This window comes from Gallinula chloropus, assembly GCF_964237585.1.
Source record: "Gallinula chloropus genome assembly, chromosome: Z".
Taxonomy (NCBI): domain Eukaryota; kingdom Metazoa; phylum Chordata; class Aves; order Gruiformes; family Rallidae; genus Gallinula; species Gallinula chloropus.
The window spans coordinates 37,587,720-37,731,898 of record NC_140089.1 but is presented as its reverse complement, the minus strand read 5'-3'; the positions used below and the strand labels follow the sequence as shown (position 1 = coordinate 37,731,898).

At 41.6% G+C, this 144,179-nt stretch overlaps 3 protein-coding genes across 3 annotated transcripts; 2 read left to right on the top strand and 1 right to left on the bottom strand.

Moving 5' to 3' along the window:
* Positions 1 to 4,455: 4,455 nt before the first annotated feature.
* On the top strand, positions 4,456 to 5,037 carry LOC311203595 (interferon epsilon-like; the record flags this gene model as incomplete). The annotated part of the gene is made up of 1 exon (XM_084278336.1): positions 4,456 to 5,037. Exon 1 carries the CDS (start codon positions 4,483 to 4,485, stop codon positions 5,035 to 5,037), a length of 555 nt encoding a protein of 184 aa, XP_084134462.1. The 5' UTR covers positions 4,456 to 4,482.
* Positions 5,038 to 19,969: 14,932 nt separating this feature from the next.
* On the top strand, positions 19,970 to 30,833 carry HACD4 (3-hydroxyacyl-CoA dehydratase 4). Its single transcript, XM_084278611.1, has 6 exons — positions 19,970 to 20,069; positions 20,952 to 21,079; positions 27,186 to 27,298; positions 29,037 to 29,143; positions 29,832 to 29,963; positions 30,666 to 30,833. Exons 1-6 carry the CDS (start codon positions 19,973 to 19,975, stop codon positions 30,746 to 30,748), a joined length of 660 nt encoding a protein of 219 aa, XP_084134737.1. The 5' UTR covers positions 19,970 to 19,972; the 3' UTR covers positions 30,749 to 30,833.
* Positions 30,834 to 40,557: 9,724 nt separating this feature from the next.
* Positions 40,558 to 142,763, bottom strand: FOCAD (focadhesin; the record flags this gene model as incomplete). Its single annotated transcript, XM_084278295.1, has 43 exons — positions 40,558 to 41,015; positions 42,514 to 42,589; positions 43,894 to 44,145; positions 45,014 to 45,111; positions 47,110 to 47,287; positions 48,412 to 48,501; positions 49,147 to 49,407; positions 50,651 to 50,766; positions 53,543 to 53,671; positions 55,189 to 55,269; positions 56,361 to 56,463; positions 56,617 to 56,688; positions 57,069 to 57,146; positions 57,693 to 57,815; positions 58,585 to 58,704; positions 60,395 to 60,542; positions 65,794 to 65,883; positions 67,431 to 67,669; positions 70,108 to 70,224; positions 71,793 to 71,901; positions 74,199 to 74,240; positions 76,321 to 76,409; positions 78,598 to 78,690; positions 88,756 to 88,877; positions 89,128 to 89,316; positions 90,566 to 90,701; positions 92,477 to 92,560; positions 93,145 to 93,195; positions 93,574 to 93,708; positions 104,960 to 105,086; positions 106,857 to 106,987; positions 107,485 to 107,586; positions 107,982 to 108,086; positions 122,387 to 122,644; positions 126,057 to 126,259; positions 126,952 to 127,039; positions 127,484 to 127,690; positions 130,026 to 130,230; positions 132,138 to 132,239; positions 137,224 to 137,328; positions 139,186 to 139,340; positions 140,884 to 140,958; positions 142,707 to 142,763. 43 exons carry the CDS (start codon positions 142,761 to 142,763, stop codon positions 40,942 to 40,944), a joined length of 5,415 nt encoding a protein of 1,804 aa, XP_084134421.1. The 3' UTR covers positions 40,558 to 40,941.
* Positions 142,764 to 144,179: the final 1,416 nt, after the last annotated feature.

Sequence of the window (144,179 nt, the reverse complement as noted above, 5' to 3'; positions counted from 1 at the left end):
AGCAATGGCTGCTTTGCAAAGAGCAGAGCCGTGGTCTTCATTGCCGAGTGTGATGTTGCAGGGCACGGAATAGCCCTTTCGTCAGATTGGGTGGACCGCCCGGGCTCTGTCCTCTCCCAGGCTCTTGCCCAGCCCCAGCCTCTTCCCTTCGAGGGGCCATGGTGAGAAACAGACCACTTGATGCTCTGTAGGCATGCTTCAGCAGTAGCTGGAAGAGTGGTGCATCATCAAGGCTCTTTTGGCCGCAGATGCAAAACACAGCACCGTACAGTGAACTGCACCACCAGCAGACCCAGTACAGGGGGATGGACGTGAAGGCTGGGTCAGCACAGCTGGGAGAAAACCACCTGTCTTACACCTCTGACAGCATTCCACCTCTGACAGCACAAGGGAATGCTCAGATTCCCTTCTTTGCTGCACAGGAGAAGACTCAAAGAGCAGAATCTCTAAGATTGCCGGAGAGCCTGCTTTCTCCCCGGTATGCCGAGGCAGAGGAAAGCTGCCCGGAAAGAAAAGGGGACACCACGATCCCCATCGAGGACAAGAGCCATCAGGAACACGGGGAATGGGTATGTTTGTGTGGGGCTTCTTTGCCTCAGCTCTCCTCTCTGTGCCTCATCTGGGGGCCTCAGCCCCTTCTGGAGTAGCACAGGAGGGGCCTAGTGCGGGCCTAGTGAGTGGTGTGGCTGGGAAGCTGATGAGAGCTCCATGCTGTGTCATGGTTCCCTGGGGAACTTGGGGAATCCCTGCCGTCCCCCTGCAAGAGCTGACTCAGGGTGCGTCTGGGCAGCCTCTAGCCAAGGCGTGGGAGGGCTCAGTCCTCTCCTTGCCATCTCTGTGCTGGGGAGGGCAGCACCATGGCAGCTGGGCAGAGGATGACAGGGTGGAAACGGACGCCACTTCCCTTTCCCATCCTGGCAGTCCCATCTCCTGGGAGCCTTCTCAAGGATGGTCTGCTCGCCAGGGCCGCTGCTCTGGCAGCTCCCACATCCTTGGATTGCCTGGCATGGAGGTGGTGCACTACAGGCCGCTGCCTCTTTCCCCCTGCAGGTCCACCCGTTCTCAGGCGGCAAAGGATGACGTGTGTCTCTGCAGTGCTTCTGGAGAACCAGAGAGTGAGTGCGACGCTGCCCTGCAACGTGGGCCTTCCACCCGCGGGCTCGAGTCTGCTGGGGACGGGTGTTAAAGGAGGCAGCAAGGGTACATCCGTATGGGGGAGCCCGGAGGCCAAGGCCTCCTCGCTTCTGATGCCCTCCTGCCCCAGATGAGCTGTCAGTGCCTGGCCCTTGGATCTTTGTTCCCAGGGTGCACCCAGCTGCTCCCTCCCCAGGGCAGTGCCCAGGTTTTGCCCTGAGGAAGGAGTGCAGGGCAGAAGTGCCCACCTCCCCGAGGTGTCCGAGCCGTGTCCCAGCAGGTGTCCTCAAGACAGGTCCTCAGGCTTTTCTCCTGTTGCCTTTCCCAGATTTGTTTGTGATCATTTCTGGTGGTCTGGCAGTAGGCCTGGTGTTCCTGCAGAGATCTTACCACACCTGCATCTCTGTCGTGTGAGTAGAACACATGTGTGATGTGGAGAGGGGCTGGAGCCATGGGGGAGGTGGGAGGGGAGCAGTACACGGCTGCTGCTCTGCCCAACGCTGCAGAAACACCCCAAAGGCACCCAGCCTGCCCCAGTTGCAGAGTGCTGGTAACACCAGACCTGACTCTCTTTCAGGAACGAGATCACCCAGAAGAAGAGTGGGCTCGCTATCATCCTGTCCCTCATCTTGATCGCTGCAACCGGTGGGTAATTCCTGCTTCTCGCAGTAGCCCAGCTGCACAGGGTGCAGGGTTCAACGTGAGGGAGAGGTGCTGGAATGCGCATGGGGACCTTCCATCCACCGGCTTCCCTGCCAGCCAGCCTGAGGGCTGCTGCAAACATGCACAGCGTTAGAAGTGCAGCCAGCAGGAGCCTTTGGGACAGAGGTCCCTCCTCCTGTGCAGCTTTCCCATGAGGACAGGCTGTGCAGAAGGGAATCCCTTGCTGCCTGTGAGGGGAGGCTGTCTGTACTTTCAGCCTGGCTGGCATGATGGGGGTGGGCGTGTGTGTGTGAGAGGCTGGTGGGCAGTGGGAGAGAACAGCCTGCTCAGCTGCAGTGGGGAGCTTGGGGAAGGTCTTTCTCTAGCACAGAGAACGAGTGCCAGGTCTTGTGGGCGCAGACCCAGCTCCTGTGCTGCTGAGCTGCAGCTGCTGCGGTGGCCCCCGGCTCGGAGGTGTGCTGGAGGAAATGGAGATGCTACCAGCCAGGGCCAGAGCTGGGCACCGCTTGGGCAGCAGAGCCCACCTGAAGTGGGGTTCCTTGGCGATGCTGTGCAGGGCAAGTTACGGAGAAGTGGGAATGCGTCGGAGAACACCCCATTGTGACTGGCCCAGAGGCTCCACGCAGCCAGTTCTCAGTCAGAATGCTGTGAGAAACCATGTCAAAGGCTTTACTGAAGTCCAGGTAGACATCCACAACCACAGCCTTCCCCATGTCCATTACGCGGGTCACCCTGTCATAGAAGGTGATCAAGTTAGTTTGACAGGATCTACCTTTTGTAAACCCATGATGACTAGGCCTTATCCCCTGGCCATCACACATGTGCTGCATGATAGCTCCCAAGATGACCCTCTCCATGATCTTCCCTGGGACTGAAGTCAGACTGACAGGCGTGGAGTTCCCTGGATCCTCCTTCCGGCCATTCTTATATGTGGGTGTCACATCTGCCAGCCTCCAGTCGAGTGGAACTTCCACAGTCTGCCAGGATTTCTGGTAGATGATGGAAAGGGGTTTGGCAAGCACATCTGTGAGTTCTCTCAGCACGCTCAGGTGAATCCCATCAGGTCCCATTGACTTGTGGATATCTAACTGGCCAAGTTGGTCGCTAATCATTTCCTCCTTAACCATAGGAATTTTGCTGTTCTTCCCCTCTCTGCCAGCCAGATCCTGAGGATGAGTACTCAGGGAATATCCATCTTTACTATTATAGACTGAGTTAAAGAAGGAATTAAGGACCTCAGCCTTGTCCTTATCCCTTGTCTCTAATGTTCCCTCAGTATCCAATAAGGGCTGGAGATTCACCTTGCCCCTCCTCTTACTGTTAATGTACCTATAGAAGGACTTTTTATTATCTTTTACAGAACTGTCCAGTCTGAGTTCCAGTTCAGCTTTATCCCTTCTGACTTTCTCCCTACATGATCTCACTACATTCCTATAGTCAGCGCAAGACACCTGCCCTTTCTTCCAAAGGTCATATTTTTCCCTCTTTTCCTGAAGATTTTCCTGGATCTGTCTACTCAGCCAAGCTGGCTTCATTCACCAGCTGGGTCAGGAGGTTGTATAATGTATTTAATGCATAGGTGATTCTCACACTGGCATTACATCCAATCCAGGTTGCTTAAGCAGCTTCTGAGCATCCAAAAATCTGCTCATGTGAATAATTATGTTCAGCTTAATTTATGACTTTTGAAAGCTTCCCTAAATACCTGTGTACCTAAATACCTTGCAAAAAGGAAGCCCTAAAATATTTTCATAAACATGTTCGGAGTGACTAACAGACTGGGAACGAAGCCAAACACATAGCAATGGGTGCAACAACACAATACTAAACAGAGGCCCAGGTCTCAGACTAAAAAATATACTTTATCTGTCCTCTTCTTCAGGAGTTAATCACCTGCAGGGGTGGAAAGGGGGAGAGAAGTTTGTCCAAGTATCTAGCCTGTTCCCATATGAGTATTTGTATTTGCATGGCACTTAACAGTCTCTAAGCGAGATCAAGGTTTCATTTAATTAGCAGTGTGTATGAATTAAAATACACATAGGCATATGTGTGTGTATATATATATATTAATGATATGACATCTCTCCTTTGAGTCTAAATGGTTAAGAGAAATAAAGGTGAGGAGAAATGAAATATTTTTTTCCTGAGTGAAATAGGTGGAGAAAGCTGAACTGAATTTTGGAAGTATACATAATTCTGAGAGTCAGGGTGGTATAGCACTAGCATTCTGCAGGTCCCTGACCCAGCATTGAGAGTGTTATTTCAGCATGTTCTTTCACTGCTAAAATAATAAGAAATAAGGATATTTCTGGAACTGTTTCTTTCAAATTCTCATTATACTTCCTGTAGAATTTTTAAGGGACTTGGAAGAGACAATCTAAGATACAGATATATTATATATTTTATGTATATATATAAACATTCTAATATCCAGCTGAAAAAAAAAAGTGGCAAAAAACAGAAAGACAATGAAGTCATAAAGCAGAAAATGAAAGTGGTAACTGTCAAAAGCATACACAAGGGGGAAAACCTTAAAAACCAAAAAATGATGAAAGAAAACTTCTCCTAGAGAATAATTAAATTTCAAGATTTTGAAGAAACAGGAGCCTACAAATGACCCTCAAAGCAGCCTGTCTCTCAGAAATTATTCACAGGAAAGGAGGAACGTAAGGGCTTATCTTTATAATGAATACTTTTGGCTTGATACAAATTGGCCTCATAATGTTGTACACTACCACCATCTCCAGTCTTCAGTGTAATCACCTTCCTTTACAGCAAAGAAAAGTGATTGAGGACAGCCTGCAGCTTTTGGACAAAATGGGTGAAAAGTTTCCTCAACAGTGTCTAAGAAAGAAAGTCTCATTCAGATTTCCTGAGCAGGTTCTACAGCCCAAACAGAAAGAGACAGTCACAGTGGCCATTGAAGAGATCTTCCAACACATCTTCTATATCTTTAGCAAAAATCTGACCTTAGCTGCTTGGGATGGGACAGCTTTAGAACAATTCCAAAATGTACTCTATCAGCAAATTGAGCAATTGGAAGCATGTGTAATCACGAACCAGATCCACTACTTTCGGAGCGAAGAAGTCAACAGGCTGAAACTGAAAAAATACTTCCAAAAAATAGACTGTTTCCTTAAAGACCAGCAACACAACATGTGCTCCTGGGAGATCAGCCGTGCAGAAATGAGAAGATGTCTTCAATTTCTTGATAAAGTCATAAGGAAGCTTAACAACTAAGGTACAAAGATTTTGACCTAGCATAACTTAGCATGACAAGTATTTATATTTGCTGTTTGTTCTATGATCTATATCTTGTGGCAGTGCTTTTAGTTCATTCTGACTTTAGTTAAATAATGTTAATGAAATGTATTTGTTTATTGCAAATGTAATGGATTATTCAATATAAGTACATTTTCCACTTGGAAAACAAGGTGCCTATACTAGCTATAAGTTAATCTATATGACTTTTCAGTGACAGTTATTCCATAGGAAGGCATTGTAATCTTACAATAAATAGTGTCATCCTATGGAGTTTACTGCTTAGAAAATGTGCTGCAACTTTCCCTCTCTCTTTGACCTACATATAAAGAATCATATATTTGTGAATAGACTAGACATTTTCACCTTACAGGAATTGCTAGATTTGTACTGATTGAGACTGCAATCAAAAATAAAGTAGTATATTTTTCATTTAAGTGGACTGGCTTAGCTTGAGCCCATTCATCATTCTTTCAAAATTTGTATGCTCTTTTCCAAGAATGTTTTTGGATTAGTTGGATTGTTTGTGGGGGTTTTTCCCTTTACATTTGAGTCATTCTAATGTTTACTTTGTTCAAAGAGGTAAAGTAAGTTATCCTGGAAGGATTTGTCTACATAGGGTGTTGTTTGCAATAGCTATGGTTTCTGCAATAACTTCTCAGTTGGACATTCTTACTTTGAAGTGACTTTGCCTCCTCTGTCTTTCTGGGGGAAAGGCTTTTTTATTTCCCTTCCTGCTGTGCTTCCATTTCAACTTTAATTTCTTTCTAAAACTTATTTGAAATAACTTCTCTCTGTGGAAGTACCCTAAAGCCACATCTGCCTGTGGTACATGCTCATGGATGTATTCATCCTGGCTACTGCAATCTCTAACATCTCCATTCAGCGCTGTGTTTTATTGCTGCATGAAATTTTCTGCCTCTTTCCTTTCACTCACAAATTGACCCATGGAAAACTATAGCCCTTGGTATTCCAAGGAATTTCCCCTCCAAACCACACAGCCTTGAGTAGTAATTGCAATATTATAGAATTCTTTTAAGAGACTTGCAACAAATTAGTGGGCAAAAATCCACTAATTTCTATGAGGTCAAGCCTGGATTTTACCCTTGGGAAACTGTCCCTGGGTAACTCCATTTCAAGTGGTTGTGTTTTCCTTAGTCATTTGTTGTATCTTAGTAAAGGGGAAAACAGAGTTTTATACAGGTTGGTACCTACTGAATATTGGTACAAATTTGGTAAAATCCCCAAATTAAAAAAAAAAACCAAAAGCAAGCTATTTCCTGTGGCCAAGGCTGATGTGCATTCAGCACAGGCTCCTGAGTCTGGTGTAAAGGAACAAGGAGAGAGAGTTTGGCTGTGCCTTCCAAGAGAGGGTGGTGTTAGCCGCAGAGGGCTGAAACTGCTAGGCGCCGGTTTAAGCATCATTCCCTGATCTCCAGCCATTTGGAAGAGTAACTTTCAATGGGTGATAATAAAAGGGTGATGAACAAAATATTAATGCAGAATAACCACAGCTATCACTGGTATACCAGATGCCTGGTACCACGCCTATGACACAGGTCTCTCTTGTAGGTTGCACCAGACACAGATGCAAGCTAAAAAACTGACAAGAGACATGGGTTCTGAAGCTGAAATACCAGAAATAGAACCAGCTAACAACTTCACCGTGATCCGGAGCAGCAGAAAAGACCAAAGAAATACAGTATCAGAGGCATTTTTCAGACTGGTGACAGATACCCTGCCACAAATGTCACAGCAAAATTTGTGTTTCTCGGGATTTGCAACTAACTGCACTTGAAATGTTCCCATTGTGGGACTGTTTCAAATCTTATTTCTGTGGGTTGTTTGGGGTTTTTTTGTGTTTCTTCAAGCCTGTACAACAAAAGAGCATACAGCCTACTACCTTTTGGTTCTGATATCCTTCTGCAATACAGTAAACTGCTATTGAAATGGCCTCGTTGCTACTGAAACTTGGGAATAACATGAATTTTTTTTCACCTGCTCTATCCTGAAGGACCCTTTTTTATTGCATCACTTGCCTGCAGTGGGAATATGTTAATTCATAGCCCATTTTCTAGAAACTCTCATACCATTAAGCCTTCCTTTTAGTTCATAACTATCTTTAAAAACCTCATAGCCAAATAAAAATATGTTTTGACATATTTCAGTCGACAGAGTATTTTACAGTGCAGGACTAAAAACCCAGAATGGGCACTAGAGGGCAAAGTGAGATTATAGACAAGAATTGTTGGTGAATGTACATGTATTTTGAAAAACCAGCATGCTGCTTATCAATAAACTGCCACTGAGTTCACAGAAGGGATCTGAAAGGAAAACAACCTGTTCTTGATAGAAAGAAGACAGCCTCAGGAGCTCAGAAACTAGCATTTGATTTCAATTACTTTTTGATCAACTGTGAGGTAACAGAAATTATTTCTACAGAGACAGTATTTGGAAGAACCATTTAAAGATGAGGACCCCAGAACAGACATACTCTCTGAACAAATGAAAAAGAATACACCAGGCCAATGTGCCTTTGGTTTATTCTTATTTTTTAAAGAAAGGTTAAAAGTTTTTAAGGTAAAGGAAGAAAAATGAGAATATCCTCTCTTCTCCTTGCCATTGTAATCACAGAATCACAGAATCGTAGGGGTTTGAAGGGACCTCAGGAGATCATTGGGTCCAAGCCCCCTGCCAAAGCAGGTTCCCTAGGACAGGTCGCACAGGGAGGTGTCTAGATGGTTCTTGAATATCTCCAGAGATGGAGACTCCAGCACCTCCCTGGGCAGCCTGTCCCAGGGCTCTGTCACCCTCACTGTGTAAAAGTTCTTCCACATGTTGGTTCGGAACTTCCTGTGCTCCAACTTGCAGCCATTGCCCCTCGTCCTGTCCCTACAGACCACTGAAAAGGGGCTGGCTGATTCCCCCTGCATCCCATACTTAAGGTATTTATAAACTTTAATAACCTCCCCCCTTAGTCTTCTTTTTTCCAGGCTGAACAGACCCAGCTCACTCAGCCTCTCCTCATAGGGGAGATGCTCCAGGCCCCTAAACATCTCAATATGTTTAATATCTTAATATCTTTAATATCTTAATATCTTTTTTTATACCAGGGAGTCCAGAACTGAACACAATACTCCAGGTGGGGCCTGACCAGGGCAGAGTAGAGGGGTAGGATCACCTCCTTCAACCTGCTGGCCACATTATGGAGCAATCCGTGTTTTTATCATCACCACTGTGTTATCAGATCAGCTGTATAGTCCACTATGGCTAACTGAAACCCTTTGGTATTTCCTCCAGTTAAAATTTTTTCCAGAAGATAAGCAAATATAGAAAAATACAGTTTTAAACGCACATTATTTTCAATTGGAAATTAGTAGAATATGAAATGTAACATGAATGAAATTCATCGTTGACCTCTTCAATATCCAAAGAGCTTGTTGGTCGCTTGTAGGCTAAAAAGTGTCATAAATTTTCTCGTAGGTCTCATGCACCTGAGCTGTGCAGCACAGGGCTCAGTCACAGTTGTGACTGCTCTCTTGGCTAGTCTGGCAGCACCTTGTTTACAGGTGCTGTGCTGCACTTGTTAGGAGACCACAGAAACCGACTATGCAGAGTCTGCCTGGAGTGGATTTATGGGATTGGGACTAAATACCTTGTATCCCACGTGAAGCCTGCTAGAAAACAGCTACAGCAGAACTGCAGAATGCTTATTTTAGACTTCACTCTAAAAATCACAAGTTGCAGTGAACTGTGGCTATCCACCCTAATATCCAAACTGGGAAGAAAGTGGTGGGGGCGGGGGGGGGGGGGAGGGTGCAGGGAAAGCAAACACAAAACAGATTAAAAAACCCTCCAAAGCAAAACAGGACAAAAGCCTGTAGCGGTAACTCTCCGAGTAACCACCCAGGATTAGTCTTTCTTGCCAGGAGGGGCAGCTGTGGACTCCTTCAGAGCAGCAGTAGGGAAGCTGCAGCAGTGGCTGTGGTGGAGCAGGAAACCCGACACCGGACTGAGGGGTGCGGGCTCCAGAGGGGATCAGGAACAAACAGCTCGTGGGGAGGCTGCACCCATGGACTGCTGCCTCCTCACCCCTTCCAACGCAGCCTGCCCCTTGTCAGGGGTAGCACTAAACTATTTTCCCCCTCCCAGTTGTGGAGATATGCTGTGTCCTTCCAGGGAGTGACCCAAAGGGCGACCCAGGAATGAGGGTAAAAAAGATAATGAATAAATCTTAAAAGAATGCATCATAAATTTAGTTAGATGTTAGAAATTTAATGCCAAGCTAAAAAAGGTGAACAAAGCATGTAAGAGAGCAGTAGATACTTTCCAGTAAGATGACTGTTGTCTTCAGTATCCAAAAATCTTCCTACTAATCATCATATAGGCAAGGATGAGTCATTTACATCAGTATTTCCCACACTTAAACTGACATGAAAAAATCCGAGTAAGATGCTGTGGTGGTTTCACCCTGGCTGGAGGCCAAAGTCACCCTGTAACTCCCCTTTTCAGCTGGACAGGGGAGAAAATAGATACTGAGAGGCCTAGGAGTTGAGATAAGGACAGGGAGAGATCATTGTGCAATTAGTGTCATGGGCAAAACAGACTCAACATGGAATAAAACCCCCTCCTAATTTATTACACTACACAGACACAGAGTGAAACCAGAGTCAGATAATGAGAAGTGTGACCAGATCTCAAAACACCTCCCCCCACCCCTCCCTTCTTAGCAGACTTCACTTTAGTCATGATTTTTCTCCCTGCTCCCCCAGCAGGTATCACAGAGGGAGACAGGGAAGGGGGCTTTGGTCGGTTCCTCGTGAGTTGTTTTCCTTCTCAGTAGAAGGGTTTGGGGGGGCGGGGACTTCCCTCACACCCTCCCCCTGCTGCACCGTGGGGTCCCACCCACGGGAGGCAGTCCTTCCCGAACTTCTCCAACGTGACTCCTTTCCCACGGGGCTTCAGCTCTGCACCAGTCTGGGTCACTTCCATGGGGGTGCAGTCTCTCTAGACCCAGACGGCTTCATCCTGGTGTTCCCCCCGCCCCCCCCCCAGACTCAGGTGTGTGTGTGTCCCCCAGCAAACCTGCTCAAGCGTGGGCCGCTGTCTGTCTGTCGGTTTGTCTCTCTGTCTCGAGAGGCTGCAGGTCTTGCCAGGAGCTTTCCCCAATGCGGGTCGCAGCATCTGCTATATGTCACCAGCTCTGTGGGCTGCAGGTGGGATCTCTGCTCCCATCATCTTCAATGGGCTGCAGCAGGGGACACCAGCTCCACCATGGTCTTCTCCATGGGCTGCAGGGGACTCGTCTCCTCTGGCACCTGGGGTGCCTCCACCCTCCTTCTCCACTGACCTTGGTGTCTAAACAGTTCCTTACATCTTCTCACTCCCTTCTCTGGTGGCAAAAAGCATCTGTTTGTGATTTGGTTCCTCTTAAATGTGATTCCCAGTCTTTCTGCTGAGCCTGCAGATAGGCCAGTGCCACAGCCCAGTCTGCAAACAGCAGCTGCAGTACTGCCGTGGGACCAAGCCCATCTTTCTTCCCTATGCTCTTCATTGGCTGTGTCCTGGATTAATTCCTCTTTTCTCTGTACAACATTAAAATTGAAATCCCTAGCTCACATGAACTGGCAACCCTCTATCTTAATTCCCAAGGAGCTGAGGAAGAAGCAATTCTAAGTGATGAGTAGAGCACAGAGAAATTAATGTTCTGCCTCATGTCTCCACATGAGGCTGCAAGGTTGATTCATTTTCTAAGACCAACTTTCCTGCTTGCAATTAGGATCCTAAAACCCTGTGTTACCTTCAGCAATGACGAATTCAGTCTTCCAAGCAAATAATATAATCTGCTTTTGAAAGTGTGGAGGGAAACACAGCTAGCACTCCCTTTACAAAATAATTGTTAAAACATGGTAATGCATTTGCAAAGTCAAAATCCACATTAAGGAGATAAAATACAGAGATTTCGAATAGTGTATTAGGCCTCTGCACACCAGTTACCACCATGTCTGCTCACAGTAATTTACACTGTCTGCCTCATTCCTCAAGTTCCTTACCTTGGTAGGCCAGAACCTACCCTTCTGGATTTAGCTGGAGTACTGTGGGTTACAGTTGATTTGCCCAGAAAGAAAGTATCTTGACAAACACATTTATGTAAAAAAGCCAGTTTGGCTTCAAATATTTTTAAAAACGTTCTCACTTTAAGCAATTAATATACTTCAGGTCTCTTTGTCTTTAAGGGGGACTCAGTTCTGGTCTTCAATTTTTGGGTAAGGCTCACCTTGGCTGTATCAGGTATTTTCTTATAGTATTTTAATTTTTAAAAATAAGTTCTGGCTTCTGATAGTAGGATTTACACTCTTGTCCTTGGGACAAGTTTTATATCCTGACACAGCTACTCACATGTATCTCAAAAGGATTTATGCTGAGTATAATTACTGGTCACTAGAAGTGTTTAAAGATGCTAAACCCTTTCTTTTTCTCCCTGTGTTTTTTGGATTTTTCCCCTAAAGGAAAATTTGGCACATCTCCCTCGCATTCCCAGTTCCCCATAGCAGGGTAATGGCCACTGGTGCAAACTATTTATCTCCTCTAAAATGTCAGAATCTGTTGTCACAACTTCCATTGTGAGTGATTTGTCAATGGCTAACACTTAAGAAAAAGGGAAATATCACAGCCCATCAAGCTGTAATTCCTCATTATTATTGTAGTGGCATATTTGATGACCCCATGGGTCTCATCCAGCAATGAAACTGAGTACAGTGAACTGAGAGGCACAGAAAGTGTAGAAGCATGACTAATTTCAGAAGTGGGTATGTCTTTAATCACTTAACCCTTTCATTGCCTCCATAGAAAAAACTGTGAATTTCCCACTCAACTGAAAAGAGGCTGTTGGCAATGAGAAGGAAGGACAGGAACCACTACTAAAGTAGAAAGGGTTTGTTTTTTAAAAAGTAAAATTAGTAATACTATTTACAACAATCTCTGTAAGAAAATGTAAAAAATTGTTATCCTAAAATAATAGATTGTATTTTCCCTGAATATGCAGATTCAGGACCATGAAGATGATCAGAGGGCTGGAGTACCTCTCAGGACTGGCTGAGAGAGAAGACTGGAGAACCCTGGAGAAGAGAAGACTGCGGGGAGACCTTACAGCAGCCTTCCAGTGCCTGAAGGTCCTACTGGAAAGCTTGGGAGGGACTCTGTCATGGAATGTAGTGATAGGACAAATAGGATGATTAAAGGGCTGGAGCATCTCCCCTATGGGGATAGGCTGAAAGAATTGGGGCTGTTCAGCCTTGAGAAAAGAAGCCCAAGAGGGGATCTTATTAATGTTTATAAATTTCTGAAGTGTGGGAGACAGGGGGGAACATCCAGCCTCCTTTCAGTGGTCTGGGGAGACAGGACAAGGGGCAATAGCTGCAAGTTGGAGCACAGGAAGTTCTGCACCAACATGTGGAAGAACTTTTACACAGTGAGGGTGACAGAGCCCTGGGACAGGCTGCCCAGGGAGGTGCTGGAGTCGTCTCCTCTGGAGATATTCAAGACCTGTCTGGACACCTCCTTGTGCGACCTGTCCTAGGGAACCTGCTTTGGCAGGGGGGTTGCACCCAATGGTCTCCTGAGGTCCCTTCAAACTCCTATGATTCTGTGATTCTGTGACAAGGGGTAATGCCTGTAAACTGAAAGAGGGTAGCCTTAGATTAGGCATGAGGAAGAATTTCTTTACCGTGAGCATAGTGAGGCACTGGTGTGGGTTTCTCAGAGAAGCTGTGGATGCCTTCTCCCTGGAAGCCCAGGTTGGATGGGGCTTTGGGAAACCTGGTCTAATGGAGGGTGGCCCATGGCAGGGGGATGAAAACAGAGAATCTTTGAGGTCCCTTGAGGTCCTTTCCAACCCAAACCATTCTATCATTTTGTGATTGTAAGATTCTGTGAACACTAACTAGAAGAAACAGCTTCATGTTGGGCCAAGGGAGATTTAGATAGGAAAAATGTCTTCACTAAAACATTTGCCAAGCAAAAAGTTTCTATTGGTTACCTCTGCCTAGGAACTGGGGAAGCATTTTGTAGTCCAGAAGATCAAAGCTCAAAAATAATGAAACCCTGACACCAACATATTTCTACAGAGTTTTAGGGCTGGTTGTGAGTACAAAGGTCAATCCAGAGGCTGATGACCTGCTGCCTCAATGACTCCTAGGAAGTGACAAGAAAGGAGGGTAAGGCTGTCACATCTCCTCCAAGTGACATTTTGGGAGGCTGTTGTGTGGTTTCCCTCATCCTTCCTCTTGTTCTGCTCCAGCCGCAGGCCAGTGGCGAGGAAACTCTACCAGTCTGAAATGCTCCCTGACAGCACTGGAGCTGGACTGTCCCAAGAGATGGTAAAAGCTAAAGATCACTTGGAGAGGGCCAAAGCCAAACAGGCTGTCTGGGAAAAAAAGCATTTCCAAACTTCATCTGTGTGTCACACGATAAAACTGTAAAGCTAAAGCTCTGGGCAGTGCTGGGTCTGTTTGGTAGACCCTTATTGCATGGCATTTGTTTTCCTGGTACACCTTTCCTGATGCACTAAAGCAGCCAGGAACTTTGGCATGACTTGCTGTTAGATGACACCAGCAAGCCATCTCTGGTGAGGCAGGACCCGTTTGCAAGCCAGGGTCTCTGCCGAATTTACAACTTGCCAGGCTCTGAGAGGCATGAAGGTGGCAGTTTGACAGCATAGGCAGAAACATCGACACTTTCCCCCTTGCTTGCTTGCAGTCTGGAGCTCACTTTGCTTCCTCTGCTGTTGCCACACAACTTAGAATTCTGACTGGCAGTCTTGGTGACACAACCAGCACTGAGCAGGTAAGTTTGCCTGCTAGTGAGAAGTAAGTGTCTGATATTGCACCATGTCAGCCCCACAGCCCTCAGGCAGCCCAGGATTTATTATTTTACTTTTAATTAAGTTGGTAGTACTGGAGTGTGTGCATTCATTTAGGCACAGAGTTAAGAGCTGTGATTTACCAGTGCCTAAACTAGTGTATTCCACTGGCTAAAATTTAGGCCTGAATTCAGGTAGCCAAAAAACTAGAGTGTAAAGAAGACATGAAGGAACATAGGGACATTGAAAATTAATTTTAAGACACATGGTTTCTTTTCTTAATACATACCTGCATATTGCTTTTATAGCAAGGATCTGAAAAGAAAAGATCTGCATAAAAGGAACAGATGTTTCATCTTGGTGATGTTTCTTATTTGGATAGAATGCGATTCTTCTTATATCCCATGAAACATTACAGGGTTGCTGTTAGCTTTACACATAAACACCCTCTTGCAGTGGTTCCTGAGGAGAGCACCATGTCCAGGCAGATCATGTTTTTTCCTACCTCATGATGCAGGGAAACCAAACATGGTTGTAATCTGTGTAGATTTTGAGAAATCCAGGAGACTCAGGTTTAACACGTGCTGAAGCCATGAAGTTTGTTTTAAGAGATGCCAACAGATACATAGAAGTGACTTTTTGATGCTAGTTAAGTAGTTAGTAGCCAGAAGTTTGTCTGAAAGAGAATTAGCTTGAGCGCAGAAGAAGAAAGTTTGTTTTCAAAAAATACAAACTGTATTTTTTCCAGTTCTTATTCTGGTCTTCCCATGTCCAGCTAATGAGTGAATATTTGCTTTCATCTGAATGTTTTTGCAGCTTACAAAACTGTTAAATGGTTTAACCATAAAAATGTTTCTCCAAACTCTGCATGCCTGGAAGCATTCCCACTTCTGTCCAGTGCAGTAACAGATGCTACATCTTGTTACTGATCTTCCTTTCTCATAACCTTAGGCCACTCCACTACAAAACCACCAGTCAGATCACACAGAGAACCACGTGTTTTTCAGCTGCAAGGTGTACACAGAAAAAAACTGGTATTTCAAGGAAGGACTTTTCTTGTGGAAAACAGGTCCTAAGGGCCAGTATCAGGATTGATTGGCCAGATACCCCACAATCCACTGGCTGAATTCTGTCTCCCAAAAAAGAACTTAAATATCCATCTGACAGTGGATTTATGAGTCCTGTACCTTGGCCCCACCACTGCAGTGTGTTGCCACTCAGATGGGTGCATTCATAATAGCATTATAGTTCAGGTCTGATGTACACCTTCCAAGCAAATTTTCTAGTCCCTGCCTCTTGCTATGCCTCCTTGTTCATCCCAGGAAGGGTTTTGCACATCACAAGGCTAGGTGAGCTGTTGTTGCTTTTACATTTTCACTTGCTGCTTGAAAAGAGCTGTTCTTCGTACTGCTGGATCATGTTACAGTCGTGAGCTGGACTTCTGGCAGCATTACTCACACCAGTTGTCCTCCCAGAGTCAGGAAGCATAGGAGCTGTTTTGCAAGAGCTATGGGCTGACCCTTCCAATAGCCATTAGTTTAATTGTTTAACCCTTTAGTTGACACTGATTTACTATTTCCTACTGAGAAAGAACACATTCTTTAGCCTGGAAAAAAGATAATGAAGTAGAAGTGAGGTGCAACACCAGCAGGCACAACTGCATGACCCTTCTTCTAAGGTCCCTTACGGGTGACACGACCAGGAAAAAACACATTCTCTCACTGTGTTTTCCAGGAAACCATTTCTCACCTCTCCAGGACACCACAGAGAATGGGGCTGGTCTTGGCAGGAGCTCAAAGCCACTCATAGTAGTGATGAGACCCACTAAGGCACATTTTATTTCCTGGACTTGCTGTACTCAGACGTAACATCCTATGCTTATTATCTCCTCAGTGATTCCTTTAGTCATGACATCAAATTTCTAGTCTCCCTGCAGGGTGGGATGGGTTTCCAAAATGGGTGCTTATGGGAAAACTAACCTACTAGCAGAAGAGAATTGATAAACATGTTATGACATTCTTCATCTGATTTATGCTGAGATATTCCAGACACTTAAGGGCAGAAGTAAACCAGGATGCACACATATTCCCTTGCCAGTAGTGCCCATATTTCTCAGTGGCAAGAATAAATAGACATTCTGAGATAAGAAGTGGAAAATTCTTCCCCCCTATCTGAAGTAATTTTAAAGTGCTCCTTTTATGCTATGCTCCCAGCCTTCCTCATCATTTGGTGGTGTTGTTGGCATTGTTGCTCCGCTGATGTTTTAAACAGAGCAGAAAAACAGTATTGAAAGTTTGCATTTCTTCTCTCCAGCAATCATTCAGAATATTACTCTGGGTTAAGAGACAAAGTTAGTGGGATTTACGGACTCTCTGACACATACAACAGTAAGAAGCCAGTTTAGGTTGGGTTAGGTAAGGTTAGGCTAGGCTAGGCAAAGCTAGGTGAGGTTGGGTAAAGAGCAGGGCAAATGGCGTGGAGATATTTGGGGCTGGAAACTCCTTTCTCGGGAAGTGCAGCGCTGTTCCTGCTTAGTGCTACATACCGTGACGTCGTGGGGTGGGGGAAGAGGAAAGAGGAGGGGTGATCTCCTAACAAACAGCTGTTGCAGCTGTAGAGAGAAAAAAGGAGAAAGATCAGGAGCAGCAGCAGCAACCCGACCCCTGCAACAGGTAATCTCTCTGGAGTGCAGGTGACCTAGACTGCTCGAATGGGAGAAGGATGGAGAGAAAAACAAAGCGGGGTGGGATGTGCCTGAGAGAGGAAAAGTACATCTTTTGTACTGGGCTCTCAGCAGCTTGCTTCTTCCTGAGCTGCAGCTAGTCACAGGGGCGGGAGGGGGAAGGAGTAGAAGTTCAGACCTACATGACTTAAAAGGAAGCTATGTCAGCAGAGGGGCTTTTCAAACAGACCTTTTCTGCAGAGAAAAAAAAAAGAAAGAAAGGACAGAAAAGGAACACTGGTCTCTGGTTTCAGCACGAGGGTTGCTTCCTCATGTGTGGGCAGCCAGTATGGGCGCATGGGAAGGCAGCAGAAAGCAATGGCTCTGAAGGCAAGGAAGCTCTGGGTTGGCTCAGTTCATGCAGATCTGGGTTGGACACCAGCCCCCGCTGCCCCCCCCCCCCGCGGCCCCAGAGGGACTTGTGCATGACATTCATCCTGGCACCTTGCCCGGGACACCCAGCTGAGCTGAGGGCTGCCCTGAATGAGGTGCCACCGCTGTGCTGTCACCTTAGCTTCAGGGGCAGAGGGGCCATGACCACCCTCCAGACAATGAGGGCACCTACCCCCATATATACCTCTGGTGATAGCCAGATCAGACACACTGAAGACTTTTGTGCTAAAAATATTCAAATGCAACAATTATGTGATTTTTCTGCCTGTGGAAGTATGTCAGGCTTTGCAAGCTAAAAATATATCATTGGTAAAATCTCTGCTGGTGAATAAAAGGGAAAAGGGGATGTTTGGGACTGTGCTGCTGTGTACCCTAGTTCTGAGTGGTCTCATGCTTCAACTCGTTTCCGAGGTTTGGAGGCCAGAGAGAAAAGAGATAAAGTTTTTCACTGTGCAAGGTTGATCCTAGATATGATAAAACGCGTCCCTAGCATTTCAGGGTGTTTGCTGTAACATCAGCTACACTAACACGGAACTGACAACTAAAACAACAGGCAGCAGGTTCAGCCTTGACCCATGTCTCCTTCTCTCTCTTGCCATCAGTGCGGGCAGAGCACCGAAACGTGAGGTGCTTCCCCCATGCCTTCAAATGAGAGCAGCTCAAAAGTGTTAACGCACATCACACTACAAGGAGTGAATGCAGCAGCAAGTCCATGTTACATACCAGACACCAGGGAGGCTAAGTGAAGTTTCTGAGGTCGGCCAGCAAGTGTGGGGCAGGGGCTGAACAGATACCTGCTGGATTGTTAGTCTGTGTTTTGTCTGCAAGGGTGGTGTAGAAACAGGCTGTGCGAGGAAATGTGCCCCAGTCCTTGGTGTGAACTGAGGGGAGCTGGAAATCTGATTAAAGCCTGTGTCTTCTGACAGTGACCTTTCAAACAGAAGCAGATGATAGCTGAATTCTGCATTATAAGTGTGTTATACTCAGTCTCCTTCTGAGTTCTCTAGGTAAAGAGGCCTACCTCTGGATGAGAAATGCCTCAGAGAACAGTTATATTTGACTTTCCTTTGTTTGCACTGAAATTGCCTGTTATTCTCTGTAGATTTCTTCTGCCAAAGGCTCCTGTTTGGTCTTAAATACCTTTTGTGTGAGGATGGAACCAGTAGGATGAGACCCTGTTTTGAGGTCAGGTCTGTTCCTTCACACAGCACCACCAGGGAGGCAGCTGTATGGCTCGCAGCTCAGAGCACGGCACCGGTCCTCTGGGTAACGCTGGCACGCTGCCCACCAGCACATCTCTGCACTTCACGGGGACGATGGGGCCCTCCATAAGTGCCAACAGTATATATGACAGTGTATACGTATCAGTAGTAGCCAGTGCATGGTAAAGATTCAAAGTTCTGCCCTGCCGTGGCTGCCATGTTGCCAAAACATTGGTGTGAAGCTGCATTTGCAAATGTCCTCTCAGTAGCCAAGATTGTGAAGCTTAAGAATTGCAAAGACAACATTTTTCTAGCCAGCCGGTGCAGGAAGAGTTTGGGAAAATAAGTCCAAATCATTAAAAGAAAGGTTCTGAGGGCAAGAGACGGAGCCAGTAAACTCAGCTTCAGAAGAGAGACACCGTATGCTCAGCTCGCCTCCCATGCAAAGCCCAGCTGGCAATATCAGATCAAAGAGACTGGTTGTGGAGCTGACTGGAAAGCCTCCAGATTTTTATAACTGTTTCTGTAACTGTCATACCCATTACCTAATTCCTATCCATCCAGTAATAAGGCTGATGCTTAAATCATAATGATGTTCTTTATTTTTCTATTTTTTTTTGGTAGTGTGGTATCCCATCTTTTTTCTTACAACCAGAGTGGAAAAAAGTGTCATTCAGTAATAAAGCAGGTGGGATTGTGGATCAATATTTATAGAACTCAGTGAACTTTAGTCCAATTCAGTTGTATCATACTTTTTTAAAAAAAGGGTGTTTATGAAATACATTCCTTTGGGACATCATAATTCTCATTTCCATAGAATCAAAGGGCACTGATGCCTCTTCAGAGGTAAATGATGCCAACAAATCTTTCTGTGCTTATAGAAGTGGTGATATTAATAGCAACCATCCTGCATAACTGAGAAGAAGAAAGGCATTTTTTATGACCTCCCTAGCGAGAGTATACTTAGATTAAAAGTTTAGCAGGTAAATGCATGTAGATTGATTTGAATCAGTTTGGGAATTAAGTATATATTTAGTTATTTCTAAACACACAAATTCACTGTCTCTGTGTGTCTGTGTGTGTTAATGGACAGAAACAAATGAAACAAAGTTTGGTGTCAGAGACAGACCATATGAACACATGGGCAACACAAAGAGTTCTTACTACTTATCAGGGCAGGAAGTTAATTGGTCAAACACAGCAGAGAAATTCTAGTACAAAATCAACAAATTCATTTCCAGAAAAGGAAGACAGTTCTTTTCATAGCTGGAGGACAGGCGAGCATCTGTCTCCGGAATAAGTCAGAAGAAAATACGTGTACAGGAAAGGGAAATTCAGTATATCCAGAGCCTATGAAGTTGTGCAAAAAGTCAGATTACCTATGAAAATTAGATTAGAATAGCTACAAAAATTAGTCAGCTACAACAGAAGATTCAATGTATTAAATGCAACTTGAAGCATGGGCTCATTACCCTAATTACTGGTAGAAAGTCAGAAATCTTAATTTTCTGGGCATACGCTAGGTATGCCAACAAAGGGAGCTTTTGATCCATTAAAGGGGAGTAAGTACTATTCTGTGGCCTCTGACAGACACAGTCACTTTTCACTATCTGTTTACATGTGAGCTGTTTTACTTTGATTTCCCAACATGTCCAAAGAGGGTGCAATTTCTGCAGGTCAAAAAGCTTGAATGTTGTAGTGAGCTTGCTTTATCATTTTCACCTCTACAGCTTTACCATGAACACCTACCTCTTTGTGTATGACTTAATGCAATTCTGTGGGCATTCCTGGATATTTACAAATATGATCATCAGGTTCATTTCATTTGGAAAAGGTAGGATTCCTTCTGTATTTTCCTTAAACGTTTTAAGAGGCAGTGGCACACAGAAGCATCAAGTTAGAGATGAAGTTAGGTTTGTGAATAGGTGTGCATCCAATCCCAGGGGCTGTAATTTCAATTAGGAAAAAAATTTGTTTCTTCCATTAAGAAGGATGAACAAATTACTATTACTTATGTTCTCCCTGTATCGCATCAGGAACGTAGCTCTTCTTTTGCTAATGAGCTTTAATATTCAGCAGCATGCTAGTGACTTAGACATGGACCTAAATGTGACTAGGTCCAGTCATTATGATGAATATTAATCTTATTGAAGCCCCTGGCAGGGAATATCTTTGTGTGGTTATTGCACATGGTTCTCTATCTCCAGAAACACTGTAACTTGTTTCTCTTTCCATTGCCTGGGGTTAAGGCACAAAAATATAAAACTAGTGACTGGAAATGTAGAATTATTTATAATGGTGGAGAGTTGGCACATGAAATGCCTGCTTTGTGGTCTGCTTGTTTTAGGAAGTGCCATGGGTGCAGATACAGGCAAAAACCCCAACATGCCCTCCTGTTCAGACATTTCACACGTTTCCTCTTGTTTAGAAACACCCTAAAGCGGCATCGCTGAATGAACTCATCGTGCTGCTCAGCGTTTGCCAGTGCACCAAATGCAGGGGATCCCATTATTTTCCAGCCTCCTGCCTCTGTCTCAGAGCCAGTAGAGGGGAGTGGACTGCCTTGTCCCCGAAGCTTTGCTTCTGCTACCCAGAAGTTTGAATCTGTATGCACTGCCTTTCTTGTCTTCTCCAGAGATCTCCAACAAACCCAGCAGCTGGACCTAACTTTTACTGTATAACCAACCTCTGCTTTCCCTCTTCACTTTGTCTATAGATTCGTTGGCCGACACATTTTACTCCATAGGGCTTGTAATGCGCCTTTGCCAGCTGTTGTCTATGCTGGAGATCCTACACATCCTCATTGGCATTGATAAAAGCCGTCTCTTACCCAGGTTTTTGCAGGTAAGTCTATTTCTCAAGGCCCTCCTGTGATGGATACACTTCAGCCACTGCTGCCTATGGGGACAAACCCAGGGCAAACTTCTCTGAATGGTCCATCTTCACCCTTCCTCAGGGAGCTTGGTCTGCTAATGGTTTGCTAACAGCAGGAATTGAGTCCTCAGAACTGGGTTGGGAAACAGCTGCTTGCTGGTTTTTATTTTTGAGGGCAACCAAGTGCCCTATGCCCAAGCCACAACCCGAAAGATGCACAGAGGAGCAGTCACCTGCAGAAATAGGACAACCCCTATTTCTGGGGCTACCTACCTCCACAGCCAATTTGCCTGCAGCTGGAAGACAACATTTCAGAGCCTAAGTTTCAGTAGCCAGTTGTTTTCCATGCCGTTTCCTCACTGACAAGTGCATAGGTATTTGTACATAAGCACAAGACAAGATTTTGTGGGGTAGCAAATGGTTGGCAGCGAGAAAAGTACCAGCACATCAAGCCTCCTGAAACAGGGTTTGCTGGCAGCCATGGAGTGTAGAAGGAGAACAACTGATTAAGAAAAAGAAATTAAGGTACTGAGGAAGATTTAGTGCTGGAAAGAGGAAGAAAGGAAAATTGTCGTATTTTTCTCATGTCTTTGTCCTCTCAAAACCAGACATGGGCAAATTGTGACAACATCTAAAGGTTCTGAAGCAGTTCAAGGGGTTCACAAGGCATATATTCGGTTGTAGGTAGAAAAACAGCCATAAGATCACATACTATAGCAGAAAACAAGATGATTCTCTGACATTTTCTTTACCTCACTGTTGTTTTCAGTTTGGAGTCAATCTCGGGTTTTGGTATTTTTCTTAATGCACTGGAAGAAGGAAAAACATTGACTTGAGTTTATCTTCAAAACTTTCTTAATCCTGAGTATTTGAATAATGGTGAAACTGGCATTGGTCTCAGCAGTCAGGAGGTAGAAGACTAAGAGTAGTTAGTTACATTTTTAGTTCTCTGGATAGCTCATTTTTGTCAAATGACATAATTGCATGAGTGAAGATGTTCCTCTTTTTAAATCTTCATTAGAAATTGATTGAGTAATACAGCTCTCTCTTCTTTATGCTTCTCATGAAGTATGGTAGAAAGTCTGTCAGAATGCAATTAACTGTTTTCCCCTATCTAAATCTGCACTGCATGCTTTTGCACTAATCGGGGTGGGGGCAGTGGGAGGAGAAAGCAATCTATCTAATGTGCTCTGTAACAAAACTCACAGCATGTCTTGGGAGAGAAGAGCAGCCCACGAATGCGAATAGTCATTAAAGCAAGGCTTGTCCTGGCAGAGTTTATGCATTCCCCAGCCCTGACATAGTCCGTTCCTTTCCTACCCTGCCCTACAGAAGCAGAGATCAGGGAAGACTGCAGAAACACTGCTCTGTGTCGCCACAAAAGGCATTAGGTAAGACATGGATACTTTGAGCAAGAAAACTGAGAAGGTGGGTCGGGGGACAGTGGGGCACCTAACATTTGCCCCAGAGCAAAGATACCTTTGACTCCTTACTTGATTCTTTCTCTGAGTGTTCTCTCATTGCAGGCTCTCATGCCTTGATGTTAACAGTAGTCTCATCCTGTTCAAGTGAGGTGTATGAGCTCTTTGGTGTCAGCTCTGCTTTCACATGGGTTGCCCTGCTTTTGCTGTGAGACTGCAGGTTAAACAGTTGTGTGCCAGCAGTGCTCCCATCTGCCTTGCCACAGTCTTCTCCCTGCTTCTTAGGAAAAAAAATCCCCAATAAACTGGGAAAGGAGAGAGTTGCTCACCTTACTGCAGCCTACTGGACTACTACACATGGTCCAGGGCACTGGTAAAGCTGCAATAATGTGATTGTGGCTGCTTTGTTCTACATTCCCACTGCTTGTTCTGACCATAAGCTTAAACCATCCCTCAGCCATGCACCTACCTGCATATCTGCAGTGCAGTGCATCTCAGGTGGTCTATAGGGTGAGAGAACAGGTGGCTGTAGTAATGTCATGGGAGCACATGGGTGGAGGCAATTTCACCTTGAAAAAAAAACAAGCCATGAAGGCCCCCCTTCATGGTTGGTTGTTTTGAAGGCATCATAGCACAGACAAGATTTAAGCCGAGTTTGATTTCTGTCTGATATCCCATTTATTGTGGTTGGGTGTTTTTTACAAGGACCACTTTGAGATGCACATCAAAGATAGTGGAAAAACAAAGTCAGAGATGTTTTGAAAAAAACCCAAAACATTCAGGATGGCTTCATTAAGGGACCAAGCCTTAGGTCACCGGGCACCTGAGAAGGGTTAGACAGGCCAAGGTCAAAACACACCATGAAAAGGTGAGCCCTGTGTGATGAGTGCTCTGAAGGAAGAAAAGACCAGGGAGGGTCACAAAGTCGGTGCAAAGGAATGTCTGTGTCACAGCATCTACAGCTTGAATGATTGAGAAAGACAGGAGAACATGTCACATGTCATTGTAATTGCCAAAATAGAAGATAATGAAAATTAGTAGTCTGGATGGGAAGTGTGATGGGACTGCTACTTTAGCAAGGGAGAGAGAGGGAAAGATGCAAGAAAAGGCTGGTGTTCCTGTGAACAAAATGGCAATTCTTCATCCTGTGCAAACAGGGTTGGATTTACCAGATGCAAAGCAATGTAATACGGCTTTGTGATAAAGCCATTAATTTTAAACTTAATCTAAACATTTAGTAGCACTTTTTAAAAAACATTCATTAATATTGAAGAAGTATGTAAGCATGATACAGCATAGTCATGGTCATTAAAAAATGGGAGTGAATGTGCTTCCTGCTCCTGCCCTAGCTTCAACTAGTCTAATTTTCTCTGTTTCACTTGCTTCAAATTCTCAAGCTGCCTAGGGGAAATGTATGTCATTGTACAGAACTTGCTGCATCCTGTGAGAGACCAGGGCTGGGAGAGGAAGGAAATTCCAGTTTGATTTTAACACAAAGAACAAGAAGGAATGAAAAATGAAACCATTGTATTTATGCTTTGTGAGGTATCAGCACATACTTCCTTTCTATGAACATAAAAACACAGGACTTCTAGTTTTGCCTTTTTTTAAAAGCAGGAGAATAGCAACAGAGCATACCATATTTTTCATTTAGACATCAGGACAGATGATCCATAGAAGAAGTGAGCTGTTGCTGGGCAGCAGCATATGCTTTATATATATATATATATATGTGTGTGTATGTAGGTGTGTATACACACATGTATACATAAGCATTCATGTGTGTATATTCATATTTGTACATAATTCCATGCACATATATATTTGTGTGTGTATAGGGGCACAGTATCAGTATGTATTTACTAGAATCTTCTTCAAGTAGCACCCTGCCCTGATGAAAAGGTCCCCAGTGTCTGACTATCCCCTCCATCTATGCTGGATTTGCATACGAGTCCCATGAAAAGCTATGAGTCCCATGAAAGAAGTACACAATGTCACAGAATGTTAGGGGTTGGAAGGGACCTCAGAAGACCATGTAGTCCAACTCGCATTGCCAGAGCAGGATCACCCATGTTAGGTCACAAATTGAAGGGGAATAAAGGCAAGCTGGCAGACAGCCTCCCAATTTACACAGGAAAGAGCTAGGATGCTGCCACCTGTTCTCATGAGGACATCACAGCCGCCCTGAACAGCCAGGCCTGTGTCTTGCCTAAAGAGGTGCTCCAAGAACAAGGCCACAAGTGGTTTTGAATTTCAGCCTCTGAGGGATGCTTCATGCATGCCATTGTTTGCTGGCTGAGACTGGCATCTAACAGGAACAGACGACCTACCAGGACCTGCTTTGTGTCAGCTCCAGTTTCCTACTCTTACAGGGCCTTAAACCACTTTCCAGTCTGATTACAGACTTCCATCATCTGCAGCTAGTGAGGCTGAGTGCCTCCACTGCACCCCTTCCCAAACATGAACCCTCAGAGATGTAGGAAACCTGCTGAGCCCCAGCTTGGTAACACTCACTGCCTCTTCTGCATCTGCTTGTGCTCTGAGAAGGAAAGTCACAGCCTCTTCCACTCCCCAACCACGAGGCTGAACTGTGAGTCCCTGCAGCCACACTGCCTCAATATCCAGTGGTCAAGCTTTTGAAACTGGGGGTGGTAGGTACCTGTCTACTTCCTGTCCTTTTATCTCACTGAAATGGGTTTGGCTCCCGCTCTCTTGATCCATGCTGTTTTCTTTATCACTCAGCCACGTTTTGAAGAGCACGTGACTGGAACATCTGTCAGCTCTCATATCTAAAAACACATCCACCTTTTCATTACCATGATAAAGCTCTTGTCTCACCTAGAGACAATTCTCTCCAGCCATTCCTTGAAACACCTCTCCCACTAACAGTGTTGTGGAACTCTACATCCAAGTCTGATTTTTGGGTCAGTAACAAAGTGCCCACACCATCAATGCTGGACTCCTTTACCACACTTCACCAAAATGAATTTAACTCAGATTCTATTTTATTTATTGTCTCCAGCACACAATCCCATCAAGTGCTCACGCTGCTTTTACCTTTGTTTTGATTTCCCCCTTGTGATGGTTGTTGGACCCTGCTTCTCCTATCTCTATTGTATCTGGTTTCAGATCCTGCATCAGTAGTTCCAGTTCCCCCGTTTTCTTGCCAGATTCCTCAGAATCAGCATACGAACACAGGACTTGGGACCTCTCACTCTCTGTTTCCTGGCCTGTCTATGCAGAAGTCTGTCAGTATCTGACCTTCTTAGAAATCCTCAGTTAGGGACCAAGATGAGAGTCAGCAAAACTATTTTTATCTGTTGTGGCCCCTCAGTGCTTTGGAGATGAGGAACCGGATCCCTAAGGGATGGACATGCTTTCTGTATAAAAAATCGCTTTCACGTAATCTTCATGAATAGTGAAGTGGTGGCTGCTTTATCTGGCAAGATGTGGCTTGCACAAAAACAATCTGTAACCAAAACATTCCATGCAGGAACTGTTAAGCATTACGTAGCAAAGCTACTGCATGAACTTGCTGAAAGGCCAATTCCTTGTTTTGTTTAAAGTAGGAGTAAAGGGAAGGGGGAAATGAGCAAAGAGCGTGCTTATAAAAAAACACCTTGTCGGTCCATTTTGATTTAATGACTTTTCACTGATTTCTTAACCCATAAAATCAATAAACCTAATATACCTTATAAAAGATGTGGCTGTGGGTATGGAGGAAAATAATGCAGCTGTATTGAGTCACACCAAAGGAACTGAGGCATGTTTTCTTCTGAGCGAAACATTACCATTCCTGAGAGTTTCACAAGCACTCCTTGGCAGTACTGAACACTACAGACATATTTGCTTTACAGGGCAGGGCATGGATACTGATTGGAAACTTGTCCAAGAAAGCTAGAAGACATGCTTGGTTTCAATGTGAGCTTTAATTTTGCCAAAGTGGTGGTTTGGGTTTTTTTTTAGGCTGGAGACACTATCAGTTTAATCTACTGTTATATCTTTTCCCTTGTAAAGGCATACCTGGTGAGTCAGGTAAGGTTCAACTACTAGGAAAATGTCAGGACATAAAGATTATGCAATAGATCACATAAATTACAAGTTTAAACCCACTTCTCCTACCCAGGAATAAGAAGGAAAGAAAAATAAGGAATTCAGCTTTTCCTCCTCCTCATTTCTGCAAATCTTAGGTGAGAAAGATCCCCTGGGACACAGACCTCCCAGCTGTGGAAAGCAGAGCTGTGCACTGTCTGGCATACTACCTGTCCAAGGGCTTGCCCTGTCCCACATCCTCCCATACTGCCTACAAGAAGGCTTACCCCTGCCAGGCCCCGGAGGGCAGTGGGAGAAGTCCTTGCTTCTCAGCTGGCTCATCCACAGTTTTCCTTGCCTGCAAGCCCAGGTGATCCCCATTGGCAAGCACACCTCCGCCCTTACCCCAGCAGAGCTATGATGCTGCAGCTAATGGTTTCCAGTTCCCTGTGGTGGAGACCAATGGGGCCTGGAACAAAAGCAGGCCAAGAAGTTCAACCTTCACTGGAGCATTTGCATAAAGCAAACTGGAGTCACCTGTGGCCTCCTAATTTGCCAGAATGGCACAGAAATGAGAGCTATATGAGCTGCTAACTGAATTCACATTTCTTTTTTCTTTTCAGATCACCGAGAGAATAATTGTTTTGTTTGTTGTAATCAACAGTCAGGAAGAAGTTCAAGGCAAATACATCGTGTGCATTTTATTTTTCCTTTGGAACTTGTTAGATGTGGTCAGGTAAGGAGTCAGCTGTGACACCATGAGGGGAAAATGGGTCACTCCTGTGAGCAGAACCCCACCCCCACTGCACAGCAGGCTCATTTCATTATTTTGAAATTGGTAGCAAAGCCAAAGCATATTATCCATTTTAAATAAAATCTTGGACCTTATAAGCTGCTTATGCATTTTTACAAAGATTTACGTGGTTGAGAGGCAGAGTCACTTACAGAAAGTACATCATTGCATCAACATTTGTGGTTCAAAAGGACTTGAAGTTTTAAACAAAAATTTAGAAGGAAATCACATTATGTCCCAGGGAGCAGCAATTTCCAAAGCTGATTTACCATTCTATTGTTTTCATTTTTATTTATGCACTTTTTAACATCTCACTTTCATCCAAGATTATCAGCACTGTAAGGCAGCTCTGGCAGAACCAAGATGGAAAGTCTACTCTGTGTTACTTGGGCAGTGCTTTCAAAAAGTCACAAGCTTCTGCTGCAGAGACAGAGAGCTTTGGTGCAGTAGGGCACGTATCACACCGCAGGGGCAAAATGCAGGAGGCAAAATGGACAGGAAGACAATTCAGGATTCTTACCTCAAAAATTTTGTATGGTGCAAGGTCACCAGTACCGCCCTCCCCCTGAAAAAACTACGATGGTGAGAATGCCATGTAACTACTTTGGTGTTGATAGCTGAAGTCAGTAACATTTCCAAATGTAACTGAAGTCCCTGCAGACTTTCACCAGGGAAGACACATAGAATTAAGAAGCATTTAACACGACATAGCCCTCACAGCAAGCTTTCTCTCTTAGAGCAAATACTTTATCTTTTTTCTTTCTGCTAACATCACTTTCTGCTATTTTAAATGTGGTGCTCTGGAGACTGACTAGGGAATATGGATTTATGCAGCAAGGGAAAGGTAGGTTATTAAAAAGACCTGAAAAGGAAAGTGCCATGTAGAATTGATGAGAAAGATTTTTAAGTCAGAGTATTGGTACTACACATGTTAATAAACTACAACTTATATTAATTATTTGTACCATCACTCCATCCCATTTAATTTTTAAGTTTGTAAAACTGAAACAGTAGAAGCTAATCTCAAATGAAAGGGCTCTGTGCAGCTGGAGAGAGGCCAAAGGCGTAAACAGTATTGGCTGTGAAGCCTTGTTGGTGCGTAGCACTCCCACCTACACATCATTATTTTCCATCTTTGCTGAAGAACACAGCCCAGCATCATGGCACTAACAGTGGCCATTTAATAGGCATGAGACTGTTGTCTGTAGCACCAAATGATGAAGTCAAATAGTAATGCATAGTACAACTCACACAGATTCAGAATTCTTAACTCATTTATAATTTTACAGCATCTGTGACATGTCCAAGCATCTCAAAAACATGCTGGTGACTAGAAATGGGCAGGAACCTAGCCCGTCCCTTAGTCGACTAGTCTTCAAGTATTAAAAGCTCTTCCATGCAGTTATTCAGGGTCATAAATACCCTGTGCCTTATAGCTAATGATACCTCCACAGCAAATTCTGCAAGGTTTTCACCACAGACAACCCTTCCAAAACAATGAACTGCCTACTTTCAGACATCAACTGGAGCACAAACAAAACCATGCACTACTGCTCTGAAATTTTCTCAGGCAGGCAGCTCCAAGCTCTTCGGAACTTGCCCTGAATTTTTCAGTAGTACGTCTTCATTTTAAAGACAAGGTAATTCCCTCTGGGCTCATCTATTGCTCCCCTTGCTGCAGGTACACTTACAACATGTTGGCAAGGACAGGAATATACTACATGCCACTGACATGGCTCAACTTCTCACTATGCATCCCACTGTACCCCCTTTCAGTTCTGGCTAAAGGTAAGGAGCTGGGGAAGGAACCAACGACTTTCTTCCTTAATCTTCTTCAGTAACTTTTGAAGAGTTCAGTTGCCACTTGTGTTTAAGATATAGCTCTCTTTCTGCTACTAAAGTACTTACAAATTATTATGTGCTCTCATGTTAACATGTATGCCACCTATTTTCCCCTTTCCTGTACCTTTTTTCCCCCTTATGGGGTACTCTAGGGTTTGTGTGTCTTTGTTTTCTTTTGCCTTGTTTTAAGAGTATGGGTAAGTGCTGGTTTTTCTGACTAAAGCAGGAAAACACCCCCACAAAGATGCTTGTGGGTTTCCCAGTTCTAGAGTGACCACACTGGAGAACAAGTCCAAAGCCCACTGAGGGTGACCTTCCTGGCTCCTGGCTCCACAGCCTATCATGCTCACACCAGTAAATGTGCCCACTGAGGTCATACTGAAAGAAGTGCAACTACTGGGGTGACCATACCTGTTACTGGATAAGAAATACTTGCTAATTCTAATATTAAGAGGAATTAGCACATCAGGCCTACAAAACTGAACTGAAGAAAACAACCTGTTCATGTGCATATAATGGTAAATTCAGCATACAATACACCTACCTGTGCCTTAAAGGTAACGGGTTTCTACATGAAGCTTTTTCACCATCTTCCACCTCCTTTTGACTAAATATTTCCTGTGTTATTTTACAGCCTTTGCAATTTGGGTGTCACTGCCTTATTTTGAATCCTTTGGCACATACTCCATCAAGCTCCCGTTCCCAATCACCTTCTCGATCTACTTCCCTTACGTTCTGAAAACGTACCTGCCAGTGCTGTTTATAGGTAAGTGTCTCATCTTCCAGGAAGTGGGGTCTCAACACAACCATGGTGCCTATGGCAACCACATACTGAACCAGTATATACCCCTCCACAAACTCTCCTGCAGGCCACTGCAGAGAACTTCATCAACAGCTATTCTGACTTCTGATGTCTATCAAATACAAATTGAATGTTTAAGAGTCATTTAAACATTCAATTGAGGCATAAAAATACAAAAAAGTGTAAAAATTGTTTCAGTGACTCCAGCCTTACAGCTCCTAACCAAATTTTGTCTTTTTTGTTTGTTTGTTTTACAATAAATTCCCATTTGATCATACCCTTTCTGTGCAAACCCCCCTCATCGTTCCACCTATATGGTATGAGAAATTATTTCTACTTAAGACTTATGGATTTATTATCCAAGGGGATGAAAAAGGAGCCCACCCCAAAACCTCCATGTAAATAGACCCCTTCTCCTCCTCAACAAAGTGCTTTTGAAAAATGTAAACTGAGTTTGGCTGTGCTACAGCCAAAGCTTGGTTCTGATATTGGCTTTAATACTAATTTAAAGGACCCCATTGTTGTAATGGAGTGGTCTGTTCCTAAGTTCATGGAAGGGACAGTGCAGCCTTGCCAGATGAAGGCTGATATGGTGCCTTCTAAATGCACTGAGGACACTTCGGACTCTACTCTTTTGTTCTTACCCCATTTTGTGTTTTGATTCAGGTATGTGTGTTACCATCCAGAACCTCTTCTCTGAAAGGAGGGCACACCTGGCAACGGCCAACATCAAGAAAAAGAGGAGCTAAATCGGTATTTTGTTTGGAAACAAGAAATATATTCCCAGTGGGCTGCTGCATATCATAGGTTATAAAGAAATTAGGCAAGGATTTTCAGCACAAAACTCCTGGTTGCATTTACACTATCTGGTTACATAAGAATTTTCAGTAAAAAGAAAGTCTTTTTGAAGTACCTCAGAAATTAAGCAGCCCAAACTAACTAGTAACTTTTGACAGTTTTGACTTCAAATGGCAGTTTTAAAAATTATTGTTTTTCTAGCACATACTAGAGAACTCTAAAGAAAGCTGAAGAGTGCCTCCACTCACAATCACACTAGCAACCCTACCTTTGGTGTTAATTCTTGCCTCACTAGCAACAGATACTCTGTAATGTCGTTACTGTTTAGTCTGTAAGATTATCTTATGTAAGGCCAACGTGTATGATGTGCCTCATATATATAAATGCTGAGTTGGCTGGATGGGATCTCTCAAGGAGCAGTAGGGGGAAACTTTACAACCTGTGAGACCGCGCTGACTGGCTGCAGGCACTCGCTAAGGACCCCTCACATCCTACCCCAGCCTCCGCTTCTTTAAACAAGGTGCCAGAAAACGCAGCCAAACCAGGAAGGCAATTGGTCAGGTACTCTGTCTGCTAGATGTTCAAGGGGATATTTAAGGGTCGGAAGGACTTACAGGCATGGGGGGTCTCTCTCCCTGCACTGATCTCCGGCCGCGCCGAACTGCAGACAGACACACCACAGGCCCGTGATGCACTGTCAGTGAAATGAATGACTATCAAAAGCCACGTGCAGAGTTCCAGTCATCACCTGCTCAAGCACACTGCTCTTCACACTTCTGTAGGACTGTGAGAATGCAACTAGAACGTAGTCTCCTCAAAGGTGGGGAACGAAGAATTCGGACAGCAACCCAGTGGGCTGTACAGGCAAAAATGGACAAATAACTGCTTCGAGGTGGGCAGGGGCTTGTCTGATGTTCCACCCATATTTACTGTCACCCTCACTTGAATTCAGGCAGATGGGGTGAAAAGTGAGGCTGTTTTTTTAAATATTTCTGAAAACTGGGGGGAGGGAGGAAAGATAATATTTAGAGGGAAAACGAACAGTATCACAATATGAAGAGAGTTTGTTTGGGTTTTTTTTTGCTGTGTAGCTGTCTTAACCATGCAGGAAGGTAAGGAGTGAAGCCTCAATAAACTTGGTTATTATAAAGCGTCACCTCATACAGTTTTTATTTAATGTATGTGTCAGAAAATGCCTGCAGACTGTGGTGACAACCAGAGTATTTGCAAACTGTAAGCAACAGGGTCACAGATGCAGTAGTATGGGGTTAACTCTAGATTCCTTTTTTTTGAAAGCACTGCAAAGAGGAGTAGGAATTTGGAACTTGGTAGGGAAACCAAAGCACTTCTATGTTGGGAGTTCTGCCTGACCCAAACTGATTCAAGTGTGAGGAAACATACAGGACAGCTGAACAGAATGACAGCTTTGAAGAGTGACAGTATTAAGAACACTTCACACCAAACCACTATATAACACACTAAAGGTGAAACAAGGACAATTTTCCCCTTGGAAATTCAGTCTAGTGTGTTTGTCATTGAACTGCCTGGGGTCAACATACCCTGTGGGAAGAAACATGGCATAGGAGATTATCTAGGTGGCAAGGCTTTGGCAGTAGGGAAGCTGCGGGGATGGCCTGAGTGGGGTGCAGCTGGGGCTTTCCCCCGTGCCAGGCGCAGTTGGTTCCAGTCACCATCGAAACAGCAGCTGGGGGACACTGCTGAGCTGAACAGCAGAGCTGATGATGCCTCTCAGAAAATGTGTTTGGTTTGGGTTTGTGTGGACAGGTTTGGCATTGGGGGGCTACCCAGAAGCTGCCAGAAGCTTCCCCAAGGTCCAATAGAGCCAATACCAGCTGGTTCCAAAATGGACCCATCACTGGCCTAGGCCAAGCCAATCAGCAATTAACATATTCCAGAAGACAAAAAAAGGAGCAATGACTTTTTGCAGTCAGAGAGGAGTGAGAAGACGTGAGAACCTCTGCAGACACCAAGGTCAGTGAAAAAGGAGCGGGACGAAGTCATGCAGGTGCCACAGAGAGGATTCCTCTGCAGCCTGTGGACAAGACCATGGTGGAGCTGGTGTCCCCCTGCAGCCCATGGAGGATCCCACGATGGAGCAGGTAGAGGGACCTGAAGGAGGCTGTGACTTGGTGGGATGCCTGCACTGGAGCAAGCTCCTGGCAGGACCTGCAGCCCATGGAAAGAGCAGCACATGCTGGAGCAGGTTTGCTGGGGGGAACTTGTGACCCCATGCAAACCTGGGGAGGTACTCGTGCTGGAGCAGGAGTGGCAGACAACTTGTGATGAACTGATGACAACCCATTGCCCTGTGCTGCTCAGGGCAGAGGAGGGAATTTGGGAATATTGTTGAGCCTGGGAAGAAGGGAAGGGAGAGGAGAGGTATGTTTAAGATTTGGCTTTATTTTTCATTATACTACTCTGGTTACATTGGGTAATAAATGAGGTTTGGTTGGTTGGTTGTTGAGTGCTTTGCCCATGAGGGTAACTGCTGAATGATCTCTCCCTGTCCTTATCTTAAGTCTTTCATTTTATCTTTTTCATTCCTGTCCCGCTGAGGGGTGGGAGTGACAGAGCAGCTTTGGTGGGCATCTTGGCCTCCAGCCAGGGTCAACCCACCATGATACTACAGAAAAAGTAAAGCATGCCATGCAGCAGCTGTGAGAGAAGAGCAGGGTGCAGAGGTGCTCCAGGCACTGCAGCAGATGCCCCTGTAGCCAATGGAGAAGACTGGTGGAGCAGGTTGTCCACCTGCAGCCTGTGGAGGACCCCACACTGCAGCAGGTGGATGTGCCCTGAAGCAGCCCACAGAGAGCCCACATAAGAGCAAGATTCTGGCAGAAACTGTGGCCCATGAGGGACCCACACCAGCACAGCCTTTTCCAGCTGGACCATACCTCACCAGAAAGGGCCCCATGCTAGGGCAGTTCTTGCAGCCTGTGAGAAAGAACCAGTACATCGAGGGCTGTATCTCATGGGAGGGACCTGGTGCTGGAGGAAGGGAACAGTGTGAAGAGGAACAAGCCACAGAGACAAAGGGTTATGAACTGACTGCAACCCCAAGCCCACCCTGCAGCACTTGGGGATGGAGAAGGCAGAGTCAGAAATGGAGTTGAGACTAGGAAGAAGGAAGGGGTGGAGGGAAGGTGGTTTTTGTTTTGCCTTTGTTTCTGACCATCCGAGACTATTTTTAGTTGTCAATAAATTACTCTTCGCCAAGTAATGTCTGTCTTTGTGACAGTAAATGGCAGGTGATCTCCCTGTCTTTATCTTGACCCACAAACTTTATCCTATTTTCTCCCTGTCCCACTGAGGAGGTGGAATGAGAGGGGTGGCTGAATGGGCACCTGCCAGCTGGCCCAAGTCTAACCTACCAGAGATACCCGCATTAAGCCATGTTTATTGTTTATGTTGAAAAAAAGGATCAGGATGTGATACTTCTACTGATTCTTACAGCTCGCTAAAAAGCTTGGACAGGAGAAGGATCCTTTACAATTCACTCTCTGGAGGACTTCCAAATCTGAACTTTAGTAAAAAGGCATGAAATTAATGAGAGAAGACTTCAGCACCTCTTTCTGGTGCACAGGTAACTTGAGAAGGGAATTGGGACACCCAGGGAACCAGCCTCCTGTGGGACCAGAGCAGGCAAGTCTAACTTCAGCTCCAACACTGAGCTCAAGATTGGGCAGGCAAAAAGGTGCTTAAAAAGTTGTCCAAAGTCTTTCCATCTCTAGGAACTTAAATTTCTGTTCAAAAATGTCTATCAGCCTTGACATCCCAGCTCACCTGTATCTCCATTTAGATCATCTGATACTGGAATCAAAATAAGCATTGTTCTTACATAAACACGGGCACAATAAGACACCGTATAGACAGGGATGAAGAAATTATCACTAGGGAAGGGATGTATACCTGAAAGTGGTTACACGATCTCTTTAAGAACAGAATGGCACCTGACTACGTTTGTCAGGTCATCTGTCATTTAAAACCCCACTAATTTAACACAGCTTGTGTACTGTAAGATTGAGTTAATACAATGCATACAAAACATGGAGCGTGACAAGGGAATTGTACTTGAGTGTTAAAGATAGGGGGGAAAAAGAATCCCTTCTGTTTGCCCACAGAACAGCTTTCTCCATCACTGGCACAACAGCCCAGCAGGAGCTCCAGAGTAAAAGGAAGCACAGGGAGGACCCAGTAGCCTTTCTGGGAGCCTTACTTCAGGCCAGCCCCAGCTGAGTCCCGAGGACTGAGCACAGAGTTGCAGAGTGCACTGGAGTGTTAAGAACAGAATAGTTCCAGTTGGAGGGAACCTACGTCAGCTGCCTGGCAAATTCAGGGCTGACTGCAAGGTCGAGCATATTGTTAACAGCATTGTCCAAATGCCTCTTAAACACTGACCATCCTGGGGCACCGACTGCCCCTCCAGGAAGCCTGTTCCAGGGTTTGTGCACCCTCAGAGAAATGCTTCTCAGTGTCCAGGTCCAAACTTGCCCTAATGCAGCTTTGAGTCATTCCCCTGCACCCCGTTGCTGGATCCCAGGAGAAGGACATGCTGTCTGGCCCTATCCCCAGCTTTGTTGCTTTCCTCTGGATGCAGTCAGGGACCCTCACATCTTTAGCTGTGGGGCCCAGGACGGTGCCTGTGCTCCAGGTGAGGCCATAGCAATGCTGACCATGGCAGGATACTCCCTCTTTTGACTGGCTGCTTATGAGCCTGTGTCACCCAGTGCCCACAGATCCCTTGCTGCCAGGCTGCTGCCTTGCTGCCCCTCCTCTCCCAGTTTGCACCTGTGGCTGGTGTTACTCCATACTTGGTGCAGAGCCCAGCGTTTGCTCTTAGATTTCCCGCTGTGGATGTTTGCCCAGTCCTCCAATCTGTCTCGATCCCTCTTGTAAAGCCTCTTGTCCCTTGAGAGGCTGCAGCACCTCCCAGTTCAGCACTGTCAGACTTAGTCATGGTGCATTCAACTCCTGCATCCAGCCAACAGATCAAGATGTTTAACAGAACTTGCCCTAGAAACGCGCCCCGAGGAACACGGCTGGTGGGTGGCTGACAGCCCGATGCAGCCCCACCACTATGACACTGTTGAGCTCTTCCATTCAGACAGTTGTTCACCCAAGGGTGCTGTGAAGCTGCTCATGTCACAGTTGGACAGCTTGTCCAGAGGGCTGCTGGGAGGGACAGTATCAAAAGCCTTACTAAGATCCAGAAAAGCTGCATCTGCCACCCTCCCCATCCACTACGTGGGTGACCTTGTCTCAGAAGTCTGTCAGATCAGTCAAGAGAGGATTTTCCCTTTGGGAATCCATGTTGACTCACACCAGTGATTGTATTGCCCTTGAAATGCCTTTCAGTCGCACCCAGTGTGATCTTCTCCATGATTTTTCCCAGGTAATGACACTGGTATTACAGGTCTGCAGTTTCCTGGGTCTTCCCTCATGCACTTCTGGTAAATCAGACTAATGTTGGCGAGTTTCCAGTCAGCAGGGTCCTCCCCAGACTTCCAAGACCTTGGGCAGATGATTAAGAAGGGTCCTGCTGTAACAGCCACCACTTCCTCCAGTACTCTGGGACAAATCCCACCAGGACCCACAGAGTCACAAGGATTCAAATGATGCAACTGGTCATTTGCAACTCCAGTGTGCACAAATGGAAAGACACTGCTCCATCTCAGAGGACCAGGCAGATCAAGGTCTTCATAGTATTAACGACTGAGGGGAAAAAAGAGAGTATAAATACTTCTGCCTTTCTTCACTCCTGTCTGTCAGGCAATAATTTTCATTGAGCATTGATCCAGTATTTTCCTTGATTTCCTCTTGACATACTAAAAAAGAACCTTTTGTTATTTGACCCCTGAAGTCTGCCTTGATTTCAGCAAGGCTTTCAACACCCTCTCCCACAGCATCCTCACAGGCAAGCTCAGGAAGTGTGGGTGGGATAGATGAATGGACACTGGATTGAAAATTGGCTGAAAGACAGAACCCAGAGGTTGTTGATCAGTGGCACAGAGTCTGCTTGGAGGCCTGTAACAAGTGGTGTCCCTCAGGGGTCAGTCCCAGCTTCAGCCCTGTTCAATGTATTTATCAAGGACTTGGATGAAGGGTTGGAGTGCACCCTCAGCCAGTTTGCTGATGATACATAATTGGGAGGGGCAGCTGACACACCATCAGGCTGTGCTGCATCCAGTGAGATCTGGACAGGCTGGAGAGTTGGGCGGGGAGCAATCTTATGGAATTGAACAAGGGCAAGTGTAGGGTCCTGCACCTAGAGAGAAATAACCCCATGCACCAGTACAGGTCAGGGGCTGTCCTGCTGGAAAGCAGCTCTGTGGAAAAAGGTCTGGAAGCCCTGCTGGACAACAGGTTAACCTTGAGCCAGAATGTGCCCTCAAGGCCAAGAAAGCCAATGGCATCCTGGTGTGACCAGCAGGTTGAGGGAGGTTCTCCTCCCCCTCTACTCTGCCCTAATGAGGCCTCATCTGGAATTCTGTGTGCAGTTCTGGTCTGTCCAGTTCAAGAAGGACATGGAACTAGTGGAGAGGGTACAAAAAAGGGCTATGAAGATGATTAGGGGACTAGAACATCTCTCTTATGAATGGAGGCTGAGGGACTTGGGGATTTTTAGCCTAGAGAAGACTGAGGTGGGATCTTATCAATCCCTATAAATACTTGAGGGGTGGGTGTCAGGAGGATGGGGTCAGTCTATTTTCTGTGGTGCTCAGTAACAGGACAAGAGGCAGTAGGCACAAACTTGAACATAAGATGTTCCACCTAAACATGAGGAGGTACTTCTTTACTGTGAGGGTGACAGAACACTGGGACAGGCTGCTCTGGGAGGTTGTGGAGTCTCCATCTCTGGAGACATGAAAAATGTGCTTGGACAGTGTCCTGGGCAGCCTACTGTAGGTGATCCTGCTCTGGCAGCAGGGTTGGGCTCAATGACCTCCAGAGGTCCCTTCTGAAGCCCCATTATTCTGTGACTCTCTGACCCAACAATGTCCAGTTTCAACTCTAGTTGACCTTTGGCCTTTCATGTTTTATCCCTGTGCATGCAAGCCCCAGTGCTGTCATCTTCCTGCAAAGCCTGACTTGGGATCCAGAGACTGTGTAGTTTCTTTTTCAGCTTGAGGTCCAAGGGAAGCTCCTGTTCAGCCTGCTTGCTTGACTTTCAGGACAGGTGGTTCTTAAAAGCTGACCAAGTCTCATGGATCCCTAAGCACTCAAAAGCAGATTCCCTATGGACGGTGCTAACTAGCTCCCTGAGCAGCTTAGTGTTTGCTCTCTTGTAATCCAGGATAACAGCTCTGCTGATTTTCTTATTACAACAAAAGATTCAAACAAACTTTTCATAATCACCATGGCCATTAACCATCCCATTGCCCTTGAGTCCTGCCCTACTCACAGGTTTAGGATGGCATTTTTCCTAGTTGTCTCGCTGAGTACTCGTGTCAAGAAATTATCTTCAACATACTTCTGGAATTCCTGACTTGCTTGTCACACAAGTCTGGTATTCCCAGTGCTGTGTCCCATAGGGATAAGGGCTACCTGTACAGATTGTCCTTGTTGCCCATCCTAGTTTCAACAGGGATAGGGTTAATTTTCTCTCTAGCAGCTGTTGCAGTGCTGTGTTTGGGATTCAGGATGAGAGCAGTGCTGACACCACTCTGATGGTTTAGTTGCTGCTAAGCAGTCAGGAACTTCTCTACTTCTCTCATTGCCCTGCTAAGGAGAAGGTGGGGGCACCCAGGGAGATGGGAGGGGACACAGCCAGGACACGTGACCCAAACTGGCCAAAGGGGCTATTCCATACCAATGATGTCATGCTCAGCATAAAGGGGGACTGGTGTGGGAGGAGCACACAGCTCCAGGATGGGCAGTTTGGGGACAGTCCAGCTTTGGGACAGCTCTGAGCTGTATGGCCTGAGTTGTACTGTCTGTTGAGAAACTGCATGATGCATCACCAGCTCTGTGTGTATGTTGCTATAAAGTCTTGTTATTGTCACCTCTCCCTCCCTTGGCTGTACCAGTTATCTGTCATCCCAGCCCACCAGGCCTGAGGTTTGTGTTCTGAGGTTTTTTCCCCCTCCTCCCCTTCCACCCCACCCCCACCAAGATCCTGGTTGCATGGTGCTCAGCTGCCAGCTGGGGCAAAACCACCACACTGCCTATAGAATACATCACCACCACTGCTGGCCCAGCTGAGCGAACAATAATAAACACCCACAATGACATCAGCTTTGTTTTCCATCCCCCTAATCCTTACCCTGAGGCTCTCAACTACATCATCCCTAACTGGAAGGGACGTACAGTCAAACCTCTCCACTACCTACAGTGCAACCCCTCCAACTCACCAGCCCTGCTTGTCCCTCCTGAACAGCCTTTAGCCCTGTATCCCAGCATTCTGGTCACAGGACTCGCTCCACCAAGTTCCACTGACACCAGTGACATCACAGCTCTGCGAGCTGACCAATGCCTCCGGCTCACACTCTGATCCTCACACTGGGTGTACCTGTGCACAAGCATTTCAGGCGTGCTCACAAACCACCAGTGCACCCTGGAATTGTGCCGCCATCGGCACCCTCAGGCAGTGCCACACCACCGTTCCGCTCACCTTCCCTGCCGCGCATCCACACCGCTGAATTCAGATGTCCACGTGCTGCTCCGCCACGCCACAGCGTTCGGGCACCACCCAGACTCCCTCTGAAAAAAGGGGAACTCTTCATGTGAATGAAAATGCCACTCCACGTGCAAACTCAGATGAGTAAAGGGGTGTGTCAGTGTGAAATGGTACACCTGAGATGGCGGCGTTAAAAGAGGTGAGGTATCCGACTTCCTCAGTGGTTACTCACGGCAACGTCCTGCACTGGGATCCTGGTTGGGCAACAACTGTTTTTAGTGCTTCCTTCTGCACATTCACCTTCAGCCGGCCTCCTTGCTATACAGCCACAGACAGAGCAGGAAGTTACCACTGCCAGGCAGTGTTTTGGACATAGAAATGAGTATTGCTTTAATCCTCTACACACCTGATCAATGAAGAGATGTCTAAGTGTTGTGGTAATAAGCTCATGGTAACCCAGTATGGGTGAGAAAACCCATAAAGAAGAGAATTTCTTCCACGAAGGAGATGTTACCAACCCTGGATTAAGAGGATTCCTGCAGTGGGGTGGGGCCCCCAGGTGCAGGGTGATAACATTTCACACAAGCTGGTCGAAATCAACAACACTCCCCCAAAGCAGCCCCAATGTGACATTAAGTACTGGTGCCCAACCAATTACATTCAGTTAAATTTGTCTACTTTTAGTGATGATAATTGTTAAATACCAAACCTCTTTCAAGGTCTGTCTTAACAAGGCTGCAAAGTGGAGAAGTTCTCCAGAAACAGCAGGGGTTCACCTATTTAAGGTGGCAAAAGTGGAAAAAGAGTTGCTGTGCTGTCCCTTTTGCCTAAGGGCAAAGAAGAACTCACACGAAAAGGAAGATAAATGAGACAAGAACAGTTTTAAGTGGAGAGCAAACTGCAACCACCTTGGAGCTGGGGAGGCAGCAGCCATGAGGATCATGGGTTTATTTCAGTGACCTTGATAAAGCTGCAGCAACACTGGCAAGCATACTGCCCCTTTCAGAGACCTTGCTCGCATTACATGCCTCAGGGTGCTGTCACTACTGCACAAGAGCATCATGTTATTACTTAAAAAGGGTTAAAAAAATAATGCTCACTCAGAAGTCTTTTAAACTGAAACATATTTTAGTAAACAGGCTATATGCAGACAAATTTTACAATGTGTTTTTTTTTCCCCTTACCCACTTCTACAAAGCTTCCATGAGCTAAAGCAATATTCCACTCCAGCTTCTGAGGATCCCAGGTGTCAATGAAATAACTGAGTATGTGTTTCTCACCGAGTTTCAGCACAGCTCAAGCCATGTTAGAACAACAACATCCCATCAGTGAAAAGCAAATTTTTTTTTTTCATCTTGTAAGTCTTGGGGAGAATGTTACAGGATTAAAAAAGAATCCAAAACATTCGGATAGGAAACCTCTTGGAACTGGTGGTCCTGATGTCTGAACAGTAATATCCTCTCACGTGTGAAGAGTTTTCTTTGTTGGGTAAGATATGGCATGCAGCTACCACCCATAAGCTTTAGTCCACACTGCTTTCTTCTTAAACTCTGAAACAGATCTCAAGGCCAGGAGTGTAACTGCGAAGACAAGGACAAGTGACATTAATTTGTGCAGTCCAGACTGGAAAGGATGTGAGAATGTTCTTTCTAGTCACTTTATTAACACAGGCATAGATTCAGTTCTCCTTTTACTGACTCTTTTCATGACTTTTTCCCTTCCTAGCTTGACAGCTTCTGATGTTACTTCTGCAGCTCACAAGATACACTAGACTCTACACCCCTCTGAAATGTGATGCTGTACTAGGCCTTTCATCTGCTTTATGGCATGTCTCCTACTGATACCATTATCACATCACAATAATTAGACTATCACTTTCAAGTGACATATAGATCAACCAACACTGCAGGAAGTTTGAAATCAAGGAGTAGTGATTCAACAGGTGAGACAGGAGTCTCTGGGAAGGACAGAAGTACAAACTACAATGTCTTAAGGCCTCTGCAGTTCACCAATTGGAAGTGCAATTCGCCAGTCCCTCAGTTTAATTTGAAAGGAGCGTGTGTTTTGGCAAATAACCAAACCACTAACCAAACCAGTCACACTGTAGTCATCCAGAAGGGGGTTTTGGATTCTACTTGGAAGCAGAAATCCAATAGAAAGCTCAAGGGAAACTACTTATCTCAATCAGGCCATACTGAGAATATCCTGTGTATGCTAAAATCCTCTGATGTGCAGAGGAGGTTCTCCAATAAATCCCTCGCCTTGTTTCTGGTGGAGATGAGTAGTTGCAACAGAGGAACTCTGAAATGTATCACAGAGTGTCTAAAGACTGCAGACTCTCAGCACAAGGCTAATTATCCTAGTAATGCAGGAGCTTACAACTAAACATCGTGGTGCCATTTGTAGGGCCAACAAATCGGGTGATTCAGAGGAGGTGCCTTGTGTTAATAGAAAGGAGCACACGCAGACTCACATCTGGTGTGAGTGTCTGTGGTGTGTCTTAAAATGACCTGCACAGATTGTATTCACAATCCTACATGTATGAGCAGTGGAGTACATCCTAGGGCCACAGGCCATTACTGTAATTCAAGATACCGTGCAATTCCCATCTAGTTTTTCAGGCATCTTTTCAGCAACCCTCATTCCTCTGTCCTTTCTTGTTAGGCCTCCCTACTAGGCTTCCACTGCCTGTCTCCTTTCCCCACAGCTCAGTCCTCAGTTGTACCTGAATAAACAGTTATGTGATTTCTACTGCGGTGCAAGAGGGTTTCCAAACAGTATGTTTCACTTCATTTTTAAAGGTGACTTCAAAAACAACTGACAGATCTATCACTGAAACACACTTCTAGGACCAGATGTACCTTCAGGCCCTTGGATCTTCAGTGGCATATTGCAAGCACCAGCAGGTAAGACAGCAAACACATGGAGGTGTTACAGACAGGAATGATAACTTGCCTGTGAAGGTTTCCTTCAAGACAAAACATAACTCTCTTCCATGTGCTAACAGCAGAGGTTCATCTCACTCCTTTTAACAACTGATAGTTATGGAAAAATAAGGACCCAGTTAAAAATACTTACCTTTCAGCAGGTCAGTGGAAGATTTTGATAGTACTTCCTTAGGATTTTCCACCATATTGATCAGCCAGTCAATAAACTAAAGGAAAAAAATATATAAAGGAAAATCTGATTAAAAAAGCCTCTGTATCACAAGACCGCACATTCCTTTCAGTCTGACAGACAACATCTGATTGCTGCTAATCTCATAGTTATCTAATTAGAGGTGGTGGCCAATCAAGCTTCTGCCCAAACTACCCAAATGCCCTGGAGTACATCTCACTGCCAGTTACTGGACGGCTGCAATACGGCCTCCCTTGAGCCACCTCTTCACTGGGCTGAACAAACCCAACTCTCTCAGCCTGTGTTCACAGGAGAGGTGCTCCAGTCCTCTGATCATCTTGGTGACCCTCCTCTGGATGTGCTCCAACAGCTCTGTGTCTTTCTTCTATTGGGATCCCAGAGATGGACACAGTACTCCAGGTGAGGTCTCGCAACAGCAGAGTAGAGGGGCTGAATCACCTCCCCTGAACCGCTGCTCTTGCTGGTTTTGATGCAGTCCAGGACACAGCTGGCTTTCTGGACTGCAAGCACACACTGCTGGCTCGTGCTGAGCATTTCATCAGCCAGTGACCCCAAGTCCTTCTTCACAGGGCTGCTCTCAGCCATTCTCCACCCAGCCTGTGCCTGTGACTGGAATCGCCCCAACCTCTGTGCAGGACCTTGCATTTGGCTTTCCTGAACTTCACGTGCTTTGCACAGGTCCACCTCCCAAGCCTCTCAAGGTCCTTCTGGAAGGCATCCCTTCCCTGCAGTGTGCTGACTGCACCACATGCTGCCTGGTGTTGTTGGCAGGCTTGTTGCAGGTGCACTCAATACCACTGTCCATGTCACCCACAAAGATGTTAAACAACGCCAGTCCCAATACCCATTACAGCAGTATTTCCACGTATCTCAGCCACAAGCAATCTACATTAGGCTTGCCATATGAGGCACAATTTTCCCCACTTATTTTCAACTTACACTTGAAAATGAGTAACAAATGCTACAATCACTGATTGCCCTAAACTGCCATTGTGGTGAACTGCAGAGGATCTGTCTTTCAGTGTTAGAGACTGACTTGTTACCAGCAGCTGCCAACACTCCTCTCCCAGCTGTACCCTCTCAAGAGTCTGACATGCAATGTTTTCTGTTCTTTGCAACTTTCACATTTTACTTGAGAATTACATTGAATCTTTTTATGTCATATCTGATTGCAAATAAAGAAAACTAGGTCACAAATCAGATGCAGTAGATACAGAGGAAGTAACTGCTCCACGTAAGACTTGAGCTGAGGACTAAAAATGGGTGTTTGGAAAATGCTTGCCACTCTTGGAAAATGCTTACCACCACATGCAATTTTACCTTCAGTGTTTCTTCTTTCCAGGGCTCTTTAGCCAGCAAGAGGGAAATGCTGTTTGGAAGGAGAGTGAGAACCTCTTGCACAGCCAGCTTGTCGGTGGGTTGCTTGCCAAGGTAATCCTCAGATAACTCCAGTAACGTTGTTTGGTGATCCCACGGTGACCAGTTCGCACTGAGGCCAAGCAGTAACGGTGTGCCATGGTCAGCCCAGGTCACTACAGAAGCTGCAAACAGCCACAGGAGAAAATCTAGGCACTAAACATGAGAAAGGCAAAAATGCACTTCAGTAAATTAACAACATGGAAAGAAAAAAAAACAAAAAAAAAGAAGAAAAAGCCGCAAAACCCCCCTCAGCCCAACACAAAAATCCAGACGGCAGCTTGCTCTTCAGAACGTCTTGCATTTTGAATGTAAGATGAATTCTCAGAACTAAAAAGTTCTTTCTCTTATGCTTTCAAGCAGTGCAAGGCTTTTTCTGGACTCCAAATCAAACTAAAATGCCTTCAGAAAGAAAAGCAAACCCACTTCTTCTACAACTGTCTTTTAGATTAAGGCTGACTGATGCTTCATTTAAAATGGGGATATAACTTCTCTAGAGCAAACAATGTTGAGGAAAATGGGAGGTCGCCACCCTTGTGGCACTACACAGGTTGGGAATTACTGCAGCAATGTAATGAATGCCTTTCTGATCTGCACAACTGCGTATTTTATGTCCTCAACTGACAACTTACACAGTCAAACAGATGTCAAATGCACAGTATTATTTCCTTAAAACTGTACAAGCCCTCTTAGAAACAGCAGTTACAGAGTTTTGACCCACTTAGTTCTGTTAAATCCAATTTTTTCCTTTAATTGTTTTAAATACAGTAAATTTGAAGTAATGATTCCCTTTAGTTGCCTTTGGCTTCTATCATAATTCAAATGACGTGATCATTTTAAAGGGAGAGTTTTATATACACATAACTTCATCAAAATTGAGATGATTTTCTCTGTGGGGGTATGATGACACATCTTCTAAAACAAAGCCATGGGGGATGACACTTACTGCTGAGGAAGAACGTGAAATACATCAAACCCTCCTTTTTTTTTCCTGAAAGCTGCAAATTATTTTCATAGCACATACCTCTTTGAGATCTACGTTTTGTATGGTGATTGACTTGTAAGCTAAACTTCTGATGTAGCACATCAGGTCTAGCAGCCAGTCCATTCTTTTCATCACTCCTGGAAAAAGAACAAGAACACTGATTCACACAACTCCAGAATGCACCGTTTTCCACTGAAAAGCAAGCACAGGGCATCACTATTGCAATTAAGGACTGACTGGAAGAGCACTGATCACCAATACCATGATCACATTTGCTTCATGGGTGCCACTGACAGAAAGCATAGAGGAATTTAAACAGTACAAAAGCTTTGCTTATAATGCAGGCAATGCACTGAACACACAGAAAAAGGAATTCACAATGGGGGTTATTAGTTATTAGTGGCAGCCTGTGGGTCTCACTAACCCACTCTGAACACCTGACTGCTACAGAATCCCAAAGAGTCTGCACTAATACTTCATCCATGTCTAGCACTGATGTCACTGTGCATTGGGTAAGAATGTGGGGAGCACTGTAAAAATCTTCCTGCAGTGCAGAGAACATCAGTAAAATACAGTGAAGGCATGCAGATAAAATGAGACCTCAACCCAAGGATGTAACATATTCCATTGATTCAGATTCTGCTGTCAAAAATCCACTATAACTCCTACACTTCACCTTTGATACGTCCTTTCACACGCTACTATCTCCTTGTAGTCTTCACCTGTGCCCTCTTTCACATTGCTGCCTCTTTGGTATGAAGCCCCACTTCACTCATTCAAAACTCACTGCTGTTTCAAACTCTTCAACCACAGCTGGCAGCTAAGGTGCCTAACAGCACAATGCTTTGAAGTTGTTCTGTAAACACAGGCAGCCACAGTGCCTTCTGCCATGAAAATGAGGTGACCTCCTTCTTGCCTCCCTCTGTTCCTCTTTCTTCCTCCTGCATCTTCCTGCGTGATTCTGTTACTTCTCTTGCATCAGCTCCAGTGCTTTATCAGACAGCCCTAGCTGAGCCAGCCCAACTCATTAACCCAGCAGATAACTATCTGCTATGGTTATGAAAACGAAGAAGGGCAATTTGTTTCCTGTGTTAAGTCAGCACAAGAAGTTCAGAAAACTGAGCTATCTCCTTGGCTCAACCAGTCTCATGGAAACACACGCCTACCTACTCTGTCACACAGGGCTCCCTCAGACACAGGATCTGATGGTTAGCAGAGCTGCACTGTTAATGATCTCTGATGTGCTACGCACATTTCCAACGCTACCCTGCACTGAAATTCTAAAAAGACTAGGAGACACACATCTAGGCACAGACACAGATCTAGACAAAACTCTGGTCTGCAAACCTCCTGACTAATAGCTGATACAGAGAAACATAAAGGAGAAAAACACAAAAGCAGTATTTGATACAAGTACTTGAAGGGCAGAAAAATTCCAAAGACTGAGTAGATTCCAATGTGGAGAAATTTGGAAACACTTGGGTTAAGCCATCTTAAAAATATTTTAAAATAATCTAATCTACTGTAATCTCTACTCCACTCTGGTGAGACCCCACGCCACACAGCTGTAACTGTGTCCAGCTCTGGGGTCCCAGTACAAGACAGACCCTGAGCTGTTGCAGCGAATCCAGAGAAGGGCCACCAAGATGATCAGCAGCCTGGAGCAACTCTCCTGTGAGGACAGGCTGAGAGAGATGGGCTTGTTCAGCCCAGAGAAGGCTCCAGAGAGACCTTATAGCAGCATTACAGTAGCTAAAGGAGGACTACAGGAAAGCAGGAGAGGGACTGTTTAACAGGGAGTGTAGTGACAGACCAAGGGGCAATGGCTTTAAACTGAAAGAGGGCAGGTTTAGATTAGAAAGGAAGAAATTCTTTCCTGTGAGGGTGGTGAGGCACATAGACAGGTCGCCCAGAGAAGCTGTGGCTGCCCCCTCCCTGGCAGTGTTCAAGTCCAGGTTGGATGGGGATTTGGGCAGCCTGGCCTAGTGAAGGTGTCCCTGTCCATGGCAGGGGTGTTGGGGCTAGATGATCTTTGAGGTCCTTTCCTCCCCGACCCGTTCTGTCATTCCATGAATCACTAGATTCACTGATTTCTGTTTATTTTTTTGTTGATCCTTCTTTAAGCCAGATCTTACCTGTGTTTTCATGGCTCACAATACGAGCATGATAGAAACTATGCAAGAGCATCCATAACATATTTTCTTTCTGGTGATATCCTGTTAGAGTATTGATCACAGCATTCAACTTCATCAGAGGCAGTCTGCCTTGAGAAATTAAATACGCTGTCATGAACGTGGCCTTCTCCATATTGTTCTGAAAAGGCAATTAAAAATATGTAAAATTACAACACGTTTTTCCTCTGGGAACAGTAGTTGCTGCATTTCTCTTTACAAAAAAAAAAAAAAAAGGAAGAAATTACTTCAATATATACCAGACCTATTTTTCAACACAAACTATTAAAAAAGAGATGGCACATATTACTTGAATTTTACACTTCCAAACAGTCTAGAAAATTGCAAATCAGTAAAGCTTGGCGGTTTTCATACTGCTTTAAATGTTACATTCCAGTTAAAACTGAAATGAGACAGCTTGACAGTTCTGGAGACCTAAATATTCTTTCAAGGCAAATTCACTGCACGGACAAGAAGCGTCTTCTCAAATGGGTTTTTCTAGTGTGGAAATAAGAACTCAAAGACTTAAGGAAATGACAGTTCAACTTCCCTAACCTATTTAAATGCTTGATTTGCTAGTCAATCTGCCAGTAAACAGAGCAACATGTTCTTATGTCATGGATGTCTCCTTATAACAATATGATCTGAAACCATCAAGTCCTTCCAGACAGGTAAGTTCCTTAGCATTTCAGTGGGTAAGAATTCTGCTGCTAGCTGATTCCATTGGTGAGCGGGACAGAAGCTGAAAGCTTTTCTATTCCACTGTCATCCTTAGCCATCTTGTTCACCAGGAAACACTCTTGAGTGTGAATGGAAATACAGCCCATTCAGTCAAGAATGGAAGGCTGCTCAGTCACTTTTTTACAGAAGCAAGGATCCACTGGTTCGAGCACAGCTAGTCAGAGGTATGCATTTTCTCTCTCTGTATGTTAACTGAAGAGGGCTATGCCTGATGTCTGCACCTAACAACACTCCTGTTCTCCTGACAGAGTCCTGTTTAAACTTGACCAAGTTACTTTAATTCTCCAGTTCAAAGCTCCCAGGCGAAATCAGTAGCATTTCAGTTGCCTTGGGAAAGTTTTGGATATGGGTTCTTAACACTTTTGCTTCTCTCTGCTGCCTGCAAATCAGCCCGAACAGTCTTACTTGCACAGCAGATAATCAATGTTCTCAATGAGCTAGGACACTCTGATGACGAGGAAGATAGTAAGACATGCTTGTTTCATGGGATTTGGTGATAGAAGACGAGGAGTAAAACATCATTACCTTAGAGATTTGGACAATGCGATCAATCTCTGAATCACCCATTTCTGAGATACATTTTGCTACATCAATATACATCTCCACATCACCCCTCTGTAAACAGAAAAGTAAATGTATGTTTAGATGTATACTTTCAGATGTCTTCATCTTCCTGGTAAGTCCAGGAACTTTGCTAATGATCATGAGGAATATTTAATCCAGTCTTCAACCTTGTTTTATTTATTTTAGAAATTCTGTACTTCCTGGGGACTTCAGCGTAGTGAATTATTAAGGAATAATGGTATCTGAAAGCTTTCAGAGTTTGCTTTTTCTTTGAATAGAAAAGTGACCTTCCTTGAAGATATTTTCTGTAGCTAGATAGTTCCTTTAAATCATTGTGAGAAGCGGAAACCTCTGAGGTGTGTGTGAGAGGATGGTAGTGGTGGAAAACCCACCTTCTGATTGTTCTCTGCTTCTGTTTCAATAACATTTATTTCAGTACTAATATTGCATTCTTCCATTACCAAATCAATTATGAACAAAAAGTGTAAATTAAATTGGTTTCACAACTCAGTCATATTCTAAAGAACATACAAAAATAACTTATATTGAGACCAGGCACGCATGTTAACTACTATCACTAAAAATGTTGAAACCACTTCATGTTTCAAATCTGATGGGTCAGTGCAAAATGATGGGACCTACCATCAGTAAAAATACCCCATTACAGTGTTCATACACATCATACTTACTCCTTACCTTAACTTCATTTGGAAGAAGCTCAAATATTTTCTCCACAGACTGGCAGAGAAAGTTCCAGCAGTACTGAGCAGGGTCTGAAAGTTTCATTGCTTGTATGAGACCTTGTACAACACACTTGCAGATCTCTGGGTTTTTTGTGCGTTTTTTTGGATCAAATTGTTGCATCAGAAACACTTCTATAAAAGACTGTAGTTTGTCTTCTGCAACATGTTTCATCCACAGGGACAAGGACATGAAGAGGTATTTCTGGGATTTAATCTGAAAAGCAAAAACTTTTACTTAGTTTCAGATCCTAGCTCTTCACCTACCTGCAACTATTGTTTTAAAGGATGAAATTATAAAACAGTGGCTAAACCCCACTGAAAAAAGCACTCAAAAAGTCATAAATACTTCACAATTCTTCTTCCCTCTTCCAATGAATTGCTTGAATTAAATAGTTCAAACATGTCAATACTCCATTTTCCTTAAAAACTTTCTTTCAATTAACCATAGGTGTCATTGTACTCGCAGGGCAACTGCAGTTTCCCTATATAGTGCCCACTACATTCCAACATAAAGCATACAGACTGACTAGCTAACCCAGGACAGAACTGTGGTATTGTATTCCTGGCACTATTAATATTGCTAGCTAGTGAGGAAGAATTAATAATTACTTTGAAGGAGCCCCAAGTTTACACAGCCTGTGGCTGAGCCCTTTTTGTGACCTTAAGTTCCCCCTGCAGTAAGAAGCTGGTGCTCAAAATAAAATCTGTCTTTTTTTGGTACCTTCCAAATTATGTATCTTACAATTGCCAAGTGTTTATCTATCTGTGGAGGCTAATGAATTTAAAATTTACAAGACAAAAATACCTCTAGAAGAACTGGAAGAATTCACAGAAATCCACAATGAATTTTCTGAGAATTGTCATGAACCTGCTCCTTAATGCATATAAACTGACAGAACTGCAGGTAAGTGCACTGTGGGATCCAGGGAGTTCTACATACTGTATCACTGAGTCCATCACTGAGGGTGAGACCAAATTTGATAATAGGCTAGTTGCTGGCTCACTACAGAATTAAGGAAAAGTTCTAAAGAAATAACATGGTTACTAGATCAAGAAACAATGCTGAAAGAAGCATGATTGCTTTTGGACAGATAAGTGGGACTTCTTTCTAAGACTATCATCTTGCATAATAAAAGATACTTTTTCTCCCTAAATGCCATGCCTTTTTAACCTTTAGGTTATCAGAGCTATAGCATTACATGAGAGAGAGGAAAAAGGTCTCAAATTGTAAGTAAAACCAATGTAGCACATCTAAAATCTACCTTGAATTTCAAGTACCCAGAATAGCCTTTATCTCACTACAAGTATTTGCTAAACAATATTTCTGCAGAATTCTGAACCCAGTAATCCTTTTCTGGGAGACATGGATGTCCTTTTCATGAAGACATCCTTAATATCATCACTGAGGACTCTTATAGGAAAGTGCTGAGGTCCCAAAAATTTTCTGACAGACATACACTGAGACTGTAGACAAAGGGAGGTGCCACCCACATTCCCAAGAGCATTGCTGCATTTTGAGACGATTGGGCTTGTGTCGCAGCCAGTTGAAGGCAGAGATGTTTTACCTCATCACCTAAAGCAGAAGAAAACAAACAGAAAGCTTTTAACACATACATGTTAGACGTCTCTCCCATTCAAGCACGTTCAGCAAGAAATAAGGTTTGTCCAACTTAATTTCAATTAATTTGATAAAAAAGTGAGGTAATGGTCAAGAAAAGTAAGAATTAAAGGACTCCTTGTCAAATAAAGCAAAAATTTAATCTACAGATGGAAAAAAAAATCAGTCAATATTCTCTTCCACTAAATGCAGGAGTAATTATCTTAGTATGTTTCTACTCTTCCATGCTCATACAGTATGTCACAGAACAGGAGTCAGTCACTTACTGCTGTGGGTACTTGGTTGCAGCATTCTCCAGGTTAACATGTGTGAAGATCTTACCGTGCACAGAGGCTGTAATGGTTATGAAATGAAATCCTTATTGGTTTCTCTTTAAAATCCCCTTACAAGGGGCAATGGCTGCAAGTTGGAGCACAGGAAGTTCCGCACCAACATGCAGAAAAACTTTTACACAGTGAGGGTGACAGAGCCCTGGGACAGGCTGCCCAGGGAGGTGGTGGAGTCTCCATCTCTGGAGATATTCAAGACCCATCTGGACGCCTCTCTGTGCAATATGAGCTGGGGAGCAGCTTTGGCAGGGGGGTTGGACCCGATGATCTCTCGAGGTCCCTTCCAACCCCTACAATTCTATGATTCTGTGATTAACGACTGGCACAGCCTGTTTCTTAGCAGAATAACTAGTCGTAAGTATGCTGAAGAGGTACTCTGAACAATGGCATGGCTTCCATATAGTTCATGACTGCTACAGCAACATAAGGACAAGTAATTTAAGTATTGTACTAGCATTTGACCCATCAGACAGAAGATACATTACTGTTAAATGTCAGCATAAAACTTAAATGAGCTTTGCAAGTTAAAATGTTCTTTCCATAATGACGGTGGCAACCTATACAGTATGACTTTTACAAAGTTCACTAACATCAGTGCATGAACAAAGCAAAGATTCAAGAGTCTAGTATGAGACTCTTTGAAATAAAACATCTTACATGAGAAGGTGCAGAACACGGGAAGGGTGAAATTGTAAGAAGAGACTTTGGTAACCCATTCAAAAACTCTCTCTAGCTTGGACTGCTAGGACACAGGTTATGACTTGACTGTGACTGTTCACTGCAAAGCATTACTGAATAACAAACAGGTACTATTTCAATCACATGGTATGGTTTCTGCTCAGCAACAACTGTAATAAACCTTGTAAGATGGGAAAGCAACCTTTTGTCTTCAGTATATTTATAGATGAACAGCAGAATTTGTGAAACATTTAAGGTTCATAAAACTAGTCATGAATTCAGGTATGAATAACAGTGACATAGAGAATCTGTGAGAACTGAGCATACAGTCTTAATTTTCATTTAAATATTAATGAAATAGCATTTTTCCAGAAAAAGTGTGTTAGGCTGACACATTTCTAGGCAGGCTAGTAGGTAATAATACCCAAAGTGTATGGAAATGTAGGCTATGCTGCTGCCTGAAGTCAATAAAAACACAGCCACGAATCAGTACACTGATTCCTCTGGAATTCCCCTGATTTACAGAAGTAAGACTCTGAAGTGAAAAAACAGGAATAAAAAATCCCCCATACATTTAACAAGTTTCAGCTATTCATAAGGTTGCACAAAAATTTGCGTCAGCAAGCATCAGCAGAGCTCAGTGTAGGAAATGCTTTCACTTATTCTTTCTTACAGAAGATGTTACAATCAACTGCAAGAATACCAAGTAAAACAGAAATTGCAGCTCACAAAAGGTGCTTAATATGTAGCCAAATCTTTCTCTATCTATGAAGCAGTTGTTCCTCTTAGGGCAGTTCCATGATTTCTAGTGCTTTTACCAGCATTGTGTCCAAGTAAAATAAATGCCAGAAAGAAATAAGAACAACTTTCCATATTCTAGGCACTACAGCTCATCAATTTAGACAAAATAGCACTTGCCCAAAACATTTGTAAAAGAATCTTTAAGGCCAGTAACAGCAGTTACATAAATCAGGAGAAACAAAACTCAGTGTAATCAAACAAGGGAATACTGAACTTTGCCGGGTTTTTTTTTAAGGAAATGAGTTTGCAAGTCAGACACTTTTATCAACGAAAACAGGCACCAACAGATATCCTGAGTAGAAAAAAAAACACCATACAGCCTGTCAAACATAGTACTTCAGGATAAAAGCCACTTTCCAGCATGAAGAAAAAAACGCTCTTGTAAGCACTGACACAATCAGGATCATGATGTAAAAAGAGCTGTGCTTTCCTCTGTCACCTGGTTTAACTTAATAGAAAATGTGTTTCAAACCAGTGGTAGCTAGGTGTACTACAGAGCTGCTCAAGCTTGTGACAAAGCTGCTTGCAGCGTCTCACAAAGACACTGAACAGGCATTTAGTGGCTATTGAGAATAAGATACAATTAGTTCAGTTTCATGATGGGCTCTTCTTACTGTAAATAGTTGAAGTGAAAGATTCAGCTCAATTTCACCAGTGGTTTAGGGAACTTCCAATATGGCTCCAAACTTCTCAGCTCTCATCTTCCTTAGTCTTATTCTTGAGTTAAAACAAAACCTGTCCACGCAGCGATCACAAATACAGGCTTGCAAGCATTAAAATGTTGGCCTTGAAATAATAATAAACACTTCAATGTCTGCAATAACTTCAAGACCCAAAGAAGGTTCTAAAGTCTATGACAGTTGTGTCAGTAAAGAAGTCTTATGATAAGTACAAAAGACTTAATAGAAAACTATTAATCTTACCAAAGTTTAGCCTCATCAAAGGAGAAAGAATGGATGCCCAGTTTACAGGTGGATACTGATGGCTTTCTCCAACTAAAGCAATGGGTGCCAGTGCAACTTTAACCAGCTCAGCTGGGACAGATTCAGGGCCTACAATAGAGCATTTAATCAGTATGAATTTTATACACACACATTTGGCTAAACACCTCAGGAAAAAAGAAAAGTGTGAACAGTGCATTGAAGACCAAGCAGTTGTGAAGAACAGAAAAGCATTACAAAATCACTGTTATTTCTTTTTGCACCTGAGAATTAGCTATCTGTCTGTAAGGAACAGTTGTACTTTTAACATGAAAGTCCAATCAAAAAAGGCTTTTTGTTGCTGATAAAGAGAAATTGTTGGGCTGCCTCCCTTTGAACCAATCTATGAGTTAATTACATCTCATCTAGCAGGGTAGTATCTTTGCATTTATTGGTGGGAGAACAGTGAAGTCTTCTGACACTGTGCTCCTTCCCCAGCCTATAGGTGCAGGCCATAAAAACTGGCAGTCAGGTGCTAAATGTTCATATGTTGTGTGTCACTTAATCACAAGGAAACAACTCAGTGAAAGTACTCCTGGAAGGAAAGCACTGGCTATTTGAAATGGAGTAGCTGTAAGGCTGCACTCCAAGACATCTTTCTTACACCAGCACTCCTCACTCAAGAGCATGCTTACTTCAGGTTCCTTCACATTTATTGCACAAGGAATGGTTTGGGTTGGAAGACCATCTAGTTCCAATCCCTCTGCCATAGGCAGGGACACCCTCCACTAGACCAGGATGCCCAAAGCCCACTCCAGCCTGGCCTTCAGCACTGCCAGGGAGGGGGCAGCCATGGTCTCTCTGGGCACCCTGTGCCTGTGTCTCACTACCCTCAATGGGAAGGATGTCTTCCTTTCATCCTTAGAAGGATGTCTAAACTAAATCTACTCTCTTTCAGCTTAAGGCCATTACCCCTTGTCCTACCACTACAGTCCATGATAAAAACTCCCTCTACATCTTTCCTGTAGGCCTCCCCTTCAGGTACTGGACGGCTGCAATAAGGTCTACCTGGAGCCTTTGCTTCTCCAGTCTGAACTGGCACAAGTCTCTCAGCCTGCCTTCAGGTGCCCCATCCCCCTGAACATCTTGGTGACCCTCTTCTGGACTCATTCCAGTAGTTCCAACTCTTTATTGTACTGGCGACCACAGAGGTGGATGTTCCAGTTGGAGTCTCAGGAAAGCAGAGGGGAAGAATCACAGCAGTAACCAATTTGAATACCACTCTATTGCAGACAGCCTTCATCTAGGATCACTGGAAAAAAGGGTAGCATAAAGTTTGCCTGATGATAGAGTATTCCTGAGGAGATGTGCTACCAGTTAAAGTGATTTGACTTCCATTTTGACAAGGAAGATGCATCATCTCACAAAGAAAAATTCAGTGGAGAAAAGTAAAGCCCTAACTCCACAATTCTACTTTATCTTTTGAATGTTATCAAATTTTTGTTTAGAGATTAAGTATTCCACATTAGTAATGTTCAAGTTAGTGTTTTGAAACATCCTTTTAGCAAATAAAATCCAATTATTAAATGTAACCTTATACAATTGTAAGAAATTTCCCAGAGATACACTGCAGTTTGATCTCTTCTTACCTCTCTTTCCACTTTCAATGGCAAAGTCAATAGCTGCCCTGATAAAGCTGTTTTCAGGCAAGTAACTAAAATCTGGAGGAACTGTGAAGAAAAAAAGACTGTTTATGTAATAAAACATACCAGAAGAAATTATGACTTTGAGTTCCCATGTAATTTCACGTAAATTCCCATGTAAATTCAAAGGCTATGGTTGAGATAACCTATAATTCTGTAGGTGACTCAAAGTATTTAGACCACAAGGTTATGGGAAGATGCATTGGCTTTTCCACTTTGAAGGCAAGACAAACATGTGTGGTTGTGAGAGATGGCAGGTCTGAAAAAACAAATTAACTGACCGACTGAGAAGCCACGGTTAAGAACCGCCCAAAGACATATCAGCCACTGTGAGGCAGGTTTTAAAAAAGGTGAGCTTCCAAACCTTAGTAAGTTTAATACAACAGAGACACTGTATCTACCTAACTTCAGGCACATGTGCGAAAATTATACAAAGAGAGAAAACTCCCAGAATATATTTTCTTGGATGAAGAAGTTTATCTGCACTTCATATTGTTGGTTTCCAACATAGGTTTACACTGAAGTGAACATCTTACACTTCACTGGTTCCCTCCTATTATTGCTATTTTATCAGTGGTGTAGTTCTTTGTTTTACCAAATGACATTGAAACACCACCAGAAGGTAATGATCTGTTCACAGAATATGAATGTCTGTGCTAACCGTTACAGAGCAAGGGTATAGAACACTAGCTTTTGACTTCAGCTAGCCACAGAAAATCTATTACAGAAATCTACTTCTGAAAAATCAGTTTGCTCTTGCTATGGATCAGTTTTTGTGTTGTTAGCTTTTTGGTACAGTGGGAAGTGCTACAACAAAGCAGATTAATCGTTTCTCAGGGCATGGAGTGGATAATGTAGATGTCAAAGACATGTACCATACACAATTCAAAACTTCTTTACAATTTATTCTATAAAAGAATAAACACAGAAGTAATATATAAGTTTTCCCAAAACCACCAAGAACTTTCTTTTGATACTGTATTCACACACCAATTCAGGCTTCCCATTCCAACCTTTATGTCTGGCACTGTATTGTGCCTCTAATGTGCCTCTTGAGGACTTTTTAGATAGGTGCTATTTCTAAGAGTTCTTTAAGCAGCAATAATAAAGCGATTTACCTGATGCCCTGTTCTGGGTAGAAGACAAACAGGACATATGAAGGCGTCCCAAAAGTACTGCTGCATTTGTCTGAAGGCCGATCTGCCCCGAGAAACTGATAATCTGTTGAGACAATAAACCACTAGTTATGACAAATTTTCCTAATTCAGGCTGGACACAGACATTACGCAGTTTATTAAAACAGAATTGGCCTGTGAAGAGTGTAACAGTACTCTAGTGCACTACCCAAGCCAGGAAACTGAGGTACTGTCCTACCTGTGTAAGAGTTCTGATGACTTCATTCAGCTTGCTTTGAAACTGGGAAGACTGAATGCTCTCAGATTTCAGCTGCCACAGAAAAAGAAATAAACATGGTATGAATTTTAGAAGGGGAAAAAAAGAAACAACAAAACAGAGAAAAAGTAGCTGAAAAGGCAGATTACATGACTTGCACATTTGTCTTTTTGTGGGGGAGTGGGTGAGAAAGAGAAAGCCTGTATGACTGTAAACTTTTCCCCAAAGGCACTGCACATGGGCTATATGATGGAAAAATGGAATGGACACCACTTTACACACTGCAATTCTATCCCACTTGTTTCATTCCCAACGTGACTCAGAACTGCATACACAGAATTCCCTGGTAAGGGATGCCCCCAATGTCATTCCATCTTGCCTGCTAACCAACTCTCTAGAAGAGATGGAAGTACCATTTTACTTCATGTTCTCACCTGTATCATGCCTCCTTCAGAGCCCACCAGTGCAACCAGCCCACTGACAGCTGCCAGACGGTGCATTGTTGGAGAACCCTGGAAGCACAATTCAGGATCAATGAGTCAGTGGTGCTTCTTCTAACTTAACAACCGTGACTGATATTGATTGCACACTTCTCATCCCACAACCTTTACAGGTCAGACTTGCAACACAGTGGCTAATTATACATCCCTCTCTTGGTGAATGAAAGGCTTTATACAGAACTTTGCCCATGTCCCCTGCTCCAAAGCGAAATCATGATGCTTTTCTCCCTCCCTAACAGCATCAAATTTCACACAGAATCTTAATTTAATAAACTGCATTTTAGCCTTGGATCTTGCTCCAAATTAGGAAAGATATCCAAATTAAGATCTCATTGATATTTCCCATCAATCTGCAGAAGAGAAACATGACTTTTTTTCCTTTCAGCAAACAGCCAAAAGATCTAATTTTGTTTCCAATAACAACCACGCAGCCAGTTCAGATAGCCCTAAATCTTCCTAGCAACTGAACAGCAGAAACAAGTAAAATTATGTTCCTACTGTTCATTTCCCCTCCCCTGCCCTCCTACAAAAACAGGATAGGAAGTTGAGCTCCTTTACCTCTGCAAGCACAATTTTTGTCCAGGCTGGCATGAGTCTGTTACTCAGGTCTTCTGCTTTCCCATGACCACAAGCTGACAAGCCATGTACTATAGCACCTAGAGCTAAACCAAAACTGTGGGTCTGCAAGGTGAAAAAGATACATTAGAAAACAGATCTTCTATATTCTTTTTAATACTTATTATTGAAAAGTTACTATTTATTCTTTCCCACTAATTAGAAGTAATGCCTTTGTCTAAAATACTGGGTGTTATGTCATGTGCGATAATATTTTCTGAGATTACATACTGCAGTAAGTTTGTCTTTACTTCCTATTTTCCAGGCAAACATTCTAAACAGTTTATTTTTATTTTTTAACAGAGTGTAGCAGCAGGCTTTGATTCAAAACTATAGCCTGGCAAGCATTTAACAAAAAGAACAAGTGCTGAAATATGGAGATTATTTTTGACATTTTTAGAGAGTAACTGTAGTACACTGGGATGAAAGAGACACCTGGGTGAAGCTGTGGCAATGATGCTCTGTCTGGAAGCTAAGAAAAAGCAAAACTTTAGAAGAGCACAGTAGGTATGTCTTCCTACCAAGAAAAAGAATCTAAAGAAAAATGTTATATAAGAGACAAAAATTGGAAGGACACAAGGACTAAAGACATGACGACCTCAGAAGTACCAGTTTCTCTTCTAAATGAAATCAAACATCCATCTGTTTTCACCTGTAGACAATGCATCAATGAATGAAGTGGTAGCCTTAATTTCACAGTATGCACAATGCAGTCAATGCTGAAAGCAGATCAGTATCATTTTCTCGTAGTTACAGTCTAGGTAAAGCAGTATCCAATATTAAGTACATAAGAGAAAACCAGCAGTGAAGTAAACCCCAAGTACTGCATTATGACCTGCTGATTATTTTCCACCAAGGTCCGCAGCTTGTTCATGGCCTCCTCAGCCTCAGTCGCTTCTATGATTCCGACACTGAAAGCAGACACACAGGAACAGGCCACAGAATATGCAAGTACCTGGGGAAAAAGACAAAAATTAATTCTGTTAACCAGTGTCTGATCAAATTCAATGTGGCAAGTTGACATGGACAAATTTGCCAGCATGATAAAAAAGGCATTTCAGCATCATAGGATCAAAGAATGGTTTGGGCTGGAAGGGTCCTCAAAGATCACCTAGCTCCAGCCACCTGCCATGGGCAAGGACACCTTCCACTAGCCCAGGCTGCCCAAAGCCTCAGCCAACCCAGCCTTGAATACTTCTGGGAAGGGGGCAGCCGTAAGATCTCTGCGCACATTTCTCTGAGAAATATTCAATTTATACTTCCAGATGTTTACTCCCTGATTCTTCATTCATGCTAACAGGAAACAAAGACAATTAAATCTTGGAAGTGCTTCTGGTTTTACGTAGGTAGGTCAAACTCCTGATATTCCACACAAATGAAGCTACTCTTCATAACACAAATACCTGATCATTACTACTGTAAGCACACAGAGTCTCCTATGCTTTCCTCAGGGCTAAAAGCAGGTCCACAAGGCCAGAAGAGGATCATGTAGTGGGAATGTCTCCCACACACACCATGTGAAAGGCTCATGTCCTTGCAGAAGGATTCATAAATGAAACTGCTCTTCTACTCTGCGTCCCTAGACATGGAGAATAAGGAAACGAAGTCTGAACTTCCAACAAAACAACTAAGCCAACAGCCTAATCTCTTTTGTCCCCAAGGTAAGCAATGGAAAAACATGTAACTAAGGGAAGTAGAGAGCACCCACCTCCTGTGCAAGATTGGCAACTGACTCTGACCAAGCAATGCTCAGATTGTACCGCTTGCTGTAGCAGGCCAAAACTACTTCAAGGACAGGATTATATCCCAGCCATTTATAGGTCTGAAATAAGCTTCTGAACATTCCATAAATATAGTAGTATACATCCTAGAGTGCTGGCCAAATTTTATCATGTAATACCTGTACAATTCCTTACAGAGATTTTAATTGAAAAGGGTAGGTAGAGAGTTGCTTTATTTTTGTGCAAAACACCTGTTTATTCCAATTCTTGTCTTCCACTGTAAACTTCTCCAATTCAATCAGTTCTCCTTCTCAGTTTTACTTGAACAATATACAGACTTAGTGCACAGACCAGGTCAAAACTTAGAAGACATGTCCTGGCAAGATAAATTGAAATCTGTGCTCAGACTCAGCAAAGGTCAGTTAAAGTGTTCAGTTATGAAGGGAACACCAAACGGGGTCATCGCAGCATTCACAAATACAAGATTCACATTAGGTAGTGACAGTAACTTTCAAAGAAGGAAGCAGGAGGCATACTGAATGAAGTATTAAGATTATGGTTCTCTCTGAAGGTAACTTGCTTTCCAGTATCAGATCAACTGTAAAAATCCATATATGAGACCCATATCCACAGCTCCTCATAATTTTCAAAAATTTAATTTGAAGCTAAAAAATTAACAAAGATTTTAAAGAATGTTGCCTTATTTATTCTGGTAGTTTCTTAATGCTTATGCAGCACTGCAGATTATTCTATTACTATTACTGTTTTATTCAACTGCTATAAACCCATATATTGTAAAAGAAATAACAGAAGCCAAGCATTCCAGTACTAAAGACAGAAAGCTTTGGTAAAAAGTCTGTGGCTATTAAAGGGAAGCAACAAAGTAAATGGAAGATTAAAAATGTGCAGTAAGATAGGTCATACCTCCTGGACACATCTGCTTTGGTCCTCGCCGCTGTCCAGGTATTTGCAGAGTTTTCGCAACGAAGCCGCCACGTGCACTCGTGATTCTGTTTGGCTGCTGTAGCTCATCAGTGAAAGAACAAGTCCTACTCCCAAAATGCATCCAGCACTTACAGACAAGAGAAAAGAAAAATGATTAAGTATGGTTTGGCTGCTCTGAACTCTCTTCACTTCAACCCGGGTTGCAGAGAAAAAAGACCTCTTGGCCTTGCCTGACAACTAGCCCTGTGAATTATATGTACTACGGTCAATTTTACAAGTGTTTTTTTATTTCACACATATTCGATGCTCTTTGGAAAACAGAGGATGAAAGAAATGCATGAGAACAAAATGTCTATTTCAGTAATAAATCCAACACATACAGCCTTATTATTTCTTGTAGCCCTGAAGAACTAATAGCCTCACCACCAAGCACATGAACTAGCATGAAGGAAGCATGGATCCAGACTTCCACATCTGATTTACACTAGTATCACTAGTATCTCAAACTCTGACACCTTGGCTGACCATGCGAAGTGCAGGTCCATCAGCTGTATTAGGGTCTGTTGGTCTCCAACTCCTGCAAGAGGTCTTCCAGTTTGCAAAAATACTGGCATTAGTGATTGAGCAGTAAAGAGATTAAGATTAAGGTGCTCACCAGTATGTCAGAACCTCTCAGCTATACATTCTAACCCATAAAACATGCAACAGTGGACCAGCTTCAACAGGGCAGATATATCTAGCACATCTGACAGTTTGATGCTGAGGATACTTAAAACCACACTAAGAACACAGCCTCAAAGATTGAATAGGGCAGCTGGCAGGAACTGCTTCACTGTCTCTGTCTCTTTTTCAGATTTGATCAGAAATCCCATTCTGGATCACAGAACTCTTAATAAATTCAGCACCTGTGCTCCAACAACAAGTTTCAGTTTCCTGAAGTCATCAGTCACAATACTGCAGTGTTTTGTCAGAAAATTCCCACAGTTCTGGCTGCTATCACGAGATACTAAAAGCACAGCAGATACTCCCTGCTCTGAACATGATCTCTCACTGACACACATACCCATCAGCTTAAAGGAGCACCTCTTAGCTGAAAATGAAGATTTTTTTCCCCCACACATCTCCCTGAGCATACCAGTGACAGACGTTGCATGCAGCAAGTGGTCAAATGAATGATGTGGCTAGGATCATAGGTATTCCATGCTTCTGCTATCCAACTTAGAAACAGGAAGAGTTACTGTTTTTATTCAGCACAGTAAAAGAGAAACTTCTGAGAAAAACTTCAGCCATATTTATAAGCTAATGTTTTTCAGTAACTGTGGATAAAGGTGACAAGCATGCCAAAAATACTTGGAGAGGAGTTTGGTGGTGCTGTGGTGCTGTTGTCTTTTTCCAGCAAAGATGATGAAACAAAACCAACCCTTTGGAACCAACACTTTAAGTAGCATATCTGAATTTCTGAACAGACCACAAGAGGAGGACATGGTTTATACTCAAGAGTTCTATGTGCAATTTTACACTATTTCTTGTTGAGAAAACTACAGAGAAAACAAAAGTTCCTAATTAAAACTGCAATATGTTTTATATTATCTCTTTGCAAAGACCCAAAATATAACCGGGGACTGAAGTACAAGTAGAACTTCATTCTCTCTGCCCCTCTTTTTGTAACTATCAATATCTCAGACTTCCCAGTGTGTTTTAAGTGTTGTACTGCCAGTGCATAAGACATACTGTGCTACTGTCATGATTCACTTTTGAATCTACTGTAATATATCTCAACAACGTAACTTGGCGGCACACAGGGCAGTACAGTCCATCCCGTCACAGAATGAAAGACATCATGAACCAAAATAAAAGGTTTGCATTTTAAGATGAAAGAAAACTGGTATTTTTTTTAAGGGCCAAATCCTGGCAATACTGAGGTAAGTCTGACCCAGCTCTGTGAGAACAATAGGTCTTTGACCGATTTGACATCTTCAAACAGCTACTGACCTTGCAAAAAACTATAAAAACCAAACCCCACATTTTCCATACACTTATACACTGAAAAGTGGTGTATCAGGGTATTTTAAAAATACACTTATTTCACTTTCTTTCTAACAGAAAGGTCCACTCACAGATCTCTTGATAATGTCTGAGTGAATTCCATTTAAAATCAGGGGTAACCGCAAAGCTTCTAAGGCTTTGCCATCTATAAAATCTTCAGGTTTTAACTGAAACAGCATCATATTAACATGCTTAACTATCTAAATATTTTTCTTCCTTTAAAAGATTACAGTTTCACTTTTGGGTTTTTTTTTCCCTGTGGGGTTACAACAGATGAGAGTACTGATTTACGAGCATTTTTCTCAGTGACCTTTTCTGAGATGAAACCAAGTTGAGAGTATTTGATGCAACTTGCACAGATGTAGAGATTCTCGAGGAGCATAAGTGGACTCTCACCAAAGTAAAGCAGTGCCTCGGGGAAAGAGTCTTACTGCTTACCGAAAACAGCTGTTTTCTTCATTCCTCTTACTTCCATGAGATTTATCCTAACTAAGTGACGAAAATTATGTACAAACCCAACATTCCTATCAAGGCTGACGTATCAGCGAAGCATGGCTGTGTGAGGCCCAGCTTGCACCACACAGGCATTGCTGAACCACTTTCTTACCTAGACAGAACCAACCCAAAACTGCAGCTAAAACTTTCTTTCTCATTAATGTCCTTCAGTGAACGAGACATCTCACTTCACACCCTGGAGAAGCATGTCACTGAGCAGAGCAGCACAGGACAATCAGGATGCATGCCACATCACACACATCTACAGTGGGCAGCAGGCTGTTAGGGGACAGGGGCCTGGCAGGGTGCGGGGGGTGCCCTTTGTGTTTCGCTGGAGCCAGCCTGAAACTGGACACTGTTGGCACAGCAGTGTTTGCAGAACTCCTCACACCCCACAGGGTGAGGGGCTGTTACCGGGAGCCCTCCCAGCCAGACCTAACATCAGATCAGCCACAAGAGAGGATATGATTACTGCTGGCATTTTGAAAAAAGAGAACTCAGCCCTCACACTGGATAATATGCAAAAAACTTGCACTGTATTTTAATGGAGAAAGAGAAACATCATGTTAGCTTGGGTGAAACACTGAGTGATCAGAGTGCACTAACAGTAATGCACAGTTGGCTGTGCCTATCACACTGGATGAAAAGGTTGGAAAGACCCTTGCTGTGGAATAGCCTTTTTAAGTGGAAAAATGCCAAACTTGGACAAGTACGCAAACATTTACAGCTTTACATTACTACTTTGAACACAGAGTGCTCACACTAGACATCAGCTTACCATTAACCTTTAAAAGATGTAGTCATTTTGCCTAGAATAAAACCACACCCAGCCTTTAATCTTCCCTCTTTTGCTTGCCATTGTTTCATATTCTTCTGACAACCTCTCGCTGCCAAAGGTCTAGTTAGGCTTTTTGGTGAGTTATTCATTTCCAGCCAGTAGGTTGCCCAAGTAAGCAGCAAGACGTAAAACCAAGTGATGCAACTGAGTGCCATGTGCACCGTGGATCTCAACTGGTGCCACTCAAGAGGCAATCCAAATCCTGATGCAGCTACACAGCCCTCACAGCTTTCCAAAAGGTCCAATTGGGAAGGGCAAAGGCAAACAGGAATTATTTTCCTCTTTTTCCTCTGAACAGGGAAGATCTGGAGAGATTAATGTTCAAAGTCACATAAACCCTGACACACCCATGCTGAGGCACTTAAGATAACTGCAGTTCCTTCCCTGATCTAAAAGGGAAGTGACTACTGTAGAAGATAGGTTATGTTAGTTGTTTAACAGCAACTGACATGTTTTATTGTTCAATTAATCTAGGTTTGCCAATGTTAGTAATTCTGCAATATCTTTCAGTAATTTCTTGCCCTTCTGGTGGGCTGCTCCTCTCTTCAGAACACCTGAGACATAACCTCAGTTGGTTAAATGAAACATATTTGGTTTACTCTGAATTCAACACGTCATCCACAGCTGCTGAATTAAGAGTCTGTCTCTCCCAGGTAAGACAGCCATGCGAGGCAGCTGCTCCCAGACTTCACACCACTGTACTGTACACACATGCACATTCCAGGAACAGGCTCCAACACAGAAGCAGCTGGACATCATTGAACACCTTGGCATGCACCCAAGATCACCAAGGAAAGACTTTCAGCAACATCTCTCATTACTGAACATGTGTGGATAAGCAGCCCTGCTCCTAGAATTGCTGGTATCTGCCCACCGCCTGTGAGCAGGGCTCTGGGGTTCTCTATACATGCCCAAGGTTTTTACTTGTGGGTTGGCAGGGACTAGCAACGATGGTCACTGCTTCTTCAACTGGTGCCACTCAAGAGGCAATCCAAATCCTGATGCAGCTACACAGCCCTCACAGCTTTCCAAAAGGTCCAGTTGGGAAGGGCAAAGGCAAACAGGAATTATTGCTCTAGACAGGAATTATTGCACTACCTCTGTGTGTATGTGCATATACTTACGTATGTGGTTATGTGAAGTATTTCATATACATTTTTATTTCTGGACACATTGACTTAGAAGCTGGTACATGGAGGAATAAACCAGCAGGAACATCTTGAAATTCAACAAACACCGACACACAGACCTGAGTTGGTGACAACCACAGACCAGCAAGTCTGGGCATAAGCTCCTGGGAGCAGCTTTAAGCACTTGTTGTGGCAAACTGAGCTGTGGTGACATGCACCCAGGTAGCAATGAAGGGGAACACTGCAGGCAGCAGGAGCAGGAGATGGCCATGAGAGCTGGGAAAAGGATCACCCCTCTACTCTGCCCACCAACACACTCAGAGCACTGCTCTGAATGCAGAAATGACATCACAAAACTGGAACAAATTAATGTGAGATGACTTGGGCAGTGAGGCTGCAGGGACCACAGCTGGCTCATCTGTGAGAAGGGATGGCTTTAGGGACACACAACTATTTGTGGCACTGACAGGAAAGGACTGAGTAGATGTAGTTGGGCTTTTGCATGGTGGGAGGCCAAGAGGCAGTGTACAAACGCTGAAATATCAGACAGTCACATGGTTATAGTGACAGCCCAAAGGTGGAGCTAGCAGCCAGGGACCTTGTGCTGTCTCCAGTTTTGAGGGTTTTGAACCCTGACTGTAAAGCCTTGAGCAATATAGTGAGTTCATGGTTGAGTCTGTTTTGGGGAGAGATGTGGATCTCTGAAGGTCTTACCAGCCTGCATGAGTTGGTGATTGTACGGAACCATTCAGAACAGGCTATTTCCTCATTCTATCCTTATACACTTCTGTGCAGAACTAAGGGATAAAACCATGAATGAGTGAAAAACAGTGCTCAACAAAGTATCATCAGTGGTGAAGGAAACTCACTTGTACTCCAGACTGGTGTCAAAGCAGCAGTCTTCCAGTGCATCCAGGGACTTCATTAGAACTAAATTTATCTGTTGACCAGGTATATCACTACAAAACCAAAACAACAACAAAAAAAATCCATAACACATCTTTCAGTCTTATAGATTAAATCTCCTGCTAAGACTGAACATGCCAGTAAATCCTGCTTTAGCAGGCTCTCATACTACCCTGTAAAGCACTCATGCAGACATCATAAAAATTAATTCAGACCTTAACAGGCAGCTGTTATTGCTACGGCATCCAAGATTTTGAAAACATACCTGACAGTAGCAGGATACTGATAGAACATGATCTCAGCTAGACCTGTAACTGTTTATAAGCTGAAAATTCATGGCATTAAGATATTAGCTTTGTACACGTCTCTCTCAATATCTTTGCCTAACTTATTGATAAAAAAGGAAGCATTTACATTTCACTCCAAAGACATAACAGGGACTCCCACCTGAGAAAAACTCACATATAGTTATCTTCATGAACAGGGCAACCTCAATGCAAATTAACTGCACGGATTGGTATTTGCTATCAGCAGCTACACACCTACAAGTTTTGCTGTTGTTGCAAATCAATACTTGGAAGAATGTGTGAGATTCATCTTTGAAATTATACAGGGCAGTGGAAGAGTAAAAACTTATAGTCTATCAGAAGAATTGAGATAAATTTATTAATTTCAACACCCCTCACCCACATAAACAAAAAAACCCAGCTCAAATTCCAAAATAAAGATTTACACACTCCAAAGTAACAAGATCTAACGTCATTCTCTTGGAGAGCCTTATAATACTTGTGTGTAGCTGTACTCCCAAGTTCTGTGACTTGAGACAAAGGCAGCAAGCCACCAAAGCATGAAGATTAAAACCCAGCAAAGCTCAGCAGTGTGTTAATAACGGCAGGTGTGTCAGCAATTAATAACTGACAGCCAAACCTGTTTGATACCTGTGCTTGTACATCAATTACACATTTATTATGGGTATACAGTCAGACAGAATTCCTAGTAGTCAAGAAGTTAGGGGAGTATAAAGCCAGAGCTGCTTCTTAAATTCTCCAGAATCACTGGAAATTTGCAAGTGAGGCCAACCCTTCTGTAAAGGAGGCATTTTCTACTAACTTTAGAACACCTCTCTTCTGCCAAGACAACTCTAACAGTGCACCTTTAAGACAGCCCAATGCACTAGTGTTGTAGCTCTATCCCGACGAGTAACTCACATGATTCAAGCAGACACTATCCAGCACCCAGAGTAGCACTTCAAAAGTGACTGATGAGAACTGTGAATTCTTTTACAATTAAATATCCTAGGGCAGCTAGTCCCCTTTAAAAGCATATGTGTGGCTCTGCCAGCTGACTGGTTTATAAATGTAACTTAGGATATTATGAAAATTAATCATTCACACCACAGGAATGACAAAATATACAGGATAGCACTGGCAAAGTGCCTGGTGAAGACTGATACTAAACGACATCTTTTAAGAAATGTTGTGAAGTCCCTCAAGAATCATTTGCCTATGACCTGTATATACTTTTAATTCCTCAGAATTTAAGGCCACATGCAGGAAAAAGAAAGAAGTTACTTGCACACTTTACATATGGTAACCCTTACCTGACTTTTTCTTCATACAAACATGAGATAAACATCCCCAAACCAAGGCCCACATGGGTTTGAACAGCTTGAGACTCATCAGCATTTGGTTTCCCAGGTAGTCTCTCAATCAGCATATTCAGGACCTCCTCAATCTTCTCCTTGCATGACACAATGAAAACTGGTACCAGGAGAGACAAAGCAGTGGCTGCACAGGAACGAACTATAATACTGGCAGTGTTTTCCCCTGAATAGGATTTCTAAAAAAAAGGTCAAAACAAACAAACAAAAAAACCACCAAAACATGAAAAAGACATTTATTTCTTCTTTTTTTTTTTTTTGTTAGGGAAGGGAAATAAATTCCTTTCCAGGTAGTAACATTCAGTACTTTAGGAATTTAAAAGAAATACCCATACAGCAGCAAACAGCACTACAGGTGTACTGCAATCTGCCAATAAAAAGTATTTCATTGAATTGCCTAGGGTAATTTTTCTATTTGCTTTACCTTGTAAGCAGTTTGAAACCTGGGTAGTTCAGAATATAATTTCTAAGTGTAGATAAAGTATGAAATTGTAAACAAAGGATAACACTGGATCCAATTAGACCTTAACAGCCAGTCTGCCAGTAAACACATTGATCTATTTTATTTTAGTTTTCCCTTCTGATCATGCTGCTGAGTATTTTGACAATGAACATTAAAAAAAAAGGTATTAAAGTGTTTCTGTAATTACAACACACCAAGAATTTAGTGAGTCGGCAACAGAACTGCCCTAAAAGCATCATACCTAGGATGACAAAGTATCATGAGATCTTGCAAGATAACCAGTAGAGATTTTTCTCATTGCTTTCCATTTTGAAAGGTACAATCTACACAGCTACCTACAGTTACAAAGCAATGGACTGATTGTAATTAACAGTCTAATGTGTCTTTATCAACTTCCATGTGCAACTCTGGAAATGAAAAAGGAAAAAATCCCACCAAGATGCATGGCACTGATTTCTACTGTGTCCTGGTTTTGGCAGGGATAGTTTTAATTCTACTTCTAGCAGCATTGTGTTTGGGATGGAAGATGAGAGTAAATGTTGATAACAAGTGTTGCTTTAGCATCACTTGGGGGTGGTGGATCACTGGCACAGGTTGCCCAGAGAGGTAGTGGAGGCCCCATCTCTCAAAACATTCAAGATCAGGCTTGACAGGGCTCTGAGTGACCTGATCTAGTGTCAATGTCCCTGCTTACTGCAGGTGGGGTGGGAGCAGATGACCTTTAAAGGTCTCCTCAATCCTAACACATTCTAAGACTTCTCAGCTTCTCATACTGCCCTGTTAACAACGCAGTGAGGGGCACCAAAGACGGTGGAAGGGGACACAGCCAGGACAGGTGACCCAAACTGCCTACAGGGATATTCCATACCATATGATGTCATGTTCTGTTTATAACTGGTGGATGCACTAGGAGGCAAGGCAGCTAGGTGTCTTGCAGAGCACTGACTTTGTGTGGTAAGAAATTGTGCTGTTCATCCCTTGCTTTGTATATCATCTTCCTTATTTGTTTTGTCCTATTGTCTTTATCTCAACCCCTGATTTCCTTTGTCCTTTTCCATTTTCAATTCTTTTCCCCCTCCCACTGGGAGGGGACAGTGAGCAAATGGCTGTATAGCTGTTTTAGCTGCCTGCTGGGTTAAACCACAAAAACTGTGCGCCTTAGAATTTTACAGGTGTAAGATTTTATGTGGGATGGTTGTTTTTCAAACTCAAGGTATTTTAGAAATTAAACACCATCATATTGTTCCATCTCAAAAGCACCTTTTTGCAGCTGCTAGTGCCAGTCAAACAGTTGAATCTCCTTATGTCCAACCAGTCCAGTGTTCATTCAACACTACATTTATCTGTTGATCTAGGATCACTATCAATGTTGACGGGGTCACATGCTAACGTTGACTCGTATTCATCAGTAATTTGCAGCTTTTTGATGCTAATGTCTCATTTTCTGGGCTAAACACAGTTCATTAATGCAGTTAATCACATTCTGGACAGAAAATATTATGATACACTAGAAGTCTCATGTGGCTTTGTAAGACCCTTCTGCATCTGTGGCATAAAGAACCTCCAACTGGATTGATTTGACCACAGTCAAGTGTTAGCCATACCGATTGCTTAAGGTCTACTAAGCTCCATCTCCAGGTGCTACTTAAGAACTGCCTGATACTTACATGGCTTGAGAATTTCAGGCTAGTAATCACACTGCAAGCATATGTGATACAACTTCTACCAACCCTCAGGCAGTTCAAAAGTTAGGGTACATAAGAATTGCCAGCTTCATAACTGTTGGATTTTGAGAAAGTATGTATTTCAGAGCTCTATGGAATCTCTCAGAATCACACCAGAGTTTGACAGTGTGGTCTGAGGAGTCTGTTCCGTTAGAAGGTTTTGTTTTGTAAATATATGCCAAGTATTCTAGGTTTTGAAGGCTGTTTTGTTTTTAAAATTTACTTAATTCATACATCCTCACATGGAATTTTTATTATTTTGGCAATAAAGACAAAAACTTGAGGCAAATCCAAATACAATAAGAAAACACAACAAAAGAAAACCAACAAGATGCTGTATTACAGCTACCATGTGGCAATAAGAACAAGGGAACTCCAGACTAAGAGAAATACAAATATATTTTCTTGCCTTAAACACCACAACACGTACCTGGTAGAACCATGGGAAAACTTGACCTTTAGGGCGATACCGGCTGTTCACAATACTAAAGAGTGTCTCTGTGACCATAGAAATCCAGTGTTTTGTGGGAAGAAAGTCAGGTTCACTCTGCAAAAAATCAACCCAGAACATTATTATTCTTCTCTTAAATCAGGTTCTACCTGAAAAGAAGCTCAGCAGCTGACTTTCCAGCTATGACTCATCAGAAATGAGATTACTTTGTCCTTCTTATGTACAGTAGGTATCTGAGTAGTCATACTATTTTGGCTTGGCTCTGAAGTACAAAACCCTCCAAGGATATCTGGTCTTGAATTATGTCAGGAACACCTACATTCTGCTGAGGTAGCTACCACATACAGGCAGACAAAATGCATTTAAAGATCAGGATCGTCTCTCCCCACACATTCATGTAAAAGGTTTGACCTAAAATAAAAGGTATTAAAAATATGTACCATATCAGGCTCCACACACACACACAAATAACCAGTAAATTCAACTTGCCCTGTGACAAAAAGACCCCCATGTCATAAGTAAGATATAGTTCAACTGCTGCTACCAGAAATGGTACTTAGAACTCCGATCCACTCAGTTGCTGACAAGCTGCAGGTTCCCCATTACAAATGTGGCTCAACCTCCTTTCCACTCTAGGTAGAATTCAATTAAATGTGGGGGCCATGATGGCAACACAATGCATTTTCTGCAGATTTAAGAACCAGTGTATCAGACTTAACAGAAAGAATGAGGTATCAGTGAACATCTATTCAGATAGTTTGTCACAAATATCTCAGTCTATTAGATGCTGAACAATTACAGAGCAATGTAGCTTTTCAGCTTTTATTGACTTATTTTTACACACGTGGAAAAAAATGAACTAGAAAAAATTCCTCCCTTACTATTTTACATTTCTACATAAGTTGTTCAGCTTCCTTCTGCAAGGAACTTTGTATGCTCATGTTTTGTCACTGTATGATGGATGGTCTGCCACCCATAGCCAGTTTCGTTCAAGATGGTCTTCACAGAGAGGGGGCACAAAAACCTGAGTAAGTCAGTACAGTCTACCCCCCAAAAAAAAAAAAAAAAAAAAAAGATTTTCAGGCCACTAAAAACCACAACCATAACAGAATGAATAAAAAGGGCTCCAAGAGCATTACCTTCCTTTCCTTGCAAGTCTGCCTTATGCTAAGCCTGCTGGATCCATTAGCAAAAGTTGTCCATATCAATGTATGGGTTTGACTCAGTCTACAATAGACATCCATTGATCTGAGCTTTATTTGATCGGTTATTTTTAAGATCTTTCTTATCCCTGCACAGAAAACTTGGACCATCACGGTTGGTGAAACATTATGAGATGCTGTGTTGATTATGGAATAGGAAGCATGCCACTTGAAAACACTCTGTTGTAACCCATTAAGATATGAGAACACAGTCTGTCTGGATTTCAGTGTTCACTCTGAAAACCAAGAAGTAAGTGTGCTGGTGCTTCCATGTGTTCAAGCTTCTTGTGAGAAGGTGCCTACACACTCTGGCTGCTTATGTAGAGATCACACAGCAGCTACAGGGTGAAATCTGGATTTCAAAATGTGAAGTACTTCACATCCACATACCAGCCCCCAAACACATAGTCATATTGCTTCATTATATCCCACTCAGAGAATTTCTTTTCCCGACTGACTCACCTCAGGCATCCCTTCAGAGTCAGAGGAAAGGCTGCTTTCGTATTTGGCCACAGCAACTGCAAGACCAGTTAAGGCAAAAATAGAGTTCCCTTTCACCACTGGGCTGTCTCTGGACAGAAAAAGACAAACACTTAAAAGGTGTAATAGAAACACAGGCAACAAAACACGTATCTCAAAGAAGGAGGTACGCCAAAGGAGGGAAGGTCTTTGCACCCAACAAGTTTACTACCGTGTTGTCTTCTAGCTCAGAAAAAGTCTATCACATGTCATCTTCAGGAATTAGAGAAAGAATGGGGGAGAGAATTCTTTCAGTCCTTTTTCTTCTTTGCCTTTATATATAAAGCCTAGCACACATGAAGTTGCATAAAACAGAAACTTGCTTCCACTACAACAGGGATTGGCACTCCAAAGAGCAAGTGGCACTCACAGAAGTGCATGAGTTACTCCTGGTGCCATCTGTACACAGGAGTACAGATGACAACACAAAAAGCCCTTAAAACAGAAAATGTTAGACAGGCAAGTTGCCACTTCACTGTGACAGTGTCTGTTTAGGAAATTTAGTAGAGCAGCAATCACTGAAATCTCAACTTAAAAAAAAGGTTTGGGATTAATCCCCTATGCTATGAAAACATTATGGAAAGCAACAGGTTTCAAGGAGTACTAACTTCTACTACAGTGCAAACCTTTACTTTTAAGGAACTCAAGAGAAAAAGATATGTTGCCTCCAAGTAAAGAGAGAACTGTACTATACCGCTTACAGCCTTACACTAGATCAGTACAGAGTGTTCTACACTTTTTGCAATATTATTCCATATCTAAAGACTTCCTCTACTGTTACTGTAAAAATACACCTACATCACAAATGGAGGCATTTGCTCCACAGCCAAAGATCGTACTTCCATGATTAAAATATTTCCTGGATTTCTACTTTGCTTTTTTAAAAAAGACACACAGGTCATAGTGGAATGTCACTGACCTCTCCTGTTCAAATGAAAATTACCTACAAACTATTACAATTAAGTTACTAGAAATCTCCCTATATCTCTTGCCTTAAATAATTTCCTAATCTACATATAGAACCTTTGTTGCTGATCACCAGCTTCTAAAAGATTGTATGTCATGACGTACCTCAGAGAGACATTTTAAATACACACTTATGAAAGCTGGATGCTTTAGATTTAAGGAAGGTAGAAATCATCATCATAACAAGACCCAGAAGGAAAAACAGCAGTATCATATTCTTCATTGAACACAGTGGGGGAAAAAAAGTATTTGCTTGAAAGAATGTTATCAACACAAGAAGTTCCAAAGATGTGCTCTACACATAGGAAATCCTTCTGCTGTTACCTAAAGAAAATTCACCACTCCCTACCAAATTAGGAACGGCTTCTACCTCTATTAGTTTTGTTAATGAACTTCCATAATGAAAATTGTAACTTTAATTGTGAGATAGATACCATATACATAAAGTCTATTGTTTTGTTGCTTCTTTCTCTCTTTCTACTGCCCTACCAAATATCAAACAGATCTTCACATTTAATTCCTGACTCATTTAAGATGGACTGACATGCAGAGAAAAGGAACTGCTGGTAGTATTTTAAATAACTGAACAGTAGTAAGTTTCATGGGAAGTGTTAATTAATATCTCCAGAACTCTCAGCTCACAGAAGTATTTCAGATTAGTCTTTTAAGCAAGAATACCAATGTTGAAAAGGTCTGGGAGAGTTCACTGTAATTCTTTCAAGAATTTATGATTTAAATTTTATTTAAGTACTTATGCAGATTCACTATTTCTGACACTTTTGCATAACCCTGTGTAGCAAATGGCCAACTTTAAGTAAACCAAGGGCAAAGCATGCCAGCGACCTAGCTGTCAGTGGAGAGTGAAAGGAAGGAGTCAAACCACTTTGCCAGCCTAGGAAGGAAGGTTAAGATAGCTACTGCTGGCTGAAAGCCATGTGCTAATTCTAACAGCAGATGAACAAGCCTGCCACAATCTGAAAACATCTGATACCCTGTCTTTGGGGTCATATGGGCACAAGACAGACACCGTAACAGAATGCGGGACAGAGTTTTGTAAAGACCACACTCCACTAAAGATCAGCCAACTTCTAGATTAATGAAGCCACTTGTGGCAAACAGTCTGCTGGTTAAGAAAAGAACAGACAGTGTAAATAGCATTATACAGGCTTTACTCATAACTTCAGGCATAAGCTTTTCTAATAGACACAGTCAGTGATAAAAATCTCAAAGCCACCGCTCAAAAGTAGGGAAGAGTTCCTTTCCTGAACAGCAGTCGTGTGAAATCATGAAACTGGCAGATAACCAATTGTAGAACATGGTATCTGAGATATTCTGCCAAAAAACAGAGCTCAAATTCATCTGAAGTAAATTAGCAGTTCTTACTTGGAAGCACCTTTGATGGTATCAGTTAACATATCTCTGACCCTGCAAAAGAAACAGTAGAGAAGTTATATCATGTTCATTATATTACAGCAAAGTCAGCTAATCTCCCCTTACACCATGTAACCATTCTAGGTTAACAATTATCTACCTATCAGAAGACTTAGCACAAATTAATCACAAGCATTAAAAGTGCTTACATATCACTTGACATTTCTTCACACTCATGTACACCACCAATATTTTATAACGGCTCTTATCTGACTTGGTAACACTTTTTGTAATGCAGGGTCATGCAAAAGCCATAAATCTGTTCTTCCAGCAGTTACACAGAAGTTTCCAGATCACTGAACTATGTCTAAGCTTAATAAACTGAGAATGTTAAACAATGGGCAACCATAACAGTTTATCCGGACAGTTATGCTACTAGGCAGCAATCTGAATCCATTTAAATGAAAGCCGTAAGAAGAGTAACAATTTCTTACACATTACTGTAGTTAATTTATAGCAGGCTACTTGTCTGCACTTTTTAGATTTTGCAATCATATCAAGACAGAAATAGAGAGGCAGTTAATCTTATGTATTGCCAGGTTCAGGTGAAGAAAGAGATCTTGAGTAACAACATAAAATACCACCCTGGCTGTGACTGACATCCTGCAAAAAGAACAGTTCCACAAGGTGGCATCAGAAGACTGAAAATGCATGCCTCGTGAAACAGGGCAGTATGTTCTAAGGCTGAGTTGAGTTATACTCAGGCTGTTTTAAAAAAAACCTAAACCACCACAACTCAGTATTTCCGTCATAACCACACTGGTTTTGCCCAGTTTCCAATGTACCTACACAAGAAACACCAATGCCAAATGCCACAGTACTTATACAATAAAGCACTATCACTGAAGTTGACATAAAGCTGTCCACAGACAAGTTAAACTCCGTGTGCATCACAAACGCTTAATGGCTACTGAAGTTAGAGCCCTGAAGCACCAAGCAATCAAGGGGAAATGGGAAGAGTCATGAAAGCTAATACCAGGCTCTCAGTTCACTTCCTGCTTTGATTTCTCTACTGTTAAAGGGTATTATGTTCATTTTGGACAAAGCTTACATTAACACTATTTAGGAAACAAAGCGCAGAAACTGCTTCACAAAGGCAGTATCGCTGTGGGCATTCTTCTCACCTGTAAAATGTTTCCTCTTTATAAGCTACCAGCAAAGCAACTGGGCAGAGCAACAACAGAAAGTTGTGCCAATACTACATAAGGAATCTCTTCTAATACCGTATCGTTCTGGATCTTACTATGAAACCCTCTAATCCAGACTTATCTGGAATAAAACAACAGACCCAGGCTTTGTATTCCTGTTGAGTGGGACCTAGTATTTTGGTCTTTTTGACTGAAATCGGCCTGTTGCTGTTGTTCACAATGTACTTGTGAACAAGTACAGAAACAGGTATTTATATTGTCTGTGGATACATCATTCTTTGTCTTTGTGAAGCTTCCCACCTCTCATCTCATCCCCCTGGCCATGCATATGCATGGTTATATCCAAACAGAAACACTTTTCAGCTCACTGAAACAGAAGCAGCTGAGGATATGGATCAGGGTGTGCACCATGTGCTTGATTTAAAGAACGTCCTCAGGCTCAGTACTGCCAACTTACCATATGAACCTAAGTGGTCTCAGATCACTACATTATACATCATGCCAGGGCTTACATTTCCTATCAAACCATTTTGAGACAGCTCGCTTACATCTCTACAAGTAAGTTTTGCTCTTTTCCATAATCCTCCTGCTTTAACATGACACAAAAACCCCCCACAGTTTTTCATTCCTTCCAATTGTTCACCCTACAAAGTTTCAGACACTAAAGGGGAAGGTACCTGTGAAGCTGTGCATATGGGAATCCTTACAGATAGCCACTCAGTAGTATGCCCCATTCCCCCCGTCCCCACTTCGGTAATGGTACCTGGTGGTTTGTTATTGTTGTGGTGGGGGTTTTATGTTTGTTTTTCTACATTAGTGTTTGTACAGTCTTTAAACTTACAAAATTAATCTATTTGAAGTCTTGCCCTCCTCTGCCCACTTTCCTGTCATTACAAGTGGGCAGGAGCAGAGAGGCACTTCCTTACCAGAGCCAGGCTGTAAACTGTTTGTACTGCACCTCTTCAGGATCCTCTTTTCCATGTTTTAACTGCATCTCCAGCTCTGCCTGCCTCCCCTGCACAATTACAGAGTAAGTTAGAAGTGAGTATTACACAGTCAATCATAAGATTTCTTCAGAGAACACTTAAGCAATGGATATAGCCTTTCACTGGAGGGCTTCTTCTGAACTTAACTGGTCTTAATATAGCATCCCACTGTAACACTGTCATGGTTTTACCCCAGCTGAGAGCTGAGATCCACGCAGTGTATCAAGTAAAAAACAAAATTATCTTGAGTGAGGTAAACAAACTGCAGAACACAAAGAGCCACAGATACTGAGACATCTCTCCTAGTCCATGAAAGAAACAAGCTCCTTTGGGAAGGGGTACAACAAGCAGGGAATGAAATTTATAAGCTTGCTAGTTAAAACGGATTCTAGCAGCAAAACATCCTTTGCTTTATTTCACTACTTATAGCAGAATTCCACATTTTTTTCATCTCCATGACCCCAACTTCCCTTTGACCTCCGTACAACAGTTCTTTCTGTATCTTGAAGGAGATCCTGCCCTCTAACACAGCTATCTAAACGTAGCAACCAGCTTTGCTACATGTTCATTCTCCAGCCATGAGGAGACCACAATTCTACTTGTTGTCAGTTACTGCTCCTGTGCCCATCTGCTCCTCCTCACTTGCCATGACAAGAAAGGGGGCAGAGGAGGGCAAGACTTCTTAAGCCTTACATGAAAAATACAGGAACACGAGGTATGTTTTCCAGGTACTGAGCACCTGCAGTTTGGGTGTGCATAAAAGTCTGAGACTACAAGAGTAAATCCACATGTTACTCAAAAGGTGGCACTCCACAAAGATTAAAGGACCAGATACAACATACCAACTAAAAAGAAGGCTGCATAAAGACTTTGCAAAAATCTACTGCAATTTTCCCAAACAAAAAAAACATTAAGTTCTGTACCAAATCAAGACCTGCAGGATCATCATGAAGTGTCAAAAACATGCTGAATGCACACACTGGCAGAAGTGCTTAAGTGTGTGAGCAGACATAATAAAAGGCAAGAGGACTTTCCAGTGTCCAAAGGGAAAAGAATCCCCACACAAGTGTTTTTGACAGACTGGAGTCTGTGAACATCTGCCTCCAAACTGTGGAGCTGTTCAAAAATACTAAGCTACTTACTATTCAGACTACTCATCTTATGCTGTAGTCTCTTTTGACCATCTTGGATGAAACGTACCATAGAAGAGTAAGGAGCATGTAAGGTTTCAGTAAAAAAAAAAAATCCTCAATAAGGAACTTTAGAAGCAATAAAATTAGGTTCTATTGCCCTGAAAAATGGCGCAAAATCTGAGAGAGGCTTTGCTGAACAGTCTGGTAAATGCCACCCATAAAATCTTCCTTCAGAGGGGAAGCTGAATAGGAAAGTAATTAAATGCAAGCAGCAATGGCCCCCTCTTTAGTTACAAGCTAAAACTGCAATTTGAATAGCAGCTCTGCTTTGTAAAGGGACTGATAGGCTTAGAATCTGATTATTTTGCTGATGGTCAAGATAAAATTTGTTTTGAAAGTGTTAGAGAAGTTTATGTTTTGCTGCACAGCAAAAGCCGCTAGAATTTGCTCCACAAGCTGAGCTGCTCATGTTGAAAGCAGCTGACCTGGCCTGGAAATACAAACAAATAAGCCCTTCTAGTAGCACAAACAGAGTCTTCTAGAAGGCAGCTATTTGTTAAGTTTTGCAGATCAGCCCCTGTTGAAAAACAGAAGGAAACTACATTGCTCTAGATATCAGGTCAGTTAACCTAATGAAAGAGAGGTTTTAAGATATTTCCCAATTATTACATAAAGCAGAATATTCAACAGACAGGTCCCTAACATTCTAGTTAATGAATCATTCCTCGGAAGCTTCTGTCTCCTATGTGATATTATTACAAAATTTCTACCCAAAATAACAGATTAGAGCTTTATCTAAAACTTCACTCCAAAAATCCCAAGAACTAACACATTCTGCAACCTGACACAGGACTAAGACTGCGCAAACCTGAACTGTAAGCACAAATTATACTTCTACAATGTATCCCAGACTGTGATGCAATTAACTAAAGACTCCTTTTTATTTCCTTAACACAATTTTATTATTAAACTCCTCAAACTTTACTTTTAAATTATTGTAACATGCATTTGATACTCTTGCTGGTAGAAGTCACACCACTTGAACGAACATTAACGTACACAGTATTAACCAGCTCAAAATTACCTGCAGGACTGCACTGTAGGTTCGACTCATAAATCCTAACCAGGACTGTGGCAGCAGTATGGAGCGGTGCCATTCAGAAAGCTGAATGTTAACCTGTGCAACACACCAGAAAGGGGAGAAGCAGTTACAGCAAGTCTAACATATGTGCAGTATATGTTCTCCAATGTGTGATTTGAGGGAAATAATTTGCTCATAGGACATTACATGTAGCTGTACGAAACTAAAATGAAAATGTACTTTGTTCTCCTTTCTGATTTCACCCACACTAAATTAGTTTCAATTTCATTAGCCAGGTCAGACAAAACCAGTTGCTTCAGGTAGTTCTACAGATAATTGATCCCAGAGAGAGCAGTGGAATTCTACTGGCAATAAGCAAAATACTTAGTAACACTAGTAGACAAAAATACATGCAAAATATGTTAGTCTAGTTTATGTTCTTTTATAGAGTTTTTATATCTTAGGTGCTTCCAAAACCTTTAAAGAGACACTTTTAAATCATGTCTGACCAACCTGATAGCTTTCTGTGATGACAGGACCAGATGAGTGGATGAGGAGGTGTGGCATGGGGCTTGGGGGGCAGGGCCTCGAGCACTGCTATGTTAATAGGTAAGGATGGAGCCTCTAGGCACAAACCATGGGGAAAACTAAACAAAGGTGGCAACACTGTTGTAGGCCCCCTGCTGGGACAGGTGCCAGAAGAGGCTTTAAGAATCCTGTCCTGAAAGAAAAGGTAGGGTGAATCAGAAGCAGCACCCACCAACAGTGTATGTACGAAAGGCCCAATCTGTTTAAAGCACACCATCTTCTGAGCATGTTTAAAGGAATGATTTTATACAATAAATCGACTTTTGCTTGCATCAAGCTGTGTCCCGTCTCTCCATTGAGGCAAGGAGGGAGCAGCGGATGTTCTCTACCTTGACTTCAGCAAGGCTTCTGACACTATCTCCCATAACATCTTCACAAGCTTAGGAAATCTGGGTTGGCTCACTGGGCAGTGGGATGGATTGAGAACTGGATGAAAGACAGAGCTCAGAGGGCTCTGGTAAGTGGCGCTGAGTCTAACTGGAGGCCTGCAGCCAGTGTTGGGGCCCAGGGGTCAGTACTCAGTCCAGACCTGTTCAATATATTCACCAGTGACTTGGACAAGAGGACAGTGGACACTCAGCAAATTTGCTGATGATACAAAACCGGGAAGGGCGACCAACCCACCAGAAGGCTGCACTGCCATTCAGTGAGATTTGAAGAGACTAGAGAATCAGGCAGAGAAGAACCTAACGAAATTCAGTAAGGGCAAGAGTAGGATCCTGCACCTATGAAAGAATAACCCCATGCACCAGTTCAGGTAAAGAGCTGACCTGCTGGGAAGCAGTGCAGCAGAGCAGGAGCTGACAGTCCTGGTGCAGTCCTGGCCAATGGTAACCTGGGGTGCACTAGGAAGAGGGTGGCCAGCAGATTGAGGGAGTTTCTCCTCCCCCTCTACTCTGCCCTGATGAGGCCACATCTGGAATACTGGACCCAGTTCTGGGCTCCCCAGTTCAAGACAGACAAGGAACTACTGGAGCGAGTAGTACAAAGATGAAGGGACTGGAGCACATCTCATATGTTTAGCTTGGAGAAGACAGAGGGGATCTTACCAACACCTAGGAATATCTAAAGGGTAGACGTCAAGAGGATGGGGCCAGACTCTTCTCAATAGCACCCAGTGACAGAACCAGGGGCAATGGCCACTAAAAGGAATACAGGAAGTTCTGTCTCTATATGAGGAAAAACTTCTTTCCTCTGAGGGTGACAGAGCCCTGGGACAGGCTGCCCAGAAAGATTGTGGAGTCTGCTTCTCTGGAGATATGTATAACCTCCTGGACACAGTCCTGTGCGACCTGCTCTTAGTGATGCTGCTTTTGTAGGGGGGTTGAACTAGATCTCCAGAGCTCACTTCCAACCCCTACCATTCTAGATAATAATAATAAAAATCAAACCAAAAAAACCCAAATGAAACAAAACAAATGCCCAGTCTGTTTCCAAGCAGTGATCCCACCTTCCAGCTAGCTTCCCGACTTATATACGGAGCCTGACAATATGTGACAGGGCATCTCCCTTTCACAAGCCTGGCTCAGCTGCCCTGGCTGTGCTCCCTCGGCTTCCTGTGCACCTGGCAGGGCGTGAAAAGCTTTGAAATCCTTGACTCAGTGTAGACACAACAGCTACCAAATAAGAACTGAAAACATCAGTGTGTTATCAATATTATTCTCATACTAAATCAAGAAACTGTATAGTAGCACTACACTAGCTACTAGGAAGAAAACTAAATCAAAACAAGGACATCTGGTCTCATGGTCATCTTTGAAGTTCACCCTGTAATCCACACTTGTGCACCACAGCAAAATCAGGTTGTTAAAACACTTGAGGTGCTTATGTAGAAAATAAAAAGCTTTAGGTATATTGTTGCATTTAAAGCAACTAGACAACAATATCTGATCAGGAATGCAACATTATCCTCTTGCACATCTTAACTAAAATTTGCAGATGTGCTTGATGACTCGCAGAACTGCTGAGTACCTTTTGATTGTTTTCTCCATGGCAGTAACCATTTCGCAGATACATGGAATGAGAGAAAAACAAGAGGGAATAAAACATCTTCATGTAACACTCAAGTAAACTAATCCACATCTGAAAATGACTGGACATAGTGCTGAAGTTTATCGCATAAGCAGTGCCCACTATTTCAGTACAGGAAAACAGCAGTCTTTACTTCTCCTCTACTACTGAATAGACAAAGATAACAACAACTACGTTAAGAGCTGGTTAACTAGCACTAGCAAGCATAGGCAATGCTGACAATAATAACAGTTCAGAATATTCTGAGTGTGCAATTTAAGAGCAAGAAGATCATGGGCAAGAAGTGGGAAGGACAGGGAAGGAGGCTCAAGGGACATCAGAACCAAGACCAAGTGGTTGGGAATCACTGCCACACTGGTCCTGGATGTTCTTAGGAAGCAGAATAGCCAGACCAGGCTGCCAAGTAGTTTTCAAGGAATAGCTGCAGCCTGACATCTGAAGCAGAGAGAAACAGCATGAGGTAGGAGCTGGTACTCTGAGCTTGTTGATCAATGCTTGAGAATGACACGCCTCCTAAATAAGACACAGAAGCAGAGCCTGTGTTAGCCAAAGCCCGAGACAGGGAATGCTGGCAAACCGCATGAGATACTACTGCTGTAGTTCAACAGCTCTCAATATACACAGCACAAGTTTTTCACACTTCTGCAAGACTGAAAAGTAATTTAAAATTACATCAGAAGCCTACTTCCCCTCTCCAGTACACTCCCAGTAACAAGCACACACCACGGCAAGATCTGCATGAGTTTTCTTTCAGCATTTAAACCTCAGTGCTGCCACATTTATTGCTCGCTCGTTCTGCACTGACACATAGCCAGCAGAGGGCACACAAACCAAATTTAACGAACAGTGAAACGAACTATCACTTCCCTGGGTTATCTAATTGAGAGAATACTGTTTAAAGAACCTAAAAACTGCAATAACATTAGTATTTATGGCCCATCTTAAAATCCGCTCTAAAGCAGTGATGCTGGGTATCCCAGTAAGTTCTTTTACTAAGTAAAAGTTTCTACCTTGATAGCCCTGCCAGCTCAGATGATCCCTAAATTCAGCTCACGTCTAAAAAAGTATGTCTCCAAAAAAAAAAAAATTAGATAATATCATTATGTAAGTGAAATGTTTAGGCATGTATCTGAATGTTCCTCTCCCATAGGTGACATCTACATTGCATCCTCGGCGATCTCATAAGGCTAGCATTACGTATCAATGAAACGGGAAAATAGTCTCTCCCTCTTCACCTCAAATTTTACTTAAAGGCTCTTTATTAACAAACTTCCAAGCATACACTTTTAAATCCTCCCCCAGCATCCTTTCATGAGAGAAAAAAAAAATGGTCTTTCTCCAATGCACATCAGACTGAGGAGAAGAAAAGCAAAAATCTGTCAATGAACTTACTTCCTGAACACTGATTCCTTGCTGGAGGAAAGACATTCAGCAATATAACAGTGGAAGACAGTCCAATGCACTTTATAATCTGAACTACATCCATTGAAATACCCATGTACAGAAGAATATACTACACTGAATTCTGTTCCAGAAAATGTAATTATCAGCTCAAAGTGTGTCAGGTACAATATTTGAATATGCGTGTGAATCTCTTGATTGTATCAAAATCAAACCAGGAAAGAAGCTTTCCACTTTACTGCTCAAAGACATATGTCATCACAGCACATCTAATGAATGCACTTAAAGCAGAAGCAGAGAATGCTTAAAATATATTTAGAGTGCCTAAAATATTATTTGTAGTTTTTAATACTGTACAACTCACCACGGGTAGCCAACTTTGCACTTGTGCCTGTAGATACCACTAATTACTAAAGTAACTCTGCTATTTCCATCACAAAGGAAGGACTTGAATATTGAGACATGCATGTGCTGGACCATGTACCTTTATTTTAAAAACACTACACAAGTTCAGACTCAACACAACCATTACCTGTTAAAAGCAGGCTCCCTCTGTACTTTTTGTAAGTATTATGAACTGTTCCCTTCACCTCCACTAAAGATAGGTAGGGAGCTAGCTGCAAGCCTAGTAACTTTAGCCCAAAACATACATTTACACAACCATCAAAACACGGTACGTGATGTGAACACACGTGACTATTCATCCTCATTCATTTTCACAAAGATAAGTGAAGCTGTTAAGAGACAGGAAGAAATAGTCCAAAACCTGAAACAGTCACAGCTAGTTATTGGCTAACCTAGCCAAAGTGGCTGTGGTAAGTCTCACAGAATTCTGGTATGGTTTGATCCAGGCAGTCAAAGAGAAAACGAAGAAAACCCACTGACTATGTGACTTCTGACCACTGTGAGTACAGTAACTTAGATGTCCTCCCAAAGAGGGGTTAACAAGCTCTGTTTAATAATCGAACAGCACATCCCTATTTCTGGGAAAAAGATCATTTTTCAAGTCACCAGTGACCAGCAAACAGCAATACAGAACGTCAAACGCACCACTGTTTACTGAACATATGTTGCATCTCCTGTGAGATACCAGCTCAAATAACATCAAAACACTCTTACACATCTTAATCTGATCCTGCTGACGGGTTTTACATCTGCATCCAATCCCTCAACTACAGTAACACCTAAGAGATAAACCTTAACGGGCTAGACTTACTCTAACAATAAAGTATCATTTTTACTGCTGTTACACTTAGATTTGAATGGCACCTAACCCCAGGTATTTGTTATTTGTACACTTTATAAACTTCTCAACATACAAGAATGATTTTTCTCTGCATACAAACCTCATGTAAATGTGGTGTGTTTTTTTTTTTAAACTAGGAGGATGTTTTGGATTTGTGTGGCAAGTTTTGGGCAGGGGCGCAGGGGCGCCTTCTGCAAGAGGCCCCTAGAAGCTTCCCCTAGTGCAAATACCAGCTGGCTCAAAGATGGACACACCACTGACAAAGGTGCAACAGCAACAACGGTAGCACCTCTGGGATAACATTATTTAAGAGGAAAAATACCCTGCAAGCGGCTGCTCTTTGCCACCAGAGAAGGGAGTGACAAGATGCAAGAAACCCTGCAGACAAAGTCAGTGAAGAGGAGGGGGGAAGGTGATCCAGATGCCAGAGGAGAGATTCCCTTGCAGCCTGTGGAGAAGACCATGGTGGAGCTGGTTGTCCCCATGTAGCCCATGAGCAGAGATCCCACACCTGCAGCCTGTGGAGAGGCCCCATACTGGAGCAGGAGGAGGCACCTCAATGGTGCTATGGCCTGATGGGAAACCCAAGCCAGAGCAAGCTCCTGGCAGGACCTGCAGCCTGTGGACAGAGGCCCACACTGGAGTAGGTTTGTTGGGGGCACTTGTGACCCTGTGGTAGACTGTGCTGGAGCAGTCTGGTCCTGAAGGTCTGCACCCCCATGGAAGCCATGCTAGGGCAGTCTGTGAAGAACCAAAGCACCCATGGGAAGGACTTGTGCTGGAGAAATCCATGGAGGATCCTCTCCTGTGAGTGAGACCCCATGCTGGAACAGGGGAAGAGTTTGTCATCCTTGTCCTGAAAAGGTAACAGCAGCAGAAAACTTGTGATGAACTGACTGAAACCCCCATTCTCTGTCTCCCCCGTGCTGCTAAGGGGCAGGGAGGAGGGAGAGAAATCATGAATAAAGTTGAGCCTGGGCAGAAGGGAGGGGTGGGAGCCGGTGTTTTAAGATTTGCTTTTATTTCTCATTATCCTACTCTGGTTTCATTGGGTAATAAATTAGATGCATTTTCCCTGTTGAGTCCGTTTTGCCTGTGACATTAACTGCTGAGCGATCTCCTTCTGCCCTTATCTCGACCTCGAAGTCTCTCACTGTATGTTTTCTCCTGTCTAGCTGAGGAGGGGAGTTAGAGAACAACTTTGGTGAGCATCTGGCCTGCTGCCAGCATCAACCCACCACACAAAACCTTAGACATCACACTCGTACACATAGAGAATCTTGCAAAAATGAAACTGGTTGCCTCAAGGCACTCCCCATGCCCCTGTATTCAAAGAAACCTAAACCTAATAACGTCAATTAAGCAAACACAGATCCTGACAAATATGCAGTCTGTAGGTCCACAGTCTACAGATGCAGGCACAGGTAAAAATCACTGAAGAGTTAAAAACATTCTTATCCCAGAACAGCAAATATATTGATGACTGCTACTTCTTAACTGCTAGGGACTTTCAGAGGTAAAATAAATACATGCTTGCTATCTCCCAAATTAACTGTAGTTCCTTAGTGTTTAGACCCACATCACAGTTTACTTGGAGCTTTATGCTTACTTCTAAGCCTTCTTTTTATAAAACACTCCTTAATTTACTTTAGAAGTCACTGTAAAATAAAAAAACCCAAAACCAAAATCCCACCCAGAATAAATAGGCGTCAAAGCAGTAGCAAAGTGCTATTCCAGTAATTCCTCCTTCTACCCCAAAACAAAAAGCCTTCTTAATGTGCTGTGTTGAACTCTGAAGCAATGACTTTAGAGAACATTAATTCCTATGGACACTGTAGGGAAAATATAAGCCTAGGTCCTAACTCAATTTTCTTAGGCAGATGCTGCTATTTGATAGCTTCATAGCTTAAGCTGCCTGGTTTTACTGTTAAAATTCTGCTCGCCAAAAGAAGACTGAGGAATAAACAAACACTAAGACATTGAATTCAGTCAGATGAGCTCAGGGACTCACTTTATTCCCCAAAGGCCCAAATAGTTGTTTGTTTTTTTTTTCCTGACAACCCTAACCACAAGGGGAAAAAAGCAATAAAATACTTCATATTTCTGAGAACAAAATTACTGATATATATTTCGATCAAAATTTTATAAATATTGTGAATTTTCACTGAAAGTGTACAATTAGGATTGCCTGAAGATCTTTTGTGCTTATGTTTTATTTCAAATATACTTGGATTTCCCTTCAGTTCTTTGCAAATACTGAGATACTTAATACAGTATTTCTTTCTCCAGCCACTGGTAGGTATCTACTAACTTCATCCAGTTTAATAAAAAACCCCATGCTTTGTCAAGCAATCCGTTTTAAAGTAATGTTTGTGATTCTGAAGGTAGCTTGTTAGCACAAGAAAAGTCAATTTTTTGATGTGCTGCATGTTATAATCACTCCTTGTACATACAACATTTTTTTTCACAAAGACTGTATTCGATGCTTTAGTTGGGCAACAGAAGAGTAAATGGTGGTTTAGAATTGATGATCGTGCTGTTACAATTCAGCCTATGTAACACTTCAATACACTCCCTTTATTATGATGTAATTAAATACATTTTCTCTAGAACCTCTGGTAGTGAACTTAGGTCCCACAGAATGAAGCAACTACAAAGAAGGCAGAGCTTTTCCTTCTGGATGCTATGCAAGCCCACATTTCACTCACAACTCAAAATCCACTCCTCTGTCGTATTCTGCAATATCCTTATGGACTTTCCCTGAAGCTCTCCACTGGAGCATCCAAGCAGTAAGAAAAAACATTTATTAAGTTACATGCACACTGCTGTGATGATGAGGCGTAATTATCTCCAATTTCTTCTTTCATTCTTCAGCAGTAAAGTGGTCAAGATGTAAAATATCTATTAAATTTACATATATTACTAGATTCTTCAAGAGCTGTGTTTAAGGGTGATTTTCGGTTTTGAATTTTACTAGTTTGAGAGAGTAACTTGCCATATTAAGTACTTCACAACCATGCTGACACTGCCTTCATAACACAGCACCAGAGAGGGGTTTCTATACTCCTGCCCAACTGGTGCAGATGGGCTTCTGCCCTTGGCCTAACTTCTTCTGGGACTCAAGCGATGTCTTCTGTTGCCACAAGACATGATTATTACTTTTTGTGGCTTCTCAGTTCAGAAGGATCAAACATTACATATTTCTGGCACAGGATTCATCTTGTGCTCTGAAGAAAAGGCTCCTCTGTACAAAATAGCATACAATCAAATTACCTTTAATAGCACTAAACGGCCTGCATGTAGGACAGAGAAAGGAGGATTAATGGGACCGTTTAAGCTTTTGTATCCTTGACAAGTAGAACAGGAATTGGTATTGCTATGGGATGGAAAAAAAATAATTAATATATGGTTTTTATTTATGGATATACTGCCTAAGACTCAATCTGAATTTTATAGAAATTTTTAATAATCACCACCTATGTTCTGTTGTTTCTATCACACATATATATTTCATACTTTTTTTTATGGCCTGTGAGCAGAAACTTCACTCTCAGGTGCACGCAATTGACCTGTTTAGCAATACAAATCAATCATATTAACAGAAATATTTTACTTGCACACACTTATTTCCCTAGCTCCCGTTTAGCTACTCAGTTTTACTGCTCTCCAAAAATTTTAAAGAATTAACTTTTTCTATCAACCATTAAAGTACTGAAATTCTATATACTCTAAAAAATTCATAAATAGGACTTTATCTTATGTAAAGATTAAGGGTTTTTTCATGCCCTTTTTCCAAAACCACACCAAAGCTAAGTGCATGGTTTCATACTGTAAGCGTAATAGGTCAGGGAGCTGAAACATTTGAAAGCACGAATGAAAGAGCAAGTCTGGATGTCATGTTCCCAAGAAGTCTCATCACTGTTCAGACCTGATATTCACCTACAACCTGTTAGATTTAATAAGCATAAGGTAGGTGTCAGACTGGCAAGGCAGGTAACAGCAAAGGTCTTACTACATTTGTTCCACCAATTTTTTCAGAGAAAGTGCTTCCGCAGCGAACAATCAAAACAGAAACTTTACGGATACACCTCAAATTAGTGGTGTCTCACAGCAACTTTAGTTATGATACATTCACACATGTCATTGCTAGCTGATACTAATTCATAATTATCACAAACTGATTCAATGAAACGTAATCATACTGAATAGATTGATGTAGATGTAGCTTAAGAGACAGTTAACATAATTTTAATATAAGAATTTTCATGTATTTAAGAATAGATTAGTTTTGGATTTTAGCAAAATTTGGCTGTAGCCATGCAAGCTGTTTCATCAAAGTGGCTACAAAACTCAGCCATAACAGTGCAACAGCCTTGAAACTAAAGAAAGTGAAGATAGGGGAGTCACAAATAATGAGACCAATGACCAATTAAGTGAAAAGAGTGAAAAGAGGTTCCTAACTACTTCGTGTAGGAATATATTTTTGAGCTCAGGCAAGCATGGGGAATAATTGTAAAGAGCATGTGCTGAGAGAGAGGAAGACATCCATCCTTCATCCCTGAAGACCACAAGAAGATCCCCTAAGTGTCAACGAATATGCTCTATCTGGGGGGAATTCTTAGAAATAATTTGCATAACCCTGCCTTCTCTTAGAAATCATAATGAATATGTAGAGTTAATCTCTATAAATATGAGAAATTTGGCCTTAATGGGCGCACACATTCGGAGAAGCGATCCCCTGTGTGCCCAGCGCTGCAATAAAGGATACCTGCTTAACAGTCACCAAGGCCTTTGAGTTTTGATTCCAGCTTCCTGAGGCATCAGAACAAATGAGGTAAAAATGCAGGGAAGGAAGAAGAATTAAAAGAAAAAGGGAGGACAAGCCTGCAACTCACCTCATGAATGAGGGCTGTCAACATCTGCTGGAAACTGCGGCCCCTGCTAACCAGGAATCGTTTAATGGGCTTGCCATCTTTGCCCGTATGGACTGGAAGGTCATAACACAACAGCATACCACCTCAGGGAGGGAGGGAAGGGAAAAAGAAAGGTCAAGACCAATACTCACACTGCTAGTTCAGAAGTCTTGCGTAAACCAGTGGAGAACCCAAAGCAAAGGAGAGTAAATTTAATAAACCACCAAGTGAGAAACACATGTAAGCAAATGCAAGCGGCATAAGACACTTTTTGTTTCTTAAACCAATTCACTCTCATATTCACAGAAATCACAGCATGCATACTTGTCTGACTTCCAGACAGTGAGAGCTTACCAGCAAGGCCTGGCATCATCCCTGGTTGGTTGTTCCTCTCGTACATTTTCAGCAAGAAGTTTGGAACACCTGCCACAGTCTTCCCCTGGTCTGAGCGTGTCATCCCTCCCCTCAAGGCAGAATGATACACCCCACGGGGCATATTGGTCATCTCTTGTTTTACAAGTGATGATTCAAATTGTTCAAATGCTAGATGAAGCACAAGAAAATGAGGAGAACAGAAAAGGAACATCAAAACCTGAAAACTGAGAGACCAAACAAACCCTGGAAAACCCACAAGGACATCTGTGCTACAGGGAAGATACACTTAGACAAACCAGTAATGATACACTCAGATGAAAGCTCTGACATTGTACCTGCTGCCCCTGCAACCTCAAGAGGATTGGAGTAAGTCATGTGAGATACTTGGCTTGGGAAGAAAAATAACCTTAATCATTCTTTGAGCTGCTGAATTGTGTTCTCTGATACATCAGTAACAGTGCCATGTGCTGACTGTCAGACAATGGGAAATAAACCTGGTGTTTACCAACCTAGTGAACAATACCACCTTTAAAAACAGGTTGTTCTTAAAGAGATTTAAAGAGAAGCACAATGTAGACAGGCTAGATGTAGAGTCTATGCAAATGGCACAGAGGCAGAAGTGTTATCATAGCAACGCAAATTGTTCATTATGTTCTGTGCATCTTACAGTATATGTGAATTCTCTCCTTTTAAAAATTTGATTAAAGTTTTTATAAAAAATTATAAAAAGAATCACAGAATGGTTTGGGTTGGAAGGAACCTCTGGAGATCATTGAGTCCAACTCCCCTGCCAGAGGAGGATCATTTAGACTAAACTGTACAGGAACATATCCAGGCAGGTTTTGAATATCCCCAGAGAACAAGACTCCACAACCTCTCTTGACAGCCTGTCCCAAAGCTCTGTCACCCTCACAGTGAAAAGATTTCTCTTTACATTCATATGCAACTTCCTATGCTCCACCCTGTACCTGCTGACTCTTGTCCTATTGCTGACCATCACTGAAAAAAGCCACAACTCTGACCTCACTACTGGATTCTCCAGACCACTTCCCCAGTTTACCCACGAAGATGCTGTGGGAGACGGTGTCAAATGCTTGACTGAGGTCAAGGCAGACCACATCCACAGCCCCACCATCATCTATCCACCCGGTTACGTGCCCATACAATGCTAACAGATCGGTCAAACATGACTTCCCCTTGGCAAAACCATGCTGACTGCTCCTAATGACCTTCTTGCCCTTGATACACCTAGAGACTGCACTGCGGAGAAGTTGCTTTTTTCTTTCCAGGCATGGAGTTGAGTTCCAATCACCCTGCCACAAGCAGGGACACCCTCCACTTTAAGAAAGCCACATGTCTCTACAGTCACTGTGATTATAAATCTGCCAAGCAACGTCAAATAGTCAATATATTATACCTCCTAAAACAGAAGCTGGCGTTAGAGACAAGAGCTTGATATATGAAGAACCTGGAACAAAAAGATCCATATCCTTCTCCTCCTCTTCATCATCTTTCAAGCCTGACTCCTCCTGTGGGTCAAAATCTGGTCGTGCCTGAAAGATTTGAAAAAAAGTAAGGGCATAAAAATCACAAATCCTCATTACATTTCATCATTCTAAGCATCAAAAATACCAAGTAAACATGAGGAGTTCCCCACTGAATTAATTTCACTTGGTGTCATTAATTTGAAGTTGAAAGAATAAAAGCTTTGTTTTTCATTTGGGTGGAAGAAAGACTGGTTAACCTAAATTGCACAGGTATGTAAATCTGTATTAGTAACAGTAAAATTAATCTAAACACTTATGGACTGAGCTAATATGACTAAAACTTCATTTTCACTCTGATTCCACTTCAATCACAGCACAAAAGAATGTTTTATGCCAGCACTTCAATATGCACAAAGCATTTCCATGTCTGAAGAACAACAACGAAGGTGAAGGGTCTAAGAGCACAAGTCCTGTGAGGTATGGCTGAATACCATACCATACCCTGTGAGGTATGATCATTTAGCCTGGAGAAAAGGAGACTGAGGGGAGGCTTTATTGCTTTCTACAACTACCTGAAAGAGGGCTGTAGCCAAGTGGGTGTGGGTCTCTTCTCCCAAGTAACAAACAATAGGATCAGAGGAAACAGCCTCAAGTTGTCCTAGGGGAGGTTCAGACTGAACCTTGGGAAAGTATTTCTTCACCAGAAGGGTTGTCAAGCTCTGGAACAGGCTGCCTAGGGAAGTGGTTGAGTCACCATCCCTGAAGGTATTCAAAAGGCACATATACACAGTGCTTGCGGACGTGGTTTAGTGGTGGACTTCACAGTGCTAGGGTTGTGGGTGGACTCAATGATTTTAAGTGTAACCTAAATGATTCTGTGATCTCTGCTAGACCTTATTTTATCCATCTTCATTTTCAGAACTTGAAAAACTACAATGTATTTACAATGCTTTCAATGAAAAAATACTTACTGATTTTCTAATGAGTGTAAAATAACAGCACCAGTAATACAGAGCTACATACTTCTATGCATGACACTTTGTATTGCAGCAGTGTTCGGAGACCCCTCGTTTCATCTTATGGTCTTCTATGTAAACCATGTTTTTCACTTGTAAGGTTTACGCTGAAGCCTTTTCATCAATTTATATAAAGCAGTTATACTTTTTGAAGTTGCTTATTCCAACCTTTTCATAATAGCCTGTTATAGCACGCAAATGGAGCCAGCCTTGTAATAACGCACAAAATAAAAACTTACAGAAGTATTTACTATGCCATAATGTACCAATGGACTATTGATTCTTGCCTAGTTTCTCTTGTAAGGTTGATGTTAAAAAAAAAAATAATCAGATAACATTGTATTTTCATAAAGCTCAGAACAGAAACAGGGAAAACATTTTCAGCTTAATTCCAGAAAAAGCACCTATTTTTCAAGCTGACTTGCCTATTTCAGTAACAACAGCACTAAGCAGGAGTGGGACTGCAAATGGATGAAGCGAAAACCCAAAGTGTCAAAACTCAACCATAAGAATTAAAATAAGACCATAAAATGCAAATAAGGAGTAAAAAAATACAACCTGCTCAATGAAAGAAGAAAAGCTATCTTCTGACTGCTTAAATCTCACTCAGCCTCCATCTGTGCCTTCCCCCACCCATAAGTCATAGTTATGCTAACGTACACAACACCATCCCATTTCACCAGCAGGAGCTCATACTGCTTCTAAGAGACTCTGAGGGATATCCGATAGAGATGGCACGTGGCCTTATTTCCCTTCCAACAGGATACAACCCATGTAAGATGGAGTGCCAGATGTCCTTACTGTTTAGATGTACAGAACTGCTACCTGTTCAGGAAGATGAAGAATTGTATGGTCTTCAAAGCCAAATGATGACAGTGATTTATATGCTGAAATGGCTACACCAGCATCCTAGAAAATCAACAAGGAAAAGAAAAATCACAAGTAGAGCATATGGTATTGCTACCTACTGGAAACTCCATATACAAAGGGCCTATCCACTAACCACTGAATGCTGAAGAAGACTCCAAACTAAGAATGTTTTCCTGAGGTGCATTCTTAACTGATCACTTCATATATACACAACGAAAATTAGCAAGATATATACTCTGGTTCCAGAAGCCCCATGGTGGTGACATGACAGCCCAACATTCCCACTGTGTATTATACCCCACCAAGGAACTGAGCGAGCTGTCACAGCTGCAGCTTTGCCAAGAATGCTGCATCATGTCAAGGCTACCGTCTACTTACTAGAGGAGTAAAACTACTTAATGTTACAGTTGTCCTTGGGAGTGACAGATCTTGGGACCATCTGTTACCACTTTTCATTTGCATTACATTGCTTCAAAACCAGAGCTAAACGGTCAATGACAAAAAGAAAACCTTATGAGAAAATGAGATTGCTGACACTGATAACCCTGTCTTGACAGAAAAGTACAAAACTTAATATCCAGTTGACGACACCAGGAATCAACATTCTCACTTATGTCACATACCTTGTTCTGTGTGTTTTTCCAAAGGAAGCTGATAACTTGAGCCTTGAATTTCTACAAAAGTCAAGGAAACATGCGAAATAAGCAGCTGAAATAGAAGAAGTTACCCCAAACAAACTGCTGCCCCATCAACATGCACTAAGCTATAAAGCATAAAGGGCGCTTATCTGAACTGTTGATGCATCCACATGTCCTCCCAATCTGGCATAGAGAAGTCTGATCAAACTCCCACTGGAATTTCTCACCTACCTCTTAAGATTCACTAAGTCAAACTAAAATTGTGAAACTCTATGGAAACATGCATTAATGGCTAAATTGGACGAGGCAGTGGGTACAATTTAGAGATAGTACAATAACCAAGCAGGCACATTTAAAACTCACATACAAAGATAACCTAAGAGAAAAGACTCACCTTAGTCCATGAGCACATACCTCATATTCGTTTGTGTTCACTGTTAATGAAGGAACCAGAGCAAATAATTCATTCAGTGCTTTTAAAATGAGAGGTCTTGTATCACAACTCAGCTTTGGCGACAGAACATTCCATGTAGAACGGATGCAAACAACCTGGAAGGAAAGTGAGAAGCACCATTAACTTGATTCAAACGTTTCCAAAGCTTGCATTCTTTCTTCTCCTTGGGAGCAGGAATTAATAAAAATTCACAAAAAGAAAAAAGGAAAAACAATCATGTTAAAAATTAATCTGTATTAACAGTCTCAAAGTATCTGTGATTCTGTGATCTTAACTGACATCATGCAATAATACTGGACAACACTAAATAAAGCAGCTACCAGTAGGAATAAATAGCACTGAGTACATAAAACTGTAGCTGTAACTTGTAGCACTACCACTCTACTTCACTAGTTCAAATTAGCTTAAAAGGAAGCTGTCTCTGGGTGCTGAATGGGATGAAAACGCAGGAAGCCAGAGGAAGTTACAGGCCTTGGTAGTCCTCCAAAACAAAATGCCCTTAATCTTTAAACACAAGCAAATCTAACCAAATTGGCGGAGCAGAAAATGAATGTAAAACTTCAGGAATCTAGAAATAATTGGGAAAATGTCAAACTAAAATAAACAAGAATACAATGGCTTCATTATCCCTATGCTAGGCAAGTTAATTCCCAAAATTTACAGTGAGAGAAATTGCATCAATAAACCGGAAAGAAAAAACTAATTCTGTCAGGAATCTACAGATAATAACATAATGCTTCGAACTGTTAATTTATGAAAACTGTGAAAATACATCTAAAAATCATATAATTAATTTTTATTCTGTTAAAAATTCTTGTCATTTACTCTCCAAGTTCTTAGAACATAGTAACTTCACACTTTTAAATCTCCCTTTGCAGTTATACTACAACCCAGAAAGTTCCTGTGCATTAAATAGAAGCTACAATCACTGTAGATACACGTCTGCAATCTCAACTATTAGGTCCTCAAGGGAAAAAAAACCCACCAATAACAAAATAACAACTGAACTCAAAATAACAGCCACAACAAAATACTGGCAATGGCAGGTAAAAAACAGGAGTACTGATCTGCAGGCTTTCACACTACAGAGAATCCAGTATAAACTGGAAAAATGGTGCCGTTTCTGTTGTTTTTTTTTTTGTTGTTGTGGTTTTGTGGGGTTTTTTTGCAACTCAGGATGCCAGTACATGGTTACAGGAGAAACATACCCCGAAAAGCAAAGTAACATGACATTACAGATAATAAAATTAAACACTCAGAGCACGATGCAGGACATGGTTCAAAAGTTGGTACTTCTTTCACAGATTAGAATTCCCTGGAAAAAACATCACCAACAAAAACCTAAAACCCTCAGCAAAAAAAAAAAGTAACACCCAGTATAGAAAGATGTGTAAATTGGCCTTTAATATTACTAGAGGACAGTGAAAACTAAACGTTTATGTTTCAAAATTTAATAGTACTGGATAGATATACACTGGTAGTTAGGTGGCAAAAAGACTATTAGAAGAGAATTCTCGTACAGATTCAACACACACTGGGAACCATTACACCATCAGTCAGTTCGACAGGTCCCAGTATTTTTTAAAACTACATACACCAATAGCCAAAATGCATATGAGACTCTTAGCACCTAAGAAGAAAAAAGAAGGTTCTGTAGATTGGTTTTGATTTGAATGGTTTCCTTAGCAAACGACAAACCCTTTACACACTCATACTCAGCATTTGATAAGCAACAGCAAATTTCCTAGCTTATTTTCCCTAGTGAACTATGACTTCAGGAGCTTGCAGATGCTATACTAAATAAAAACAATAACCAAGTGTATTATAAAACATATTTACAACAATCTCTGTAGTACAAGGTTGTTTCTCAGAAAACATGAAAATATTGACACTACTTATCAAGGCAGTAGCTAGCTCACTCTTATGGCAGTTGTCTGGAAGAATATGTTAGAGACACACTTCACTTTTCAGATCTCTGTTCAAAAAAGCATTCCATGTTTAGCCTAGCCTCAAATAAAACAGTCCCCACTGAATACAAGATCACTTTTTGTGCTTAGATTCATGATTGTTCTTAAGCACTTTACCAAACTACCCTTAATTCAAAGTCATGACTCTCTGAAATTATTACGCAACGTGTCATCAAGGCACCTGAGATTTTGTGCCTGGAAATTCAGTGCCACACATTAATTAGCAAATAATTTTATAGGTATAGAGAGAAGAGAGTAATCTTTTGGGCCATATGAAAGGATGAGGAAGCAGGTGCAGGAGTTCTATTTTATTGAAGCTTCGGAGGAAAGTGAAGGCTTTGATTTCTCCACACTATATAAAGGAATACTCACAGGGGAGCACAGAGAATAATTCTTAAAAAACCCACTGATGTCTTCAGACAGATAGTCCTCCTGAAGAAAAGTGATTACTGCTGTGCAACAGTACAAGAAGTGAAACCCAAGTTTTTATTTTTCATTTTGTTCTGGTGCTGCAAGTCAGCACAGCATGAATATGATCAGTACATGGGGATTTTTGGAGGGCTGGAAGCAATAATGTACAAATGGAAAAGTGCACTGTTCCACTCAACACAGAAGTTTGTGATGCTGAGCTTTACCTCCCAGGAAAACATGATGCAAGCCTCAGAAGACAACAAAACTGCTTTGTTCAGAGCACTCATACAAAAAAAAGTCTTTCCATAAACTTCAATACTTCCACTTAGGGATGGTAAAAGTCTTTTTTGTCTACTGCTTGCTCATCACTAGTATTTTATGAAGACTAATAGCAACATACAGGAAGATTTCAAGTTGAGCTGTGGCCTCCTCTCTAGGTTATTCTTCAAGTAGAAAAATGATTTGTGTAATTTTATGCACACTAGAAATTCGTTGGATTGTTCCTGAAACCAACCCAGGGGGTTTTAGAAATCTATGATGACTTTATCAGTGAGAGCAAATATCCTTTCTCATCTTCCAACGTGACGAAACACATTCAAAAAATAGGCATCACTCTGTTGCGTTTGGAAATGGAGGGGAATCCAATCAGACACTGTTCTTCAAATCCCAATATTCACATTTCCATTATCCTCACCTTGTTTCTCCTTCAGTCACAAGGCGACAACTTACACTGCAAAATCAGCTCATACTTCCAGTTTACCTTCTCAGTGACTTCATTTTTAACTTACTGATTCCTCTTTGCCAAGACCTAAAGTAGCTGGTAGCCACTAGACTGATGATGTGTAAGATCTGTTCATCATGCAAGTCATCTTTTTAGTACGCTCGTATGTTTGCCCTCACTTTCTAGAGCTCCGATTGAACCCCAACATCTCCAGTTAAAGGACTGGCTTTTGTTCTGCAGGTAGAGCACAGGGATTTCAAAAGCTGATTTCACCAGCTACTGCAGAAGGGTACTCTATGTGCCTACTCATATCCACTCCTATCAGTACAAAGTTAATCAGTGTCTCTTTCTTAAATCACTCAGGCATGCTCATCATTCGATATATCAAAATAACGTCAAATTACGCCTCTAGGACCTCTAGGACTAAGGTACATCTGAGATAAAAAAAGGAGCAGTCTACGTATCAATGACACTGTTTCAGACTATCCACACGCTCCAGATGACATGTATCAGGCTACATCCAGACCATTTAGGGTTAAGTGTTTGGAATGTTTCTAAGAGTTCAAAATGATGCTGCTGCCATCAGTGACATCTCCTGTTTCCATCCTGCTTTCTACGAAGCAGAAAGACTATTAGGCCATGCCTATCCATCTATCTGTTCACCACAACTTAACTTTGTATAGCAAAGAAAGTAACAACTACACATTTACATTATTGCTCTACAAAACAGGAGTGAGACTTAATTGCTTCTACTTAGCCCTTTCTGGACAAAAAGTAAGCCTCACATGGCTTACTTTCACCTTTAAAGATCTGTACTGCAGTCAGTACGTTTTGCATTTCTAAGCACTGAAAATCACCTGTGGTACAGTTCTAGCTGAAGAACTACACAAAAATCACAAGAAGTACTGGTCGAGTTCCACTGCAGCACTTGACTAAACAGTATTACTGGTACTAAAATTTTCAATTTTTCCTTGTGAGATTTTTCCGGTTTCCCATGCTCTCTCTTGATAAGGAGTAACGTATTCTAATGAAAACTTGAAAAAGTTTCCCTGCTGCACTTGGTCAAACTTCACACTGCTCCCTGGGGAGGACTTAACTTTCCAAATTTTGCAACCATACCTACAGTAATTCTGTCTGGAAGTTATCAGTTGCTGCCATTTAGCTTTCAGCTTTCAAGCTCCACTATAACTAACAGGAAAAGTCATGAACTAAAAAAACTGCCATGAAAGTTTCTTCCAGATCTACAAAAGCAAAAGATGACTCAGCCAACTCAGCCAAAGAGAATTACAAATACATCCATGTAATGAAATCAAATGAAGGGGTGCTTATTAACTTGGTTTTATGAAAATATGGTTTTCAGTGTTATTCTGCACTGAAAAAACAGCATGCTTGGTATCACAGAATTCAGGTAATGGCTGAATTAGGCAGTCACTTCAGTGATAGAAAAACACATCATAGAGTGCAGTTAAAAAAACCTGAAGGTGCCTTTTGAGTTGAATTCATTTCAGGAACAGCAAACGTAGAAGTGACTATCAATGATGGACAGAGCACCTAATCTGTAATTTCTCTGAAGAAAACACCTCTTCCTGTATTCAGACAGACATATCTATTAACACTGTTAAGCTCTGGCTAAACTAAACTATCCAGAAATTTAAACCTTGCAATATATTAGTTGTCTGGAAATAGAAAATGTCCTTTAATATATTGAGAAACTAAATTATTAGCCAATCAAGAACATTTCCTTTCATTCTTTCCTATAGCATCACACACATTCCTCAATTTCAGGTAATAACTGAAAAATGCCATTAAAAGCAGGCAGCGATCAAACAGACATTTCAGATCTAGCAGATAAGCACACCACACTTTGGCAATGGTGATCTGCACTTTCTGATAATTGTTTGGAACAAATAGACTGTGGTTTTGTGGAGCTGGGTTCTGTTAGAGAAGGGGTTGGCCTGGGTGGCTTCTACAAGAAGCAGCCAGAAACCTTCTTTAGGCCCAAGAGAGTAAACACCAGCTGGGCTCAAGGACATTCAGAAGACTCTCTGACAGAATTAAAACTCTCCTTCAGTATGGATCTGATCTTTTAAGAGTACCTTCACAACACCCCTATTTTTTCTGCTCTTGCAAAGAACACTTTTGACAGTTCCCAGTACAAAGGAGACGGCTGTGTATGATACCACTCTGACAGCTGCTACCTGAGACAGGAAAACTTCACTCAATAATCCAACATCCAAGTGTCGTATCTGAGAAAGTCTCAACGAAATTCTGGTTCTTTGCAAGTTAAGGTGAGAATGTGTGAAAGTTTGCATTGCCGTATCCAGAAGTCACAAAATACTAGCAGTTTCAAAACTGTACCTCTTTAAGAACATAAAGAGCGGAAGTTTTATAAATATCAAAGAAAAACTTTAGAACAGTGCAGTTAATAGCACAGGACCTGGCAGGAAGATGCTTCTTTTCTCATTTTAGCATTTAAAATGCTGTTGATGTTGGCGAGAGGCCGATTTTTAATTTAGAGTGTGTGTGAGTGTGTGTGTGTGCTAGTAAAGGATAACAGAATCAGTATGAGTTCACTCAGCTTGTTAAAAGATTACTCCAATTTTAAATTAGGATAGAAAAACAGTCATTAAAAGCAGCCAAGGACAGGTATGGAAGCAGAAATTTGGTAAGAGAGGCATGTGTGTGGGTTTTTTATCTTAGCTAAAGTACTAATGCAGCTCAGCATATATCACAACTTAAAAACTTGTGCTGCATTTTGAGAAAAATGAGACATATTGACACTTGTCCAAACACTGCTGACAAATAAGTGCTTGGTTTTGAAGTGGGTCTTATATGACTTCAGAATGGGTAATAACCCAAATAAACTTAGTGAACTGATCTGCAGAAGGAATATGATTTAACCTGGCCAAGCGTTCTCTGGTATGCAAAAAATACAGAAGCTGGAGCATAACTATGTGTTCTAGCCTGTGACCAGTTTTCATCCTCTGTTGCTACAATATAAAATTTCCTTTAAATATTATTTTTTAATGGTTAAAAGGTTAAGACTGTGGAATTATTTTAGCTCTTTTCTAGACTCCTAACATAACAGCAGTCCTACAGAAAGCCTCCTACCAAATGAAGTACAGTGAAGAAACCAATGGAGCAGGGAGGATGGGCACAGCGGAGAAGAAATGAGAGGGGTACTTTACACACAGATTATTTTCTTTTTAAAGAAATGGAAACAGTTAGAAAAGCAGTAATATCCTTGACATGATGTCTTTCTGGAGGAATACGTGACTGATAAACATCTTATGATGAACTTTCTCTGCTAGTCATAAATTTCCAGGAAAAACCCCTATGATTCCAGTCACTGCTCAGCAGGACTAAGCTGTCCTCTGAAAATGCAATACTCTAGGAAACCAAGAGAACTTTATTTCATGACAGTGACATGCCAATTACTATCTGCAGAAAAAGAATCAGTGTTAATCAGAAAATAGATGTTCACAGATCTAGGCACACTAGTGTCATACTTCAGAGAAGTTCTTTTTAAGTCTGTTTTCATCTTTATTTTCAGTCTGTGCTTGTTCAGTTTGACCTATCTTTCATCTTGAGACATTAACAACCATACAATTTACAAGCAATTTCTGGTACAGTGCATCCAGTTTTAAATTTCTGTTTTCATGCTATTTTAAAAATTTATTTTGAAATAGCAAGCAAACTCGTGGACGAAGCACTGACTGAAGACATACTTGCTAGATGGGGAAAATTAAAGCTAAAATTTACTAATGTCAAGGAGACAAAAGGCAGTCTTGCTTCACGTGACCTACTGCCCAGAGAGGATCGGAAACCATAGTAAAAATTAGGGAATAATATTTAAATTAAATTTCACTTCTGATCTGGGGTGCAGAGCAGCAGGTCTGAGAAGTACATAATTTTATGCAAGATTTCATCTGAGACATCTATTCATACAAAACCTCTACAAGGTTTGGGGACCAGGTCTAACCACAGAACCTTTGATTCAGAGAATAAATTCGCTTTGAAGGGGCCTTTGGAGGTCACCTAGCCCAACCCACCCTACTGAGGAGGACCAACTGGATTAGGCTATGCAGGGACTATTTCACTTGTTTTGTGTGGAGAAATGCTGGCATTAACAGCTGTAAAATTATAGGTGCAAGAATTACTTGTAACATCTTTTAGGCTGATGTCATTATGATACCTCTCTTAATTGTTTTTCTTGGGAATCTGAAGAGGTCCCAGCTGACTGGAAGCTGGCAAACATTGTGACAATTTTCAAGAAGGGTAAGAGAGAAGACCCTGGTAATTACAGACCTGTCAGTCTCACCTCAGTGCCTCATGCAACTACTGCGAAAATAATTCTGGGAGTTATTGAACAACAGCTAAAGGACAATGCAGCAATTGGACACAGTGTGGGTTCAGGAGAGGAAGGTCCTGCCTATCCAACTTGTCTTCCTTTTATAACAAGATCACCCAGCTGGTTGACCAAGGGAAACCAGCTGAAGTTATCTTTTTGGGTTCCAGTAAGGCTTTTGATACTGTGTCTCACAGTACCTTGCTGGACAAAACGTTGGACATACAACTAGCCAAAACCATTATGTGTTGGGTGGACAACTGGCTCAGAGGGTGATAGTAAATGGGGTTACATCTGGCTGGTGGCCAGTTACTAGTGGGGTTCCCCAGGGTTTCATTTTAGGCCCAGTTCTTATCAACATTTTCATAAATAACCATGACTTTTATAAATGATACAGGACTAGAGGGTGTCTTAATGTAAGTTTACAGACAACACCAAATTGAGAGGAGCTGTTGCCTCTGTTAAAGGTGAAGAAACTTTGCAGAGAGACCTGGACAGATGAGAGAGCTGGGCAATCACCAACCACATGAAGTTTAACAAGGGCAAGTGCCGGATTCTGCCCCTGGGAAGGGGCAGCCCTGGCTGCCCATCCAGCCTGGGGGGTGAGACACTGGATGCCAGACATGCTGGGAGGCATTTGGGGGTCTTGATCAACAGCAAGTTAAACATGAGCCAGCAGTGTGCCCAGACAGCCAGGAGGGCCAACTGTATCCTGGGCTGCATCAAGCAGGGCATGGCCAGGGGTCCAGGGAGGGGATTGTCCTGCTCTACACTGTGCTGTAGAGTACTGGGTGCAGTTCTGGGTGCCACAGTACAAGAGGGACACAAAACTACTGCAGAGTGTCCAGAGGAGGACAAGGAGGATGGGTAAGGGTCTGGATGGGAAGTCTTATGAAGAGAGACTGAGGTCCCTTGGTTTGTACAGCCTGAAGAGGAGGCTGAGGAGAGACCTCATGACAGTCTTTGGCTTCCTGACGACAGGGAGTGAAGGGGCAGGTACTGATCTCCTGTCCTTGGTGACCAGTGACAGAAGCGAGGAAATGGCATGAGCTGGACTTGATTATCCTTGTAGGTCCCTCGCAACACAGGATATTCTATGAGTCTCTTTTTTGGGGGCTAGTCCTTTGATATATACAGGTATCAGAACCTCTTCCAATGAAAATAAGTTACAGGACTCCTCTCCTTTTTTGAGACTCATGGACCACAACACGTGTGAAATAGCAGCTCTCAAGCCTTTTCACTGTGGTTGGCATAGATAACCATAGTTAGCATAGTGCACTGTGATCACAATACTGCAGCCATCAGCTTACAGCCTAAGTGATATTTATCCAAAAACAACAGCAAAATGAGAGACAGATTTTTCTTTCTGATTTTTCTTTAAGTAAAGACTAATTTGTACTGGTTAAAACTGATGGTGTAAATGTTTCTCCCCAGTTCATTAAAAGAGTGGGAACATGTTCTGAGTTAGTCAGGTCAGCATATGGGAGAGCGAGTACGTGGCTCAGTCCAACACAAAGAGTATAAAAAGTAGAAAAACAACAAAATCATTTTTAACAGAGCAATGGCTTGTGCTGGCTTCAATCCACATCTTCCTCCCTGATGACTGGTGACACTCATCACCGTGGCAGCAAGCATGTTGCAATCTGGTAATAGGCATTGCATTGGTATTGCAACTGAACTGTATATTGCAATTTAACTGTATAATGCAATTGCTAATATTTTGCTAAGCATAACTTACATTTGTATTGTGATTTCAGTATATTTCCTATCACTGAGCTGAATGAGAAATTGTGTATAAACAAATTTGTTATTATACATTACATCCTGATTGCACAAAGTTTCCAAAATAACCTGGTCAGACTAATGGACCCTGATACACACTGTGGTAACCAAAAGTTACCCTTGCTGTCCTGTGACGTTTGTGGACTACGAGTAAATTGGAGTAAATAAAACCACCAATCCTACAAAACCTGCTGACTTGACAACACGATGGTGCCACTGAAGCAGAAGTGCTACTATAAATCCAGAGGATTAAGAGCCGAATGACTCCTCAATGTCATTTCCACAATAAAAGGCTAGGGCATGATTGTCCTATCTATAGAGGATATCCAAATTCAAATATAAATGCTTACAATGAAATTTTATCTACAAAAGTGGAATTTTTCTGTGGGCTACACAAGCAGTTTAGTTTCTGCTAACAGGTAAGTACCTGGAGCCCCAGTTTCCTTATTTTGTGCCTGCAATGAAAGCCAACATGTTGTTCTAAGATCACTGAACAGGAGAAGAAACAAGTTAAGAGCCGCTGTAAGTGTTTTAAATTACAAAGTTTAAAACATCATCTATTAAAATAAGTCATACTGTGTGCTCTGAAGAAAATAAACTTTTTCTAGGCTTAGAAAATGTAGCAACTTCTCCACCTAAAATACTGATGAATTTAGTCTTCCTGAAGCTATCCAGTGTCCCTCCAACTATCACTATATACCACTTAGAAAAAGTGCAAGAGTACTAGCTACCTTTTTGGCAAAACTGGAAAATGAGGTGAGAATTCTGTTACAGGCTTGAGAAAAAAAAAGTAAGCCAAGTGTCAAATACATAAAATGGCAAAATTTCTGAAAGCAAAAATAGGGAGAGGAAGAGAAGAAACCAACATGGTACCATCAGCTAGACTACACATGCCACAAATCCTTATCAAAATGGAAGTTGCCTATGTAGTGAACGTTTCCGAGATGAAGACAGGTTGGATGCACAGGCAGGTGCAGAAAGATGAATTTTTTGTGACTATATAATGCATTCATAAGAAGCAAAATTAGATTTACACTGCCACAGCACATTTCACATTTCCAGCTTCAAAAACAGAAATCACACCAGCGATTAAGATGCACCAAAATGGATTTTGGTCATTGACCTGAAAGCAGAGCTGGTAACATGATTTTCATTCAGTGAGGGCACAGACTGCAGCATTCAGATGGAGGGGGAAAAAAAAAAAAAAAAAAAAAGAGAGAGAAAAGAGTAAAAACCAAAAAGGCAGCACTTCTAGGAGCAGTGGCAGATAACTGTGAATTCAAGTAAAATGGTAAATATTCTGATGGTGGGTGTTCACCAGACCAGTCAGACTGAATGCTGGCCCACAGCATTTCTCGTCAACTTATTTTACTCACTCATTCAGCACATGGAAAAACCCTAACACATACAGAGTTCACCCTGGGAGCCTGGCAGGTCAATTCAACAGGAAACATGCAGGGGTAAGGCACTGCACCTATACTACTAGATAAAGAGTTCAAATACTTCTAGTCCAGCCTCCTGCGCAAAGTACCGATCTGACCTCAAGGTCAGATCCAGTCGTTTAGCGTTTTATCCAAAAAGAACATGAAAACGTCCAAGGATTAAGACAACACAGCCTCTCTGGGCAGCATGTTCCAGTGCTTACTTGTCCTTTTCATCAGAAGTAATGAATACATTAGACCAAAGCAGAAGCCACCCCACAAGTGCTTTCGCTCCCTATCAGGTGCACTAGGCAAATGAAACCCAGCAGGGGAGGCCAGTGAAAAGTTATCCAAAATGAGATTATTTATATGCTTTTCAGCTAATATGAACTATGTGCTAAACAGCTGTCAATTTCAAATCTCAAGGAAAAATGCATGACAGGATGTTGGAAAAAAACTGTGAAGCTCACCTAAAACTCCAACCCACACACAAAGGCCTGACCAACTGCAGCTGAATTTCACAGTCCAGTTTCCAGGAACGAAAAGTTGATGTTGGAAGAGAGTAACTATATTTGTCAGATTAAAAAACCTCCAAAAATCCAATATACTCTTACAAAAAAAAAAAAAGGCAAGCCAAAAAAATCCATGAACCACAAGAAAAACACAAAACACAGGGACAAGACAATTTCATCTTACCTCAGCCTCACAAAGTGCCTGAAGACCCTGTAGCACTATGGCAGCAGGTGAAGACTGATCAGGTTTTGTGCATTCGTTTAACACCTGGGAAATTGCAGCCAGCATATCTGCTCCATGCTGGTATGGCCTGAAGGAAGAAATGCAGATGAAAGCAATATTCACATGTATACGCAAGTTCTATTCCAACCCATCCACAAAAACTAATTATTGTTTTTAAGTGACAACTAAAACATACTAAAACTGGAAGGGGGAGGGAAAAAGATGCAAGGGAAGATACGAAAGAGAGCTCTAAATGCTGAGTGACACAGAGAATTGAATCAGCAGGCATTAAGTTCCAAATAAAAGATCACCAAGTGGTTAAGATCTGAAAGTTTTTGTCCAAGCTTGTTGCGTGTAGAGATTACATTATTCAAGAAGTCACTGAGAAGGAACATCCACATGTACTGTTAACGACACTATTCCTTTGCTGTAGTCTTCTATAAAGTATTAATTACCATCTACTGGAGATTCTGGCAGCAAAAGACTTTTGGCCCTCTTACATCAGATAGGAACATCTTTCCTGATTTTTTGATGCTTCATTGTCATTTGTCTCTCCTTCAATGATCACATGGTCTGCTTGTTTGCTTTCCAATTTTTTAGTATCCATTCAGCTCTGTTAATTTTGTTGGGCAGTTGAGGGGGAGTTGCCAACTTGCTGACTCCGCCGTTGACTATATTGTTTCTGTAAGAACTTGGGGGAAATAACTTTCCAGCTGGGTGATTCACATGCGTAGAACATCCAGGCTTCCTCTATTTGCTCTCACTTTCCTCCAGTAAAGGAGGAAACTGAATAAAGTACTTACAGACATGAGCTTTAACTATGCTGCTTACCTGGCTAAAAGAACATTACAGCTGCACTGACATTTATAGGGGGTTTTTTTGTTTTGTTTTTTAAAATTTCTTGAAAAACGCTGTTTGGAAAAATTGAAGAAGGCTGAAGAGGTAAAGGAAAGGATATTTACTTTCAGATTTTTTCTTTAGTTGATCACTGAAAGACACATGAATCCTCCCGGCTGTGACTAATCTTCAAGAAAGTGTGAAAAGTAGAGTCAAAAGGGGGCAAAGAGAAAAGATGGTACTATGCCCATAAAACCAGAACTAAACTGATAATGTGTTTAAAAATAATCTTTACAAAAATAACAACTTATTATCAAGTACTGGTATTCATGGATTGTTAGAGCTGGAAAAGACCTATGTATCATCCAATGAGACTTGTACAACTGTGTTCTGTGGTCAGTATTATACCTGACTAAAGACAAGGAATTTTACATGTGACAAAAGAAATGCACTTAATCTGTCTTTGATTGATCAAAAGATAGATCATTGGTTTTTCTTTCTAATGTTTCATTGATTTTTTTTTTTTTATAATTTGAAGCATGTGTTCTTTTAAGTTTCTACTCTGGATCAATACAAGATGCATGTTTTGTTCCAGGATGAAGACTAACGCATATGAGGTTGGTAGATCACTGGCACAGATTGCCCAGAGCAGTAGTGGAGGCCCCATCACTGGAGATATTCAAGGTCAGGCTCAATGGGGCTCTAAGTGAACTGATCTAGTGAAGATGTTCCTGCTTACTGCAGAGGGGTTGGACTAAATGACCTTTAAAGGTCCCTTACAACCTAATACATTCTGTGATTTTAATTTTCACATTATTTATATGTTCTTTCCATTAGTTGTAATATAAACCCCAAAACTTACCAGCTGCTGAGACCAGCAATGTCAGAGTCTCATACTGCTAGAAAAACATTACCCGCATTTATTGTAAGAGTAGGTAAAAATAAATAAGCATCTTTTCTGAAGAAAAAAGATTATTGCTTTCCTTCACAAAGAAATAACATGGATAATACCTGCACTTACCTCTGCCTACATATATCTCTTATACAAGCAGCTTTTGCAATCATTTTTTCCCATTGAGCATCTTTGTCAGCAGACAGAGAGGGCATATCAGACACCACCAAGAGCTTCTGCAATTCTGGGTAAATTCGATCCTAGGAAAGATTTAATTTAAAAGCTATCATCACACCTTCAAAAGTTGGTGACAGGATTTTCAATTGCTAGCGCTTTTAGACAACTTCTAAATACCACTTTTATTGCATATCATACTTGACTTTTCTTCTTTTTCTACTGCTGCACTGGTATCTAACTGCCTTTTGCAGACCAAACTTTATAAACAGAAAAACAAATTATTGCCATGTAACTAAGGTCTTGTTCTTGCTGCACATTATGAAAAGCAGAAAGCTGTCCTCCAAAAATTCCCATAATTCCAGACAAAGACATAATGAAAAGTGGGTTTCATGAAAGACACACTATTGACATTTTTCTCTAAACCAGAATCAATATAGGCACCTCTTCCACCATTTACTTTATATTGCTATTCATAATGAACTGGTGTAAGTAGTGTTTCAAAATTAACTGCCTGCCTTAGCTAGAGGTAATGACTTTTTCAACTACACTTATCTTAGTGATGCTACAAGAACTTTCTCACCTGTCTTTCCCATAAGGACGTCATCAGCCGCAAAGTGACCGCTCTAAGCTTCGGCGTGCTCCCCAGCATGTGTATGGTGCGTAGAATCTGACCCACACACACCTGAACGAAGTTTAAGCAGATGTCACTCTTGTCTTTTACGTCCAAGAATAAAAAGGCAAATCTACAAATCATTATTTTAAACCTAAGGATAACAAGGAACTGTCCAACTGTGATGTCAGCAAGAAACTGGATGCAATTTTCTGAAAAATTTTAACAAGAAGTAAGTTCAAGAGAACCACTGTATTTTATATATACAATTATGATACAGTGCAGACAATAAAACAAAATGTACAGCTCACTCTTGAAAACAAATGTCATATCTCATCCAAAAAATTAGGAAGTTAATCTGAAGCTTACAAATCAATTGTCTCAAGCAAGGTATGCATAGTTCTAAATATTTTCAGGTGACTTGTTATTGATACAGGTTTTGCTTTATTATAAATTTTCATTCTCACCTTGTGTACACCTAATGTAGGCAATGTATACAATATATCCCTGTAAAGTGCAGGCTCCAAAGGTCTTCCCAACTTAAATATAAGAACTGGGATCAGATTTGGGACCTAAAAATCAAACGAAAGCAGGAAATAAAACTTGGAACTAGGTTGCCAACATGGTATTTATAAAAGACAGTGAATTTGTCAGAACATATATAGAATTTTTTTTCCATTATTTTTTCTGCTATTAGGAAAGAGAAATTCTCAAGTCTGTAATTTCAGTGGAATTTCTACGCATTTCTTTTTAGCCTACCATCTTGAAAGCATCTTGTTATGCATGTTTGACTGTAACCACTACAATAATCCAATTTCCACTATAAATTAATTTTTACTTGAAATTCCATTACAAGCATACTGAAAGAACATGTAACTGAAAATGGTACATTAAAATACATAGTAAATCAATGAAGGAACCATTGCAATTCGTTTGTCATATCATATCCCACAAATCTCCCATTAAGTACAGCATATTCCACTGCATTTTTCACTATATGGTTCAAGACTTTGAGAGACCTGCCCCTGAAGTGACAATGAAGGAGAAGAGACTTACTTGCCTCCATTCCCCTTTTATTTAGGGTGGTTTATATAGATTGTTTATAGAGTGGTTCAAACAGCTGTAAGTGAGAAATTCTGCTACAGCATCCTTTCAATACACATTTTTACATGAGGAGATGTCCTCAGATGCTAAAACTTTTCACTGTACACAGGTCCACAGAAACTACAGAGCAAGAATAATGAATAAAAATCTAAGAGCTCTGGGTAATTACTTTTTCAAATTAAAGATACCAAAAAACATTGTTTGCTCTACAAAACATTACTATCTTTACAGCTAAGCAATCCAAATTCATGCTTCTACAGGCTTAACACCTTTATTCTGGAAGCTATATTTAATACCAAAGGAATTCACTAAAATACATTATTCTTTCTGGTTTTCAAAATACTTAAATAGAGTAAATCCCAACACAAAATTCCCCCAAATTTTTTACTAACTGATTAGTCTTCCTCCCTCTGTTTCCCAAGGTTTATGTCTGTCATGTGTAGAGGTAGTCATCATGAAAGTGGCTGAGAGTTTAAGGTAGCATTCATTTGAGTAGACTTTCACACCCAGAGGACTTTCAATACAAGTTTATCAGTGGCTTCTTTGCCCACTTATTTATTCCAAACTGAAAGCATCCTTTTAGGTAGCACCCTCAGATCCTTCCAGACCTTTGGATTGAAGGTAAACTGGTCAGTTTTCCAGCTTTTGTTGTTTACTGGTTTTGGCTAGAACAGAATTAAGTGTCTTCATATTAGCTTGCATACGGCTGTGTTCTGGAATTTTGACAGAAAACCAGCCTTTCTAATGCACTGATGTTTTAGCTATTGCTGAGCTGCATTCACACAGCTTTAAGGCCTGCTCTGTTTCTCACCACCCCACCAGTGAGTACACTGAGTACACAAAAGGCTGTGAAGGGACACAGCCAGGATAGCTGACCCCACCTGACCAAGTGATGCCCCATTCCGTATGGCATGTGCTCAGCAATGAAACTGCCAGAAGGAGGAGGAAGAGAGGATGCTCAGAGTTACTGCTTTTGCTTTCCCAAGTAACTGTTGCACATGATGTAGCCCTCTTTCCTGGACGTAGCCAAACATCTGCTTGCCCATGGAGGAGAAGAATAAATACTTTGTCTTGCTTTGCCTATGCACATGGCTTTTGCTTTACCTACTAGGTTGCCTTTATTTCAATCCATGCGTTTTTTCACTTTACACCCTTCCCATTCTTTGCCTATCCCAAGAGGGGGGGAAGTTGAGTGAGTGGCTGCATGGGGCTCAACTGCTTTCTGGGGTTAAACCACAACATGTACAAATTAGTTTTTAAGTCATATTTTTACATAAAAACTGAATGGCAGATGAGTAAAATAGAAACATGGTATCGGTGATACAGATGAGTCAGGATGTTCATCAGAAGCTTTCAGGGTTTAGCCCTAGCTGGGGGCACAAATATTTCGAAGAGAAAACTTGATTCTCCAATGGTACAGGTACAACAACTAGTTTTCTAAATAAAAGCTGGAGAAGCAAGACTTCTAACATTAGATAAATTGAAATTTTTATACACAGAAAATGTGAATTAAAAATGGTTCAAACATCCTGCCTCACACATACCACAAAACTGGTAAGATTTACACAACCAGAAGATTAAAAATATGCACAGATGCTTTTATAGGAATCTAGGCCGCAACCGTAGGTTTCAAAAGCCAGTATGTTATAAAATACATCCATCATTTTCAGAATTTCAGAGATAATTTTATTTGTTTATCTAACCATAAATATCTTACAGCATAGGTCAGCATACAAGGCATTGGAAAGAATAGCTCATCTGAAAATGCAAAGTTCTAAATGACAAAAAATGACACTCAGAAAAGCTGAATCCATAATAATCAGTACTCTTACCTTAAAGCTAAAGGTAAAATGGACTACAAGAAGTCACTCACCAAAACTTGGTTGTTTTGGCATTTTTTTATCATGGTCTCCAGTGCCTGACCCTGGGAGGAAAATTCCCAACCAGCATTCTTAGCCAACACTCTCCCAGGCCAATCTAACAACTATGTCTCACCAGTCCAAAGTGGCCCAAGACAGTTGTAGACAGAGATGGTTTTGACGTGTTTCTAAATCATCATTAACTGTATAAAGTCACACTAACAACTCAAGGCAGGTTATGAGATAGATGTATGACTCCTGTTTATATGGCCATAACTTCTCCTAAGAACAGTGGTAGTTCTTTGCAAGTTGCCCTGAGTCTGCTTTCCTCTCATCAAAAACTTAACTCATCCAGAATAAACAGTCCTGTAGAAGAAAGATTAAAAGATAATGAAAAGACACTTCTGAGAGCAAGAGTCCCTGAGAAGCTGTGCGCCCCACATTTCTTATATTCTCCCTGATTTTCTCTCATATGACAAGACAGTGAAGAACCTTCTAAACTGCAAGCTCCTTTCACACGTATTGCATAGCTCTATCCAAATTAAGTCAAAGGAGTGAGTACACATACAACTCACCTCACAGCATCACCTTGGAACAGGGTTTTAATGTAACTTGCAGAAGGGGGCTCCTCAGTACCTGAACCACCATTTATTCTTGGTTCCAAATAATTTTTTTTTTTGTCTCACCACCTGGCTTTATTCTTATCACAGCTCAACAGATACTTGAGATACATGTACCAATTGTAATCTTTCTCTTTAAAGGGCTTCTGTGAATTAATTGCACTTTCCTCCTAGCTGAACTGTCTTTCAAATGTTTGGTCACACTTTCAAGAGCACTATATTTCATACAATCATAGAATCAACAAGGTTGGAAGAGACTTTCAATACCATTGAATCCAACCGTTAGCTTTCCACCCTTTAACGATGTCCTGAAGAGCCTTGTCTACCCATTTTTACATGCCCCCAGGGATGGCTACTCTACCACCTCCCTGGGTAGCCAGTTCCAACATTCACCACTCTTTCAGCAAATCATTTTTTCCTAATATCCAATCTGAATCTCCTCTGGTGTAACTTGAGACTATTTCCTCTTGCCCTAGCACTAGTTACCATGGAGAAGAGGTCAACACCTGTCTCACTTCAACCTCCTTTCAGGTAGCCATAGAACATGATAAGGTCTCCCCTCAGCCTCCTCTTCTCCAGGCTGAACAGCCCCTGCTCCCTCAACCTCTCCTCGTAGGACCCATTGTTCAGATCCCTAATCAGCCTAGTTGCCCTTCTCCGCACCCTCTCCAGCACCTTGATGTCCTTCCTATACTTCCTAACACTCTTCCCCAAGCCTGCAGTGCTGCTGGGGGTTGCTGTGGCCCAAGTGTGGCAGACACCTGGCCTTCCTGAAACTCCTACCATTGGTTTTGCCCCATCAATAGAGCTTGTCTATGTTGCTCTACAGAGTCACCCTATCCTCAAGCAGATCAACACTTCCACCCAGCTTAGTACCATCTGCAAACTTACTGAGGGTGCACTCTATCCCCTCATCCAAATCATCAATAAGGATGTTAAACAGGAGTGGCCCAAGCACCGAGCCTTGGGGGACACCACTCATGACTAGCTGCTGACTGGGTTTAGCTGTTTAATGCAACTCTCTGGACCCGGCCATCCAACCGGGTTTTTATCTGGCAAAGTGTATGTGCATCCAAGCCACCAGCAGACAACTTGTCTAGGAGAATGCAGGAGGAAACTGTTCCAAAGGCCTTCCCAAAGTCAAGGTAGACAACACCCACAGCCCTTCCCTCCTCCAAGAAGCAGGTCACCCTGTCACAGAAGGAGATCACGTTAGTCAAATAGGCCCTGCCCTTCATGAATATGTGTTGAGTGGGCCTGATGACCTGGGCGCCCTGCATGTATTGCACAGTGGTCCTCAGGATGATCTGCCCCATAAGCTTCCCCAGAACTGAAGTCAAACTATCAGGCCTGCAATTTCCCAGATAACCCTTCCACCCCTTCTTGTATCTAGGGGTTATGTTGGCTGATTTCCAGTCTGCTGGTACCTCTCCAGTCAGCCAGGACTGCTGATAGGTGATGGACAGTGGCTTGTTGAGCACTCTGGCCAGCTCCTTCAGCACCCTTGGGTGCATCCCATCCAGACACACAGATTTGTGCACATCTGTTGTGCACAGGTCACTATCTCCTCCAGGACTGAAGTGGAGTAATTCTGCTCCCATTCCTCCCTGTCTCCCAGCTTAGGGAGTTGGGCTGCCTCTGTTGGACTGGTCCTACTACTAATGACTGAGGCAAAGAACTCACACCTCAGCCTTCTCATCTTTCATCACGGTGTTTCCTCCTGCATCTAATAAGGGATGCAGGGTCTCCCTGGTGTTTCAAACGCATTCAGCACTGACATTGCTTGCTCCAGTGTGCAAACCAAAAATGCTCATCAATTCACAGAAATGAAGGAACCAGTTTTTCAGATGAGTGCACAAACGAAAATAACTTTGTTTATAAAAGCTATAAACTGCTCCCAAAAAAGGTGAGTACCTTTTAAAGAGCAAAAACTAGGCTTTCAAGTTTCATGCACTCCTGCAGGATCCTAACCAATAAGCTTCAATCATGAAGAATCTGTTCACAAGGTCTGTCCATAAGGCTATAATATAGTTGTATAGTTGTATACAGCTCAGTAGGGAAACAACCTTGGTGTTTCCCTATAAGTTCATATAATCAGACATAGAACAATACCATCAGGCATCACCTGAGCTAGCCAAATCCAGTTCATCATATCCTTAAACAGGCTTTCTTACCAAATAAAAATGTATTTTACTTTTTTTTAAAACATACTCCCAGCCCCCAAAGAACACAAAATAATGTATCTTCAGATGGATTTCCCAGAAGGGTGTCATTTACCACTACAATATCTCATTCTAGCAGCTGAAAGACCATAAAAGAACGGATGTCCTCTAGAGCCTCATAATCTTCTAATAATGGTAATAGATCTTGTGCTACTATTCACCAGTGACCTCTCAGTCAGACGACTTAATTTCTTCCTCCTGCAGCACAGCTGGTTTCACATGGAGTGTAGTAACAGTTTGTGCAAAACAAGAAAATTCATCCGATTAGAGGATTGCATTAAGTCTTTCATGAACAGCGTGTGTCAGCGCAGCCTCTGCAGTGATTTAAGACAGCCTAAAAAGGCCATGCACTACTCTTCATTCACCAGTCTTTTAAAAGATTTCTCAATTTTCTTCCACAATGTTTCAGACCATTACTCCAAAATGCCTCAGCTACACCCAGATCTAATATAATCACTAATCTTGCACCATAAAAAGGCTTTTACTCAGCAGGGAAGGAGAAGGTACATACATAAAAGTCTTCCTCAGGCTCTCTTCATGGAAAGAGCACGAAAAACCAAAAATAAAGTATAACCAGAACAATGTTTGCAAAATCAATCACCATAATTATTTTAAACATAGAGATGCTTTTTAAATGCTACATTAATTTACTAGAGACAATAGAACCCTTAGAAAGCCAACATTCATCGTCGAAATGCAAGATCGTGTTTTGTGAGCTCCCCTTCTGGATTTGTAATAAACACAAAAGCAATGATGACTGTATTTTTAATGCCCTCCTCCTGACCCCATTTTGTTTTGAAACACAATTATTAAACTCAGATTTCGCTTGGCAAGAACCCATGGCTTTTCAATTCAATACCCACAGCTACAACCACTAAGTATCTGAGGCAGAAAGTAACAGCGTTTCACTTGCAGCACAATTAGTGGTTATCTTGATCACTATGTTTGGGCTGCATGGCAAGGTTTTGGTAGCAGGGGGTGCTACAAAGGTGGCTTCTGTCCAACAGAGCCAATGCCAGCCATCTCCAAGACAGACCTACCAGTGGCTAAGGCCAAGCCCATCGGCAGTGGTGGTAGTGCTTCTGGGGTAACACAGTTGGGGGGGGGGGGGGGGAACCCCCACAACTTAACCGGTGCCACTGCAGCTGGAAAGAGGAGCAATATGCAAGAAAAACTCTGCAGACACCGAAATCAGTGAAGGAGGGAAAGGAGGTGCTCCAAGTGCTGGAGCAAAGACTACTCTGCAGCCTGTGGGGGACCCCATGCTGAAGGCGGCTGTGACCCTGTGGAGAGCCCACGCTGAAGCAAGCTCTTGGCAGGACCTACAGCCCATGGACAAAAAAGCCCACACCAGAGCAGGTCTGCCAGCTGGACTTGTGAACCTGTAGGGACCCATGGTGGAGCAGTCTGGTCCTTAAGGTCTGCACCTCATAGAAGGGACCCATGTCGGAGCAGATCATGAAGAACTGCAGCCTGTGAGAGGGGCTCACGTTGGAGAAGTTCATGGAGAACTGAGAGAGACCCTATGCTGGAGCAGGGGAAGAGTGTGAGGAGTCCTTGCCATGAGGAGGACGGAGCAGCAGAGACACGAGACGAACTGACTGCAAAGCCCATTCCCCATCCCTCTCTGCCTACCCTTGTCTCAACCCACAAGCCCTTCCTTATCCTTTCTGTCCCCTGGCGAGCTAAGGAGAGGAGTGATAGAATGCCTTTGGTGGGCACCAAATCACTAAACCAAAAAAAGCACCCCAAAATTCATACAGAATCGTAGACTTACAGAATATTAAGTTGGAAGAAACCTCAAGGATCATCTGGTCCAGTATTTCTTGGCAAAAGCTCCACCTAAACAAAAGCACTTTGCAGACAAGATGCCCCTGACACCCTGTCTAGCTGAAACTTACAAGTGTCCTACCATGGAATTAATCTCTTCCCTAGGTAGATCACAGCAATGGCTGACAGTTCTCATTGTGAAAAATTTTCCTCTACAGTCCAGCTGGAATTTCCCCAGGTATATCTTGCACCCATCCTTCACCCCTCATCTTTTACGTGCAAAAATTCTTTTTAAGCCATGACCCTCACCATGGCACCTCAGCACTTACCTGTTTTCTACTGTAGTACAGGTAGTCCACAGTTTGGCTGCAAAACTGACACTTGTTCATTTTGCCATGTGGACATTTTAGAAAGAGCCTTCTGAAACTGAAGACTCAAAGTGTTTAACAGGTTTGTTATAAGCTTTCCACTTTTTTAATGTAAAGGACATTAAAATAGTGTTAATTAGGGTAAATTAACACTACTTTACCACTTACCTTCATCGTTTTTTATGAAGCCCTGTTTAATTTATGTGGAACTGAATAAAACACAATAAAGCAATTCCTGAAGTATAACTTTGTCATCGGTATGATGGCAGCTGTACAATGTCCACTGATTTTATTAGTTATTTCCCCACCCATGAGCTTCAGCTCTTTCTCCCCTCCTGCAGTAACTAAGTGCAATGGAAAGAAGAGACAAGGTAATCTTCTGGCCTTGCAAGCAGCTGCCCTGCACCAACAAGAAATGTTGTGATAAACTTTCCAGTACTGTGCCACGCTACAATAATCTCTGTGGACCCATTAAGTAGACTCAGAAACAAAAATAACTTGTCAAGACAGATGCCAGGTTATCACAAGCTCAACTGCATCAACCATAAGACACAGTTTTAAACCATTAGAATCACCTGGAATAAAAAATATAATCTAAAAATGCATTAGATATTGCTAAGTGGAAAATATTCAGGTGTCCTTGGCAGCACTTAGCTAAAAACTGAGAAGGGTAATGTCATCCCAGTTACCACAGTATTCTTCTCATGCCAAATTTCCAAATATTACCCAGCAGAACACCCTTACTATTGCTAATTATACTGACAGATTTATGTGATACTACTAAAAAGCCACTTGAATACTTTACATATTATGCAGAAAAGTATTTTAAAGTCCACAGTCATTAAAAAAACCTAAAAGCTAACCACTGGCAGTCCCTGATGGCAAATGAAATGTCAGCCAGTTAAGACATGAAGAACAAATTATGGTTTAAGTTCTACATTTTAAACAACAGTTTCTAATTCACGTGGACTTCTGCTGATCATTAGTGAAACAGAAAAAGATGCAGTTTGAACTTCACCTTCACAATGTATTTGGGAATGAGACATCTTTCTCAGTGACAGGAAGGGCTTTTTCATCAGCCTGACAGGCTGCTTAGTTCTGAAGGAGTCAGACCACCCTAGTTACCTCAAGAGGCTGTGTCCAATCAGTCTTATTTACTGTATTGGTGAAGAACAGTTTGGCTTAAAATAAGCAGAACAAACAAAGCAGGTAAACCCACCCACATCACGATTAACATCAACTACTTCAGGTTACATTCCTCTCCTTGTATCTGTCTAAAGCTTATGTAAGTCTGCTGACTTGCATTTAAATCTGTCTCTAAAACTGTTCATTTGAAGCCAGTGGAGCTATTCCAGGATACTCCTGGAATATCATTCCCTACAGTCAAGAGTTCAGACCATTCTGCTCAGGTGCCATATTACTTCAGGAATCTTTTTTCAGCAAGTTATTGCTTTTTTAAATGAATATCAGGTTGCATTTTGAACAACTGTATCAAACAGGTAATAAATCATGATGCCTTTCCTCCTTCTATTATATGCTACTGATTCATCATACAACTCAAAGACCTAATTGCAGCAAAGTTATGAGGCACTGAAAAGACAAAACCAGATAATCCACAACAAAAAGCCTGGAGTTACCTTTGTAGTTTTTATGTTGCCAGCTAGTCATAAGAAGAAAACTGCCTTACTAGCAGCAGTTTGAACCAGAACTGAAGTTTCCCAGGATAGGGCAGGTGTATGTCTCTTCCAGGTGTCACAACATGTTGCCCTAACTTACCTACCCTTTACTAGAGGCTAATTAATTTACAAAGCTTCAGTCCCGTATTCCTGGTGACAGGCTACTTAGTGGACCTGTCAAACTACTTACAGCTGGGGTGTACTACCAGTTTTAAGTGCTGAATTGCAGAAGGATCTTCAAGAAGAAACTAAATTAAGCTTTGCTTTTACACACAGGAGCAACTGATTTTGCTTACTCCAGCCCTTTGAACACCATGAGGAAGTTCCCAGTTAAAGGGTTAAAGTGAAATTTTAATAAGTACCTTAAAAAAAAATTCAATAAAGCATCTATAAACTACCTTGAGCTTTGTGTCTTCCCTCAAAAACCAGACTCTTGCAGTTACAAGAGAAAATACATCCGGAAGACTGATTTCCGACTACTGGGTTAGGATTACATTGCTGAGATCAGATTGTAATTCTTCCCCTCACCACTGATTAGCTGCACACCTCTCCTCTCAACCAGAGCTCTAAATGGCACGTAAGGAAAAAAAAAAAAGTGTTATTTCCCATCAATACCATCCTATTCCTTTCCTTATTACAGGATTCCTTTTTTTGTTTGTTTCCTGGAGATGAGAAACTGAGATTGATCACTTTTATGCTACCAGCTTTCCAACTTTTGCTTAAAACTGCATGGTCAGTATGTCATGCACTGAAGCTCTGAACCCAGCACTGTAAGAAAACTTTTTAGCAAAATCTTAACTGGTAATGTACATCAAAGAACATGCACCCACTTAAATCCATTACAGCGTATACAACCCCAAACCCCAGACCTCTGACAACAATTTAACACTTCACAACAGAAACCTTAGCACTATTAGCAATGCAGAACACCTTTTTCTAGCTGTGAATTGGATGACCAAGGAAAACCTATATCCTGAGTTCAGAAGACTAACTTGTATTTTTAGAAACAACATTCAAATCTATAGTTTCCTTCACCTTTCAACAAAAAGTGTGGAAGTTGGTTTTTTGTTCACATATTCTAACTTAAAAAGTATGAAGCAGACACTTGTTTATAGTCTTAAAGATGCTCCAGCCTTCCACTTTTAACAAAACAGTTATGGAACAGCACAGTGAATGAAATCTACACCATGCTCATTCTAAAATCAGTAGTACCTGCCACTGTACCTGGTGGATCCACAACAATACCACCACCATTTGGTAAATGGTTTTCCTAGCATACATTGTTTGGAGTTTTACAATGTCAGGGAAAGTACACCTAGAGCCCTTAAGTGCAATGTATTCTCTCACCACAGACCACACAAGCCCACAGCTTTTGCTCTGAGAAGAGTACTCTGCAGGACTGATTCACTTGTATGTTTTCTTGGGCTTTTTTTCCTGCTTTTTAATTCGCAGTTGTTTTGTGTTATTTAGCCATACTCTAGAATTGGTAGAAGGCTATAACAGAACAGTAGAGTTTTAAATCTATAGTTTAAGAGTATTAATTTATTTATGTGCTATGAAATAACAGCCATTCTAAGGAAATAAGTGGCCATAGTAAGAATGGGAAAAAATATCCTGAAAACAACCAACAGCACTTGGTTTTGTACATCTCCACCAAATGTCTAACTCTGAGGAATCAAAGCAGCTCCACACTCCCACTAATACCAGACTCATAACATCCCAGGGCAGCTGTTCTACACACAATTCAACAAGGAGTATACCAAGGACACTGAATAAATATTTTGAAAACAACTATATGGGAACTAGATCCTGTCCTTGAACTGTAAGCAAGCTGCATTGCTTTACTGGTTCTTCCTAAAGCAAGTTTCAACATTACAGTTCAGGCCTTGTGTAAACATTGTCATCTTCAATCTGCAACTACCTGTGTACTCACTAAGGTGAAATACCACACTCACTAATGTTATTGTACTGACAGCAGCACGCAGAGGACAAAAGGACGTTCAAAATACAGTAAAATGAGCAACACACAACACTTCCCTATTTAATTTACACAGGCACAGATGTACTGAAACAGCAAATTACCCAGTAACTCTCAATTAAACTGACAGCTACATGTGGTTTAAGTGTGTTATAGAAAGTGCTGCAGTTTAGTTTGCAATTTTTCCTTCACTACTGTATCTCTTGCCAATATCCTGCATCCATATCTAGTCTATTTTCCTGAGACCTCAGGTGGAATACTGCATTCAGCTCTGGGGTCCTCAGCACAGGAAGGACATGGGTCTGGTCCAGAAGAAGTCCATGAAGATGTTTAGAGGACTTTTCTACAAAAACAGGCTGAGAGAGTTGGGCTTGTTCAGCCTGGAGAAGAAAAAGCTGCAAGTAAAGTTAATAGCAGCCTTCAAGTACCTAAAGGCAGCATATAAGAAAAATGGGGACAGACTTTTGAGCAGGGTCTGTTAAGATAAGACAAGGGATAATAGTTTTAAACTGAAAGAGGGTAGACTGAGACTAGATATAAAAATTCTTTATTGCAAGAGTGGTGAGGCACTGGAACAGACACGAGAGATGTCTCAGAAACACTCAAGCTCAGGTTGGATGGGGCTCTAAGCATGCTGATCTATTTGAAGATGCCCCTAATAGCAAGGAACTTGGGCTAGATGACCTTCAAAGGTTGCACCAGCCCAAACTATGCAATGATTCTTTCAAACATGGTAAAAACCAAAACACACCCAAACCAACAAAGCAGCAAAAAAACCCCCAACACCCAACGAAAAATCCACCCCCCAACAAAAATTTAACATCAATGCTACGCTACAGATGCCACAATGAAAAATCCTTTCAACACCTTCCCTATTTTTTGATCTTTCTTCCAAAGTATTGTTGGAAACTCAGCTAACGTTAGTTTGGCTAAGATGTAATATTTTTCTGTTTTGTTTTCAGGGCAATAATCTTCCTGTTGGCGTCCATGAACAGATTCAACACGTTCTTCCACGTGCAGGTAACACTCACAAACCTGATCAGTCATTCCGCACCAAGCCCCTGCAATTTTCTCAACACTGAAAGCTTTTCAATCTGTTACAGTGTCTCTGAACAGGAATCAGAATGATTTTTCCCCATACAATCCAAAAACCAAACCCTTGTCTTTAAGAGAGAGTTTAACAAATTTCAAGTGTCTGAAGACGGAAAACAAAACACCTGGAACTAACATAATTTAAACCTAGAAATATAAAACAACTAATACCCAGAAAACCTGATTACAATGCAAAAGTATGAATGATTGGAATGACAGAAAGATAACAAAGGTTAAACAATTAACAAAAAAAAATAGAAGTGGGAAAAAAATTAAATCACATGCTCTCAAATCTTGTATCAATTTGCATGCATTATCAAACACACCCACAGAAGAAAAAACCCCATAAAACAAAGGCCCACCTAGAAGAGATTTGAGAGACATATGAAGATGTCACCTGTCTTAAAAACTCTTGCTTAAGTAGTACATTTATCTCCAAAAGCACTGTGTAACAGGCCGGGTTTAGTGTATCATTTCAGCATGTGTTCAACAGCAAGTACATCCTGGACTGCTTCCCTGATCAGAAATACCAGTGCTCAGCACCGTTAACCATCAAGTGCATGTCCCATAAGCTGTATCTTTTTCTAGCTATTGTGTTGCAGAGCATGACAACTCTTTTGAGACAGAAGCAATTTAAAATAAAATAAAATAAAGCTTGTCTTTACAGCACATCTGAAATTTGAAGCAAGACTTCTAACTTCCCTATGATTTTTTCAATTTTACAAGTAAGATGATTGTTTCTGTGTAACATCTCCTGCATAACCTATTACTTTTTCTAGATATCCCCATTTATCTTTCCAGTTTATATAGGTAAGTATAAAATTACTGCGTAATTCTGGCTTGAATTCCATACTGAAGCAGACAAGAACTACGCATGTACTTTTAAAACGCCAGAATACAGACATCACTTGGCAATCTTCCAGTAACCACAACAGGACAGAGACTAATTCGAGGTCACCAAAAGCCAGAAACACTTTAGTAGTGTCTTTTCTACTTCCTCATGTTGTAGTTTCACACTTACAAATAATACCAACAAATAAGCCAGTCCTTTCTTCCTTTGGCCTAAACAACTAGAAATACTCATAAACGGAGAGAAAGATTCAAAGACACACAGAATCATCTGGGTTGGAAGGGACCCCAAGGATCAGAGTTCCAACCCCCTGCCACAGGCAGAGCCACCAACCTCCAGGCCTGAATCTACACAAGGTTGCCCAGGCCCCATCCAGCTTGGCCCTGAACACCTCCAGGGATGGGGCATCCACCAGCTCTCTGGGCAGCCTGTTGCAGCACCTCACCACTCTGTAAACAACTCCCCCCTAATATCTAATGTAAACCTTCCTTCCTTCAGCTTTAGTCCATTCCCCCTTGTCCTGCCATTGTCTACCCTTCTAAAAAGTTGATTCCCCTCCTATTTGTATGTTCCCTTCAGGTACTGGAAGGCTGCAATGAGGTCCCCCTGCAGCCTTCTCTTCTCTAGGCTGAACAAGCCCAGCTCCCTCAGCCTCTCTTCACAGGGGAGGTGCTGCAGCACACGTAACATAAATGTATTTTTCTGTAAGTAACAGACAAAAGGTGAGTTCCAGCCAGCTTGAGGTATATGCATGTGCATACATATGTGTGTGGTAAGGATGAGACCACAGTGGGTTGGCTGCCTACCTGGGGGCCAGGAGAGTCCCAGACAGCACAGCAAGGGGTATGTAGCTGGGAAGGAGGGGGGGTGGAGGGGGGGCTGTATGTCTTAGTCTCTACAGGATGTAGGGCAGTCTGCACCACCAACTGCAGCAGAGCTGCAGCCTCAGAGGCATGCACATCCAAATGCCACTGTGAGACTGGGATCCAGAGGCTACCTACCATGCATACCCATCCCCTCACTGCCAGAGGGATCTATACTCCAGGTATCACATGTATGCATACATTGTATATATATTCCCACTAGCAGACCCCCATCCTGCTCAATCACAGAACAGAGTTGTTCTGCGCTCTTCTGAGTACTCAGTGTGGTGCACATATAAGCACATGTATGTCATGTATGCATGTGCTGCATGTGGATGTACCTACTGCGAACACAGGTGCAGTATTGCCGCTTGTTGGACCTGGAGTCATAACGATGTGGCAGTCCTGCCTCTCTCAGACTAGGACCCAGCTAAATCCTGTAACAAAATCTACTAATGGTGTGTTTTTACCTGAGAACAATCAGCCTTGGCTATTTCTGTGGTAGCCTGGAGTACATCATGAAGACTGTCTCCCTTTTCTTTGATCAGTAGGTACGCCAACAGAAGAAAAACATGGGCAGGAACTTGAGTTGTAGCAGACAGCAGCGATTTCACCGAAGATAACCAGCTAGCAACTGCAGTCTCCTCTTTCATTAGCTCTATGATCTTCCAAGTGGTATACAACGAGCTGTAAGAGGTGGTTATAGGGAAAAGGAGTTTGTGGGACACCTGAGAAATGAAACAAACAAAATTCCCAATTAAATAAATAAGGTACCAGAAAAGAACAAACATTGTTCTGTCATCCAAAACAAGTTTTTTCTCCTTTAGGGTCCCAATACAATAAATGCAAAGAATAAGTTTGCAGTACATTCCTTTACAGTCCTTTATATGAATTCCTGCACTAAGGATGCTTGAATGGGTAGCTAATTCCCTGTTCAGGAGCTCCTCCCTTATGTGGCATTGATCATTCCTGTTCCTGCTGGTAACCGCAGCGCTAATTCCACAGTAAAATGGACACAATGAAACTGGAATACATTAAAAGGTTCTATTCCTGACAATGACAGGCGCATCACAAAAGTTTATCATCCACATTACTTTAAGGAAAGTCTCTTAACTTTTGATAGTACTCAGTAAAACACCACAGTTTGAGTTAATCTGACTTTGGTTAACTGTTTCACTTCTCAGAACAAAATGTTCTATAGATGCAGTCATAGAAGATAACATTTAGAAACAGGAAAGTATGTTTTAAAGCTCCTGCAAATTAATCCAGAATTTTAAAGTTCTTCATTAAAACAAAAAAGCTTAAATCATCTACTTCCTACTAAGTCTTTGTTTCCTTTGAAAATGCGGTGCTTTCAGAAATGTCTTTCCATTATCAAAACACTATTTGACAGGAAGTAACCAGACAAAGTACATCAAAATCAGGTTAAATATTTGAAATTATGTTTCCAAATGAACATTAAAAGTGGAATTCAGACTTCAACAGGGCAGGACCCACTCACATTTAAATTACATATTTAAAGAAGTAATTCCATTACTTATGCATTACAATTATTATACGTGAAAAATTCAATCAATCTATAACTTCTCTGTCTGGCAAGATCACTTGGAGCCAAAAATACCTTCTGGATACAGCTGTGAAACAGCCATTTATTCATAAAGATATTTAAACTTTATCCAATGATATACAGTGGGCTAAAAAGAGCTTCAGGATCTGTTAAGTTGTACTGTTTACCTGCCTGCCCCTAGAAGATCGTAGAACTTGAAATCAAGATCAGGATTATGACAGCCTTTTTTTTTTTTAAACTCACACCCTTCACCCTTTATTTCATCTGCATGAAAGAAAGCTATCACTGTATTTTTACTTCAATACTGCACCCCATTCAAGCAGGTTAGGTACAAAATTTCAGCCTATCAACACTGAACAGTATACCTAGATATAAAATCCCTCAATGAAAAAGAAGAAATGTAGATTAGCCACATTTCAGTATTTTCCAAATTCCTGGGACTACAAGTAGAACAATTCCCAGCTCCTCCCCCCCCCCCAAAAAAAAAAATAAGCACAAAAGAAAATACAGCTTTTGGTTGTGGCTAAAAGCAAAGGAAGCATAGCAGCTCTGCAGAGGCAGCCACATACCCACTGAGGACTGTAAGAACCTTGCTAAGGTGGGCAGAGGTGCAAACAGGAAGGTTAAGGCTCCACTAGAATTGAAATTGGTCAGAAACATCAAGAGAAAGGGTTCTTCAGATACCCACTGTCCCATTACTAAACAGGGCAGGTAAATGAGTTACTCATAATGCTGACAAGGCAGAGGTTCTCCATACCTTCTGTGCCCTTGTCTTCACTGGTGTAGATGGAACCTAGCACACAGCATCAAGTAGCTATGACAACAGACATGCAGATTCACCTGTGCAAGGCCTCAGCCCACTATGGGTCTGGAGGGAAGCACCCTCTGCCCCCCCTCAGGCTGGTAAAAGAAGTGGCTGACACTGTTGCAAGGCCACTGTCTACTATCTTTGAAAAATCATGGAGATGAGGGGCCATCGCTGATGACTGGAAGAGGGTAAATTAAACACCCACCTGTAAAAATCGTTCAGAAAAAGACCCAAGAAACTACAGGCCCATTGGCTGGATGGTCACTCTCAAAGAATGGTGGTCGACTGCTTGATGCCCAAATGCAGACCAGCGATGACCAGTGATCCTCAGGGGTCAGTATTGGGACCTGCACCATTTGTTTAACATCTTTGTCAGTGACATGGACAGTGGTACTGACTGCACCCTCAGCCAGTTTGCCAACAACACCAAGCTGTGTGGTGTGGTTGACACACCGGAGGGAAGGGATGCGGATGACATCCTCTGACAGCCTTGAGGGGTGGGCCTGTAAAAACTTGATGAAGTTAAACGATACCAAGTGCAAGGTCCTGCATGTGGGTTGGGGTTAAGCCAAACACAACTAGAGACTGGGAGAAGAATGGTTTGAGAGCAACCCTGTGGAGAAGAACTTGGGGATGCTGGCTGAGGAGTCGCTCAACGTGAGCCAATAATGCCTATTTACAGCCCAGAAAGCCAACTGTACCCTGGGAATGCATCAAAACAAGGACAGCAGGTCAAGGAAGGTGATTCTGCCCCTCTACTCCATTCTTGTGAGACTCCACGTGGACTACTGCCCTCAGGTCCAGGACCCCCAACATATGACAGATATGAAGCTGTTGGAGCAAGTCCAGAGGAGGGCCAGGAAGATGATCAGAGGGCTGAAGCACCTCTCCTATGAGGACAGGCTGAGCTACTTGGTCACATTCAGCCTGTAGAAGGCTCCAGAGTTTTGCAGGCTTCCAGTACCTAAAGTGGGCCTACAGGAAAGCTGGGGAGGGACTGTTTACAACAGCATCAACAGAATGGCGGCTTACAGCCTTAAACTGAAGGACAGTAGATTTAGATTAGATATTAGGAGGGAAATGCTTTACTGTGAGGCTGGTGAGGTACTGGAACAGGTTGCCCAGAGAAACTGTGGATGCCTCCCTACAAGTGCTGAGGGCTAGGCTGGGATGGAGCTTTGGGCAACCTTATCTAGTTGAGGGTGTCCCCGCCCATGGCAAAGGGTTGGAATGTGTTTGAAGTGTCTTCCCACCCAAACCATTCTATGCATACATGATAAATAAAACCAAATAACCAACAGCACAGATAAAATGATCCAGGATAATGAGCTGAAATTTGACAGGTGACATTTATGTGCTGTATAGTTCTCTTCAGCCAAGGGAGAAAGAATGGTAAGTAACACTCACATATGATCTCAAGGAAAAAGGATATAGATGGGAAGAATAAGCAAGTCTGAAAGAGAAAAAGTAAGTATATATAACCTTGTTTTCTACTAAGTCCAGTTACTGATTAATACTGGAGGTGAATTCTTTAATCTGTACGTTCTCTGGAAGTTGAAAAATCCCACCTCTTAAGTAACACAACATCAAGCATGCAAACACACTCGTGCCTTACCACTAGTCTTGTTGTCTAGTTTTACAGATTGTATACGTTTTTGAGTGTTTGCATACATACACATATTACACCAAGCAGCTCACACATGTAGAGTCTTTCCCAAGCAGCTAGCAGTAATACAACAAAAAATAAAAAGCCTTTTCACTTTACCAATTCTTTTTTATCCTTCACATCTTCCTCCTGTAATATTCCCAAAATATCTGCAGCCAGCTGCTGCCTGGTAGTTCCAGAATTATCATCTGACAGGCAGTCCCCAACTGCTGTAGAAGATAAGATCTGTAGCACAGGCATCACCAGAGTAAGGATGGTGGATGAAGTGTTCTGTGTTTCTGAACAGGAAAGGATCTTGTAGGCTATTTAAGACAAGGTGAGGAAAAACAAAGATCAGGTAGGGAAAAAACAACTAACACCATTTGTACTTTTAGGCATGACAAACATTTCTAGGAAACACTGGTCAAACTAACAGTCCTCAGAAGTATAGAATGTGCATACTGGCACTAAAAGTATAAAGGAATTTTTTGTAAAACTCCAATTCTACTTATAAACTTAAACATTTCTTGTTTTTACAGCAAAGTACCTGATGGCTGCAAGACAAGACTGTAACAGAACATAGCACAGTCCCATGCTTTTACAGGAATAGCAGTTTTATAAGCATTTATAGTGGAGTGAAGTTAAAAGCTCAGCCAAACATTGTCATGACTGCCAAGCATGCTATCTTAAGATCTGTCAAAAGAAACCGTTCAGGATACATAAATCTCAGCTGAGAGTAGCCTGCTGTTGACTAAAAAAAGGAAACAGAAAAGCACAGAGATAGCTGGCAGCTTAGAATACCGTAACATCCACACAAAAAGACAGTGTAGTGGGAAAACCTGCATCACCATTAGCTCTAATAATGCTTTTTAAATTCAGGAAAAATCCTGCTTAAAAAGAAAAAAGTATTTTACTACCCAATCCAACTTTAAGGAAATGTAGTGCTTATTTTCATGAACATGAAGGAACAAAGACAGTCCCGTGAGCGTGTATTCCACATTCACAAGATCTTTACCTAGACTTAAGACAGACTTTTGCTGACTTTCTGGTGTTTGCAGCAGTAGAAGCGATATCCCAAGTATACACTGTTCCACTGGAAATACCTACAAGGGAAAAAGAAAAAGGTTCAATTCTTCTTTGGTTTTCAGTGGCATTAAACAGTACAAACAGGCAACAACGGAAACTGTGGAGTTTCTTCATGATCCATCGTGAGTGCACACTTGGTGACACAGGACATGCAATGAAGAATATGAATAGTGTAAAAATAGTATTTTAATTAACAACATTTTAATCTGTTACTTTGTTCAAACTTTTTTTAGGTCAGTTTAAGACAACTCCCATACTAAATGGTTGACTGGTACATACAGAACCAGCTAAGTTTGTGCCTTCTGGAAGTCTTCAACCAACAGAAAAAACAAAACACAGATGCTTATAAAACAACACTGGTCATTCACGGATAAGTGTCATGTATCAATGTTTCTACTGCCTTAACCATGACGCTCTTTAAATTTAATACAACTATTTTGTTTTTCCCCATGAACTCTTACCTCTTTTATAAGCTCAAAGTTGTCCTCTATTAAGGAGATCAAAGATGAGCATTCTCCTGTTACCTTTAAACACACTTCAGAGAAGCACAACAGCTGCAGACAAAACTGCGATAACTGAACTTTCCAAAACACAGGATAGCGCAGTAGGCTGAGGAATAGCTCTTGCAGAAAAAACAAGGTTTCTGTAACTTGCTGTAAGTCTTTAAGCTGTAGAGAGGTAGTTTAAAAAAAAAAAAAACAATAAACAAAAACCAAAACATTCTGGTTTAGTTTCCCTTATGTATCTATGCAGAGTTCCCCAGGTTTAGAATTAGGTCTATTAGCTCTGTAAATGTTCCCATTACAAATACTACTAAAACTTTTAAGAAACACATTTTATAAACTAAACTCAGCAATCTCTTATCCAACTTCCCTGAAAACACAATAGCTGAATTGCTCTTCTATGTTTTGAAGTAAAATCAGAGACATGTAAAAGAATAAAAGATTTCTTGGTAGCTGATGAGGAAAATCTTTTTCCTCAACATCACTAGCAAATTCATTCAGTTCTTGGGGTTCCCTCAGCAACTTAAACTGTGTGGATTTCATGTAGCTGGTTAATATTCTTGGAACGGAAACACCCTGCTCTAGGACATTTCCTCTGCAATACAACCATGATTTTAACATGTCTCTAAAGAGAAAGGTAATGGTGTTATCCACTTCTAGAGCATCACATAATCTACCTACTAGAAAAATGAAAAACAAAATATCTAAAACGAGTATCTCCATACTTGGAATCCAAATAAAGAGGTTCCAGAAGGCAGGTTGTTTCAAAATCCTAATGTGTCAGATAAGAACATTTCTGAAAATTCTAGCTCTAGACAAGCTCAGCTATTCCAGTCCAAACTCTGGACATAGATGGGTGGTGAGGCACTGGAACTGTTTGCCCAGAGAAGCTGTGGCTGCCCCCTCCTTGGCAGTGTTCAATGCCACACTGGATGGGGCTTTTGCCAACCTCAGTCTAGCGGAGGGTGTCTCTGCCCATGGCAAGGGGGTTGGAACTAGAGGATCTTCAAAGTGTATTCCAACCCAAACCATTCTATGCTTAAGGGTAGCATGCTGGTTATTAGCCCCTTGGAACAAATTCTATGAATAATAAACTGAAATTGGAAGCCTCATGTCTACTGAATTTCTCAGGAGTAAATTCTGCAGCCGACAAATTTCAGCATTTATACAATACAGAGGACTAAATAAGGCTGAACATAAAGAAAGGATAAGACATGAGGTTCAGAGAAAGAAGAAATGACAGGTTATAAAACAGTCCTTTGGTGTCTTCAAGGAAGCGTATTTCCCTTTCCAGAAGAAGAAAAAAACATTAAAGTATTAATCTGAGCTTAAAATGATACAACTGGTTGCTAGTAAAAGTGTCAACAAGCATGGCAGAAAGCAAGGTTTATAACTAATTTTAATTTTGTAAGCCTTCTTCATTGCCTTTTTTATGCATAAATGTCACAAAATGAAAAATTATATCCTCAAAAACATTGAGGATATAATGTTATACTGAAGTTCAGGTAGCATCAAGATTAAAAAAAAAATTAAAGCAATAAGTAGCATACCTATGACTAGAAAAAAAACCCCAAATAACATGTACCTGTCATCACAAAGAATAGACATGAACCAAGTTAAATGTGCATAATACAAGTTATTTACCCTGAAGATTTTGAAAAGAAGCTACCAGTAGAAAGTAGACTACAAGCAAAACTCATTAGGCAGAAGACGCTACCAAATATCCGCATATCAAGCCTATTCTGCCTTTTCATTGTGGATATTATCAAACTCACTCTCTGTAGTATTACTAAAGCACCTTGTATTTTACTGAATACACTTGAAATTGAAGATGTTGCTCTATTAAAGAGGAAGGAACAGGTATGTAGGTACAAAAAAGCTTAACCAATGCCATAGTAAAGCATAAGGCAAGTAGAGCTGCTAACTTCAACGAACACCCCAGACACCTAGCCAAAGGGGACAAAAAGATTACATCCCTAGCTCCTAACAAGTATTACTGTAAAACTCAATTACATTAAAAAACTTCAACATATTCCAGAGCGATTATGTTTTCATATCCACTAATCCCTGTTACCAAGACCAAGAAAGCAATGTCTAGTACTTATATCATGCTTTTCATATAGTTTGTTTCATTTTAATATTATCCGTGTTAAGTTAAAAATTGGATGTTTTGACAATTTTGCCACTTAACAACGTTCTGTTTCTCATGGGCGTAACTACAAGTCTACCGTATGATTCCTGAAACAACTAGTGGCAAATAATTATTATGTTTCAATTTACGCCTTACCAAATGTATCAGGTTTGAACAATTAAAAAGTTTTACGTTCTACCAGAAAGAGTCCATTTGCTAGATTTCTGTACTATCACCAACAAAACAGACCTATGGGAAATGGAAGAGAATGCTATCTCTGCACACCTGAAAGGCAGTAACAATAAATCACACTGTCACTGCTTTCATAGCATTTGTTTTGTAAAACGTGGGGTCAGGTGACAACTGTACCTGCAGGTACGGAATGAAATCATACAGAAGTTGAAGAATCTGGCATTCCAGCATGGAGGGCGCCTCTGCCTGCTTTAGACCACGAGGCTGAAGCAAGACCTTCAGTAAGCCCACTCGCAGCCCAGCATATTCCCGTAGCTGAGATGGTTCGCAATACAGGTACCTCAGGAACGGAGCCATTATGCCAACACATGAACTCTGTGCCCTGCAGTTCAAGAAATAAGTTTGTCAAGATTGTTTTCTACTAAAATCTTAAAAATCATCAAGGGAAACTGAAGCAGTGTGACATTCCCTGCAATAATTTACAGGATGCAATTACCAGATGTTATGAAAGGCATTATTACACCTCCCAAAAACCGTGGGACTTAGCACAGAGTACTGTCACATGTACAGCAACCCTGCAATGAAGTGCAGCTGTGAAAAGACTCAATATTTAAGCATAAATACTACTTAACCCATATTTGCAGATTATGACACTCAATTTTATTCTTTTTTTCTTCCTCACCAATTAAAAAAGTGAATTACCTTTCTGAATGTTATGAGAAACTAACGTGCTATTCTGAAATAGCATTTGGACAAGACTATTCAGATAAAAACTTCTGAAAACACGTAAAAGCTAATACCAATTAAAGAGACACATCTGTTCCTTGCCAGCTTTTATCAAACGATCTTTATTATATAAAATAGGAACGGCTTTAATCAATAGGGTTTCCCTGGAAGAAATTATCACAAAACAATTCTTTTAGTTTGATCACATTAGGAATAACAGCTTTCTTGACCTTATCAAAACAGATAAAGTTAATGATCAACACACTAACTGGGGAGGAAATCAAAATTAAAAGTCAGTGTTAAACAAGATGCAGCCCTGATGAAGATCTTAGAAAGAACTCAGTAATACATCTACACCAACACATGGCACTTGTTGATGGTAGTCTTAGGAACACAGTTTAGTGGTGGACTTGGCAGTGTTAGGTTAATGGCTGGACTAACGTTCTTATGGGTCTTCTTCAACCTCAGTGATTCTATGATTCTGTACTCTTAGTCTAAAACATTACTCCATAGAAAACTTTGCAGAACAAGCACAAAGGAAATTTAAGATAATTTCCTTTTTGGGTGTTTTAATTCTAAACAAGCTACTAGAAAAAACAAACACATCTACAGTTTGTCCCATCATTCAAGATATCTGACAGAACTCTTGATGTATCCCAGGTTTCACATCTGAGTGAAGATGAAAGAGTCTGCACACAGTATTTTAAAAAAACTCTGATCAATTAAATTGAACAACATGCACTTTTGATCGAAAGCCTTAATAATGAACTTGTAGCCTAGGCCCACTAGAAATTTAAGAGATTCATAAATTTAACTGTTTACTCAGACCAAGATAATACAGAAGTCAACTTCAATGTACAATTACTCTGTTGGATCAGTATGAATCTTAGAGAAAACAGGAGAAAAGATAAAAGCATACCTATAGGTGTAAAATCATGGAAAACCTGTGCCTTTAAGGCTGCTAGAGCATTTGGTATTTTACACTGAAGCCTTACTGAACAAGTTCCTTGGAGGTAAAGCATGAAGACATGTTGAAATTGTCGGTGACTTAGATACTTGTTAATTGCTGAAGACATTTTATAAAGCTGTGCCATTTATTTTTTCTTTAAATCAAGAAGCCTACATAAAAGATCTTATCCTTTACTGTAAGATGTAATAATCTCTAATTTCCCTTTATCATCCCACTATTTTGTATGGATGTGTTACACCTACATACTAGTCATCTTTTTGACAAAAGTCAAAATCTCGACAAAGCAAAAATTGCTATTACTTATTTAAAAAAACAAAAAAATTCAAAGGTTCCATCAATTTTGCACTATTTTTTCCACACGTATACAAACTGTATCAATATTAAAGTTAAAAACTTATTAAAATATTTCCATAGAGTATTCTAATAATTGATTAATATTCTATTTTTAACCTTTAAATGGTGTGATTAGATTTTATTATTATATTTTGAAAGACAGAAGTCTTACTGCTCATTGCAGCTGCCTTCAAGAAAAAGTTACACTGACAGGATTCGGTTACCCACATTTGCTATTTTTTAATTATTCATTCATTTACCTCTCTGGGCACTGATGGAAAAATGCTGTTATCTGCTGCAGTAGAACTGGCCAACAGTCAGGTCTGTTTTCAAGGACACTGATTAATGGATGTAAAGCGTTCCTGAAACATGAAGAAATCACATTTGAATACATAATGCAGAAAGCAAGTTTGCAAACTACCTTCAAAATGAAAACAAATGGAGAAACAGACAACTCAGCACCCTGTCACCAGCCCCCTTTGCTTTGCCCAGGCTGCTGCACTGTCAAAAGAGCAGATTTTAGACGAACTTCAGGAAACAAGATTAAAACGAAACCTCAATTTGAAAAGTCTTTGTCAGGAATTTTTAAAAATAAATGTCTAAGGATCACTGCTGCCTGACTCCAGTCACTGGCTGCAGCACCAGTCTCTAGCAGCGGGCTCCAAGTAATAACCACAGAAAAGTCTGGACCACATCATGCATCAACTCAGTCTTTCAAGTATAGGTAACTATCTTAAACACATGGGACCAATCAAGGTGATGGTCATCACACTTACTACTTTAAATCAGTTCCCAACTTATCTTTTCCTTCCTTGTAGGCAGCAAAAGAAGCTGGAAAGAAGTAGCACTGGCCATACCATCAGCCTAGAGAACTCCACTTTACTGCCAGCCCTCTGACAATGACTGCGTTTGCAGTCACCTGTTCTCAGAGAAATCTATCACCAACACCTTCCCCACCTCCAAAATCAATAACTGAAGGCCACCTACACCATCCAGAAGCGTGACATTCACATCAAATAGTGACAACCCTTGTACAGTAGCAGGTGGCGTAAAAACTGGGCAGGAGGTGAGCGTGAAGTAAAAAATTTGTTCTGTCAGAAGCAAAACCAAGGTCACTTGACCAGAATAAGTAGCATCAGAAAGGAAAGCAGAATATGAGAGTTTGAAGATTTAGTTTCCTGGAAAGGTGGGAAATTGGAAAGAACTGATGATATGAAGGTTCACCACTACCTCCATAACCTCCCTCTGGCACTAACCCACTGCCCCTGCTGTGACTGGCCCCCTTATTCCCACCTGCCTGCTTAGTGTCCTTATCTCCCCATTTCCTTTCCTGCTTCAGCCAACAAGCAGCAGAGAGTAGTGTAGATTCTTCTCTGGGATACCAACAACCGAAAAGCAGAAAATAGACGCTTTCCTGCTCCCAGAGCAGAAACAACTTTACCAACAGCAAGAGAGAAAAGTTGGGAGAGTCTTGCTGACTCCCACAGATCTTCTAGACACATATGAGAGAGTAGAGATACAAATAAACGGAAAGGCAACAAATGCAAACACACCACACAAGACTGGCATTCACACAGAGAGGCATCATACATCCAGGAACTGCAGATGCTGCAGCCCACCAACCTCAGTTTGGCTAACGATCTTTCCTGTTCACATGTCCAACAAATCTGTGCTACACACCAGAGAGATTTTCAGTCAGTTTTACTTAAACAGCACCAGATGATCAGAGACACACCAATCAAAGTGATACACCTCAAGAGAAACTGCGTTCTTTTCACTTACTGTGCCTTTTAAATACAATAGTGAGAAAGAATTAAAAAAAACGGAAAAGGGAAAAGAGAGAGAGGACAGCACACATGCACAGACATCATACACACACCCCCCTCTAACATTAAGGCTCCTTGCATGTGCTTACAGGCCGAATAACTTTAATGCATTAGAGCGGTCTCACTTAAAGAAGAGCAGATATGGAACAATGCAGTGAAGAAACTGTTTATTTTCTGAATATACTCTTAATTTTACTTCAGTGAGTGACAGTCAAATAAGCTTTAAGAATGGATTTATAATGGTATTTGATTTGCTACTGTTGTTTTAAAAATCTGTCGAGAGCAGAACACCCAAGATCTGAACCAATCTGATTACAGAAGACAACATTCATTGAGACACACTTGTATTCAATAGCATCACGCTACACCACGTACTCATCCTGAGCAGCACCAAACCAACCCAACCCTAGATGAAAGGGATGAGATCTGTAAGAATCACTGTCCTGGTTTCGGTCAGGATGGAGTTAACGTCTTTTGTAGCAGCGGATGGAATGCTGTGTTTGAGAGTTAAAATGAAAGCAGTGCTGGTAACACCCTGATGGTTTTAGTTGCTGTCAGACAGTCAAGGACTTTCTCAGCTCTTCATACTTCTCTACTCATGAGAAAGGAGGGGCCAAGCCAGGAGAGGTAACTCAAACTGGCCAAAGAGAGTATTCCATGCCAATTACGTCCTGCCCAGGATACGGGGGGCTGATGGGAGGGGGGCTGATGGGAGAAGGAGAGGGGCGGCTCCGGGACACGCGGGGACGGACGGGTTCCGGGACGGCTCTGGGTAGCACGGCCTGAGTTGTGGGTTTGGTGAGAAACTGCATTGTGTGTCAACAGTTTCATGTATTTCTTGCTCTGAAGTTCTGTTAGCATTGTTACATTTTATCTTTCTGCTATTTTAGTAAACTATCCTTATCCCAACCCATGGACCTCTTAGTTCCTTGGTTTTGGGGTTATTTGCCCCTTCCTTTTCCCTTCTCTTGCCTCTCACCTCCCCACCCCCTTACTCCTTCCCCTGCTCTTTTCCTTTAAAGAGCAGGCAGCTGCATAGATCTCGGCTCTCAGACAGGGTAAAACCACGACAATCACATAAAAAATTTTAAAAACACATCAGATTTCCTCCATGACACTGGAATAAGTCATAAACTTAAATGGTACGTTGACCTTGGCTGACCACCAAGTGACCACATCTCAGGGTGGGAAGAAAATGAAATAAAAACAACTTAGGGGTGATGAAAAAGACAGCACATAATAAAGAAAAGCAAAGGCCATATATGAAAGAAAGGGAAAAACAAAGATTTGTTCTCTACTTTCAATCAGCAGGCAATGTCCAGCCACTTCGTAGCAAGCAGGGCTTCAGTACGCATACGAAGACAAACACCTTAATAATTAATAACTCTTCTCCTGCTTCTTTCTCTTAGCTTTTATCAGTGAGCCTACTGGCACCCTACTGGCAAAGTCTTGCCCAACTCCATTTTACTGGCCTTTGAAGGGGTGGCAGTGGGCTGGAGGCACAGCACTGCTTACTGGTACCTACAACACAGCGGTGTTAACATCCTTCCAGTGGCAAGTAAGGAGCATAGCACTGTGACAGCTGCGACAGGGAAAGCTAACTCCATCCCAGGCAGATCCAATACAACAGAACCAGACAAACTCTTCAAAATTGCAAGACATCATTTTTGTCTCTTTTCAGGAACCATTTGTGGTATTACACTGCCACAAGAAGTTCTGTAAGAGTAACTCTATTGTCCAGAATTAGCATTGATGTAAAATAAATTTAGTTATTACCCTGTAATACTGTTTTTAAAATGTCTGAAGAGAGAAGACAATAGCAAACTACTGGAAAAACATACTAGTGCTTTTTGATTCTTCACTGATAATTTCCATTTTAAATACTCTTGTATAGTTGACAGTATAACATATGAACACTGTACTAGGAGGTTACTGTTAGCGAGTTACTGTATATATATATATTTTTCTTTTTGATTTCTTAAAGAAATTTGAAGTTTCAAGGGCACTTGATAGAATGCAACTAAAAAAAACTATGCAACAATTCACTGAATAAAGACAGGTCCTTCTGTACACTAGAAACCAAAAGTCAGATCTGAAAGTCACAAGCCCTACTACATATTCAGAAGTCACACAATCTGACACCTCTCTTCACTGAAGTTAACTGGAAACAAAAGGCAAAACCAAAAAAAAAAGTATTGGCTAAGTCAAAAGTGCTTATTTTCAGTTCTCTTATTAATTTTAATTACTTTAAACCATTCTAAATGATCAAATTTCACTTCCCTCACGTGTATCAGCACTTTTTATTTTGATAGCTGAGGAGAAGAAAAGAGTAACAATGTCTCTTTGCCTACTGGGGAGAGATTGTTTCTTTATTCCAGCCACATCCTATGCCCTCTAGAGCCTGGATTCAGTTGCTTTAACTAAGCCTCTTTACCAGGAAACTTTAAGTAAGTTTATTTACTAATAAAGAGAAAGTTCCCAGAAGAGTTTCACCTTTTTACCCTTCATTACCTGCCTTTACAATTAAAATGGTTCTGTAAGAGTGCAGACTTTATAGAAAGAACTGGCACAGCTAGAAAAACAAAGGCACACAGAATTTTGGGAATGCAAATGCACCCAGTACTCCAAAGCCTGCATCACTTTTCTTCACTATTTCATTTTCCAAGTAAAGACATGTTCCCTGCCTTCCAAACAGGACCTTCTATATGCTTAAAGCATTATAGCTACAGCCAGCTACAATGATAAAGTGCACCAAAAGCAACTTGAACAATGTCCATGGCATCCACCAAGCTGAGACCTTCTCCAGAAAAGACGTAATGGCAGCTGATGATGTCAGCACTGGCTGTTTGCAAAACCTGGTGGTTTCTCAGGAGCTGGATGAAGTTACTAAGATGTCCCCTTAGCAAGGCTGCTGTCGGATGACAAGCAGCTTTATATGACTACTCTGGTTGCAACTTTAAGTCTTTTTTTTCCACATGGCAACCACTTCAACAGCAAAAGTATCCAGGAACCTTATCTAGATAACAGAAATAAAGCAAGTGAGAGGGAAGCAGTCCATAGTCTTAAAATCGAGCACTTACTATCAGCAACTATTAGCAATCATACAGCTACTGTATTTGAACAAGTCCCAGTATTTATTTGTCCTTTCTCACACTCAGGCCTCATGTTGCCATCTTCCCTTTTGAACTTCTGGTGGTAATCTTATGCCTGTACTTTGAAACTTCTTAAAACTTTCAACCAAAAAAAAAACCAAAACCCCCAAACAAAACCCCATAGAATCATTCAGGTCACAAGGAACCTCCTCAGCTGGTGGAGGCTGCCCAGCATCAAAAACCAGTCAGGTTTTGATATCTTCAAGGATGGAAATTCCACAACTTTTCTGCGCAACCTGTGCCAGTCCTTGATTATCTGCACAGTTTAAGAAAAAACAAAACAAAGACACATGGAAAGCCAGTACTAAGTTTTTCCAGAAATCAGACAAAGAATTATGGCATCTAAACAGAACCAATGTAAAACTCACCTGATTCCATACAGATTCTGAACAGCCACATCTCCATCTTTTCCCAGTTGAACAGCTTGAATTTGCATTAATTTCAAGATGGTTTTCACTAAGCCATGCACATTGCTGTTGACAAAAAGAAATACATTACTGTCACATATGTAGTTAGTTACATTATTCAATCCTTCTGTAAGAGGAGGACTCCAGGAATAAAATTGATGCTCAGGAATGTTGAGTTCTCCTTAAGGACTTCCTCACACCGTGCACATAACTTCAGGCTAGTTATGAAACTATGTGTCTTGGTCTTCCATTTCACACAGTAAGTGAAACATGGAGAATAATTAATGCATCAATTAAAACACTTGACTGTTTGCTTCTACTGTATCTTGCATCAGTCTAATTGAAACCAGTGCCTTTAATATGTTAAAACAAAAAATTAGCTCTTCTCTATGTAGTGAGGAGAAAAACAAACCATAAAACACACAGTAAGACAGCAAGCTTCCCTCTTCTGAAACTCCTATGTTGCTGGTCCTAATTTCCAGGCAGGAGTGGAAGAATGGTTGCTTTAGGCTTTGCACTCAGCTTATACTCTTGGGGCATCAGAGCAAACTGAACACTGGGTCTAAGAGGCAATTATGCTACAATGATGCACTAGAGTGATAAGAATAGATTCCTATCTGTATAATGAGCAGATAGCATGAACCATATAGCAAGTCAACTCAGATAAACAATGGATGTTCATCTCCAACAAAGCAGAAGATCTTTCCTAGTATGCAGATCTTGGCACACCTGACAAAATAAAATTAATCCCCTGTTAAATTAGAGAAGCAAGAACACAATCGGACTAGTCGTTGCGAATAGTACATTTGCCTAACTCTACACAGCACTAGGGAGGTGCTCAGAGGTTGCAAGTGACTTGCTGTTGGCTGACACTGGCTGCTATTTCATATTTACTGTATTTTAGAAACCCTGTGCACACAGCATTGCAAAGCCACAGAGCAAACCTGGAGGAAAATTTGACAGGGAACAGGATGATAAGCAGCAGGCTACAATTCTATAAGAGTCAAGACACAAAAAGTATTAGCACTAAAATGAACTAATCTGAAACAGTCAGTTTAATCAGCCACCAAGGCTACAGACATTTTAAAGCCACATACTTCTGCAGTCAGGCTATATAAACCCTACTTTGCAATCCATAGTGGATGTGGTTTGAATAGTGACAGCTTTGGGGGACGTAGGGGTGGAAAGAAGCCAAAAATACATAAAAGGTTCCTGGATCATTTGTCAGCACTTACTACAGCAATTGGTCACGTGTGTTGGCTTTACATGTAGAAAAATCTAAAAATGGTGTAGAAATGGACCAGATTCAAGCCATTCCAGTATACAACACTGATTTTGTTTTTAAGGTTAATTCAGTCCTAAATATCCAATTTTACACTAAGTACAAACTTGTATGAACACTTCATTCCCTTATAAACTGCTGAGACTGTAAGAACTTCCCGGCTGAAGAGGAATTTCACACTTCTTAGTCTGCAGGCCACAGCTAACACAACTTTCCCTCCATCTTTCCCCACAGGACTTGGGTTCTTATAGTTTAAGTACAGGTACCTTCACTTCTTATTAACATGCAGATTGTTCCCCTAAACCCAAACCAAACTAGTAACATTTTGTCATTTGGAGGACAGTTGTTTATAGAAATTTCTCCTGTTATAAAAATAGACTTACAAAACCTTTCCTTGGGACCCATGACAACCTATTGTAAACTCGGCATATCATCAACATCATCACAGCAACATCCTACCTGTAAATAAGCAAGTCATAAGGAGGGAAACAATCTTTTTTAAGATATATGATTTCTTAAGCATTTCTCTAGTTTGCTCAAACCTAACCTCACATTTGGCTCATACTCACCAGGAAAAACTTCAGTCTAAAACTGCTTATGTAAAGGCTAGAAGGGGTGAACAACATGTGTTGGATAACTACCTTGCTGAGGGGATTAGGTTGAGGGCTCCATGAATAAAACTGTCAAGATCCGCGTGTTCCTCTCTAACAAGGGCCACCAACCCTTCAGAGCAGGCTGTTCGCAAGGCAACATTCTCACTGCAGCACTTCTCCCAAAGCAAGTTCAGAGCAGGAGTCTGAAAACAAAAGCATGAGATACAAGTAATGAGAAGGCTGACACTGACTTCTCTCCATTCATCTCAAACATGCTTTGAAAAAACCCCCTGCTCAACAGCTTCTCCTGAAGTCTTAATACAAGAGAGAAAGCTTGGGTACAGATTCTACACCTAAGAACGGCCTTGTCCAGGACAGCTCCCACTTTCTTACCCCCTACCACCTACGCTCTCAGTAGGGAAAGGAATCTCTGAGAAAAGGGTAAGACAGGCAAATTTTTCAGCTGTGCCTATGCAGGTGTGCTAACATCAACTTCACTTCACTTAAAAAGATCAAGATATGATTAGAGACAGCTCAGGAACTGCTATGTCAAGCTACGCCTACAGCAAGGTGTAGTGCAGACAGCTAGAGGCAGGCAGGCAGAGGCCATCCAGAGGTAAGTCATCTTAACTCACCATACAATATTCTCAGTTCTCTCTATTTGCCAGTAAGCAGAGAGACTTGGCAGTATCAAAAAAAAAAAAAAAAAAAGAAAAAGCAGCTAGTTTTCATGCTAAATTCATATTCACAGGTTAGTTTGCTGACTTTGTAGCTTCCAAATGGGAGAAATAAGGAATGGTTTCAAACAACTGAATACGGCAAAATGGTCTTGAATAAAAATGGACCCTGGAATGTCTAACTGGCACAATCTTTTCTTCCTTAGCTTTTTAGAAGATGTTGCTGTATTTCAATTTTTTTTGTGTTTTTCAATGGGAAGAGTCAGCTTGTAGCTCAAAACAGAATGTCATTTGAGTGCATGATTACGATCAGGACTGCTGGAGGAGCTTCTGGTAAGAGAAGCTACACACCTGCAACATTCCCTCACATCAAAACTCAGCACTTCCCAGCTTTGGATTTGCTAGTTTGGAGCAGGGTTTTTTTAGGATTTCAGACTTGGAGTAAAAATCCACAAATCATATTTTGCTCACTTCTGCACAACTTAGGATTTACTCTCTGTTTTTCCTCCCCCCAAACTAACACCTCTGCTATATTGTTGACACCTGCAAACAACCAGCATTTCATACGCCTCTCAGTTAACAGGACAAACCTGCAATTCAGTGAGACTGACTCAGAGGCAAACCATGCCTCTGCAGCATACTCTCAAAGAAACAGGAGCTCTTCTTAGCTAACAAGAAATACAACACCGATTAAGGTTTGTGAAATACCATACTTTGAGGTTTTTATATAGACATAGAAGACTTTCCCACTCAAGTGACAATGTCTCACCATATGGCACTTCACTTGCACTAACATAAACAAACTCAAATAAAACTCTTTTAAACTGAGCATAGCTAGATGTCGGTATTCTGTGGAATTAAGACTTCTGCCTTTATGACTTCTGATGGAAGTGGAAGTGCTCTTCTGATCCCGGAGTTTTATTGCTTCTACCTGTATGCCCAAAGATACATTATTACCTTACTTAACTTGAGGATTTATTAAAATTACACAATAGACAATGGGAAACCACATAAAAATGTAAGCACATGTGGATAGGAGAGGAGACAGATGGGAAAGAATGCCGCTGACCTTGTCAGACACCAGTCCAATCTTCCTTGATGAAACATTTTCTTTCAGTACTGCTGCAATCAGATGACCCACTGCCTAAATGAGAAAAAGAAATAAGACACACATGCACATCAAGTGATGTTTTCCAATTCTTCGTTAGGGAGAATTTACACTGCTGTTGCATACGGTCATTTTACCATAATTTGAAATACAGAACTTCTATACCAGTACGTTTTAGAGTCAAAAGTCTCCGTAATACTGGCATACTACTTTTTATTGTCATACTGACGCAGAAGAGAAACTTCCACATTGCTCCACACAGATCCAAGTGTCTCTGTACAGATCCTCTCACAAAATTAGAACCAGGTACATACTCAGGAATTGCACATATTTTAATGCATCAACTGTAATAGACATTTACAGCTCCACTACTGTACACATCTCTGTTCTTAACAGCATTGGTAATTATTAAATCCTTTACTACTTAAGGCAGAAGTGGGACACAAAAAAATCTAAGCAACTTGCCTAAATGTTTCATCACAGGTTTTGCTAAACACTGATGACATATTAAGCCCTTTATATATCCCTTAGCATACGTACTGCCAGAAAGGGTTCATTTACATTAAACAAAGTATTCCTTATAAAACTATTCTGTGGGACAGAACAAGACTTAATCATAAACATGTTTAAATAGAAACATTGTCCAAAAAAAAAAAAAGAAAAAGCTTAAATTCTAAACCATTAAGCCCTCTTCAGTTCTAAAGAGTATCATACACTTGTTCACGTGAGGTTTAAGATCAAGCTTCTCATTCTGTTTTACCCTAAGAAATGGCTGATCTCCTCAAACTGCCTTAAAAAACCTAAATGTGGACTGAAACACCAGCAAAGGTTTTCAAGGTATTCAAATTCCCAGGCTCTTGTGTTCTGACTCATCTGTAATGCCTTACTCTGTCTTGTTTCATAATCACTGATGTGAACTGTGATAGACAGAAAGGTATCTTTTCATAGTAAGAGCACAAAAATGTTTCAGATTATCAATGTACCCAGAGGGGCTGCTGCAGCTACTCTTCTACGCACAGGCTGCATTCACAGCAACTTACTCCAACAAATGGCTATATTTCCTGAATTCAAAACAGGAAGAGGAAGAAAATAAGGAAGCTTAGCAATAATCTTGCAGCTGAAGAGATATATTCTTTATACTGAGAGACAGCCAAAGCAAGGAAGGTGTGTTTTCTTTTTAAACAGACCCTATTGCTTTCTTCCTTTCTGTCCATTGATAATACTGTGAGAAACACTTTATGCACATGAGAACGTTTCACATGAACTTGATCAGGAGCCAGTGCGTAGATCTGAAAATGATGGGGTTTCATCTTCTGACCACAGCAGAGCTGTATAAACTAATTCTCTGACAGACAAGACAGCAGTAGCCTAACAGCTCTCATCATGAGGGAAGAAAACAGATCAATCCTAAAGACAGTTATACAAAGAACTGTCAAGCAGTTCGACCTCACACACGACATCTGGTAACTGCTGGATTCTCTCAAGATCACAGGGTCAGGAAAGCCATTTGGCCCCACTTAAACCTCCTAGTCCTGGAAAGTTTCAAATTTTCCTGCAAAGACTTCACAGTGATGAACAATTATGCCAAATGTTTAGATTACACAGAGAGAGCAATTAGCACTTGTTTGCAACTTAAGAATAGCCTACTTCTATGTTTTTTTGCTTTTGGAGAAAAAACAAACAAACAAAGTCTCCCTTGTCACCTTTTTGCAGTCAGGCAGTGGGCTTTGGAACAAAGGTTTCCACAGATCATTTAGTTTGTTTGATGCTTTTTTAAAAATTACCTGTGACTGAATAACTGGATTAGGAAATTCAAACCGCTTCTTGATGTCATCCAACATTTTGGCTCTGTCATATGAGACCAACTCTCACTCTGCAAGAGATTAAAAAAATATACTTAGGCCTAGCAAAGAAAGCATGCTATTTGCCAGAAAAAATATACAATACTTATGTTGCACTTAACAGCATATTTAAGCATTAAAGCATTTTCTTCCCCCTCATAAGTCTACTATATTACCTTGCTTTATCAGATTAAACTCACAAAATGCCGAATCCTCATTTGTCTTGTACAAAGAACAAGCAATCAATATGTCTTAAAGCTGGAGCAACTACACAGTTCTGTATGGCACAACATATGTGTACTCTGAGACCATCTATCCTTGAAAGAAATCAGAACTCAGCTTACTATGCCCTAAAATGGTGAAACTGATGGCCAACAGCAAATGTTCAAACATTTCAGATTACTGTAAACAAACCTCCAGTCACTTGGGATGGCTTCCTTAAAAAAATAAAAACCCCATCACTTGCTGCCATCTGAAGTGTAATACTCTGCAACAGTCACTGAGAAAACATATACACAGACAGTACTCTAGTTAGAGGACTTGCTATTGTGATGCATTCAGAAACTTGCCACTTATTTTCAAAAAGATGGAATTAAAGTCTGGAAATGTGCAAATATATTGCCACAACAAAATCCATTCACAGCAGGCAAACTCAAAATTAACAGTTACCACCTCAGTGAATGTAAATTCCTGGCAGTTATATTCCCATATACTTGTGAATTGCATTTCTGAAAGTTTGGGAGAAGAAAAAAAAAAACAAACAACAAAACAACAAACATTATCTGCACTCAGAACAATGCCTGTACCTTCTTTTATCATTTTAGAATAGATTTAATTATCTTTTGAGACAAGAGTCCATATAATAAACAAACACACATTAAACAAGCGTTGACATCTTTCTTTTTTAAAAAGGAAATAAGGCTTGTGCAGCAAACAACAGAAGACCTACCTATATCTTCTGAGCATGTCTCATTAACTCCCATGGATATAAACACATTTAGCCTATTTGTATACACCAAGTCACAAAACCCAAACCCCTCCAGTTCTACCTAAGAAGCCACAAAATGATGAAAGGTTGCTTCCTGGGTAGCTTTGACACAAACATACCAGCATTATATGCTGTCTGTCACCAGGTAATTTTAATTACTTATATTAAAAGGAGAATCAGTAGAGGTTCATTAGAAGCACAGTATGTACTTTCCATGGAAGCACAAATCATTATTCCAGGCAGACAAGGAGCCTATTTCTCCCACACCCTGAGACAATTCCTCAATTTCCATCAATTTACACTGAAAATCTACAAGATATTTTTAATGCAATAGCTCTACCAACACAATTTAATGAATTTAAATACCATCTAAACAATTCTTTGGCATTCACCCTCAGTCAAGTGAAGTGTGTGTGCAGAAGGAATAC

Bases quoted from the DNA above. Each gene is read 5' to 3' on its own strand.
- HACD4 (XM_084278611.1), top strand. From the start codon at position 19,973: ATGAACACCTACCTCTTTGTGTATGACTTAATGCAATTCTGTGGGCAT. The intron at 21,080-27,185 runs GTAAGTCTATTT...TTTTCTTTTCAG, and splicing joins TCTTACCCAGGTTTTTGCAG to ATCACCGAGAGAATAATTGT. The intron at 27,299-29,036 runs GTAAGGAGTCAG...CCCTTGCTGCAG, and splicing joins AACTTGTTAGATGTGGTCAG to GTACACTTACAACATGTTGG.